This window comes from Gallinula chloropus, assembly GCF_964237585.1.
Source record: "Gallinula chloropus genome assembly, chromosome: 28".
In the NCBI taxonomy this organism is placed as follows: Eukaryota; Metazoa; Chordata; class Aves; order Gruiformes; family Rallidae; genus Gallinula; species Gallinula chloropus.
Window position 1 is genome coordinate 2,416,522 of NC_140113.1, and position 140,904 is coordinate 2,557,425.

Genomic DNA, 140,904 nt, shown 5'->3' on the forward strand with positions numbered 1-140,904 from the left:
GGGGGACAACACAACGCTGCTAAAATACATTCCCACACCTGGAAGTGTTACAGTGGCCACAGAGTAACATTCAGTGACCAACAGGAGGGAAGAAAGGCAAGAATATATTTCATAATGATCTTAAAAGAACAATTAGAAGTTGGTAAGGAGGAGCCAAGACAAAGTTAGACAGCGATGGATGAGTATGAGGTCAGGAAGTGTCAGGATAGAAGATGAGAAGTAACATCCAACAGCACAAATAGGCCTGGGGGAAAAAAGCTGCAGATGAACAGCTCCTCTGTTTGGAAGGATAAAGGCTTAAACCAGGGAGCCTGCAACTGTAGAGCTACCCAACAGATACCAGGGGACAGAATGACCCCACAGCTCTGCAGAAGGCACAGGAGCACCAACTCCTGTTAGAACACCCAGCTGCAGCCCTGAGCCAGGTGCCTTTCACAGGGCTGACACCAACACCGATGTGACACACCAGCTGCCCCTTCCCTCTGCCACTAACTACCACAGCCAGCTCAGGTAGGATGAGTTTTCAGCTGGGCAGCTGCAAAACACGTGTAATTATTTTTTTTTCCTCAAAACCTTCACTCATGCATCCACCATTTCCTTCCTTGACAGACCAGAGCAGCAGGACAGTGTCTCAGAGTGATAAAGAAGCAACATTACCTAGAGCAGCATGGATGGAAAGCTCTCATTCAGCAGCCTGCCTCGTACACAGTGCACACTTCTAGTTCCCACAGTAACTCAGGCCTGTTTGACTGATGAAAATAGGTTTCTGACTTGGAAAGATGGGTTCAGCCAGCCTCCTCTCACAGGGATTACACTCATCCACAAGATCCTGCTTTTTTGTGGAATATTATCACCAGAAAACAACCTGCAGCCAAACACCAAATCCTCAGGCTGGGTTTGACATGCCAACATTCCCAGAGTCCAGCCATGTCACTCAGAACTGTTTTCCCTTCCCCAATGTGCATTTTACAACCAAGAAAACACCTCCCTTTTCTTGCTCAACAGCCAGAGCAAGTTCAGTTTCAGCCAGGAATTGAGCTGACTTTTCCTAGGAGAACCACTTAGCAACAGGTCCAGAGGCCCAAACCAGACTGGACCCATGTCCGTGCAAACTTGTTTTTTTATTGATCACACAAAATTTCATCCAAATATAAAACTCAGTAAAAAAAATCTGTTAAGTTTTGCAAAGTAAAAATGGAGCCAGCTTAGTGAAACAGCTCCAGTGCACTTTGCACAAGATAAAACCAGAAGTTTTAAACAAGAAGGAGCCTCTTTTTACAAAGCAGAGTTTTACCTTTGCAGAGTAAAGGGGCATTTTGGAGGGTTTGCATCCTACCTACTATCATCAACCAGACCAGTCCATCCCCCATCTCTCTCCAACCAGTGCCCTCTAGAATCAGGCAAGCTGCCCTTTCCAGGCAAAACAAGAAAAACCTGACTGAGCATGACACAGCAGAAGAAACTTTGGGGAACTGAGGTGGTACACAGCCAAAATTACACTGTCTACAGAAAAAGATGCAGAAGTTTCATTGTCCTGGACAAGATCCTAACCCTTTGTGAAGCTGTCCCAGGGCCATTAGAACATGCTTATGTATTATCCCCAAAGAGGATTAAACTGTATCAATAAAGTGACACCCACAGAGCTTGGTACTATTGTTTTAGTAGGGGGAAAAAAATAATAATCCAAAACAGCTTACCAGGACAAACCAAAGGCTATTTCACACCGTGGCTCTGTATTACAGACAGTTAGAGTATTAGGAGGCAGCAGGAAGGTGCTGTTACCGTTGCTGGGAAGGATTACCTGTTTCCAAAACATCCCCTCCCATTCCCCAGGCAGAGCAACTTGGTTTCAGACAGAACAACAGACAACACCACTGTTAATACGTTCTCACATAAGGCACAGCAGTGTAATAGAAAAGGGACATTTTGTCCCAAATCCACTTGATTATTTTAAGTCTGCTTTTTACTAATCATCTTATCACCACCTACAACTACCTGCCAGGAAGGTGCAGAGAGGTGGGTGATGGTCTCTGCAGCCAGGGGACAGGAGATGGGACAAGGGGCAATGGGCTCAAGCTGCCCCAGGGCAGGGTCAGAGCAGATGGGAGGGAAAAGTTCTTCCCTGGCAGAGTTGTCAGGGCTGGAACAGGCTGCCCAGGGAGGGGCTGAGTCACCTTCCCTGGGGGTGTTTAAAAAAGGGGAGATGAGGTGCTCAGGAATCTGATTTAGCCCAGGATGGGAATGGTTGGACTTGATGATCTTAAAGGTCTGTTCCAGCCTGGTGATTCTGTGATCTACTTCATGGGATACACCTCGAGTAACAACAGCTTTATATACTCAGTGAGTGTGGGTCACTGTAAGCCCATCAGTCACATCCATGGCAGAGGCTGTGGTAAGACAAACTACCCCAGTTACTATTGCAACGACATGAGAAAGACATCAGGCTCAGTTAAAACGAGTATTTTATTGACTTACCTGTCTTGATAAGCAGATAAAGTTATTTAAGTTTCTTTGGCTGTGAGATGAGTCCTGGGCCCCGTTGAACAATCCAATTCCTCCACAGGAATGAAAACATTTAATAAACATTTTAAAGGGCTGAAGAAAGAGCTGAACAGGGAAAGTAGAGCAGTGAAAACAAGAGTTGGCACACAAGTTGGCAGCAATTGAAACCTGATATTCAATGCATCAAAATATTACTATCAACATCTCAATCATCTACGTTCTGGTGCTACATACACTTATTTAATAAAAGGAAAGATACCCCAAAACAAGATTTAAAACAGAAACAGCATCAGAACAAGACTGCCATGGTCAGAAGAACACCTCTGGTATGGGATATGAACTGCCAGAGTCAGGATTCAAAGGACTAGCTCAGCAACTTGCCCGGTAGACAGGATGCCCTGGCAGTTCCTTACTCAGTGAGGACACAGCAGGGCTCTGCAGCAGCAGTTAACTGTCTTCCCACAGTTTCACTCTCTATTCCCCTGCTGTACCCCAAATTATCACGATCCAAATCTCAGGATGGAGCCCACACCAGAAACACAAGAGCATCTCCACTGCAGCAACTGGAAAGGGCACAGCAAAGACTCCAGGGAGGGGCTTGAGGCAGACTAGAAGAACCTCTGCTTTGTGAGAAACATTTAATTCAACACAATGAGTTACAAGAGAACAGATTTACAGAATAATAACTGTAACAGACCGTTCAAAAAGGAAAATATTCTCACTGGCTGCAGTACCAGGTTGTGGTTCCACTAAGAAATCCCTGGTATAGCAGCAGCAAAGTACAATTCAGTCTTCTTGCAGTGCTCCAAATGAGCAGTATCAAAGAGTTTTGTATTTTCAAATCTTTTAAGAAAAGAGTTAATATAATATCAAACACTTTGGCATGGGATATTTTTTTAAGGAGCTTTAAACCTATTCAGATCACTACGCTGAACTACTCCCAAAGGCAATTCCCCTGGTCCCTTGCTGTCACTGCTAATCGTTCCTACAGAATAAAGGCTCTGGGAGCTACTTTCTTCCCCAAGTTTTGGGATACCAACAACTTGTAGAATTAGTTAGTGGCACAGTATTTAATCCACCACTTTATACCGTCCTCTCAGCTGAGACGTCCACACATGAATTATGCAGTGGATACCCTAAGACTAAAATAACCTTTGCAACTTACTCAACACATCCTGCAAGCTATAAACTCTCGTCCCCCTCTCCTCCCTCCCCAGATAAATCCATTTTTAGCTGCAATTTACCCCCAAAATGCTCACAGATGTACTAGAAGAGACTGAGGAATCAATCAAGGTACTGATGGTGAAGCCAAATACTTATAAACACATTAAGGCAGGTTTCACATCTTTTCATTTTTGGACACAAAATGCTGGTCACTTCACTGCACATGCAAATAAGAAAGATTTAATACTTAATAAAAAGCTTTAAATTGTTTTAGTTAACAACTATAGAAAAATCAACCTTTTTTTCCTTTCTTGTTTTAAAAGAGGTCAGAACATTACCACACATGAAAGCAGATGTGTAGACACACCTATTGGAATGGATCCCCTTTCCCCCCGCAGAACAGAAACAGAGGTCGGGGTTCTTGGCACCAGAAGAAAGAGGAAGTTTTCCTCCTTGTCAGTCAGAAATGAAGTCATCCTTCCACTCTGAGTTGAGAAGGTCCTTCTGACTGGACTTAAACCAGAAATACACCATGAGGCAGGTGTATTTATCTTTGAGAGTCTATGCTTGGACATACACCAAACTCCGTGTGATAACCGTGCCTGGTGGCACAGCCAGTGTGGTGCTGAAGTAACTAAAACCCAACTGCCATTGACCTAAGAACAATTCTCCAAGTGTAGCTTCCCCAGCTTATCAAATCCTCAGGTGGAAGAGGTACTGGCAGTTCATCTGTGGGACTCCCACTTCCAAGACCAACGTGGTCTTGCCAGGAAAAACAAATTCTGTGACCCAAACTGACACATGGAATGACAACCCACAACATAAAATGACCTCGCTACAGTCTGGTACGAACAGGTAGCCTACAGCAGAGTAGCCAAGGAGTGAAACAGCATCCCTCTTACTTGTGTTAGAGAGAAAATTGTTTCCATGGGTCATTGTTTTAAAAGGTACTTTGATAAAAAACCCCATAAAAATGTGTCACCTCTCACTGACCCACAACAAAACCAAAAAAATAGGACAGGAAATTTGGTTCCTAGTATTTGCCCTCCCCACCTTTTTATATCTCTTTATTCCCTCCCACTTTTGCATTCCCAATAACCCCTTTAGAAAAAAAGGAGGGGGAGTAGAGTTTAGTCAAGTTCCATCTTCAAAACTACCCAGCAATTAATGAACCATCAGCTTCTCAACGGTTCCTGAAGTGTACATCACGATGCTCGTAGGTGCAGTTGGACTGTTGGTGCAGCTTACTCTGCAGACACTCTTGGCTTTGCAAATAGTTGTGCTGACCCTGCTGATAGGCTTTATACTGGGAATTCTTAGATGGAACTCCCTAGAAAAGAAAACAAAGAGAGACCTTGTAAGTCAGTAACAGCTTTCTGTATCTTTACAGCAAGAGTCCTTAAAGGAGGAAAGCATCCTTTCTGTATCTCCTGTTTTACCTTCAGCAGACAGCTTGCTCTGGCTCCCTGCTGCAGCCAGACCTCTGCAGTAGAAAGGAATGCAAGATATTCCCCATCCACATAAAGCACAGGAAAGCAGAACCCAGGTATAAGATAGCATCTCCCAAAGGCAAACAGATTTCATGTTATGGTCAAGCTTCCAGCCTGAAGGATTGTTAAACATAAATCATTCATCCTTTTACCTGAAACAGCTGCCACTCCCTCCAAAGGAGCTTCTCTTTCCCTCTGCTAGTCACCCTAAAAATTCTTCTTCCCTGCCCCCCTCTGCCTTTGTGCCTCCCAGGCTCTGGGAGTGCCCAGGGTAGCAGGTAGCCTAGTTCAGCAACCCTACACTAATTGCTTTTCTTAGGCTAAACCTTGAAACGACCAAAAATCCCAGTCAGTGAGTTGTGTTTTCATCTCCTGATACATGGTTGCTCCTGGGGAGGGTGACATCAAAGGGAGATGGCAACACTCTGTCCCCTGCTCCACAGCCCAGTGCACTGTCCCTACTGTGTGACATGCAACCCTGAAAGAACTCCTTTTGACTTGGCCTTGGGTATCTGCTTTTCTCTGCATCACTACTCGGTAAGAAGTCATTATTCAGAGCTATTTTGGTTTCTAAGACAATTAAAAAACCCCAACATTCTAGTTGCACCTTTAAAAAGCTCCACTGTAGAAGTAAAAGTCAGACATACACTTGAAAACAGGCAGCAAGTCCTTGGCTATACTGAAGGGATGCACAGTGTAAAAGTGTGTTTCTGTGAATCCTACAGCTGCTGCTGGGACTTGGAGCTTAAAACTCTTTGGATGTTTCCAGATTTTGATTACAGACATTCTCTTCATTGAATCCCAGCCTGGTCTGGGTTAGAAGGGACCCCCAAGGATCACAGAGCTCCAACCCCCTGCCACAGGCAGGGACACCAACCTCCAGGCCTGGAGCTACACAAGGTTGCCCAGGGCCCCAGCCAACCTGGCCTTGAACACCCCCAGGGATGGGGCACCCACCCCCTCTCTGGGCAGCCCCTTCCAGCCCCTCACCACTCTCTCTGGAAAGAACTTCCCCCTAAGATCTAATTTAAACCTCCCCTCCTTCACCTTTAATCCATCCCCCTTGTCCTGCCATTATCTCCCCTTTGAACAAGCTGATTCCCCTCCTGTTCCTCTGCTCCCTCCAGGGACTGGGAGGCTGCAATGAGGTCCCCCCACAGCCTTCTCTTCTCCAGGCTGACCCAGCCCAGCTCCCTCAGCCTCTCTCCATAGGGGAGCTGCTCCAGCCCTCTGAGCATCTTTGTGGCTCCTCTGACCTCTCTCCAACAGTCCCACATCTTTCTTGTGTTGGGGCCCCAGCTCTGGACACAGGACTCCTGTTACTTTCCATTTAGATAGTAACTCACCACACAGGAGTTTCTGAGCAGCTTCCCTCTTTGGATGGCCAGGTTTGCCTTTCTCCAACTTTCCACAAACATTAAGATAAAAAAATTCCACTAACACCCCACAGGAAACAGTGTCATGAAACCCCAGCAAACAAGAGGAGCAAACCCAGCAAACCCAGGTGGTGGAAGGAGCTGAGTCTGTCAGAGAGCAGCAGCCTTTCTGCTCAGCATCCTCTTGCCTCTCATGGGAAGTAGGAAATAAATAGTGGGAAAAACTGACAGCAGAAGACAAACAGCTTTCCCAGGAGTGATCCACTTCCAAGACAGAATCCTTTGAGAACTTATACACAAGTTCTGGTTACACATTTAGCCCATCTGACACAGAATGCTCCATAACAAGGCAAGCACTCACCAGGCACCACACACATCCCAATACTTGGGTTTTTTTTCCCCAAAAGCATGGCTACTGCACCTTTAGAAGCCATGCTGGAAGCAAAGGCTTGTTAGTATATACTCAGATTCCTTCCAAAACCATTTTGGCCTTTGATGAAGTATAGCTAAGGAGAGGAAGGATGCTGTCACGTTACCTGGTCTATACATTCTCCATCTCCTGGTCGTGGTCTTGCTCCTCCTCATCCTCTTCCTCCTCTCCTTCTTCCTCGCCCCCTTCTTTCTCTGAAGGAGCTTCCCCATCTCTGGCTATCTCCTCCACATGGGCAAGCATGTCAGCCATCAGGGCTTCCTCCAGTCTCTTTCTCACCTGCTGCACCAGTTCCTCTTGCTTCCTGCCCCAAAGGAACGGACACCAACATCAATCCTCAGAGGTGCCTCTTTCAAGGGACCAGGAACTCAACCCCCCTGTGCATGGGGCTGGACAGACAGACACAGCTTTGACAAGACACCCTTTAAGAACCACAGTGTAAACAAACAAAAAAAAAGCCTGGCATGAGAGTGAAGCTGAAAGAAACACTTCAAAAGGTTGCCCAATAATTCCTACTACAGGTCCTTAGCACTGATTGTACCATTTCTAGTTAGGGCTGAAATTTTCCTAACCTAGGAGCTGATCCAAGACTTTTTCTGACCACCGAATGACACGGTTGGAAAAGACCTTCAAGGTGCATCGAGTCCAACCATTCCCATCCTGTGCTAAACCAGATCCCTGAGCACCTCATCTCCCCTTTTTTAAACACACCCAGGGAAGGGGACTCAGCCCCTTCCCTGGGCAGCCTGTTCCAGCCCTGACAACTCTGCCAGGGAAGAACTTTTCCCTCCCATCTGCTCTGACCCTGCCCTGGGGCAGCTTGAGCCCATTGCCCCTTGTCCCATCTCCTGTCCCCTGGCTGAAGAGACCATCGCCCACCTCTCTGCACCCTCCTGGCAGGGCAGGGGAGGTGGGGAGAAGGTCTCCCCTCAGCCTTCTCTTCTCCAGGCTCAACACCCCCAGCTCCCTCAGCTGCTCCTCAGAGGATTTGCCCTCCAGCCCCTTCCCCAGCCTGGTTGCCCTTCTCTGCACTCGCTCCAGGACCTCAATGTCCTTCTGATGCTGAGGAGCCCAGAACTGGACCCAGCACTCGAGGTGCAGCCTCCCCAGTGCCCAGTCCAGGGGCACAATCCCCTCCCCAGCCCTACTGGCCACACTATTCCTGACACAAGCCAGGATGCCATTGGCTTTCCTGGCCACCTGGGCACACTGCTGGCTCATGGTCAGCCTGCGGTCACCCAGCACCCCCAGGCCAATTTCAGTCTTTTTCCTTATTCTCTTTTGGAGTCACAACCTTCAACTTTACAGTTCCTTTTCTGTTGAAGCCATAGTAAAATAAAGAAGTGATCAACTATCTGTGGCTCACAGGACTCCTACCTCACCTCAGCCACAGGAAATCACAAAGTTATAAACAGATCATTTTTCCTGGTCACTCAGGTATACATCAAGCACAGAAAAAGTCATCCTGTAATTAAAAAACAATTGGTCAAACAGTCAAAACAACAGCTACCTTTAAATGCTGTTAATGAACGCAAAGTAATGCATGTTCAGGTTAGTGTCTTGGTATATTTGGAGCTCTATCAAGTACTTCAAGCTGAATTTAACCAGTCTTGATTCAGCAAGGTAATTCATTACTGAAATCAAGCTATGCCTAAAGAAATTGTGTCCTTGTTCAGTGCTGCTGCAGCCGTTAGTGCCTTTATTTGGCCCCACACTGACACAGTGTAAGGAAGTCAAGGAGAATCCAACCACACTGCTTGGGATTTCTCCAGCCCCTTCCTATGCTTAGAGGCATCTGAATCGAGCTTACTCAAATTCAGACACCTTCTGAGAAACAGATACAAAGCTGAAACCTCCCTCCTTCCAGGAGGATGGTCAAGATACAAATACCAGGCTTTAAGGACGTGCCTGTATGTCAGCAGCTTTGTGTAACGAACACTTTTTCAACTCTACTGACAGAAAAGCATTCCAATTAAATCAGCGAGCCATGGCACTCTGTCAGACATTAAGGCTTACCATTAAAGCAGCAAAAGGTACTGATTTACCACAAGAAAGCTTGTTGCCAGACAGGAAGTGATCTATTTCTAGTCAATACCTAATATCTTCATCCGTCACCATAAATGCTTTGCAAAGCGGCTGCGAGGTGTTCAGCCAGACCCCAGGGTTCTTCTCTACAGCTGCTGACAGCTGTCCAGTGATGGGCATAGTGCTGGTGTGCAGAGCACTAGCTATAGCAGAGAGAAGGGTTTCATCAGTGCAACCAGGTCCAACCCCTGCCACGTGGGAGGAAAAGCAACAATCAATGTGGTACAAGACACAGGCCAGCAAATCAGGACGATGGGTGTTGCTTCATTTGAGTGGCAGAGCGGGTTACTGCAGTTTGAAAAAGCTAACACAACATAAATCTCAGGCCTAAGCACTTCTAACAGCACCTGTACAACCCTCTCCAAGGTTATATAAACCTAGATGAACGCCTCCTTCTGTTACACAAAACCCAGCAAACTGGGAATGGAAGCTGTTTCCATTCTGCTTCTGGAAAAGCAACAAGAAGGTGGCAAACTGTTTCAGTACCCCCTCCCAAGCCAGAGCAGTACCAATTCCTGCTGAAGCAGGAATGGTCCACAGCACTGACAGCACTGGAGAACAAAGAGGTCAACCAAAACCTTCAGATCACTGTTGACTGGGATCAAAATGCCACCCCTGGAGTTAAGGGCAGACTCAGATTACCTTGTAAACCTTTTGGAAGGTCCATTGTTTTCACCAGCTCCTCTGCAATGTCAAAAGCATTCAGTCCACTTAATTTCTTCTCCCAGAAGAGCTGACATCAAAGAAAGAGTTTATTGGCAAAAAACAGAGAAATGGAATGGGCAACTACACAAAGCTCCTGCTTACCATCAGAAGAGGGAAGAACACTGCTGCAAACACCTTTGTATCAGTTTTACTCCAGATGGGTCTGGATGTCTGACAGCAGGGAACCACCCTCACCGCCCATAACTCCCAAAGCAGCTCTGTCCTGACCTGCTGCCTTGGAAAAGACTTTCTCTTCTTCCAGAGACTGGGTCTTTCACCACTTCTGACCCAGAACAGCAAGGCAAGGCTCCCTGGCTTGCATCTAAAGACACGTAGTGTGGGACAGCCTTTTTACACTCCTGTTCCTCTCCTGCTCCTGCTGCTGCACACATACCACAAAAGTTAAGGGATGAATGAACTGTATCTGAGTCCTGCCTGAGTTATGTTCTTCCTCTCCAGCAGTTTCTCCTGAGTACAGCTACATCCAGTCCTTCATCCTATTTTGAATCACAGGTTCTCCTCAAGCTTCAGAATGCATGAAGTTTGGTGGAAAGCCAGATACTAGCCCTAGATACACCTTCAATCTGCACATGTAAGGATGATCAATGAACAGCTGGAGTACCATTTGTCTTACAAGAAAGCAATTTTAGATAGATTTTGAAACTCCAATTTTACCCCAGGCAGCCCAAACACATCCTCTTCTCGTGCCTGTCAAAACCCCAGTGCAGCTGAACTGGTGTGATTTTTCCTACTAACCAGCTCCGAGCAAGGGGAACAAGGACAGTGATGGCCCAGACACAGAGGATGGATATTCTCCAGCTGATGGCTTTCAAACAGGTGAATTTTAAGCCAGCACACGATGGCACTTGCACTGCTTTCAGATTCTGAAGAAACATCTGAAGCAGGCTGACCAGAGGTCATACAACAGTCCAGTAAAATACTGTAAAGTTTTAATTTAAAAGACTCTTAGATGTAGAACACAGAGAAAGCAATTTTGCCATATCCTGTATCACACAATAGAAAATGAAATCCAGAAACAAAAACGTATATATAATTTATATATACACTGATACAGCTAAAACTCTCTAAAGGACCTTCTCAGAAAACAGACTGCAGAGTTGTCACTGGAAAGGAAAAGGATGATGTAAGGAAAGCAGCAGCAGAGCCCAGGGAGCTGTGTTACAGGTCAGGTCACCACAGGGGTGTGCACTGGGGCTGATGGCAGCTCACAGACTGCACTCACACATCCACCCAGCTCTTCCACAACACGGATGTGAAGCTGTACCCAGCTGGGTGCTTTGCCTATCAGCATCATCTCTATAGCATCCTCATGTATTGTCTGAGCTAGGCAAGGGGTCTCTAGGAATAGCACCATGTGCATACATCCTCTACTTCCCCAGCAATCCACACTAAACCCCCACCAACCTGTTTTAAAAAAACCACCTTGAACAGAACCTCTCTCACACTTGGGAAAGGCAGTTTTAAGGTGTGAGAAAAGGTTTGTGGTGGGAGAGGTGGGCAGTTTATAGGGTATTTTTTTTTTACATTTTACTGAAATCACTTTCCCTCTTGGAATGATCTATTTTAATTCCACCAGACCTGCAGGAGTTTAAAACATACTGATAATTGGTCCTGATGACTGCATCTGAACACACTACTGAAGCTTCCACCTCTTGGAAAGGAGGTGTTCAAGATGGACTCACAGCAGGGAAGGATTCACAGGATCCCTGGTGTGAGCTCTGCAGGGGCAGCCAGCTCTAGGTAATACTAATGAAATGAGAATGCCTTCCACAGGCTGCTTTGAACAGGTACCTCTGCTTTCACCACTGCCCAACTTCAAAGCCACACTTGTCCTAAGCACACTTTTTGCATCTTTTTCACCAGATGAAATTAAGCCAAAAGATTCCCTTTAACTTCAGTGTGTTCTCTTGTTTGGAAATACTCAGTGTGGTAAGAAACCCACTTTGATTTTGTACTAATAATGGCATTCCAAGTGAATTTATGACCTTATTCATACAGGTAGAGTTAACTACTCATGCTATAGGCATCTGAAAAAAAGGCCTACACAGGGGGTACAACCCCTCAAACCACATCACAGGTTGTGCATGACCTGTAGAGGAACAGAGATTTCTTGAAACAATTCTCATAGTGATGCTAATTACAATGCAAACGTCCCCCAGAGTGGTTACAGCATCTGCCTAACTTTGTAGAGAATACTTAATTTCAGCACTAAGGAAACAAAGGCTTAACTAGAACATCATTGCAATCTAAGCAAAGGTTGAAGCTTCATTATACAACACAATGCAAACAGCAAATTCACTGGGCATTGGAAATGGGTTGTGTTCTGATTTTAGAAGCTAAGAGCATGGTAAGCTGTGGTTTCTGAAACATCCCAGCCTTCAAATTGCCACGTTCAGCATCACAAAATTCAAGGGGTTTAATGTGTGACCCTCCCAGCAGCAAAACCAGGAGAGCTTTTTAGTTCTGGAGAAGCAGCTAGTGAGCTGCAAAAGCCTTACCTGCCTGGGCTGGTCCACTGCTTTCTGAGGATCACTCTTCACCTTGTTGCTGGGGTGGTTTGTGATCTTTGTGACGGGTTGTTTGAAGATAGAGGCGGTCTGTCGGACAGGCAGGGCTGTGTTCAAATCAGGCTTGCCCTAAAAATGTCAAACAAAAGCAGAGGGAGGAAAGCCTGTAAAAAATACTTTCACTTTGCTAAAACACTACGACAGCTATCAAAGGTTTTAGCTTTGCTTCTGATAGGCTAGGCTTTTTAGCAGTCTAACTCTTAAAGAGCTTCAGATCAGGTGAGTTTCAGGGAAAAGAAGAATTCACAGACCTTAAAACTTGTCTGATCAGACAAAAGAATTCTTCTTTTCCCTGAAACTCATCTGATCTGAAGCTGGAAGAGTCAGACTGCTAAAACTACAGGACTAACACTGAAATCTTGCCTCAGACCTATCAAAATTAAAGTTTTCCACTCTCATGTTCTACTTCATGCAACAGCCTCCTGCCATTCCAGTTCACACACACTGATTTTAGCTCAGTTTTGACTGAATTTATGAGTCAGAACAGAGTTTGCACTTTGACTGTAGATCACTAAACCAGAAGATTTCGATACGATGCTTTCAATAATTAGAGAAATGATGATTAAAAATAACTAGAAAAATGATGATGTGGGATTTAGGGACTGATTTGTGAACCCAGAAGCCATTCAAACACTTCGTTTAAATCCACATGTGGATGCCATTAACAAATCACTACAGCTGGAACCTCAAGCCCTGTCTTTTTACCTTCAGTTCTGAACAAAACTCAGTTTTTAAATGAAAACTTGATTTTTATGAGCTCCACTACACAACAGCATTTTACATTAGTGGAAATATAGGAGGACTGTTCCTCATTCCTGAGATCAAACATGCAAGTCTTGAAAAGGCTGCAGGATGTACTGTGTTCTTGAGGATGCAAACACCACCCCTGCTTAGTGAATTTATTCATGAGATATAGAAAAGATGCATTCAGGAGATATAATTCAGAATCATCTGTGCATTAATCCATTGATAAGCCAATGATAACTACTTGTACACTTATTGAAAGGTCAGGGCAGAGTTTTTAGCCCGAGGTGTATGTTAGCTGCTGGGCTCTTTTAAAATACCCCTACAGCACCGAGCGTCGCAATCACTGTGATTAGGAGTCCTGACTTGTTTACATGTCTAGAAAATAAGCATTTTACTATTTTTCCACATTTCATGCTTTGGCACACAAATAGAAGCTTTTGAGTTCTGAAAAAGCTTTAAGGATCCCATAAAGATACTCAAGAACGACCTGAGCCAATCTACCCTGGCAGGCTGTACACCAGCTTCACTGTGATCCCAATGAAACCTTAACAAGCAAAATTAGCAAGTGCCAAATTGTCCTGGTTTCAGTCAGGATGGAGTTAACTACTTCTGTAGCAGCAGATGGAATGCTGTGTTTGAGAGTTAAAATGGGAGCAGTGCTGATAACACCCTGATGTTTTTAGGTGCTGTCAGGCAGTCAAGGACTTTTTCAGCTCTTCACATTTCTCTATTCATGAGAAAGGAGGGGATGAAGCCAGGACAGGTGACCCAAACTGGCCAAAGAGAGTATTCCATGACAATTCTGTCCTGCTCAGTCTAAAGGGGGCTGGTGGGAGGAGGAGTGGGCAGCTCCAGGACGCGTGGTTTTTGGGGGACGGTCGGGTTCCAGGCTGGCTCTGGGTGGCACAGCCTGAGCTGTGGGTTCAGTGAGACACTGCACTGTATAGCAACAGTTTCATAGATTTTTTTGCTCTAAAGTCCTCTCAGCATTGTTATATTTTATCTTTCTGCTGTTTTAGTAAACTATCCTTATCCCAACCCACGGGCCTTTGGTGTCTTGGTTTCGGGTTTGTTAGTTTCCTTTTCCTTTTCCCTTCCCTTCACCCCCCCAAACACTTCTCCCCCTCCTCTTTTGCTTTAAAGAGCAGGCAGCCATGTGGATCTCAGCTCTCAACCAGGGTGAAACCACAACACAAATACAAACTCTTATTTTGTTCAGCAAATAGGCCTCTTGTCTCTTCAGCTTTTTGCCCAAAACCCCATCCCTTCCTTAGATCTATTCCAAAGCTGATACACCAGCACAGCCAAGCAATAGCTGCCAGGACGTTGTGTCACCTCCTCATTCATAGAATCATAGAATTGTAGGGGTTGGAAGAGACCTCAAGAGATCATCAGGTCCAACCCCCCTGCCAAAGCAGGCTCCCTAGGACATATCACTCAGATAGGCGTCCAGACGGGTCTTGAATATCTCCAGAGATGGAGACTCCATCCTGCTGCCCCACACTTCCCCTTCCCTCTTGCTCAAACCAACTGCTGGAGCAGAGCAGAGGTGCTTCACAGGCACAGGAGTGGGCTGGAGATCTGGGGCTCCAGGGAGACTGAGCTGGAAAAGACGGTATGGCACATCAGGGAGAGGAAGAGGAAGATGCCAGCCCTCTCTCCAGCCACGCTCTGAAGAAGATTCAGCAGTGCTGAATCCTCCATGGGGTACCAGTACCCAGGCAGAACCAGTGATTCACAGTATTTATCCAAAACCCCATAACTGAGACTTCATTATCTCCTCCAACTCCAGTTTCCACACGTTAACTACACAATTACAGCTTCCACACCATCACTGGTATTGTTCCAAGGCAAAGGGGAAGGACACCACTGCATCTTACTTTGGCTTGGTTGGAACAGTCGTAGCGCATCCTCTGTCTGTTCTTGTTCATTTTATTCATCAACATCTTTCCTGTGCGGAAATCAAAAGTGCTCAGGTCCATGGAGCTGCCCAGGTAGCGTGCCAGCTGGGGCTTGCTCCGGAACTTTTTACCACTTGGGCTGAAAGAAAAACACAGAAAAGAAACAAGAAGAGAAATTAAAACACTCTCAACTTCAGTATCAGCACTGGCTGCAGCTCAGGAGAGGCAGGTTTTATTTCCTTTATGAAAAACAACAGGTGTGAACGTCCAAAACTGAAGCTCATGTTGAGCTCTCAAAGGGTTTTTAATGGGTTTGTATCATCAACTCTGGCACAGGATTACTGTGGGAGAGGCAAAGCAAGCACAGACCATGTTAAAATGGTTTTGTACATAAGGAGGAAGATTCAGACCAGGTATAAATGAACATAATTCCTGCTGTGACCAACATGATGGGTATCAGCACAGATGTGTTATCACAGAATTACACACTAGTCTGGGTTGGAAGGGACCCCAAGGATCACAGAGCTCCAACCCCCTGCCACAGGCAGGGACACCAACCTCCAGGCCTGGAGCTACACAAGGTTGCCCAGGGCCCCATCCAATCTGGCCTTGAACACCCCCAGGGATGGGGCACCCACCCCCTCTCTGGGCAGCCTGTTCCAGCCCCTCACCACTCTCTCTGCAAAGAACTTCCCCCCAATATTTAATTTAAACCTCCCCTCCTTCAGCTTTAATCCATCCCCCTTGTCCTGCCACTGTCTACCCTTTTAAAAAAGTTGAGTCCCTTTTAAAAAAGTTGAGTCCCATTCATCACTCATCTCAAATAATAAGTGTCCATTTTCAGTGTTTCACTTTTCCCAGGAGTGTTAAGGTTTGACTGGGACCACAAACACCTCCTTGGGCTCCTCCTTCCCTCCCCTCCAAGTAGCACTTTCAGGTTCCATTACAAGTCTTTGACAGCATCCTGATCACTTCAGGATTACACAGAGGTAGAGAGAAAGCACAGAATTTAACTGCTGGTAAGCTGCAAAGCAAAGAATTGCAAAGCTTAAGTGATGCAAAGATAAAAGGGCAAAACCTTGGAAAACTTTCCATTAACAGCAAAAAGGAAGAAGTAGTTCTTTTTAAACACCTGGTTTCACATGCAAGGCTATACCTGGCAAGCAGGCACAAATTACTCCAGTTCCTCTGTGGTGTTAGTTTGGTTTTAAACAAGAATATAACCTTTATGCTACAAGGAGCACTGCTAGGTAAATCTCTTGGATTATTGTTTTTTAATGCATAAAGCCAAAAGAAGGCAGTGTGTGAGGACTGCAGTCTCCAACCAGGCAGACAGTAAGCACAAAGCATTCTTCATGTTCTTGTTTAGCATCGTTAACAATGCCTCTTCCTTCCCTTAATTTCCCTCATTTCTGGTTGTCTGCAGCTCTGTTCTCAATCTCAATATCCAGTGTACAATCTCAATACTCACAGGGAGCAGCTCACCCTCCAGACATCCCTCACACTGACCACGGCTTCATGGGGTGAAAGGCATTTATTTTAAGACCATATTTTAATGCCAGTTAACCACCCCATCCCCACCAATCCATTACAGACCAGTTAGAAGAGGTTTTTTCCTACAAATACTCCTCCCGTACCCTACAAATACTCTCCATGTCCCAAGGATCTTATACAGAAGACCTAAGGTCACATCCCAGCAAGACCTCCCTAACAGGTTGCCCATTGTCCACAGCAGTGGCACCTCAGAGTTCAACAACTCCATTCAAAGCAACTTCACAGCATCCAAGCACTGAGCTTGCCATGCCTAGAAGCACTACCTATGTATTAAAGTCTTTTTTTTTTACTACTGAGAAGTGGAATCAATGCAACTTAGACCTGCCAGAGACAAACTGAACCTGGCAACAAGGTTCAAATGCTTTTGGAGGACAGTGCAGCTCTGATCAAGGTTACCCAGAAACATGGGCTCCTTGTTGCAAGGTTTCTACTCAAAGGCCAAGAATAACCTGAAATAATAAAGTTGTCACAGGATGAGAGGAAAGAACTATTACTACTTCAGCAGCACAGACCCTGCTCTGCCTCAGTGGTGGGGCTGACACTGGTAAGATACTAGAAAAGATAAAACCCTCTCTAGGGTTCTCTCAAAGGAAAAGGCAGCTGGGAGGAAAAAGCCTCTTTTCAACACATTAGCTGCTCTCCTGAAGCCTTTAGTAGGGGAAAGGCTTGAAATAAATAGTGTAAGTAGAGAGTTTCTAGCATAGAACAGTGGCAAACCAGAGTTCAAATCAGACTGGGTATGGGGGGGGGAATTAATTAAATAAACCCAGAAAGAACTGAAGTTCTCCAAAACCTGAGAGATGAGGTTAATACAAGTAATGGTCAAAACAAAGCCTGAAAAAGTCCCTTCTGACTAAAGAGTGGTGGTCACTCCCCTCCCCTGACCCTCTCCAAGCATCTCCTCAGGAAGCTCCTGGCTCTGATCGCTCCTGAGCTGCTCATCCCACCCCAGATGTGCTCCCCAAGCACAAAAAGCCTCCATGCAAACATGTTACAATAATGTGTCTTTAGAGGGAAGGGCAGGAAACACTCCATCTCTGGGTATTCCTCAGCTGGACTGGTTCCCTGTGGAGCTGCACACTCAGGCCAGAAGAGGACACTGAGTAGACAGGAACAGATTGGGTCCAGACTCAAATCTGAAACCACTTTTTAAAAATATTATAAAGGGAGTTCTATGCTTCAATCCAAAGTAAGGAATAACCAGCTCCAGCAGCTTTTAGGTCCGAGTCATTGCTGCCATCAGGAAAGCCAAGATGAGGAACTCCTGGTGCATGAAGAGTGTGACACTGCTTCCTCTTCCAAGATGTGCAGCTCCAGCTTACAGTTTAGCATCTTAAGGGGTTTGGAAGTAACACAATAGAGTGACCCATGCACTTGGAAGCACAGCAGTGTAGCTTCCACACCAACAGGATCAGACACACTCAGAGGCAGCATGAAACCCTTCAGTTTTTTGGTTTTGTTTAGTATGTGTTGTAGGAATTTTGCAATGGATCTGAAAAAGCTTCTAAAGTCCAGATATGTCTCAAAAAAACCCAACAAAACCCACAACACCACTCACCTGAAATGGCTCAGAGTCCTGTCTCTTCCTGGGGAAGCTTGGCCCAAAGGGAAAGCACTGAAATGTTCAGAAGAAAAACTTTTATTCTGATGATGTCTGAAACAGGCAATATCACACCACACTTCTTGGGAACAAAGCTACAACTCAAAGCTGAGGGTAAATTCACTCAGCAAACACAGAGAGGAAGTGGCTGGTGGGCTCTGGAGCTCCTGGGTCCTTCTGGCAGGAGCATCCTTGGGAGGACACAGCCACCGAGGACACCCACAGACACTCGAGAGGGACAAAGGTGGGGAAGGCAGCCCAAAACCCACCCAACTTGAGCAGTGAGATTGCCTTCTGCATGTCACAAGGTACCAAAACAGTAACTCAGTGTTTAGGAAAGCTGAAGGGTGGTAAAATGTTTGTGTGCCCTTTAAACATCACAAAGTGTGAAATATACCTCCTCCCGCTCCAGAGCCCAAGCTTTGCTCTGCACTCCTGGTTTTGATACACAAAAGAGTTTTGAGCAGACCCAGAAGAGAGACATCTCAATAGAAAGCTGCCAAAAAAACCCCACCCCCCCAAATGACCCCACAGGCTCCAACTGGGACTTGGGTCCGGAATTGTGGCCCTTCACCCTTCACCACGGTACAAGGACACTGCAAAGTCGCGAGGGATTTTATATGCTCCATCCATCAAAAGCTCCAACACTAACAAAACCCAACCCAAAGAGGCCAGAGGGGTGCTAGGACCAACCCCAAGCCATCCTCATTTGTTATTCCCAGACTTTCTGGGCGTGGATTAAGCTGAGCGCCTTGGCAGTCCATTGAAGGGCCAGGCTGCCAGGTGCCCGCTGCTCTCCATGTGGAGCTCACCCTTTGTTTCCTCCTGCATATTCTCAAGGAGAGACTGTAAGCCCAGGCCCTCTCCCCTCCTCCTCCTCCCTCATTACACAAGTCTCCTCCCCTCCACTCTCCCATTTAGCCTGCACAACTTGGGAAGCAAGGGACAAAAGACAAAAATCCCTCCACAAAACCGCTGAAGCAGCCCAGGCATTGCCTGCCTTTAGGAGGAAGGGAGCAGGGAATACCGCAGGTAAAAAGGAGGATCGATCACTCACACGTGCCCAAAGCCTTGTATCCTTGAGGGGGGCATAATGCCAAATGGTTTTCCTTCGTTACAGTCCTCACAGCCCACTCCAGCCTCCCTCTGCCACACTTCTCCCCCAGCTCTGCTCCAGGAAAAGGGTGCTGCTGGGGCCCTTGGGTGCTGTTTGCCTCTGGAATTGCTCCCTAGGGAGGGACACACCCCCTGTGACACCTCATGCTCTGCCTCTCACCCCCTCTTACCCATCTGCACCCAGCCCTGCCTCTGTGGTCCTGCACTCTGGGACACCTCCCAGCTTTCACTGGGGCACATAAATCCACCCGTGGGCTCCTCCAGCTGCCACAACCCACCCCCAACCCACCCCACCCCTTCACACCCCCATGCAGCAGCATCTCCCCATCCCACCATGAACGGGCGCCCTTGGCTTGGCACAGAGCAGCCTCAGGGAATCAAGCCACCCCTCACCACCCCTAAGCAATATTTACCTGCACATGGAGGCCCCACACTGCTGTGCAAGGGATGCTCCCAGCCTCACAGGGCACTGAGGCTGCCTTTGTTCAGTAACTGGGACTCTGGCCACAAAACCACCCCAAAAACACCAACAAACACACAGTCCTCCCCACACACACAAACCAACCCCACATACTCACACCTCTCCCCAGTAACCCCCCAACTTTGCTACACAATACACAAAAAAAAACCCCTCTCAAATTTCCAGAAGCACCTGACCATGAAACAAGCAGCTGAGCAACAGTCCCACAACACAGGCTTGAGCCCAAAGACAACCAGCCGTTTTTATAAGGTTCATCTCCCACATCATGAGAGCTTCCCTAGGGAGCTGGCAGGAGGACAGACCCACTGGGAGACAGTCAAAGGTGGTCCTGGTACAGTTTGGTTTGGGGAAGGAAAAGGAGGATAGGGACCAAAAAATTCCTTGGAGGGGGGTGGGGGGGAGTGGGTAGGGAAGTGTGTTAAAAAGTTTTCTTCCAACTTTTTACGTAGGTAATTCACAACAAAATAAGCTTCACCCAAGAGATATGTTACGTTCTCTGGAGGCAATCCCAAACATCTCAGACACTTGGTCATCAAACCTCCAGCAGAAAAATACTATGAAGAAAAGCCACACAAAGCAACACCGAGTTCTCCTTCCCCTGCACTGAGCACAGCAAATTTGAAGTGGGCCTCTGTAGCCAACACTCTCTCAAAGTCAATCCCCCCCACAGGATCCCTTCCTGGGATCCTGCACCCCTGCTCACTTTGGATTTGGCCCACAAGCCAGACATCCTCTTCCCAAGCCTTATGCTACAGGCAGATGAGGGAATTCACTCCAGCTACAAAAATCTCTGCACAATCAACAGCTGGTAAGCATGAGGTTATACATCTTGTTTCTAAAAAAATATCTGCCCATGGATTTACAGCTTCTGTAAGGCTTCATTTCCAACCAACAACGGGCTTGCAGAGACTCACATCTCACAGCCCCAGCACAGCACAACCCATTCATCTTGCTGCCCAAAGCAGAACTGGTATTGGATGGAAAACTGGGCACAGAAAGCGAGTGCTGGTGGTGCTTTAGGTTAGGAACCCTGCAAACAGAAAGCACGGGAGCTCAAAATAATGGTTTGGAAAAAGCTGTAACCGCCACCCAGCCGCTATCAGCTCAGCTCAGTGTTAGACCTCAAGGCAGGCAAACGTGGGGGAGAGGGCTTGCTTCCAAACCACGCATGCGATGCTCCACAACCACTGACAGCAACTGTGCATATGGGGTAGGACAAAGAAGAGTTAAGTCATCCAGGTGAACGAGAAGCAGCGCTGCCAGAGGAATTTAATAAACTGCCCTGCATCTGTTTTCCACTATGAAAACGCTCCAGTAACCAACTCAGCACAGCAGGGCCCTACACACAGCTTTACCTCCCGAAGTGATATAAAGGGGAAATCCATCACAACCTGGGAAGAAAAACACACTCCTTATCCCCTCTCCCCCTCTTTTAAAAGCCCAGCTCCGGGACCACAACTTTACAGACTAAGTTCTTGGAGAAACAAGGGTCCTTCCAGCCTCCAGCAGCACCTCCTCTAGCCGCTGCCAGGTCTTCTCCCCACAGACTCCAAGCAGCAGATCCGGCGTGTCCAGGTTCTGGCACTGCCAGGTCCCCGCTCTGGAGCACAGTCACTGCTGGTTCACAGGGCACTGCACGCTTTCCTCCCAACCCATAACCCGATTCAGAAAACCCAAAGCCTGACACACACAGCAGCTGGTCACAGGCTGAGCCGAAGGGCCGGGTCAGGACACCCGGACAACTCCTGCCCCAGCTCCGGACCCACCTGAACGCCACACATCAGCCCTCGGGCGCGCTGGGGCTGCCTCCGACGGGCGCAGGGAGGATCCATACGGCCCACGGGGGAATGAATGGGGATGCTTCAGGCGAGGCAAGCGGCTCCCCAGCCGCACGCTACCCCCCCCCCCGCCCCCCCGGAGCGATCTCGCAGGATAACTCCCAGCTCCCGGGCTCGCATGTGCTGCGGGCAGGCAAAGGCCGCTCTCCGCAGCCCGCCCCAAGCCCCCGCGGCACCACGAGAGGCGCGGACGGGGCGCCGACAGCCCGGTTACTCGGCGAGCGCCGGGTTCACCCGGTCTTAACGAACCTGACAGCATCGGAGCGGGAGAACCGCTCCCGGGCGTGGGAGCGGGGTTCCCCGAGGCCGCCTCCCCCCGCCTCCCCTCGCCTCAGGCGGGTGGCGAAGGCTCCCGAGCGCTCCCCAACGGGACCCGCCGCAGCCGCTCCCGGCCGCGCATCCACCTGTAGGCACAGGCAGGCCCGCCGCCCGCCCTGCTGCCCCGGCCCGGCCTCCGCTCCCAGCATCCCGCCGCAAGGAAGCGCTACCCGAGCCTCCCCCCCCCCCGCCCCCCTCCTCCACCTTCCATCCCCCCGCCCCTGGGCCCGAGCAGAGGCCCCGCGGCCCGGCCGAGCGCTCTCACCTCTTCCGCTCCATCGCGGCCCGGCCCGGCCCGCGGCCGCTCCCTCCTGGCTCCGGCCGCCGGCGGCTCTTCCCGGCCGCCGCGCTCTCCTCCCGCCGTCGGCTGTTCCGCGTCCGGCCGCTCACGACGCCCCTCGCGCCCACCGCCCCCCCTACCCCCCCTTCCCCCGGTACTGGCTCCTGCCCCGCGCCCCCCTTCCCGCCCCGGGAGGCGGCGCTGCGGACTCAGCCCAGCCCAGCCCGGCCCGGCCCGGCCCGGCCTGCTCGCTCCTGCCGCTCTCCCCAAGCGCGGCCTCCTCCGCCGCCACGGGCGCCCGCCGGGCCCTGGCACCGCTCCGCGCTCCGCCGCTGCCCTCCCGCCTCTTCCACGCCGAAGGCGGCCGCTCCGCTGCGCTCCGCCCGCCCCCGCGGTTCCGTTCCCGCCCCTTCCCTCAGAGCCGCCTCGCAGCTCCCCCGCCGCCGCCGCCAGATCCCTCCGCCCGCGCACGCCGGTGAATAGTCCCGCCCCGTTCGGCGGGAAGCCCGGCCCGCGCGGTCCCCACGCGGAGCGCTCCCCGCCCCGCTCCCCCAGAGAGTGCCCGGTGTGTGTGTGCGTGGGTCTCCCCGCCTCACCCCAGCGCCGGACGCCTCAGCCCCCCGCGGTGTCCCGGCAGCGCCGCTTTGGGCATCTTCACCCGCGCCCGCCGCAGCCCGACTGGCGACACAGCCCCGCGCCCCCCGCCCCGCCCGCCTGCGCCCTCTGCAGCCCCGGATCCGCGCCGCAGGCCCGGCCCCCACCCCCGACCCCCGACCTCCGACCACGCACGGGCCGCCTGGCATGCAGGGGTCCCCCGGGCTCGGCCCCACAGCCCGTATCACCTCCCACGCGGCCGAGCCCCCGCTGGGAAGAAGCCGCCCCCGGCCCCTCTCGGGGGGTTCACTCGGCGCGGCCGTAGCACCCCCACCCCCCAACAAAACCTCCCTAAACCCACGGAGGACGCTCTGTCCCCACAGAGAGAGGGTGAAGACAAAGTGATTAGAAGTTTTTCAGGAAAAAGCATAAGGCACAACCCGTTATGGATGGCCAGAGCCCTGCGGGACCCCCTGAGAGAGGGGTCTGCATCCTGCTGCCAGCAACCACCTTCCTAGAGCCCCCCGGCCTGATGACACACAACCGAGCACCCCCATTTTGGCAGCAGGGTGTCCCTCGCCACAGCAGCACCCACACGCTGAAAAACACCCAAGCACACAAGGGAGCCTGGCCTTCCAAAACAAGCCGGAGGAATTAATCCTCATTAACACAAAGTGACACACTAGGGTTTTGTTAGGATCCTGCACGGAGCAGCCATCACATCACCATCCCAATTCAGACCAGCAGCGCCCAGGGAAGCAGCACAACCAGGTCCTGCCGCCATCGACAGGGCTCACAATCACAGAATCACAGAATCACCAGGTTGGAAAAGACCTTTAAGCTCATCAAGTCCAACCGTTCCCATCCTGTGCTAAACCAGATCCCTGAGCACCTCATCTCCCCTTTTTAAACACCCCCAGGGAAGGTGACTCAGCCCCTCCCTGGGCAGCCTGTTCCAGCCCTGACAACTCTGCCAGGGAAGAACTTTTCCCTCCCATCTGCTCTGACCCTGCCCTGGGGCAGCTTGAGCCCATTGCCCCTTGTCCCATCTCCTGTCCCCTGGCTGAAGAGACCATCGCCCACCTCTCTGCACCCTCCTGGCAGGGCAGGGGAGGTGGGGAGAAGCTCTCCCCTCAGCCTCCTCTTCTCCAGGCTCAACACCCCCAGCTCCCTCAGCTGCTCCTCAGAGGATTTGCCCTCCAGCCCCTTCCCCAGCCTGGTTGCCCTTCTCTGGACTCGCTCCAGGACCTCAATGTCCTTCTGATGGTGAGGAGCCCAGAACTGGACCCAGCACTCGAGGTGCAGCCTCCCCAGTGCCCAGTCCAGGGGCACAATCCCCTCCCCAGCCCTACTGGCCACACTATTCCTGACACAAGCCAGGATGCCATTGGCTTTCCTGGGCACACTGCTGGCTCATGTTCAGCCTGCAGCCACCCAGCACCCCCAGGTCCTTCTCTGCCTGACAGCTCTCCAGCCAGTCTCCCCCAGCCTGTAGCTCTGCAGGGGGTTGATATGTCCCAGGATGTGCTCTCCTGGCCACATCCGTAGCTCCAGCCAGCGCCGGGTTCTCCTGAGGCCAAACTTCCCCCAGTCTACTTGAATTTCTAGTGCTTCCTCCTGCACACACCTGTGCAACAAGTTGGTAGTTTTATTTATAATTATTTTTAAAAAACACCCAAATGAGGGCATATGCTGATTTGTTTCAAACTCCCTCAGGTGGAAAGCAGCAGGAGCACGAAGAAAGACACAGGAGGTGTTGTGGGCCGCAGGAAAACCAGTCCCTTGCAAGTCATCCAGACTCAGGGGAAGAGAAACTCTGAAGAGCCAGCTGTAGGTGCTGGGATGGATGTGCTTCAAATGGGAAGATTTTTATACTTACGATACGTGATGGTGGGGGTTTTATCTTTAATTTAATCAGTACAGAGCTTTCTGTTGCTCCCAAAAGAAATCCCATCTCTCTAGGGCCTGGTTTTGCTTTTGTTGATTGAACGTTGTCTCCCAGGCTCACACTTAGGAAATCTCCTGCTCTGCTGCTGCTGTTACCTCCTGTGCTCCTGAGCACACAAATGGGCAAAGTTCCAATGGCCACTATTGATCAAAGCCTTTTATTTCTCATAAATGCACTTTCCCCTTGGTTTTGGAAAAATACCCAAACCCTCCCCACCCAGCCAAACTCTTAACTGAAAACTTGTGCCTGCCTAGAGCTTCTGGACTAAGAATGAGTGTAGAAAGGGAAACTGAGGCACTGAGTGATGCAGTTTGCTCTTGTTTATCACAGCAAAAAGGGAAACTGGGAGCAGAACTCAGCAAGAGTGAGACTGCAGCACCTGGAAGTGGAGATTCAATCCCATAGAGAAAAGGAGGAGCAGAGCTCTGCCTGTATGTCATCCCTCTGCTCCAAACCACCAAGGATGGAAACCTCCTCCATGCTTAACCAGTAGGTTTGTGGCCTCTTTCACTGATTAAAACCAAAGCCACAAAAAGGACTGAACCTTTCATGAAGAAAAGTGACTGGGCAAGACATGCTGCCCACGCTTGGATGCCACGTTTTGAGAACAACGTGGAGGGACTGGAGAGCAAGGAAAATCCTCCAAATGACCCATGAGAGAAGGTGAAAGGATGAGGGTTGGTTAGTCTGGAGAAAACAGCTGAGGTGTCGTAACAACCTTCAAATATGTGAAAAGAAAGGAATTCCTGGGCTTGTGTTGCAGAAGGGGAGAGAGTTTCTTTGTTTTAAACGTGAGAAGTTAAGCACAGAAACAGACCACAGTAGAGGGGCTGTGAAACCTCCCCCTCAATGGCATTTTTCAAGAACAAGCTGGGGAGAGGATTGTGCTATGGAGTGGGGATGGAGAAGGCGACCTCTTCAGCGTCCCCTGAGCCTGAAACTCAGGGTAACTGTAGATAGAAAATCAGTTTTCACTGACAGCTGGTGCAGTACCAGCTTGCAGACGGGAAGATGTAACTCTCCTAGGACTGTAAGCAGTGTTTGGGTAGAAACTGCCTCTTAAGCTCAAGGGAAAAATACTCCAGCACTCCTTTGGGAACGCTGCCAAGGTACAGAGGATGAAGTAATTTGCAGGTATTGCCACCAGCTGAAAGTGTGTTCAGCTGACAGAGCCCCTGTGATTCCAGGACCTGCAGGTAAATCCAGAAATCACCAAACTGGTTGTTGTCAGACAGGGAAGAAAGCAACAGGATATCCTGACCCAAAACACCCAGGTAACCAGCTGAAAGTTTCTGCTTTGGAGCTGGACACCTCAGTCCCAGCTGAGGAGCTTCTCTCAGAGCAGCATTCCTCAGGGAGCCCCTGCAAGAGGGGCAGGACCTGAGGCTGCTCCAGGAGAGGACAGCAGAAGCGACCCGTGAGGGTTGGATGTAGCCGACCCACAGTGCCGAAGAACAACTCCCCATCCCATTTCCACTTATCCACATCGTGATGAGAGTGAAGCAGAGGTACTGACACAGACAAACACTCAATAGAGGCAGGCAGGAGTGGAAGCCTTTGTTTCCTTAGAGGCAGTTTTGAAGTTACACCATTAACCCAGAGCTGAAGGTGCTTCGCCCTCGGTAGCTCCCAAGCCCCATGAGCTTGGCCACTGCTGTGCCCTGTAGTAGGAACTCTCCAGGTTGTGCAGGGGAAGCTTTTGCTCCTCTGTTGGGATGTTGCCTTAAACTATTTTTTTCATCCTGAAAAAGAGTTAGCTGTTAGAAAAGAGGCAATGCTAGGATATTAAAACCCAGAAAGATCACTCGTGACAGATGAGCAGTAATTCTTTGGGTTTTAACAGGAACTTGCCTGAAAACACAGAAGATATTTCTAATAGTATTTCTGAGTGCTTGCTCCTGTGGAAGAAATGCTAGAAATTAAATCAGTTATATGCTAATCCTAGGCTTAATTAGAGACAAAGGCATCATTTGAAGTGCTGAAGAAAAACACAAGCAGCTATACAGTCACCAAAGGGCAAACAAATCCAAAGTCCATACATTTCTTGCAGTGCCTGTCTGTGCAGGCAGGTGGTATTTTGAATATGTTTTTTCCTCCTTTCAATACCTTTTAATCTCATCTGCCACGTACAAGGCTGTTGCTGGGGCTTTGCTAAAGGTAACTTCCATGAGAAGAGCAGACTGACAGCTCGGGGAGACGGGGGTCCTTAGGGGAACAGGCAACACAGCCCCTCAGTTCCCAGGTTCAGTGGTGCCTGGGAACCAGGAACAAGCCCAAATGAGGTTGTTTCAGAAGTCAGCCCAACCTGCCCAAACATGTTAAGTGGGTAACTAATCCCACAGACACTGTTCTGAGCTTACAGCCCTGAGGACGTGTGAGCACAGGCTAATGTAACATCCGCCTTCCTGGCATACTTTGGATGAAAATGGATCCCTGCCCCTATATATAGCACAGGGCTGGTGTCAAACCTACACTCTCAGCATCCCAAGGCACTGTGGCTTTGGTGTTTTGGGAATCAGCCAGGAATTTGGGAGGACTGCTGGAGCAGGGTAGTGGAACACTGAGGAAACAGCACGGTTATGCCATTACACCAACACTTCTGCACTGCCCAGCTGGGTGTAGCAGGGCAACAAAGGGAGTTTTGCAGGTGAAAGTAATATTCCCCCCCCCAGTGAATGGCTGCTGATGCTGTGGAAGCAATGCTAATGCAATTATTCTGCTGAATAAGTAGCTTGAGTGTCCTGCACAGTGCCAGAGTTTAGGCAGGTTTTAAAGGTTTTCCACAGAAACATCAGTCAGATGCCTTCAGCTTTGGAAGGTGACACCCAAGCAGCACAGCTACTACAACTGAGATTCCTCCCTAAAGAGATCTGAATCTCTCCTTACAGCCAAAAATGGTAACAAGGAGAAATCTGAGAGCAAACAGTGATCCTGTTCTCACAGAGAGAGAAGTTGGTGTGCAAATTCTGGTCTTTGCAGAAAGGGATGAACTTTTGCCCATAAGTCTTAAGTCATCAGACATAATGTGCTGTGTATTATGGGCTCTTCCCCCACAGACACTCACCTGAAGTCACAACCACCAGTGGGGTCATGGTGGCTGCATCCAGTTTGTGCTGGAGTCTGGGGGATGAATTGGCAAGTAGTCTCACCCATTATTTAGGGAGGTGTGGAATGAACCCAGTCCCAGCTTCTCCAGAGAATGGGCTCATGGCAATTGGGAAGCTGTTGAAGAGCATCTAAAAGCAACAGAGGCAACATTAAAACCAGGGGTCATATGCAACTCTGTACACAGACAGACTTAATACATGGTTAACTGCAGCCATGGAATGGGCAGGAGGATGCACCAGCTGAAAACCAAAACCTGAAGCCACAAGGAGAAGATCACAAAGTTCTACTCCTCCAGCAGAGTCCTCAGAAAGGGAGGCACAGCCCCTTCCTCCCCTTAAAGGAGGAGCTGCAGGCACCAAGCAAAAATGGGCTGTGCCCAGTAGGCAAATGGACCTGCCTGTCTGGAAAGTGGGGGCTTATCAGCAGGTCAGTGGTGATGGCCCAAGATATTGTAACTCCAATTGATCCTCAAGGACAATTAGTGAAGTTTTTAATAGATATGGGAGCACAGATTTCAGTATTAACATGGCAAAGAGTTAAGATCACTGGTGTGAACAGAGTGTGTGTGATGTGCCAAACCATGGGGGTTGATTTCTGCCTCTTGGGTGAGAAATGAATGGTGACTATTTGCTTTGCAATGAAAGATTATCATGAAAATATTCCAGGCTTTAAAAAATCCCTGGGCTAGTGGGGGGTGTCCCTGCCATGGCAGGGGTGGCACCAAGGAGTGGGTGGGGAAGAGTTGGGAGGGCCTTTCCCATCCAAACCAGTCCAGGGTTCTGTGAAAGGGATAGACAATGGCAGGACAAGGGGGATGGAGTGAAGCTGAAGAAGGGGAGGTTTAAATTAGATCTTAGGGGGAAGTTCTTTCCAGAGAGAGTGGTGAGGGGCTGGAACAGGCTGCTCAGAGAGGGGGTGGGTGCCCCATCCCTGGGGGTGTTCAAGGCCAGGCTGGATGGGGCCCTGAGGCCTGGAGGTTGGTGTCCCTGCCTGTGGCAGGGGGTTGGAGCTCTGTGACCCTTGGGGTCCCTTCCAGGGGTGATATAATTCTATGGAAGGGATGAAGCTGGACCCTGCTGAACAGCAGCGTGTGGTGGGTCCTTGGCTCAGCCATCCGTCCCACCCAGGTGCCACCACAGGGCCTGCAGGGCCTGTGCAGCCAACTAACGACCCGAGCCGGGTGTCGGGTCCCTGCTGAAGGCAGGAGGCACCGGGAGGGGTGGGAAATGAACTCCTGGCCCCGCTCCCCTGCCTGGCCAGTTCAGAAACCAGACGGGAGGTGGCGTGCAGCAGTCTGAACACGGCTACAGCCCAACTCCGGGCTGCTGAGTTCACCGCAGACCCCACAGCAGCCCCAGGGCTGGAGATGGAGAATAAACCTTCAGTGTTGGCCCCCTCGAAGGAGGAGGATGAAGAGAGGTTTGCCTTCACTCTGGAGGGAACACAGCCTACCTGTCACAGCCTCCCAGAGGGGTACACACTGGGTTTCACCCAGGTCTGTGGAAAGGCTCCCAGGGTTTGTGGGCAGCCCTCCTTCAGCCCCAAGATCGAGCCAGAACAGGCAACCTGCTTTCAGACAGCTGCTTTAAAATGGTGTGTGATGGGTTAAGGGCTCCAGGAAAGGGAAAAAAAGAAACAAAAGGAGGAATCTGTGTTCCCACCAGACTCTGCAGTATCTGCTGTGAGGAGTTAACCACAGGCAAGAGCCCCCAGTTCCTGCTGCTCTAGGAACCATCAGCATAACATCACCACGCTGCTAAGAACAGCTCAAGAACTACAGCAGGATTTACACTGATGAGCAACAACCAGTTGGGGACAGACAAGAGGCTCATCAAGCCAGCAGCCACTGGGAAGCTGCAGAGGGAGAGAGGCAAGGTGGCAGGACACACATTCAAACACGCTGAAGACCCAGTCAGAACCAGGAGTCAGTCCAGAAGGTAACACAGAACCCCCCAGGGTGTCATTCACTTGATTTATTTTATACAGCAGGTCTATAAATTCCTCCCATGGTGACAAGAGCTGTGCAAGCAATCAAGAGGATGAGCATTGGATGGGCTGGCCAGTGAAGTTCAGTTTGTTCACAGCTGGTTAGGGGAGTGAGAGGGACACCACAACCTGCTGCAGAATCTGCACTGGGCAGCTGGGGTTCCCCTCAGCGGACGGACGGCTCCAGAACACTCCACACCCAGCAGCACTTCTCCTGCAGTAAACACAAAGCAGTTGTTAGGCAGCACCTCCTGCCAAGGGCCACAGCAGCCAAAGGCCACAAGCTGCAACAGCCTCCAGTGCCTGGGTGAGTGGTTTCTGCTGGAGACACCCACACAGGCACAGCAGGCCTGGCATCTCTGGGGAAGGAATCACAGACCACCAGAGAAACACCTTCTTTCTCTATTATTATAATGTTTTATTATATATTTCTCTATAGAAATATATATTATATAATATATATCTTTCTCCATATAAATAGTATTATATATTTCTCTACAGACCCTGCAGATCTTCCCAGATGAGTGATGCACAAGGACACCTCAAACCAGACCATGTGCTGTGGTCTCAGGATGTGCCCATGCTCCTACCACTGGCTGAAACAATTTCCAAGAGCAGAAAGCCCTCACTAGGTAATTAATTGCCTTTGCATCACCTCAGAGCTTTTCTACTGACTCTTCCCTAAACATTTATGGTTCCCTGAGATTGCTACAAGTGCAGCTGCCTTTCAGGAACAGCTCCTCACATCCAAAGGTTTGTGATACATATTTTGAAAACCAGGAAGACACAGTAGACTGTTTAAACTGCAACAAGTGTCTCTGGAAAAACAGACTTATAAAAAGTACTAATGATTTGCTCTGTGACTTCCAGACTCACAGATTTCCCTATAAAACACTGTGCAGCTCAAAGCAAGTATCATCCTTCCATTTACAGCACTGAAATGTAACTGTTACCCTGACTGGAAGAGGGGAAAAAAAGGCTTGAGATGTTTCCTCTGGACCTTTTTTACAGCAACATCCTTTAATGCAAGGTAAAAATCCTCCTAACACCCTTCTACCTGGGACAAGGAACCAAAACCTTCTCACCCTGACTACTACACAGTTATGTGTCTAGAGAGCAGACAGCAGGTATAGTGCAGTTGCTGCTTTTGCTTTACAGATGGTCAGGTCTTCCAGAAGCTTCAGAACAGCCTTTCTCACACACAATCAGGGAGGGGGGAACCTGAGAAAGCCAGTTTTCCAGTGAATTTGTGGCACACAGTAACCAGCTCTAAACATTCAACTTACTGTTAGTTACAAGGAGCAGGAGGATGAATTTGCCCAGCAACAGCACTAACCCTGAGCTTGAAGCCCAAATCATAGAACCCCAGCCTGGTCTGGGCTGGAAGGGACCCCAAGAATCAGAGAGCTCCAACCCCCTGCCACAGGCAGGGCCACCAACCTCCAGGCCTGGAGCTACACAAGGTTGCCCAGGGCCCCATCCAACCTGGCCTTGAACACCCCCAGGGATGGATGGGGCACCCACCCCCTCTCTGGGCAGCCTGTTCCAGCCCCTCACCACTCTCTCTGCAAAGAACTTCCCCCTAAAATCTAATTTAAACCTCCCCTCCTTCAGCTTTAACCCATCCCCCTTGTCCTGCCATTATCTCCCCTTTGAACAAGCTGATTCCCCTCCTGTTCCTCTGCTCCCTCCAGGGACTGGGAGGCTGCAATGAGGTCCCCCCACAGCCTTCTCTTCTCCAGGCTGACCCAGCCCAGCTCCCTCAGCCTCTCTCCATAGGGGAGCTGCTCCAGCCCTCTGAGCATCTTTGTAGCTCCTCTGACCCCTCTCCAACAGCCCCACATCTTCCCTGTATTGGGGCCCCTGAACTTTTACCTGAACTTTAAGCAAAAATATCTGCCAGAAGTTCCAAATTGCCACATTCCCTTGTGGGAAACCCATTGCTTGCAAAGCAATCACATGGAACACAACCTTGTTCATATTTTATCCTTCAGGCAGCCTCTGAAGCCCCATATGGAAAATAAATCTGGAACAACCTAATTGGTTTAGACAAACAATATGACTGTGCCCTGGGCAAGCAGGATCCATCCACTGCTGTGTCCATGAGCCACTACTGCTTAAGCAAAGAGGTGCACAACAGAACTTACCATTAGAGGGAAGCTCAATCTTCAGTTTTGTACTTGCCACCGATGTAAGGGACATACTGAAGGACCAGCTTCCAGTCTGTGACCCATATTACACCAGTACCAGCCACAGCACCCCACGTAACCAGGGTGGGAGTCCTAAAGAAGAGACACACACACACTCACACGGGTAGGTGAAGCAGTGATAATGCTCCACTGTGAGAGGCCTGGCAAACAGTCAGCACCAAGGGCCTGGGAATGTCATTTCAGTCAAGAAAAGGGCTTGGCAGGAGAGGCTGGGATAGGCAAGAGCCGGCCCCTCGACCCCCCTGCCCCTGCACCAGCCCCTGTCCCAGCCCGTGACCCTGTCCCAGCCCTGGTCCCGGTCCCTGCCCCTGTTGCAGCCCCAGCCCCTGTCCCAGTCCCTGCCCCAGCCCCTGTCCCAGCCCCTGCCCCTGTCCCGTCCCAGCCCCAGCCCCAGCCCCTGCCCCTGCCCCCTGCCCCCTGCCCCCAGCCCCCAGCCCCCTGCCCCCTGCCCCCAGCCCCCTGCCCCCTGCCCCCAGCCCCCTGCCCCCTGCCCCCTGCCCCCTGCCCCCAGCCCCCAGCCCCCAGCCCCCTGCCCCCTGCCCCCAGCCCCCTGCCCCCTGCCCCCTGCCCCCTGCCCCCTGCCCCCTGCCCCCTGCCCCCTGCCCAGCCTCACCAGTTCTGGACGAGCTGCGCGTAGCGCGGCCCCAGCAGCCTGCCCAGCATCCCGCCGCCTCAAAGTCACCCCGCCTGCGCCTGCGCGGGCCGCGCCGCCGCGCCGCAAAGGACCCCGCGGTGCGCGGGGCTGCCCTCGGCGCTGCCTGAGGCGGGCGGCGTTGCCGTGACAACCCGTCCCTCACGGCGCCCAGCCCGGCCCGGAGGGGACGCGGCCCGGGGCGGTGGAGCCGTGCCCGGTGGAGCCGGGCCCCTGTCCCGCAGCCTCCCTGGTGCTCCTCAGCCAAGGCGGAGCCGCAGCCCGGCGCTTTCCTGCGGGGCGCCCCGAGCGCGGGGCCGGGCTGCGGGGCCGAAATTCCCGCCCCGCTCCAGCCGCAGCTCAGCGTCCCGCAGCCGAGCACCGGGACCCGGCGTGGGGCCTGTTGTCAACATCCCGAGCCACGGAGTCCCCAGGCTGGAACAGACCTTTGGGGTCATCGAGTCCAACCGTTCCCATCCCGTGCTGAACCAGATCCCTGAGCACCTCATCTCCCCTTTTTTAAACACCCCCAGGGAAGGTGACTCAGCCTCTCCCTGGGCAGCCTGTTCCAGCCCTGACAGCTCTGCCAGGGAAGAACTTTTCCCTCCCATCTGCTCTGACCCTGCCCTGGGGCAGCTTGAGCCCATTGCCCCTTGTCCCATCTCCTGTCCCCTGGCTGAAGAGACCATCGCCCACCTCTCTGCACCCTCCTGGCAGGGCAGGGGAGGTGGGGAGAAGGTCTCCCCTCAGCCTCCTCTTCTCCAGGCTCAACACCCCCAGCTCCCTCAGCTGCTCCTCAGAGGATTTGCCCTCCAGCCCCTTCCCCAGCCTGGTTGCCCTTCTCTGGACTCACTCCAGGACCTCAATGTCCTTCTGATGGTGAGGAGCCCAGAACTGGACCCAGCACTCAAGGTGCAGCCTCCCCAGTGCCCAGTCCAGGGGCACAATCCCCTCCCCAGCCCTACTGGCCACACTATTCCTGACACAAGCCAGGATGCCATTGGCTTTCCTGGCCCCTGGGCACACTGCTGGCTCATACTCAGCCTGCAGTCACCCAGCACCCGCAGGTCCTTCTCTGTCTGACAGCTCTCCAGCCAGTCTCCCCCAGCCTGTAGCACTGCCGGGGGTTGTTAATGTCCCAAAATCCAGCTCCGATTTTGTCTCACCAGAGCACAGAACAACCCTCTTCACCTCCTGCTGCCCCACTGACCTGACACCACACTTCACACCGACGGCTCGAACGTTTCTTGGCCTGGCTGCCAGCAGGTCGACCTGGCTTCCTGACCCATGCAGGCTCCTGGGCTCGTTCCACGAGCTGTTTCCCCGCCGCCCACACACCAGCTGGTGCACGGGGACGTCAGGCAGGAGCTTCATGACGTGTGTTCCTGTGGGAAGCCGGTGCCTCTGCCATAGCCACGGTGTGACCATGTGTATGGTGGGGAAAGTCAGCTTGGGGAACAGGCTCCATGCAGTTCTTAGTATCTGTTTAGGCCCATGGAGTGACACACACAGAGGGAAGCTGCAGCTTCCACTTTGCAGTTGAAGGTTTCCTGGTGTCCTACAAATAAACTCTTAAAAACAAAAGGCAAAATAACTCAAAGCTCAGAAAACAACAACAACCAGCTCCATGCTTAGCTTCAGGAGAGCCTTGGTGGTTTGAAGACAGTCTGGGGGAGGGAGGTGTATCCTCCTGCTTCACCCCAGTCAGGGCAGACTGGGAAAGGCCCAGTAACATCACCAATCTGGTTGTAGCGACTCATCCTTTCCATACATTTTGTTGTCATCTGCAGTTCAAGCACCGTGCAAAGGGACTTGCACTCTGCTCTGGACACCAGGCTGCAGTGCCACGTGTGCTCCTCCCCAGCAGAAGCTCCTCTAAGGAGACAGGAGAACAAAGCCTGAGTCCTGGAGGTGAGCTGCCACCGGGCCTGAGGGTCACTCTCTTCTCTTGGCAACTTCTGTGGCACAGGTTTCATTTGAGTTTCTGAAGCAGAGAGGGTGGGCAGCGAGCCTGGCTGTCCAGAGCTGCCCCAGGGACACCAGGTAACACCAGTGTTTGCCCACAGGACCTGACTGGCTCATCCCAGCTCTCGACTCATCTCCACGGAGAAAATAGTTCACCCAGGAACCTCCAGCTCTGGGTCAGCTGGTGGCCACAGCTCAGGTCTTGGGTGGGTTGTTCTCAGCAGCTCCTGGGTGTTGCTCCTTGTTCCTGCCCTCACCTGCTCTCTCTCCCTTCTCTGGATGTTGGTTTCTTGGTGCTCCACCCGTCCTGGTCCTGCTAGGGGTGCGTGGCTGCCCTCCTCACCCTGAGCATGCTCCTCACCCCCAACCCTGTCAGCTCACATCACCAGTTTCTCCATAACTGAGGTGTTTGGTGTTGTTTGGCTTATCCAGGCCTGTCCTGGCGTTTAGCCTGCCCCAGGGAGAACAGCACACGGGCTCTGCACTGGCTCTGGCCTCATGGCACTGCAGCCCCCAAGGCTGGACTAGCTCTTCTGCATGGGAAACAACCCCTGTGAGGAGGGAATGAAGGCAAAGAGGATGAGGTGAGGCACATCAGTCCGGACAAGGAGCCACAGAATTGTAAGGACCATCACTTGGTGCAGCTCAGGGAAGGGCAGGGCACTACCTCAGAGCTGGCTCTGCAGAGAGCAGAGCAGCCTGGGCACAGGGAGATTTAACCAGCCACCCTGAGAGCCACCGCTCAGTGTTTGTCCGGAGTGGCCCCTGGCTGGAAATACACCTGAAGGAGGAGGTGCCTTCAGGCAGCATCTTCTTTGGCCCCAGGGTCTTGGAAAGGGTTCCCAAGGGCTCAGTGCTCACCAGCAGCTGCATATCAAGGGTTTCCCCCAAAAGGAGCTGCTAACATGCTGGGTGAGCTGCTGGGTGAGCTAGAGACAGAGGGGCTGACCCACCCACTGAAACTGCAGGGCTGGAGCCAGGGAGCTACTGGCTGATGGGAGGACAACACCTTGGGGACCAGCCTGGAGGATGAGGGCAGGGAGAGCCCAGCGTGGTGCAGCACACCAGGCGGTTCAGCCAGGGCACAGGTGAGAAGCTGTGGGGCTGGGCTGGCTCCAGCCCATTCCTGCAGAGTTGAAAAGCTCTTTAAAAAACACTCTGCCACCTTGTCTCCACCCTTCCCAGTCTGTGCTGGGCTCCTGGTCCAGGCTGGGTGCATCTGACCCTATTTCCATCTCACCCTCACTGGGTGCTCTCCAGGGCAGAGCAGATGCTGTGACATCCCCTCTTCCCAGCCGAGCAGGGGCTGCGTCTCCATCACCAACCTCTCCAGCAATAAAAACTCACAGACTCACAGAGCTGTAGGGGTTGGAAAGGAGCTCCAGATCATCGAGTCCAACCCCCTGCCCAAGCAGCTCCCTAGGACAGAATGAAGACAAGATCCCTGCCATGTGTAACCCATGCTGAAAGCACACTGCCTGGTGGGCACAGCACCCAGAGAGGTGCTGAAGAGCCCCACTGACCTCAGCAGAGGGACAGAAGCTGTGCACAGTCTCTGAAAACCCATTCCATCCTTTTTTTTTTCTTGGTTTTCTGTTTTTTTTTAGTACAAGGTAAAACCTTTATTACAACTTTCCATTCATAGGTATACAGTATCTGAAAGACAGATATGGGGAAGAAGTAATATTGTTATAAAATGTCACATTTATTGCTACATTACTGTTATATACAGGACAGTTCTCAAAATCTACTTTAAAAAAGTTAGGATTATTTAAAAATTCCAAATAATCCAGCCAGCTGTTTTGACACTTGTATAAAATTATTTAAAAAAATGAAAACAATTCATATCTTGAGGCACTCAGAAACACAATTTTATCCCCCAATTGTGATTCATTTCAGAGAACAACGCATTTCCCCACCCCCAAATACTTTATTTTTTTTTCTTTTTTATTTATCTTCTTTTTTTTTTCTGCTGGGTTAGGCATATATATATATATTTACTATATATATAGTTCAAAACTATAATGTGTATCTGATTTAAGAACAAGGATTTCAGCCACTTAAGTACATCTGGATTTACAGGTAGGCAGCATAAACATCAAAAAGCAAGGACCAATTTTATTTAGTTATTTATTTTTCTTTTAAAGGCCAAAAAAAACCAACAAAAAAAAAAAAAAAGAAAAACCACCCAAAAACTTTCTACGGGGTTAAAAATAAATCAACTTCCACAGGCATCTCCCACCTGCTCTCCCACCCCCCCCCCACCCTGTCCTACAAAAATATATAGAAAGAGCAACTCAGAAATGTCTCTCCCCCCCCCCCAACCTCCCCCCCAACCCCGACCCCAGGAGCTGGAGCCCTCGGTGGAAAACAGGTTGTTCCCTGCAGACCCCAAGGTCGCAGCGTGTGGTTGGGGTCACCCCTGCTCGGCTTCAGCAGGCGCCTTGGGAATTGCTCCTCTCCTGGCCACTGCTGGAAGGAGGGGATGTGGGTTTCACCCCCTCTCCTGCCCCTTTCCCTCCCGGAGAAGCCCCACGGTACAGGGTTTTGCTCCAAAGCTGGTGGGTTTCAAGTGATTTGGGAAGACGTGGCACTGGGAAGGGGAAGCGTGATGCCAGGGGCTGCCCTGGGGGTGATGTCAGGGGCTGCCCACGGCCCAGGGCTGCATTCGGCGACAGGCCTTGGTACCCAGGACACCCCGTTTCCAAGCACAACCCCCTTTTGCTCCCCTGTAGCTGCACCGTGCCGAGGTGTAACAGGCTGTGAGATGTGTTCCCTCTCCTTCCAAGGCCGGGGGTGCCTGGGGGACTGGGCTGGGCACAGCGAGGCCTGAGGAGCAAGAGGCGCAGGAAGGCAGAGGGAGGGGAAGGCCGCAGTGCAGGCCCATGGCATGGCCGCCTCTCGCCCCCCAAGGCTGGAACGCAAGATGGACATGCAGGAGGTTTGGCAGCAAGGACCCCGCTGTCCTGAGACCCTTGTCGTCCACATTCAGCTCGCCTGGGAGTCCCCAGGCAAAGGCACTGCGACTGCTGGCTCTCCCCAAGGGACCAAGTGGCCCGATGGAACCCCTGCCCGGAGCACCGGGCAGCGGGGCAGGGAGAGGCGGCCGTGCCATGGGACCCACCCACAGCACCCACCTCCAAATCCACCTCCCACCAAGAGCTGCCGGCACAGCTCTGCCCCACTGTAAAGAGCAGGAGGGGAAACAGCTCAGAGGTGCTGGCTGAGAGACCAGGCAGTGCAGGAGGAAGGGAAACACACGCCCGCGAAGGGAGAGCGGCCAGGCCAAGCCCGAGGCTCAGACATCACAGAGCTGTCAGTAACGAGGCGGGATGCAGCTTCTCTGCTCAGGGGCACTGGGGAGACAGTGTGAGATGAAGGATGCTGGCAGCGAGCAGCCAGGCATCTAGCAGAAGGCACAGGAGGGTGAAGGGTGTGCGGAGGAGCCCCAGGACCAGGCCTCACCCCCTCCAGTTCAGCAGCGCTCAGCTCCTGCAGCACAAGGTGAAAGGGGTGTCCCTGCTGTCTTACCTGCCTCCTAACCACCCCCCACCCCCCAGCTCCAGGGCACAGGCCTTGGAATGCTTGTGGAGCTGCTGGACCCTGAGAACAGCTGGGAGTGGGAACTGAGCAGTCACGGGCAAGAGCGGCGAGGAAGGGCTGGGCTGGGATCTGGAGACCATGAGGAGAGGGGAAAAGGGGTTGCATAGGATTCAACAGGGCAAAGACCTTGTGCAAGCTCGTGGTACGGAAAACAGGTCTTGCTATTGCTGGTGTTGAGCAGGAATGGGGGGACCCAGGGGGCACGGCTCGCTCCAGGTTAGCCAGCACCACTCCTTGGGGGCTGGTGGCTTGTCCTGGCCCGACTCCAGCACTAGCTCTGCTTCACCTCCCCACGCTCAGCTCCGGCCCAGGCTGGCCCTGAGCAACCAACACCACAGGCAGCACAACCTGCGAGGTGGCAACAGGCTCCACCGGCACTGAAGTTGGCAGCTTCCCCACGGGCTCTAAGCCCAGGGATGAGAGAGGGTTGGGGGTTCCCAAAACCTCCTGTTTCTCAACGCCCCCCCCTGCCCTTTCCTACCAAAGGGGAGGATGTGCTGAACCGCCCAGCAAGAGCCACAGAGCACGTGTGGGAGATGCAAAGCACCTTGGGGAGTGGCTTCTGCACTGAACCTGAACTTGCAGACTCCTGGGGAAATCCCAGCCCGAGTCTGTCCTTCCTGTTCAGTCGCTACGGGGCAGCGAGTGTGAAACCTCGAGGAAAGCGGCTCGTGGCCCACACACGGGACACAGGAGGGTTCACACCTGCCTTTTTCTGCTGAAGAGAAGCCCCCACTGCAGAGCAGGGCAGCTGGACCCCCGGCAACAGCACACACAGGAGGGGCAGCAAGCTGTCCCCACCTCACAGGGCTGGCATGGACCTGCTCCCAAGAGCCAGATCCTGGGGAACGCAGCTAACTCTCCTGCCCCAATCCCTGCTCAAGCACTGCTACACCCTGTGCTCCCACACAGAGCTCAGTGCTGACAGGAGGGGCATGGATAGGGATCCAGAAGTCCCTGATCCCTCCTGCCAACACACCTCTGCAGGATCCCGGCATAAGCTGTACCAGCAGGGGAGCAGGAGGTGTTGGCAAAGAGCTGGGGCTAAGCACAAGCCGTGCAGTTGCTCTGCTGTCAGTGGGTCTGACTGGTGGGTCAGAGGCGAGGGAGCGACTGCCAAAGCAGGGGATGGCTGGAATTCTGCTCCCTGGGGTGCGCTGGCACAGGCGGCGCGGCTGTGAGCAGCACCAGGCGGGCTCCCACCACCTCCCGCCGATGCCGAGCGCCGTCGGTACAAGACCATGAAAGGTTTTGGTCTCTGGGAGGCTGCAGCTGTTTTGCTCTGGGGCAAAAGCAGGTGGAGAGCGAGAGAAAGAACAAAACCCTGCCATTTTTACTGCTAATAAAGCAAACTGAATTCCAGACACTCCCCAGCACGTGGTGGCACGCACGGCTCTCGGCGGGGGACGTGCAGGGGGAGGAAAGAGGAGGACCCTTGGGGTACAGACCCCAGGACTGGCCCCCTCTTTGATGTAGCTCAGCTACCACAGCCTGGGATAAGGGAAACTAGAAAACAGAGGGGAAGGCGGCCTCTCCCCGATTCCCTATCTGAGAAAGCTTTGGGGGGGGTGGGCTCTGTGCCCCCCAATGCTGAGGGGCACACAGCGCTGGAGAACCCCATGCAGGCAAGGCTGAGAGAGGAAGCAGAGAACTAAATGCCACCCACTGGTGACACCTCTGTGCAGGATCCCTGGGGGACAGAGAAGCAAGTCTGGGGAGGAAAGCGATCCATACGACTGCAGAGTGGAACATCAGCACAGGCACAGCACCACCAGCCCCCAGCACCACACGTGGCTGCTGGAGGAACCAACATCTCCTCAAACCCTGGCACCTGGCGGGGATGTTTATGCTCAAGGACCTTTGCAAGATGTCAGTGGGTTCTGCTGTCAAGAGAACAGTGTCTAAGCCACCTGAATGCAGATGAAAAGTCCCATCTCTGTCCCGATGGCTGGTGTTTTGGGGGTGATGGGACAGGGCTCCCCCAGCCTGGAGCGCATCGGCCACGACTCACAGGGATGGAGGAGGTCAGCAGAATTTTGAACAAATCATAGATCTTCTCAGCTTTCCAATTTTGTTGAGTTTTCGGGTTTTCCTTTCAGTCCAGCTGTTCGTGGCTGCCACCTCAAATTCCTCTTGCAAAATCAAAGCGCTGGGGAAGCATTTTGGGATTTTTTTCTGTGTGGTTTCAAGCTTCCAGGGCTGGGGCATTGCTCCATCCCACCCCATCCCAGGGCAGTGGCACCCAGCCAGTAGAAAACACAGAGCAGGGAGCGCCCTGAGCCCTCCCAGCCCCAGCACCGTCCTGCTGACGGGGCAGAAATGCTCCTGGGATGAAGCTGCTTTGTAGAGGCTGCAGAAAGCAGCTCCCTGCTCCCCAATTCCTACCCCAGAGCATGAATCAGGGTTGTCTGAGTGTCTGAACGCTGCCATGGAGGGACACTGTCCCCAGACTGAACTTGTTCCACCATATGAAGTACAACCCGACCCAGGAGGACGCTTCAGGAAGACGTGGCTTTTGCTGCAAGGGAGCTGCTCCATGATGGGGCAAGGAGGAAAACCTCACCTGTCTCACACAGCCAGGTGCTTCCACAGGCAGGAGAACCCAAGGGAGGGAAGGGTGACATTAACCTGGCAAGCTAATTAGGCTGAAACATGTCTGTTGACACAGGTGAGAATGGCCAGGACCAGAGCCACCGGCCTGTCCTTCCCCACCTCCCTGGGGACAGAGCTGGAGGCTGTGCTGGTCTCAGGGCTCACCACACAGAAGGGATGTGGGAGCAGTGGGGCTGTGGGCAGGGAAAGCCAGGAGCATGTCAAAGCCTCAGAGCTGTGGTTGGACCTTGCAGAGTCCAGGGCAGGGCCACGGGCAGCAGGGAGAGTCCCACAGCACTCCTGAGTGGCTCTGGAGGGGCTGAGGAATGGCAGCTGGGTGGAAGGGGGAGATGAGCCGCTTCCAGCAGACTCTGCTGGAGCATGAAACACAGCCAGGAGCAGAGAGGAGCTCCAGGTGGGACTGCTGAGGTGCCACAGGACCTCATCCTGTTCACCAGTCCTTCCCTCTCCCCATGACAAATACAGCTGTCCCAGGAGCTTAGGCCAGAGACGTACCCCACTGCCAGGGGTCCTGCTGTACCCCCTGTCCCCACATCCCCCCCAGGCCAGCACCTGTGCCCCAGGAGCTATCCTGCCTGCTGGACATCTGCAAGGTGGATCTGGGCAGCATCCAGCCCTTGTCCCAATGCCTTACAAACACTGCTGGGATGGATCTAACATCCCCTGGGAAGAACGGGGCACAAAATGTTTCAGAATGGGAAGGAGAGGGAAGAAACAGGAATCAATTCCTGGTGGAGGCTTTTCTGTTCTCAGCTCCAGAATGGCTGCTGCAGCTCAGCACCACTGGGCACCTCTCTGTTTCCTCTTGCCTTTCCAGGGCACCTTGCCATGCAGCACCCTGCCATGCAGCACCCTGCCATGCAGCACCTTGCCATGCAGCGGGGCTCTGGGTGTCTTCCTCCTGCTGAGCAGAGCGGTCTGGAGCGATGCTGGGAAGGCCTCAGAGTGAAATCTCTGGCCCAGCTTGCTGCAGGACAGGCACTTGCTGCTCCCCTCCTTTCCTGCACAGAGAGGAGCCCACGTGCAGGTGACAGCAGCCACTCCATCCCCACAGCCAGGCGGGCAGCACACTGAGCTGACTTTGCCTCCGAAGATGCTCTGGAGATCCAGCAGCAGGAGAAGGTGGGGTGTGAAACCACCCCCCACCCCAGCCCTGCAGCGTTTTGCACTTCTGATGGTGGTGGCTTCCTGGGGAGAAGGTGTGTGGAGATGTGGATCTCGCTGCTGCTTGCTGAGGGCTGCACTGAGCTGCTCCCTTCCTGCCGCCTTGGGCTCTGCTGCCAACATCCTCCAGTCCATCTGCTGCAAGGGGGCTGAGCACGGTGTCCCGGGGCTGCCTCTGCTCCACTCAGCTCTACCTCTTCCCAGTCCTCCAGCTTTGTTCAGTTGGTCTTTGTTCAATGCTGCCCCTGGAAGTGCCTCTGATGACAGCTGTGTGCTCAGACGCATGGGCAAGAGGCACCATCCTCTGCCCTGGGCTTTCCTCTTGCATCCGTGTTGCTGCTTTGCTTACCTTGAGAGCACCCCAGTCCCTCAGTTCTCTTCCACCCCCCGAGCTGCTCTCCTGGCAGCTTGTCCTCCCCAACACAACACTCCAGGTCAGCCACGAGGAATCTCCTCTCCCAGGTGGGACTGCAGCCTCTGGGATCCTCCAGACACAAAGCAAACCTCACAGACCCGTGATGGACCCGGGTCACCTCCCGGGAGGAGCGGGAGCACCGCTGAGGGACACTGCTGCCAACTTGCTTTGCTGTTGAACTTCCTTTTCCCAAATCACAAGTGGCCAAAGCAACAAGATGGGGAATTCAGCACATGAGTTTGTGTTTGTTTTACAATGGAAGGTACAAGCCAGGCGAAGGAAGAACATCCCCTCGCTGCGGCTACATTCGCTTTTAGTGGCTTTCAGAGCCCAATCTGAGAATTCCTCTCTTTATATCCAGTCTCTCTTAATACAATTTTAATATTCTGGTTGATCCTAAAGATGCAACGTTAACTATAGAAACAGCAGCAGAAAAGCGTGGGGGGGGGGGGTACAAGACAAGTTTGTTTGTTTGTTTTTATACAAAAAAAAAAAAAAATTCCTTTTCCTTGCTTACAAAACATATGCAAAAGAAGCTAAAAAAAACCCAAAACAAACCCCAAAGGCATTGCTATTTGTTCTACATAAAAAATCTCATAACTAATGTTCTTTTTTTTTTTTGTATTTTTCTTTTGTTTTTTGTTTTTGTTTTTGTTTTTGTTTTTTTTAAAAAAGAAATATCAAGCTTAGGCACAATTTTGCTGCTGGCTGCTTGTGAACAAGCCAAGAGAACACGCCACCCCCTCCTAACTGAGTGATATGTATTGACTGTTCCGCACTTTATACTTAAGGCAATTTTTTTTTGTTTTGTTTGTTTTCTGTTTTTTGACAAAAAGTGGGTTTTTTCCACCCCCCTTACGTCATGCCAGGAGCCGTCACGTGTGTCAGTATGAGCAGGACTAAAGTTTATGGGTGGAGAAGGTTTTGCAGGTCACACCGCGGGTTTTTCTTCCTACAGATCTCTCTATCCAGAGGAACAAAAAGATCTACGAATAAAAAACAAACCAAAAGCCCCAAGTGAGAGAAACCCCCGTGAGAACAGGACGCTGATCCCCGCGGCGGCGCCGCCAGCGCCTGGTGCCACAGCCTCAGCTCTGCCAAGTCAGCCCTGAGGGCTGGCCCAGAGCCCAGACACCTTGTGTAGCTCCTGGCCTGGAGGTTGGTGGCCCTGCCTGTGGCAGGGGGGTTGGAGCTCTGTGATCCTTGGGGTCCCTTCCGACCCAGACCAGGCTGGGATTCTATGATTCTATGACACAGGCTCGCTGTTCTGCTCACACACTGGCTCTGCCTTTTTTTCCTCTTTCTTTTTTCCTTCATTTTCCTTTTTTTTCCCCCTTTTTCTTCCCTTTTCCCCCCTTTATTTTTCCATCTTTTATTTTTCTTCTTCTTTTCTCCCCCTGTCCCAGGGCAGCCCCAGGCACCCAGCAGCACAGGGGATGTCAGTGGCCATGGCCCCCTCCATGCACTCCGGGGCGGTGGGTGCCACAGGCTGAGGCATTGCAGATCCCCACAGGGGACCCTTGCTGACCTCTCCCGGATCTGCTCAATCCCCCACTGACACCCCACATGACCCCTGGCCAAGAGGGGGTTCCCTTAAAAACAGGGATGGCCATCCCATAAGGCCACCGGGCAAAGGACCTGGTGGCTTCCGACAGCCAACTGGGGCAAGGCTGGGGGGTGCAGACCAGGGCTGATCTGGTTCAGGGTGAGGAGAGCACCGAGCCCCCTGTCCCTGCCTAGGGCTGCAGCTCTCCTACAGGGCAGAGGCTCTGGGTGGCCACTGATGAGCAAACACCACCTTATGAGGGTAGATTTGGAAGGACACTGCCTGGTGCTGAATGAGCAGGGCTGAGCTACCGAAGCGGCACGTGGGACCTTGCAGTGGGGTGTTGGGATCACCGGGCCGGGGGGACGATACCTTTACATGTGTCCAACAGGATTGTGACCATCTCCTAGACCAGGATGTGAAGCTGAAAGTGTCATCTGGGGATCTCCTACCACTCCGGACACTTTCTCCTCTTCCCGACGCTTCAAGCAGGCCGCTTTGGGGTTCAGATTGCGCTCTAGGCCAAAAACAGCAAGGGAGGGAGGGAAGGAGGGAGGGAAGCAACCTCAGTCTGGGCAACAGCATCCATCGCGCACGGCAGCAGCATCCCACAGAGAGTGAGGACAGAGTCCCAGGACAGACAGACAGACAGACGGGACCACGCAAGGAAACGACCTCAGGGTGAGCTGCTCTTTGCCTGCTGCTCCTTGCAGTGGCTGCTGTAACTTGGCCAGACCCCTGCCAGAGCAAAAGCCCACGCCCGGGGGGAAACCCCAAGCCAGATTGAACACGTGCTGCTGACAGACACCCCCCAGTGCCCTGGGAATCCAGGACTGAGTTTTCCAAAGCTGCTGAATGGGATCCAGGTACCAAATTCCCATGAAGAACCGTTGAGGGGAGATGGAGTGGTCTCCAATCCACCCCAGGGCCAGGACTTTGGAAAGCTCAGCCCGCAGCACCCAAGGGTGCCACCGCTGACACAGACACACAACCTCACACAGAAAGCAGGAGTCACAGGAGATGCCCAGGCACGCAGAGAATGAGGGGGTGAGGAGAGGGGGGTGTGTGAGGAAGAGAAAAGCCCCGAAATGCACCTGCCAGCTGTTACCATACCTCGTACTTGCTGCTCCAGGCCCAGAATGACCTGCACCGCTTGCTGTAGGATGATCAGTTTGGTCTGTGCTTTGTCCGTTTTTAAGTGCATCTGACACATGCGTCCCAGTTCTTTAAAGGCCTCGTTAATGTCCCGCACGCGCACCCTTTCCCTGGCGTTATTGGCCATTCTCCTCTCCCGGTCCCTCAGATCTTTGTCCTCCAGTGACAAGGCCTCGTCTGTACTGCTGGGTTCATAGCACCACAGGGATTAATTAGTCAGGGGGGTGGTACCAAGGAGGAGGAGGGGGGGGGCTATACGTTGCCGTGCTGGTAGTGCTTCTGGTGTCCACTGGAAACGGCTCAAACAGCCTCACTTTGCAAAGCCAATTCGTCTCAGGGGGTATCCTGGGGCAGCCCAAACTAGTTTTGGGCTGTGTGTCGCCTCTGCAAACCACGTGAAGGTGCTGCCAGCACGGGGTTGGAGGGTGCTGCGAGGGGGCGGGGGGCAAAGGTGGGCAGAGGATGCAGAGTCAACACCGACACCTTCTCCCCTCCACATTATTCTGCCTCCCCGTTTGGTTTTGGCTGACGACTGACAGTTCAGGGGGAGTCTCAGCCAAAACAATCAGGCTCATGCCTGCCCCCCTCTCCCTCCCATCCTCCAAGAAAAGGCTTTTTGGGTGGAAAGCAAATCCTTCTTTGTAAGGTTTCCTTCCAAAAATCCCACCTACAGCAAAATCCTCCTGCTGAAGGTGTTTTTGGGAAGCTGTGCTGCAGCAGCACGTGGCAGCCTGGCCCAGCACCCTCTTACGGGTGGGGGGCACAGTAACCAGGGTCAGGAGCCAAGGGCCCCCAGCTGCTGCTGAGGGTGAGTCCCTCATGCAGACACTGAATCTAGGTCATTCAGCACAATCTCTGGAAGGGGGTGATTTTCTTTTCCAGGCATAGTCATGAGTTTTGGGAGAGCCTCTGCCACTGGCAGCACCCCAGGGGTGCAGGGATGGGGGGGGAAAGGCAGCGTCGTGCTGGCAGCATCTTAAACCGTGGCCTCGCCCGCAGCCCGACCCCTCCAAACCCCCAATTTATGGTACAGACGACCTTCTCCCCCAGAGCAAAAATTCTTGCAGGGAAGACACCTATCTGAGGAGGGTCCTTGGGTGAGACCTGGCACTGGGACGGACTGCGGGGTAAGACTTCACTGAAGAGAGGCCGCTGCATCAGAGTCTTTCTGGGTGTGCTGGGGAGTCTGGAGGAGCTCCAGACTTGTGGAGGGGAGCAGGGACTCTCCAGGCAAGGGTTTACCTGTGTGGGACAGAGGATGGCCCACTGTCCCTGCCTGCATCCTCTCCTTGCTGCCTCATCCCTGCCAATGTCCCCTCCTCGCTGCCTCAGGGTCCCAGCCATCACTGCCACCTTCTCTCCAGCACAACCAGGGTGGCTGGGGGCGGGGGGGGAATGGAGCCACCACCCACAGCAGGAACCTGTCCTGTTCCTCCAAACACATGCTGGCAACTGCTGTTCCTGGGTGGTGGCTGCCCCCAGCAGGGACCCAGCCCCGGCAGTGCCTCGCACGCCGCAGCCAGGCAGGATGAATCCATCTCCTCACCACTGGCAAGTGCTGCTGACAGTCTGCACGGCCACGCTGGGTCCTCCGGGTTATAGGGACGTGCAATGCCTTGGCTGCCTTGTGCCCCTCAAAGGGAGCACTGACCTGCCTGCCTGGCCCCCCCTGCAACTCCCCCAACCTTCTCCTTTCCCTTCCCTCACTGCTGGGTCACTGCTGGCAGCAGGAGGGTCCTGGCAGCGCTGGCTGGGTGTGCAGGGCCGCAAGGGCCCTGCTCCCAGGGCAGCTCTGCAGGAGGGGACTTGGGGGGCTGGCTTCTCTCTGGCAAAGCAGCCCCAAGGGAAGGAAGGAAGGAAAGAAGTAAAGAAGGAAGGACACCCTCGCTGCCTCAGCTAACGCCTGCTGCTGCAGCACGTGGGGCTCAGCTCGCTTCCCCAGCTGCACTGAGAAGGGTTTTAAAAAGGGACAAGCGTGGGAGACCAAAATGAACATGGTGCCAACTCTGCCTAGCCCCTGCCCCCCCCTCCACCCCCACCCCTCAGCTCCTGCCTCCATCCGCAAGCAGCAAGTACAAGGTAGAGAGTGGGACCACCGAGAGGTCACGGCTGGGGACTGTCTGTAGGAGATCAGAAAGAACAGAACCAAAATAATCAAAACTTGAAATGAAAAAAAAAATAAAGAAAGAAATAAAAAAGGAAGGGGAAATTAAAAAAGAGACAGGAAAAAATATACATGTTATGAAAGGCAAAAAAATTACAAACTGAAGAGAGGCACAAAGGACTCCAACATCAATGCAACAGCAGAGGCCAGCAGAGAGGAGCACAGCCAGGCACAAACCACCGATGCGTGTTACAACAGCCTCTGCAGAGAGAAAGGGGGTTAACCTGCCCCAGCCCCCTGCGCAGCGGGGCCGGGCAGCGGGAGCATGCACTGCAGGATGCAGGAACCAAGCAGCAAAGTCCTCTGGAGCAGGAAGGCAAGCCCTCTGCTCCCCCTCCCACCGGGACGCAGCGCTGGGGGTGAGCACGGGTGAGACAGGCACACACGTGTGTGGGAAGGGAGCGTGTCCCAGAAGGGTGAGAGCCTGTGTGTGCCTGGCTGCGGCTGCAGCCTGCTCCTGGCTCGCCTCGGAGCCCAGTTTGTGCAGGCAGCTGCCCAACCCTGGGCTCAGCATCTCCATCCCATTGCCCCTCACACGGCTCCAGCGATCCCCAGGGGTTTGCCAGGTGCCCCCAGGTACACAGAGCCTGGCGTGCAGGGAGGATGGGGCATCGCTCACTGCTGCTGCAGCCGCGGGCAGAGATGGGCTGTGCTTGGAGCAGCCCTCAGAGAGCCGTCAGATCTGGGACCCCTCCAGGAGATGTTGGGGGGAGGGGTTTGGGTGGATTTGGTTTTCGTTTTGCTGACCAAGCAGCTGAGCAAGACACACCTGGCTGCAGGAAAGTGAGGACGGCACAGGTGCCCCCTCGGGGACCGGCATGCAGCACACGCAGTGGCAATGGGCAACAAAAGAGAGAACAGTGGGGATGCAAAAAAGGAGAAAAAAATAAAAGAAAAAGGTTAAAAAAAAAAAAAAACCAAACGAAAAAAAGGACATCAACAACCTTGGGAACCCAAGGCCACAGGGGAGAGAGACAGTGCGAGGCACCACAGCACGTGTCACAGGAGACAGACAGACAGACAGCCCCGTGCCGATCAGATACGTAAAATATCACCACTCCGGGACCCTCACTGACCTCTAACTTGTTGCTCCAGGTTCAGTATGACTGATACGGCCTGGTGTAGGATTAGCAGTTTGGTCTGCGGTTTTTCGCTGTTTAGGTGGAGTTGGCACATGCGTCCGAGCTCTTTAAAGGCCTCGTTGATGTCACGGACCCGCAGGCGCTCACGGGCATTATTGGCGACCCTCCTTTCTCTCTCTCTCTCGGCTTTTTGCTCTGGGGGAAGAAGATCGTCCTCCTCATCCTCATCTTGACTAATGGTTTAAAATAAGAACGAGACAGGGACATTCCTCGCGTGCACTCTCAGCACTGGTCAACTCACAGCAAAGAAACATAACGTTGAGGCACAAGGACACCAAGCCCCGCGAGCCGGGACGCTGCGCCCCGAGTGCCCCCACTGGGATGGGCTGGCCCCGGTGCCCCACGCTCAGACTTTGGAGAGAAGCAATAAAAAGGCTCTTCCTTCTTCTGCCTCCGTTTGTTTGTTTGCTTTGTTTTTAAGTTAACAAAGAAAGAAACCACAACTGGTATGATTAACGCCTGTGCTTGTTGCTGGGAGGTTGCAGAGTGGCCCAGAGAAGGTGTAGGGGACATCACCCGTGTCCCAGGTTGGCATTTTGGGAAGCGGCAGCCTTCTGCCTCCAGGGAAGGAGGTGGCTGCAAGTGTGGCATGAGCAGGGCTGGAGCTTCCTCTCCGGGCAGTATCACCCTCAGAAAGCCTCTGAGCCGGTGGTGAGGTTGCAGACAAGCTCAAAGGACTCTCTCTGGTATCCTGCCTCATGTCAGGCTGGATGTGACAGAGGATACAGGAGCCCAGAGCAGAGATGACCCTGAGCAAGGAAGAGGTCAAAACCTTCCTGCCCCTGCCTGAGGGAAGCCAAGTGCTTAAGGTCCTTTCTGCTCATGGCCACAAGCAACACCCTGAGCGACCCCGCAAGGTGGGTGCAGGAGTCCTCTGCTTTACGAGCCTGAGGAAGCCCTGTGGCCATGGGGATGGGAGCCAGCAGGAGAGGGGAGCAGGGACCCTTCCCCAGCACGGCCCAAAGCCACGGGGACGCAGTGGCAGCCTGGGCTGTGCTGCCTCTGTGTGAGGACAGACAAGGCTCCCATGGTGGGCAGGGGCTGGTGGGTCTGTGCTGCAGGACAACCCTCGGCCTTACTGGGCAGAGCCCAGCGCCTGGCGGGTCGCTGCAGGCGTACCCCAGCCCAAATGGCCCCAGACTGGTAACAGAGTAAGTGAAGGGAGAGACCTGTTCAAAGAGCACCTTGTTCTGTTCCGGGAGGGTTTCAGCTCCTTCTTCTCCTCTTCTGAGTTATCTGCCACTGACGTGTTCTCCTCATCCTCCTTCTCTTCCCTCTTTATTTCACTGGTTCCTGAGGACACGCTGCTTCGCCCCAGCCCTCCTGACAAGCCTGATGATGAAGCAGAGCCACACACAGAGGTTGGAGGGGTCTGACCTGCACAGTGGGCTGGGAAGTCCCCAGGTCCTGCTCTGGCTGCACTGCAGCATGTGGCATCCCCGACTCATCCCGCACTGCCCATCCACAGCAAGAGCAGCTGGAGGGGTGCCAGCTCTGCCCTGTTACCACCCCCTGCTCCTCTGCCCCCCACCTCCCAGGCTCTCCAGAATGAGGGCCTGACCCCCTGCAGCAGAGAAAGACCTGGGGGGGGTCTGTGCACCCGCAGCTGGCGGGAGGCTCAGGAACACCCAGGTCAAACCTCTGTAAAAGCCTCAAGGTAGAAACTGCCCTACAGATGCTGCAAGTGAGCACCAGCCTTGCAAGAGCACCCATCTCCCCCCACGTCACTGCTGCCCAGGGCTGGACCTAAGGGGTGATCTCAAGCATGCACTCGTGGACAGCTGCCTTACCACTGTACGTGTCTTGCTGCCTGTTGAGGTCAGGGAGCGAGCTGGGCTGTGATGGAAGTGTGACATGGTTGTGGAGCATGCTGGGGTTGCTGGACAACCCATCTTCGGGGTGACCTCCTCCCACCTACAGCAGAACAAGCAGAGCAAGCCTTGAGGGAGGGGAGTGGCATGGCCAGTGGGCACAGGCACAGTCACCCCGAGCACAGCGCAGTGCTCTGCAGAGCAGGCTGAGGGGCAGCCACACACCCTGCACTCCCACCACCACCCAGAACACAGGCATGTGGGAGGGAAGACCCGACCCTAGGGGCAGGTCTGTGCTGGGGGCTGTGGCAGTGGCACTGCAGGACACAGCTCCATGTCCTGCCCATCACTGGACCAAGCAGAAAGCCCCCGTCAGCACCCGGCTCCTCCTGCCATGCGAAAGCCGCCTCTGCCTAGATGCATGGCTGGTACCTGGGGAACACACCGTGCCTGGGCTGCACGTGTCCTCTCTCAATCAAGCACCAGCATTTCTGCCACCTCCCCAGTGCCACCAGAGCAAGGGACAATCCCAGCAGCGTGAACCTGGCTCCAAAGGGCCTGGGGTCCAGCAGCCTTTCTGAGCCCGTGCCCCCTGAGGTTGCACAACGCCTGCCAGGGACCAGCAGGACCACGCCAGCCCCGATGCAAACACTCTGGTCTCTGCAGTCTGCCACGAGGACACAGAGACCATTTCTGGGCTCAGCAGCAGAGTCTGGGGAGCTCAGATCTGGTTCTCCAGAAACTGGAGACACTGGCAACCAGCTCTGCCAAAAACGTGCTCCTGTGGTCACACCAGCCTCGGGACAAGGGGAGACCCTGGTGATGCAGCATGGGAGCCCAGCATCCATGTGCTCCCAACATCTGGGACCTGTCGTGCTCCTTGGACAGCAAATGAGCCATCACACATTAGCGCTGCCCAGCTCACAGGAGGACACGTGCCTGCACGAACAGTTTGGAGCAGAGAAGTCCTGGTGATACCTGGCTCCTGCAGACCTGCCCTGAGACAGATCCCTCTCCTTCTTCTCCCTGCATCCCCTGGGGACAGCCTGAAGCTGGTTTTGAGGGATTTCCATCCACGTTGCAGGGAAGAAGGAAGAGTTTTCACCACCTCTGCCTGCCCTGAGAAGGGGAGTGAGCAAATTGCATGCAGGGCATGTGCCCAAGAGCCACTGCTGTGCTGAGCACGGATTCAACCCCCATGCATGAAGACCAGAAGCCACAGACCTCCTGTGCACATCACCCACTCAAAGCTGTCAACAGCCTACCCAAGCTGGGCCACTCTGAACTGTTCTCACACCATGACATGTGTCCCCAAGCATGTTCCCTGGGATGCTTCCACACTTACCAGGCTCGGGTGCCTGCTCCCCAGGGACATGACCGAGGCAGGGAAGGCCTGGCCCAGGCTGCCCACTGTGGCACTGTGTGCCGGCGCCGAGCCCAGGAGCCCGTGCATGTCCCCGTGGTTGCTCGGCATGGCAGCTGTCTGGCCCACGGCGTGATTCCTCAGCACGTGAATGGCTTCGTCCAACCTGTCTTCCATTTTGTTTTGCTTGAAGGACAGGACAGAGAATAGGTCTGTGTTAACTGGGATGAAGCCAGCAGTGCTGCAGCTCTACACTAAAGAGCAGCCACAGCAATCCTGTACTTGGCTGGACAAGGCATGTGCAGAGAGAAACACACCCCAGCCCCACTGGTGCCATCCCTTAAAGGCACAAGGAGTCCCATAAGCAGAATCACCCAGGGAAAGGAGGCAGAAACCAGACAGACACCCGTTTGGATGGGCCAGACCCACAGAGATGTGAACAGGCCCTAAACAGGGGGAGAGGGCAAGGCTGTGCCTCTGCCCACTGGGCTCTGGGTTCAGGGAAGTGGGTCCCCAACTCTGCTCTGCTGCTTCTGCCCCGGCACCCAGCTATCAACCAAGCACCAGACATCTGTGGGACAGGGCTGTCACCCAAAACCCCACCCCTGACAGGAGCAGGAGGGATGGAAGAGAAAAGGAGAAGGCAGATCTTTCAGCAGCACTTACTAAAGTGTGGAGGCTCCCTTCGTAGCTGGGAGATAAGGCACCCTGTCCGCTCGCTCGAGACCACTGGGATGTGCCTGTGGACAGACAGGGAGAGAATGGGACTGGGCACGGCTGCCACTAGATGGGGCTGGAAGCTGGGCCAACACAGCACTGCGTGGGCCACCAGACTCTGTACAGGCCACCAAAGCACTGCAGGGCCACGACACAGGCTCGTCCAACGCCAGCCAGGCAGCACACACAGAGGTGCAGGTTTCCCCGGGCTCCCTCAGCACTCTGTGAGGGGTGCCCGCAGAGAGGGTGCCCCCAGAGGCATTTGTTCCACTGCAGGGCAGGTGCCACCTTATCTCACAGGGGTGCTGTGAGGGGTCACGCTCTGACCCCACATGCCTCCTGCAGAAATCCCTGCAGGGCCCTGGCTGTGGGCTTGGTTCTGCTCGGCCTCAGTGGGAAACCAAGCGCAGACCTGCAGAGCTTGAGAGGTTTCTGAGTGTCTCTGTCCCCTCAGGGAGCGGGCAGCTGGCACACACACTGATCCTGCAGCTGGCACACACAGCTCTGCTGGGCAGGGACAAAACCTCTCCCACCAGACAGGAGCAGAGACGGGCTTTTCTCAGGCACTGGAAATGGTTTTTAACCAGTTGGCTGCTTCCCGGTTCCCACTGCGCTCCTCCCACAGGGCCAAATCCAGGGATGAACCCTCCCATCCCCAGGATGCTCAGGGACAGGGTCCTGGGCTGGCAGCAGTGCTGTAAGTCATGGTGCTACCATGAGGGCCAGGCAGAGCTGCTGCCTTCACATGTGCAGCCGTTGCTTGGGCACTGCTTGGCTCCCAGTGGGAGAAAAGCTATAGCTGATGGAGAAGCTGCCTCAAGGAGACATTTAAAAGGTGTCCTTGAGGTTGTCTGTCCTTCCTCTTTGCTCTCCTGCTTTTAAAAATAAATGGGACGTGGTGACATCACCCCAAGTGTCTACAGGAGTTGGGGCAGATGTGGGAGGCACTCTGCCTTGTACCACCTGCGAGCAAACCCCACACCCCCTTCACAGCCAGAGCTCTTCACCTACCTGCGAGGCCCTGCGGGGAGCCGACCGGTGTAGAGGGGTTCGATGAGAAGTTATTGCTAGAGTGATCAGGGGAGTAAATCTGGAGCAAGAGAAGCAGGGCATGGTCAGGCTCTCTCTCAGTGCCCACCCCTGGCTCTCCCCCTCCCCAGCACCGCCATGCCCAGGTGCTGTGGGGACCCCCATGGCACCTCCCTTCCCACCCCACCACCAGCTCCCAGCCAGCATGATGGCCCAGCAGCTCCCCTATTAACACTGGTGTCTTTCTCTGTCCCTGCTGCCACCATCCCCCAGCTACGGCCTCTGTTCTTCAGGTCCTGCCTTGGAGGGATGTGAGAGCCCCAAGATGTCACTGCAGGGCACAGTACTGAGCACCCCTCTACCACCACACAGAAGCAAAGGTCCCTGACCAGGACAGAGGCAACCCCTGGCTCTGACAGCCCAGTGGGACCAATGCCTCCCAGTTTCAACCAGCACGCACAGGGCCAGAACTACTGGGACCTGCAAGTCTTGCTAGGAGTGCTGCATGGAGCTGCCTTGCCCAGGATGGATGGTCTGCAGAGCCAGCTCACAGACACAGATCTGATGGGCCACAATAGTGTCCAGTGCCTCAGTTTCCCCATCTGCCACAAGGCACTTCTGCACAATGCCAGGGCTTGGGATGGCAGCACGTGGGAGATGGGGGAACCCTCCCCTCAGAGGCTGCTGTGGTTTTGGGGACATATACCCAACCCCACCACCCCCACCCACTGCCCAGAGGGGGAAGGTCCAACGCTGTGACAGGACAAGGGACCACACCAAAGGCCTGCAGAGACTTACTGAAGCTAGTGCCTTCCCGAGTGCGTCTCCTGAGCTCCCAGCTGTGGTTCCTCTGTTACCTGCTGAGAGAGGACACAGACATCACTGCCAGGGCGCTGGGAATCCAGCAGGATGGGGCACCCTGCAAGACCTCTGGCATCACCCACCCTGAGATGGACATATCTTGCTTTTACTGCTTTGCCTGAGAACTGAACAGAGGCCCAGCTCAGAGCGGCCTGGCAGGGACACACGTGGCCCAGCAGCTCTCATGGGGCTGCAGGAATGTCTCATGCTACCAACCACAATCAAACGTCTCTGCTGCAGCACAGCCCATTTCCACAGGGCACTTCATGCCCCTATGATCCCCAACTTGCTTCCCCTCCCCTAAACAAGGGTTTTTCTACAAATCAAGGTCAGAATCCTCATTTCCTGGGGAACACAAGTTCATTTCAGCAATAGGTTTTGTAACAGGTTCAGCAAGGTTGGAGATTAAAGCACTTGGTGGGGGGTTTAACGTGGCACCCAAACGCAGCACAAACATTCCCATTCCAGATTTAGATGAACGGGCTTCACACGTGCGCCCTGGGGGTGTTCAAGGCCAGGTTGGATGGGGCCCTGAGCAGCCTTGTGTAGCTCCAGGCCTGGAGGTTGGTGACCCTGCCTGTGGCAGGGGGGTTGGAGCTCTGTGATCCTTGGGGTCCCTTCCAACCCACACCAGTCTATGATTCCCACAGCACAGGTGCAAATCCTTCCCACAACTATTTTAAGTCTCTGGGCTTCCAACAAGTAACATCACAGGTCCTGGTGTCCTCTCAGATCCACCAAGCAAGGCGAACACCCCCAAACCAGGCCCCCATCTCCCTGCCTCAGCCTGCCCAGGTATCCAGCAGGAATAACCTCGCTGTGCTGCTTTCTTCATGCAGTGACTCCAGGCAAGGGTGACACACAAGGGATAAAAAGCGCCTGGGTACATCAGACATGGGTATCACAGCCTCCAGCATCAGGGGTTTGCACAAGAGTTTGGGGTGTGCACAAGCCAGTGGAGCGAGGGGGGGGCACGGTGCGCTCAGGGGCTGTACGTACCCATCATGCTGTCTGTCCCACTGATGGGGGGCGTGTGACTGGAGACACCGTACGGCGTGGAGGCAGAGGAGAAGCCAGACACAGAGGGGAGCCCGCCGTTCACCTCTCCTGAATGAAGCTGGTAGTTCTGGAAGAGAGGGGAAGAGGGGTGAGAGCTGCGCTCGAAAGGCTGCTGGGCTGCCCCACGCTGACAGCTCTGGGATGAGGTGATGGTGCTGCCACCAGCCAGCCCAGCACAGCCCCCGATCCCACCCGCCCACGGCGCCGGTGACACGTTACCATGCGTTCGTGCTGATGTAAACTGTTGAAGCCGCTGGACTGCGGGAGCGGGGAGGAGGAGCTGCCCAGCATGGCACCGTAACTCGACTGGCTCATGGCACCAGGTGAACTCCACAGGTCTGGTGAGTTATGGAGCCCGTCTGGAGGGAAAAGCAGAGCTGAGCAGGGCAGAGATGCCAGCATGAGTCCCACAGCCCATAGCAGAGCAAAGCAGCCCAGGCCAAGGGGCTGTGTCTGTCCCCATCTATGCTGAGCATCTCCCACTGAGCACAAGCGTCTTGTGTGCTGTGCAATTCCTCCCACTGTCTGTCAGGGGCCAGGCAACCCCTGCTCTGACCAGCTCGCAGGACACTGGGGTTAACAACTCACCTGCCATATAAAAGGCTCCGGGATACACAGTGCTGGGAGGCTTCGAGGGAGTATATCCAGCTGGATCCCTGCTGTAGTCATCACCTGAGTTGGACGGGTACACCTGGGGGGCAAGAAAGGGGCTGAACTGTTTGGCCACCCCATCCATCACCCCAACCCACGTGGCTTCGCTTTTATTCATGGTGGCAAGATGACAGAGCTGGTCAGTGCCACAGCAAAGCCAGAAGTGGGGAGAGAGGGGCAACCAGACCAGCTCAGCTCAGCCCAGCCCAAGGCACAGTGACGGTACCGAACGGAGCAGGGAAGAGAGGCCCATCGTGCAGCCACGTCACGCCTGCCTTCCCGTAACCGTGCGGATCCCCGTGCAGAAGATGCCGGCGCCAGCAGAAGTTTCAGCTCTCTGCTCTAGTTCCTTTTTCTGTGGTTATAACTTTTTATGGGTAACCACAAAAGCCATCGTTTCTGCACGCGAACCCCGCACCCCAGGGCGTGGGCTGGGCAGTGGTGACAGGGACTGGGGGAGGCTCGGGGACCTGCTCGCCCCTGCTAGATGTTGGGCTCCCCAGCACAGCCCCAGCTCAAGCCCTTCATGGAAATCAGCCCATCCTGCTTGAGGGGAAACTGAGGCACTGGGGAAGTTGAGGGCTGAGCAGTCCCTCAAAAAGGATGTCGCACGGGAGGGGAAGGGTCTCAGACAGCTTCTTCAGCACCCTTCAGCTTTGTATTTAACAGAATATTAAGGAAAAGCTTCAGTTTGCCTCCTAAATTAACCAAACCCACCCTAGAGAGCCCTTCCCAAAACCCACCCTGTGCCAGTACACAAACATACCTATTTTTTTTTCCTTTTGAAAGCAGAAATACAACACACACAGAAACCGAGATAATGCCCCTCACGATTACGTGAGAACCTTGGTTAGGGGTTATTTTCATCCCCGTTGATTCATTCTGAAACAGCTCATAATTTACGTTTCTTTAAGCACACACGAAAGCAGAGGCTGCCGGGCACGCTCAGCCAGCTCTGCCTGGAAGACACAGCTCTTTGGAAAGGAAATCTGCCCTGAGCTTCTTTCCCCACACCCAGCCAGCTTCCTCCCTCTGACCCCTTGTCCTCACCCAGCAAGAAGGGGCAAAGTTGTTTCTTTACTTCTCTGAACTGCCCAGAACATCAAGATTTTATTTTGTTTTGGCAGGGTAATAGAAAATAGAGATCTTTTTGTAAAAAAACACACCACACTACTCCCCCCCACAACCACTCAGTGAAGCATCGGTGATTGCATTTCAATATGCTGTGCTGTTTCCTCCTGGTTTTGGCTTCTTGGAGCATCTTCCCCCAACACTGGGTGGGTTCAGAGCCCCAGGGGTAACCCCAGCCCCTCACCACCCATCAGACCCTGTGAGAGGGAGGGCAACAGGATGCTGAAAGCAACTCGTGGGCATGGGTGCTACGTAGCAAGACTGGGGAACTTGTGAAATAAAGAAGAAAAAAAGAAAAGAAACACAAATAAAGAGAGGGGGGAAGGGAAAAACCTGACAGACACTGGCAGCTGCCCTTCTTGCTCAAAAAAATAGACAATTCCCAGGCTTTGTGTGGCATCACAGGCCGGTGCTGGGGCGACGCGGGCGCAGGGAGCCGCGCGTGGGGAGCCGGGGAGAGCGGGGGAATGGAGGAGGCTGCAAAGAACAAGAATCCAGTAAATTGACTTTTCCTATAATTTGATTAAATAGCGGGAGCTGGGACAGGGAATCGAATGAAGCACGTCTAATAGCCCCACGCCATCTGCCAGGGGCTGGCGCCCGGCCAGCACGCGAGGCAGCTGTGCGGCAGTGGAGCGGGGGGGCTGCGGCGAGCTGCAACATCCATTTAATCAACCCAGAGCCAAAAGAAGACTCAAAAACCAGAGCTGAAGGGACCAGGGTTTCAAAGCAGGGCTGGGGGGGTGGGGGGGGAGGAGTGTGTGGGGTGGAGGGGGGAGTTTGCCTCGCTGTGTATCCACCCTGCTCCACCACCCCCAACACACACACGTTCCCCAGGAGTAGCTCTGCCCTTTCTGAATTCTTTGCTGGGTGCAGGGGGTGTGTGTGTGTGTTTGGGGGGGAGGGGGGAGAGGGTGTGAAAAGCCAAGTCCGCTCATCCCAGCACCAGCCAAGCGAGGAGCATCCCAGCCCCGCTGAGCACAGGGGAGCCGGCCAAGCTCCGCAGGAAACGGTAAATCAGAGCCAGGGCCCAGCTCCCCACGCCACGGCCCCAGCCCCTGCGCCGGCAGCTCCGGCGGCGGCCTGGGGACCTCCAGGTGAGGTCATTTCCTCTGGTTGGAACTGCCAGCGCGGCCAGAGAACTGCTTGAAAAATCAAGCCCCAGCGCTGGGATTCACAGGGCTTTGTGGGGTTGGTTGGTTGTGTTTTTCTTCCCCCTCCCTGTTTTTTTCTTGCTTAAACGCATGAACCGGGGTGGGACTTGGGGCAGACTAAAGCTAAACAGAGCGGTGACCAGACTGTGAATTCACAGCCTGAAGCAGCTCCCAGCCTCCACGCCCGCTGCAGCAACTGAATCCTGCAGGACCCGACTTGCACCAACTCCCTTCCTCCCCTAGCCGACCTGCTGCAGGGGCTGGAGTTGGGGTGGGGGGTCTCCATCCAGCCACGGGTCCTGTGCCCAGACAAGCCAGTCCATGAGGGAGGATGGCTGCGAGGTGGAACCCATGTCCAGGGAGGCTCCAAGGGGCTCTGTGCCCCGGGGGCAGCCCCAGCACCGGGCACTGCCCAAGCTCAACACCTATTTCAAACGAACCCCAGGGGTTCCAAGCCCTCCAGGGGGTTCCAAGCCCCCTGGTACCTCCACGCTCAGAGCTGCTCTGCTCCATCCTGCCCTTCCACACCGTCCCTCAGACCATCGCACACCAGTGCCTCTCCATTCCCCTTTCAGCCACCCTCGACTACGCCAGTTGCTGACCTCTCCCAGTTCTCAAAACAGCTAGGGAATTACAGATTAAAGCACTTAATTTTCATAAGATGCTGATTAACCTATTTATTTTGCACAGGGTCCAGTGATAACATGGGGTGGGCTCTGGTGCAGGCAAGCCAGCCAAGAGCCTTTGATCCATCACCTTTGAGGCCGGCAACCCCTTTTGCTCCACGCGTCTCTCATCGCCTTGGTGCCCATTTCTCTCCCCAGATGTGGAAGTTCAAAAACAAAGCAAGAGGCCAGAGGTCACGGCCATGAGATGGCATTGGGAAGAGACAGCACCAGTCCATGATCCCAAAACCTGGAGCTTTGCAGTCAAGGGGCAGCTGAGGCGACAGCCAGCACTTTCTGGGCTGGGAAAGCCAGTGTGTGGGTGTCAGCTCAGACTTGGGGAGGGGGGTGAGTTTTGGGAAACACCAAGCAGCTCTTCCTGTGGGGGCACGATGGGCAGGGAGCCCTGTCAACCTTTGAAATCTGAGGCCAATAAAGGGCCATTTGCTGGCAGTGATGGTTTCCCCACATGCTGGCTGGGGTTTAAAAGGTCCAAGTTTCACACAGAAACTCAACACAGCGACACAGATTCTGCTCCAAGCAGGATTGTCCCTGTTAAAACACAGATTCTTGGAGCAACACAGCGCTGCTGAGTCTGCAGGGTCTGCAGGAACCCTCCAACCACCTCTGTGCACCAACATGCCCTCAGTGCCTTCCTCTCCCTCAGTCCTCCCACCCCTTGCAACTCAGGGCCCGTTTCCCAAGGCAGAGCTTGTGGTGGAGGTTACAGGCTGAGCCTTGCACTAGCACTGAAGAAATGCTCTGGCACAAGATGCTCCACAAGGAACGGGAGGAGTGGGCACCTGCTTCATGCTGCATCGGCATCAGCTTTGCCCAACACGCTCTGGCAAGGGCACATCTCCAGTACAGCCCCAGCCTGGGCTCCAGCCCACCCCCAGGACAGAGCCTGTCCTGTCCCCCTGCAAGCACGCGAACGCTCCGGGAGGAATGCGGCCTCGGCCAGACAGCTCCCATATCCCCCTCCAGCCCGCTCCAATTAGCTTTCCTGGAGATCCCATTACTTGCAGCCACAAAGACATTGTTCAGTTCATTCCCTGTAGCAGGAGCAGGGGGAACATATTCTTCCAGCCTGCTCAGCTTTCCTATAAAACAGCCCAGGCAGCGCACACACCTGGAGCAGCCCCAGCTGCCCGCCCGCATCACAGCCCCACGGTTTCCCTTCTGGAGTGAAATCTGATCAGCCTGAGTATTACATTTCACTTAGTACTCGAGGTGTAAGGAGGAGGAGAGAGTAAGGAGGAGGAGGAGAGGTGTAAGGAGGAAGAAAGGAGGAGGGGAGGAGAGGAGAAGTAAGGAGGACAGGGGGAGGTGGTGGTATGGGTCCAGGCTCTAGCCACTGGCTGCTTCGTGCATGGAACATCATGACTCCTTCTCCTGGATCAGTGGCCCCACACTGCAGCCTCACAGGGCTTCCCCACTTCTCAGCAGGGAAACTCCTTCCCTGTCCTGCTAAAGTCCAGGTCCTCAGTGTTGGGGGTGGCCCAACCCATAGGGCTGGGCAGCACTCATGGCAGAGGGAGCCCAGGGGATGGAAGAAGGGGCAGGAGATACCTGCAGGGAGAATGTTCGTGCCACTTACCGAGGAGGGGAGTCCAGGAGGCACCTTCCGAACCTTTTTGGGCTGTCCATCTGGTTAAAGAAGAGAGGATTTAACTTCTGAAGGGGGTAGCAGGAAGGAAAACAACAAGCTGCAGCTAGAAGTCTCCAAGGATGGGAGATGCCAAGGCTCAGATACAAATAGGGCTCAGATCCCAAATGCCCCATGACCAAACGGCTGAGGATGAAACATTCTCCTCATCACATCTGCAGCCTTTGAGGGCAGATTCCACCCATAGCCCAAGTTCACAGGACAGTCTCATTCCCTAAACACTGTGGTAAGAGGTGCTCACCACACAGAGGGGCTGTGTCTGCTCTGTGGAAGAGACTGAGCCCATAAATAACCCCTCATCGAGTGGTTCTGGGGGCTTCTAGCCCAATTTCATTTGAAGTGGGTTTGCAGAGAGGATACAGAAAGAGAACAAACACAAGGATGGGGATGCATTGTCCCTCACTCCCAAGTAACACACACTCAGGAGAGCTTCACTGCTGCAGGAAGGCAGGGACGGTGCTCGCCTTGAGCTGGTCCCTCCCCAGTGCTGAGAGGGGAGGGTGAGTGTCCTGAGGGGAGGGACAGAATTCTGGGGAAACATCCAGAGCAGCAGCTCAAGGGGAATCATAGACTGGTCTGGGTTGGAAGGGACCCCAAGGATCACAGAGCTCCAACCAACCTCCAGGCCTGGAGCTACACAAGGTTGCCCAGGGCCCCAGCCAACCTGGCCTTGAACACCCCCAGGGACGGGGCACCCACCCCCTCTCTGGGCAGCCTGTTCCAGCCCCTCACCACTCTCTCTGGAAAGAACTTCCCCCTAATATCTAATTTAAACCTTCCCTCCTTCAGCTTTAATCCATCCCCCTTGTCCTGCCAGTCTCTACCCTTTTAAAAAGTTGATTCCCCTCCTGTTAGCACAGGTTAAAAATATTTTGGGCTTGTTTTTTTTTTTCTTTAGTTTATAATTAAGACAAGCCCCAGGATGCTAACACAGCACGTGTGCCAAGCCAGGGACTCTGCTGGGTCGCAGCTCAGGAGGAGAAATTCATCATGCAGAATGACCCAATGCAAAAGCATCCTTTGCCATGCTGACAACAGAAACCAGCAACGTTTTCAAGTGGCAACATCAAAGCGGATGCCTTTGTCTGAAAAGCACCAGAAAAAAAATACACATGACATTGGGTCACTTCTGGTTTTGCTCGTTGGGGAAAGCCCAAAATAGCAGCAAGGAAGAGACTTTGGGAGGGTGCAAGGGGGGAACTATGACAAGAAACAGATTCTGGAGAACTGGGGCTTGTCTTCACACAGGAGTTAAAACTCACACCCAACCTGAGACTTCAGTAAAAGCAAAATGACTCATTCCCAGGTAGATCCAGGTGTGGGCAGCTCCTGCTCTGCAACATGGAAGCAGGCAGGTGGGCAGGGAGAGGACATGGAGCAAACAGCCTCTGTGTCCCAGGGCACAGCAACCAGCCCCTAGCCAAGCTCCTGGGCCTCACACTTGGTCCTGGCAGCCTGTGTACTTGGGGCAGGACAGGGGCTCCAAGGGGACTCCCTGGGCCTCACACTTCGTCCTGGCATTCTGTGTGCTTGGGGCAGGACAGGGGCTCCAAGGAGAACCCCAGGACCTCACACTTGGTCCTGGCATCCCGTGTGCTTGTGGCAGGACAGGGGCTCCAAGGAGACCCCCTGGACCTCACACTTGGTCCTGGCATCCCGTGTGCTTGTGGCAGGACAGGGGCTTCAAGGAGACCCCCGGTTCCTCACACTTCGTCCTGGCATCCCGCGTGCTTGGGGCAGGACAGGGGCTCCAAGGAGACCCCATCAGCCATAAAAGCAGCCTCATAGGTGGCCCAAGGTCTTCCAGGAACAGGAACTGACACACAGCATGGCTGGTGGCACGGTCAGAAGAACCTCAAGCCATCTGCTGCTTCCAGCTGGCCTGACACTTTCCAGAAAGAAGGAAATTCTACGTTGCTCTGAGCCCAACCCCTGCTTTTTGAATATCATCTATTTTTTCTTCCTCCCCAAACCCCCCAAATGCCCAATTCACACACTGGTGCTCTCCTTCCTGAAGGCAGCCCCGATGTGGGTACCAGCCCCGTGGGCAGTGCCTGCCACCAAGCTGCAGGACAAACAGGAGCAGTGGCACCCCTGGGAGACACGCAGCCACTCACCTATGTTGCTCTCAGCACCTCTCCTGCGAGGATTGTTGGGATAAGAAAAATACTGAGACCCTCCTTTCACACCAGTGGGGGAAAGCGTGCTCGGGCTGGCGATTCCCATCTCGCTGGGCAGGAAACCAGTCTGCAAACAAGGAGACAGAAAAGCCTTTCCATGTAGTTATGCTGGGAGAGAACAGAGCTGCCTTGAGCTGTCTTCACCAAGGTGGGGGAGTGGGGGGGAGAAGACAAGCCAAAGGAAGGAAAAGCAAAGATGTAAATATGGGGGTAGGCAGCCCATCTGACTGTGCCTCCCCTCCCAGCTGTAAATCCAGCCCAGGGTGCCGGCACTGACTGTTCTCTCCCCTCCCCAGCGCTGAGCAGCTGGACGTGTCGCAGACGATGCCACTGCCACAGAGCTGCAATGCCTCTGCTGGGGATGGTTTTCTCTTGCATTTTATCACAGAGAAGTCAAATCTCTCTTTCTAAAAAGAGGAAACTCCTCCCTTGTGTTTATCCCAGCTGACCTTGGACACTCTGGGAAGCAGCACTGAGCTGGCCTGAGCCAGAGTCCAAGGTGCTCCCTGGATGGAGGAATGGTGCCCTTCCTCCAGCAGCATGCCCGCCAGCATTGCCCCTTTCACCTTGGGAGAAAGGCAACCTATTTACAAGGAATTTAAGAAGGCTGGCAAAGGGCCTTTAAGCAACAAAAGCTTCACTTTGACCCATCCTCTGAGGGCAACGTGTTGAAACAGAGGAGGATTTCAGGCTTTGGAGAAAGTGGAAAGAAAAACCCTGCCGCTTTAAAACTCCTCATCCTCCAGAAAGGGGTCGGGGAGGGGAAGAGGAGCTCGTGTATTCACAGCTGGTGAAATTCCTGCAATCTGTTCCACCGGTCATATTACCTCTGCACTGAAACCACTGCGCGGCACGGCCAAGGAAAGCAAGCGGCACAGCACCCTGGGAGATCCTGGAGGGCTGGGACGCTGCTGCCCCACTCCTCCTGAGGCTACCTCCAGAGAGACGCTGAGATTTTAAGGCAATTTCCCTGAGAAAGGGATTTTCTTTCCTTTCCCTATCCCTGGGGATGCCTCCAGAAGTGGCTGGGGGTTAAATGATGTGGGAGCCACAGCTCTGCCCCAGAGGAGGATGTTTCTGGGAGGAACATCCTCCCCATCAAGGGCATCTGACACCAGACAATTTTCCAGAGCTTTTCAGAGAAAAAAAAAACCAAACCCAACAAAAAACCCCCAAAAAACCCCAACAGATCAACATGCCACCCCCTCACCCCCCTGAAAACTGGAGCCAGAAGCAACAACTGTTCTGGGGGCCACCAGGGGCGTGCAGACAGCCCCGTTTGCCTCCCACCACCTTGCACAAGAGGGGTTTTTGTCTCTCCTCCACATCAAACGGGCTCCGTCTCCTGCTCTGCCACCCGATCTGGACCCACGTGCCCACACCAGGGCCTCTCCAGGCCCACAGCACCATTTGCCCACCCCGTTTCTGTTACCTTATATCCCCCCCCCCTCCTCCTCCACGAAACCCCAGCAAAACCATAACATTAAAAAGGCAGGCTTGGCATCTGTCCCATTTTTATTTTAGCAGCTTCAGTGGTAAATTAAATCCACTCTGGCACAGACAGCCAGCACAGCTGTTTCAGCAAAGGAAACATCCTCAGTTCAGAGAAGAGGAAATTATGACAAATTTGTGTAAAATTAAAACATGTAATACGTGTGTGTGTGTACATGTGTAAAATAAAAAGCTGTTTGGCCAAAAGCTGCTCCCTGGAATAAAATGGTGGGGCTGTTTCACCAGGGCCATGCTCGGGCACTGATGGGCAGCTGCAGCAACACATCAAAGCAGAGGTGATCGCTCTTTCCCAAAAAAACTATTCCTGGATGCTGGTGGCAGCAGGCTGAATTATTATCTCAGGGTTGGCTGACTGTGTTCCTGGGCTCTGATTTATGCCTGTGGTATTCCCCACAGGAAGCAAGTTTTTTTTCCCCACGGCACAGCCCGTGGTTTTGGGGTTCATGTGGGGTGACCCAGCAGGGCTGGTGCTGCAAGAAGCAGCTCACCGACCCTGTCTCTCCCTGAGTGTGGAGATGAGCATCTCCTGCAGGTCCTGCAGTGAGAAAACAACTGTAAAACCAAACTGATACCCACCAAAACACTGCTACAACAGCACAGGAACCATTGCATGGGCTCCTTCCCATCAATTGGTGAGCGGGGGGACACAGTGATGCTGGCTGGGGTACAAGGGGGTGCTGGTCAAGGATGGAGAGCATGCAGCATCAGGTGTGATGCTGGGAGGCAAAGTGAGAGCCCCACAGCAGGGAGCCAGAGGGAGAAGGTGCCTCCTGGAACACTGCTCTGTGTGCAGCCCCCCCCCAGCCATGGGGAAAGGTGTTGCTTCGCTATGACTCACTGCAACCCCCTCCAAGGGCAGTGCTGGCTAGGTTGTATCTGATTAAACACAAATCAGCTAGCAACAGGATTAACAATAATAAAATAAGTGAGCCTGAAGAGGTTTAGAAAACTGAGAAGCTGCTACAACCCCGTTTTCTGAACTCTTGACAACCCTTCTGAGCCAGCAACATGTGCCTGTAGAAACCCCTGTCACTCAACAGACATTTCTGAGAGAGCAGAGGCTTTCCAGGACCCCGTGCAGAGAGGAGAGATGCAAAGAGCCAGGTGCCTTTTCCTTCCCTGGCTCCCATTCCTAGAGGCTTAGTCAGTAAACGAAGGAAAACCATACAAAAATAATAATCTCAGTGCATTTGGTGGTTACCTGGTTTAGTCCTGGCATCCCTGTGTCTCTTCCAAACGTGGAGTACGAGGCTCTTTCACTGCTCTTCCCTACAGAGGGGAAAAGAAAAGACAAGGTTTTGTGTAAAAGGGAGGGAGAGGCTTTGTATGCACCCCCATAGGCCCTCACTCCTGGGGTGTCCCAGTGAGGTGCAAAGCCTGCTCTCAGAACACAGCTTCCTCTGCCAGTCTGCAAGGGCGGCTGCTCCCGTCACGGCTTACTGCTGAAACAGGAGCTGGTTGGAGTTGATGGGGCTCAGCCTGTCCATAAACAGCAAACCCCCAAAGCTGCAGCGATGCAGGGAAGTGCTGGCAGCCGTGGAAAGCAGCAGTGTCAGAGCAGAGTGAAAAAATCCCTCCAGACGTAGTAACAATAAAAAAACCCCAGCCCCATTTGGCAGAGGCAGCGCCAGAGGAACTGACAGCCAGGCAGGAGTGACTGGGCTCTGCTGGCCCTTCCCATACAATAGGAAACACAACTCCAGCAGGAGCGTGTGGAGTGAGCTCCTGCTCCACACAGCACAGGGATTACCCTCTTCCTCTTCCCTGCTGGAGATTCAACTTTCCAAAAGCCCATCCAGATTGAACAAGCAGGCACTCAAGAGAAAAGCCTTTCCTTCCTTTCCAAGCCCGTTCTGTGTCCCCCCCCCCCAGCCAGGTTCCTCCTGCACTGTGGGGCTCCTCACAGCCAGAGCATCCCTGCCAACTGGGATGCTGTGTGGGAGCAGCCTGGGGAGAGCCAAGGCCACGTGCCCTGGCGCTGCTGAGTGAACTTTAGCACCCAGCGACGGCTTTTATCGAGCGTGCTCAGCCTCACCCTGCCCACACGCTGCTCAAAATAGTGTTTTCAAGGAGGGGGGGTGGAGGAAAGAAACTCAGTGCACACAGTGAAATGTTTCCATTCCGAAACCTCCTTGGCACTGTCATCCTTTGCAGTCCCCAGAGCCTGCCTGGTACCCTGCAAGCAGCACCCATGGGTGCCAGGGCAGCGTTGAAGCTCTGGGGATGGACCCCAGGCCAGGGAGAAAGGGAATAGCTTTATGTTGTGCCTGGGGCAGCCAGCAGCACAAGTCTGCCTTGGGGTCTCCCCCCAGCCCAAGCAACATCAGATGTTTTTCTAGTGGGGAACAGGCAATTTTTCATTAAAAAAAAGGAAAACAAAACAAGATGAAAAACTGGACTGAAAATATATGAGGAGTTTTTCCCTGCTGTTAACTCCAGCCTGTTAATGGTGTCACTAGGGAAAAGGGGGAGGGCAAAGAGAAGCAGGAGATGATGATCAAAAAGGCTTTGAACACAGGGCAGGCATGCTGGCGTGCCCTGTGCCGGCGCAGGGGACTCTGCCCCGACGTGTCCAGGCAGCATCAGGCTCTGGCAACCCCCTCCTCCTGCAGCAGCCCTTCCCTGAAAAGGGGCGATCGCATCCTGCCTCCAGTTTGGCTCAGTAAACAAAACTGGGAGGGGGGGGGGGAAGATTTTGCCAATCTGCTTAATCTAAAGCCATCCCCAAAGCCTAAGATACCACCCCCAAACCTCAGCACCCCCCCCTTCCTAACGGTCCCAGCGCCCCTCACCGCGGGCGACAGCCGGACACGCCAGGCACCGCTGCTGTTTGGCTTCAGAGGCTTAAACGTTAAGTAAACAAAGGTCAGGATGTCAGAGGACAGATCTCCTAAGTGACCTAATTTTTAAAAGAGCTTAAGCAGCTCCATTTACTGCAGCACCAGCACACAAATAGCTCAGCAGGTTGGGGCATCGGGCGGGTGGTGGTTACTCCTTCAACCAGAGGAGAACCAGGGTGATGCTATGGGAGTTCATCTGGTCACCAATGGCTGGGCCTCCTGGCTTTAATCTAACCTCGGGTGGCAGAGCCTCATGCTGCACCTCTCTGCTGTCACCAGATAACCTGGGAGCTGAACTGCAGGTGCCTGGCACGTGTGTGGGGACACCCAGGACCTGCTGCCCTCATCCGATTGTCCGTCTTTCATCCACAGGTACCAGTACTGGCCACAGGCTGCACGGTGTGTCTTGGGATAAGGGAGAGTGGGAAAGGGGAGAGGGCAGCCTCCCCACCCCAGCCAGCCCCATCCCATGTCATCACATAAAAAAGGAGGGAAAAGCAGCAAAAAAAAATCTCTCAGCAGTCAACATTTTGTATTTAACCAGGAAAACAAGGAGGAAGGGAGAAGGGTAAACTCTTCTGGAGTGGAATGTATCTATCTAGCCTACTGAAACAAACACCAGTCCACAAGTTGGCCAAGAAAAAGCTGAAATTGCCAGCAGAAGCTGCTGTTCCTGCTGCAGGGGGATGCCACTGTCCCATGGCAGCCTGGGACAACCACCAGAAAAGGTGGCAAAACTCCAGGACCACAGTGAGGACCAGGATGGAGACTGGTCTTGGCAGAAAACACTGGGAATCTCCCCAACGCTCCCTCACTCCTGACCCAATTACTGTGACCCTGCAGATGGGTGTTAAGGGATCTTGGGCCGGGGTGGGGGGGCAGGGTAATACTCAGAAGAGGCTGAGAATAAATCCCCTGAATGGGAAGGGGTTTCCCTCAGCAATCCTATCCCTTGGATTTACCTCTGTGCAAAGGTGTAGCACGGAAAAGGGCACCTTGAGCATGAGGCACCCAGCTGGGAGCACTGGGTATTTCCAGCTCTCCATGGTATAGCTTTGCTGCAAGTCCTGGCATCCCCCTTCCACCTCCTCCACCCCCCTCCCTTCTCACCCCTGCCCCTTGCCTCCCATGCTGCCTTCAGCCCTGCTGAAGGAGTGACTTCCCAAGCTCTCTCCTCTCCCCAGGGTCGAGCCATGCCAGGCTCAGCCGAAGCGTCGATGGAACCTGGCTTCACTCAGGGCTTTGGCAGAGAAACCCCCCACACCACTTGCACTCTCTCCTCCCAGAAGCAGAATTGCTCCTGGTCTTACAGACAAGGAGCCTGGAGTGGCAGGATTTGGCCTTGGGGCTCAGGACCAGGTCAGCATCTCAGCATCTCTACCAGAACCAAGTAAACTTCTGTTTTCCCCATTTCTCTCCCCAAGATCAGCCCCACTCTCAGCCATGGAAGCCAAGGAAAGGGGGAGTTCAGGTTGTGCCTGGGTTCTGCCTGCCAGGAGGAAGGCAGGTGCTTTGCCCAGACTCAGCACCCTACACTCCTGCCAGCCTGCAGATAGCTCACCCCAGTGTCCTCCCATCACCCCATCCCCCAAAACAGAGCCCCAGTGCATCCCCTGGCACCCAGTGCCCTGGTACAGCTACCCACTGTGCTCCTCCCAGCCTCTCACCAGTAATTCCATTAGAGTTCCAGCCTGGGGAAAAAGGGGAGGAAAAACCCAGGCAGGGATTAAAGAGGTGTGAGGGGGGAAGTTATAAAACAAGGAGCAGCCCCATCAGTGGACAGATTAAAACCATTGTCCAGGAAGAAACCAATCCACAACCACTCACAATACACACAAGATTAGAAACACTCCTCTGAAAAGAAGCTAATTACTAGAAATAATTACTAGAAAGAAATCTGTTATGGCTTATCAGTTTCCCCACTGTTTAAGCAGTCGTGTGTGTCGTTGGTTTGTCCGTGTCGTCGTACCCCCTGCAGCCCCTGAAGATGAATGGTAAAAGATTGGCAGATTTTGGAGATTGGTGATCTAAAATAAACCCAGAAAGGCCCTCCTCCTCCTCACCCCCTATCATGAGGGGATTTGTCACTGTGCTGCGTCCTGGCACAACCCTGGCAGTCAGGGATGGTCCCCATCACCTCTCCCTACCCGGAGTTGGGATGCTTGGAGCTCACCAGGATGTTACCAGTGCTTTGGGGAGCAGCACCAAGGGCTCAGAGCCTCGCAGCTTGGAGGAAGGGGTGATGGAGGCAGGGAGGCTCTTCAGAGGGATCTGAACAGGCTGGATCGATTGGTTGAGACCAACAGGATGAGGTTTAACAAGGCCAAGTGCAGAGTGCTGCACATGGAACATAACAACAACATGCAGAGCTACAGCCTGGGGGAGACTGGCTGGAGAGCTGTCAGGCAGCATCTCGAGTGCTGGGTCCAGTTCTGGGCTCCTCACCATCAGAAGGACATTGAGGTCCTGGAGCGAGTGCAGAGAAGGGCAACCAGGCTGGGGAAGGGGCTGGAGGGCAAATCCTCTGAGGAGCAGCTGAGGGAGCTGGGGGTGTTGAGCCTGGAGAAGAGGAGGCTGAGGGGAGCCCTTCTCCCCACCTCCCCTGCCCTGCCAGGAGGGTGCAGAGAGGTGGGCGATGGTCTCTTCAGCCAGGGGACAGGAGATGGGACAAGGGGCAATGGGCTGAAGCTGCCCCAGGGCAGGGTCAGAGCAGATGGGAGGGAAAAGTTCTTCCCTGGCAGAGTTGTCAGGGCTGGAACAGGCTGCCCAGGGAGGGGCTGAGTCACCTTCCCTGGGGGTGTTTAAAAAAGGGGAGATGAGGTGCTCAGGGATCTGGTTTAGCACAGGATGGGAACAGTTGGGCTTGGTGATCTTAAAGGTCTTTTCCAACCTGGGGATTCTGTGATTCTTCTCCACTTCTTTGAGAAGGCCTTAGACCATAGTCTCACACACCTCTTGTCTATTGAGTACCACTGGCCACATCCACCTTAAACTGCTCCTTCTGTCTCACATTTCAGAATTCAGCAGTTCCACCCAATTGCCCCATTAGCACCAGATCCCTGATGAGGGGATGGACACCACACCACACTGTGCTGGAAACCAGAGGTGGGCATCTGAAGGGACACACCTCTAACTCACCTTTCCCTCACTCTTTCCCACTGCTTTTTCACTGTGATGTACAACAGAATGAGGTTTTTTCTGCTCTCCCTTCTGCCCCCTTCCACTTCTCATTCTCACACTTGAAAAGTTTTCAGAAGCAGCTTGGGAAAGAAGAAAAGTCCCACCCGTGGTCTCCCTCAAGTCCACCCTTAGCACAGGAGCGCCAAGGCAAACCCAAACTTAACTTATGGATCTTGGAACCTGCTTCAGGAATTGATGTTTCCTACTTGAACCACATTTTAGGAACAAAAGCAACTTTGAAATGCCAGGAGCCTCGTTGCCCCTCCTGGCTGCTCTCTCCTGGCCTCCAGCTCCTATTCCAGCTGTGGAGTTCTTGGTGCTGGACTGACTGCTCAGGCCAGTGGCTCAGAGCTTGTGCCAGGGTGGTGGGACACAGCTCCAGCGGGCACGGTGCCGACAGCCAGCGGCAATCACCTGCCGGGGCAGCCGGGGCTCTGGCTCCACGTGTTGGGCTCGCAGCCTTGCCGGGGAGTGCCGCTGCGCCTGCCAAGGGCTGGGAGCCCTGTCTTTGAGAGGGAGCCAAACGCGTCTTCCCTGCACACATCAAAGGGGAAACCTCTGTGTTCCTCCCCAGGCAGCTCCTTCTCGGCTGGGAAGTCTCAAGGCTGCCTTGGCCGCAGGTGTGGGATGGGTTGGGATGGGTTGGGATGGGTCCGTCCCCCCCAACATCCCCCTCAAGAAACCCTGCTAACTGCACCAAGGCTCCTCTGACTTATTAAGAAGCATCTCTTCTGCTTTGCTTCCATCCTCCTGAGGCAGAAAATGAGGAAGAATAACCACCCTTGCAGTGGGATGGGGGAAGGCTGCTCAGCTCTTCCACGCCCACATGGGACTCCCAAGGGACAATTAAACATCATCACCACCCTCCTCAAACAGCAAGGAGAGCAGAGCTAAGGGCAAGCCCCTTGCCCCAGATGCCAGCCAGGAGTGAAGGCACATCTGTTTGCTTCCCAGCATGACCCCACTCCTCTCTGCCCCTTTCCACCCAGCTCTGCAGAAAGAACCTCCAATCCTGGTGGGGATTTTGTGTTTCAAACACAATTCCCTCTTCTAACCCCACCCTTGGGACCAGGATCAAACACTATGAGCTGCGGGGCCCTGCCCTGCCACGGCTCCTTCCACAGGCGCTGGAGGGTTTTAACCACCACTGTGTGGGCAAAGGTGGGGAGGACTAACCCCAATTCCTGACCTAATGTCATTAGAGCTCTCAAGCCCTTCAGGATGGGTATTTTCTGCTCTTAATCTCTCCTCCCACCCCCGAGCTGGGAGAGGTAACTGGGTAAAGTGTCACACGCACTTGGTCGTGCACAGCTTGGCAGAGGGGGCCAGGGCTGCACAGCACCCACCAGTCCCCATGAGCTCCTCATGCTGCAGCCAGGAATGAAGGAGCCTTGTGGGACACAAGAAGACCCCCTCCAAACCCCACCTCCAGCTCTCTGCAGAGATTGCATTACCCTGGGGCTGTGAAGCTGGAAAGCAAATCATTCACGAGCCTGTTGCAAGCCCTTAGCAATGAGCTCTGACTTTTCTCCCTGTCACAATTGTGTAGCTGGGTACTGGCAGAGAAGGGGGGCTGCAGAGATGGGTCCTGCAAGCAGCAGCCAGAAGCTCTCTGCAGACTTCAGAGAGCAAACATGGGCTGATTCAAGGCCAGAGTCGCTGCTGACCAAGGCCCAGCCCATCAGCGATGGTCACAGCGCCTCTGGGAATCACAGGGAGGAGAAAAAAACCTGCAAGCAGCTGCATTTTGCCCCCAGAGAAAGGAGTGAGAAGATGTGAGGAGCTGTGCAGCCACCAAGGCCAGTGAGTGGGGGAGAGGAGGCGCCCCAGGTGCTGGAGAGAAAGATGCCCCAGGTGCCCCTGCAGAAACCCATGGTGGAGCGGGTGTCCCCCCACAGCCCATGGGAAAGGTGAGACCCCCCTGCAGCTGTGGAGAGGCCCCAGGCTGGAGCAGGGGGAGACAGACAGGAGATGCTGTGACCCACGTTGGAACAAGCCCCTGCCAGCACTTGCAGTAGAGAGACAGGGACACAGAGATGAGCGAGGGAGAGATTCACACTAGAGCAGGGGTGCTGGGGGGAGGCTGGTGACCCCCTGGGGGACCAGAGACATTGTGATTGATGACTGCACCCATAGCAGGGACCCACGCTGGGGCAGCTGGGGAAGAGCTGAAGCCCTGTGGGAAAGGACTCAGGTTGGAGAAGTTCATGAAGGACTGTCTGCCATGGGTGGGACCCCACAGTGCAGCAGGAGCAGGGGGTGAGGAATGACCCCCCAGCTAAGCAGAACATCTCTTGAGGAACTGACCAAAACCCCTATTCCCCCAGTCCCTGCCCCTCCCTGTGCCACAATGAGGGGGGAAAAAGGGAGCAAAATCATGACTAAAGTTAAGTCTGCTAAGAAGGGAGGGGTGGGGGGAAGGTGCTGCACTTCTCATCACCCGACTCTGGTGTCACTGGGGGTGCAGGGCAGGGCCAGCAATCAGAGAGTTTCTTTCCTTCACTCTGTGTTGAGTCTGTTCTGCCCATGTCGTTGATGACACGATGATCTCTCCCTGTCCTTATCTCCACTCCTAAGCCTCTCAATATCTATTTTCTCCCCTGTCCAACTAAAAAGGAGAGTGATAGGCCAACTTTGGTGGGTGTCTAGCCTCCAGCCAGGGCTAAACCACCACACTCCCCCTCTTTCCTGGTGCTTTTCCACCCTTGATTAACAGCTCCCAAGAGCAAACTCAGCCCATCCTGTGCCAGCATGGCAGGCATCAATCTCTGCTATTGCCTCTGGGTGCTACTGTAAAGCAGGGAGAAAGTAATCACAGCCATGAAATACGGTGGCTGTCAGACATCAGGCATCGAGGAGACCCTCCAGACAGCAGCTCCTCCAACCACAGCTTTGAGAGCACCTTCTGGAGCAGGTCAACAAGGAACAGCAAGGCCAGTCAGTGCTAGAGCTCTTACCACCATGTGCCATTCTGTGTTAAGAGTTGCCCTGTGCTGGCCACACACTTGCCTGGCAGCTGAAAGACACTCACCCACTAGTCCAGCTCCCAGGAATGGTGATGAAGATATGCTGTTGTGAGACGGCAGGTCCCGGTGCTCGCCGTAGTGGGGGCCTTCGCCGTAGCTCTGCTGAAGCAACAGAGAAGAGTTAGGGCTGGGTATGAGGGGATGTGGAGGCAAATACCAAACTGCAAGGACCTGGACAAGCTGGATGGATGGGCAGAGGGCAATGGGATGAAGTTCACCATGGCTACGTGACGGGTCCTGCACTTTGGTCATAACAACCCCTGGTAACTCTGCAGGCTCGGGGCAGGGTGGCTGGAGAGCTGTGCAGAGAAAAGGATCTGGGGTGTTGGTTGACACTCCCCTGCACATGAGCCAGCAGTGTGCCTGGGTGGCCAAGAAGCCCAGCAGCACCCTGGCTGGTGTCAGGAATAGCGGAGCCAGCAGGACCAGCGAGGTGATTATCCCCCTGTGCTCAGCTCTAGTGAGGCCCCACCTTCAATGCTGCCTTCAGTTTGGGGCCCCTCACTACAAGAAGGACATTGAGGTCCTGGAGTGTGTCCAGAGAAGGGCAACGAAGCTGGTGAAGGGTCTGGAGGGCAAATCCTCTGAGGAGCAGCTGAGGGAGCTGGGGGTGTTGAGCCTGGAGAAGAGGAGGCTCAGGGGAGACCTCATTGTTCTCTCCAACTCCCTGGAAGGAGGTTGTGGTGAGCTGGACTCAGCCTGTTCTTGCAGATAACCAGTGACAGGACAAGAGGGAATGGCTGCAAGTTGCACTGGGGGAGGTTCAGGTTAGAAATTAGGAGAAATTTCTTCTCAGAAAGAGTCACTGAGCATTGGGACAGGCTGCCCAGCGAGGTGGTGGAGTCACCGTCCCTTGGGGTGTTCAAGGAAAGGCTGGAGGAGGTAATTAGGGACGTGGTTTAGTAAGTAACAGAGGTGGTAGGGGGGTGATTGGACAAGATGATCTTACAGGTTTTTTCCAGCCTTAATGATTTGACGACTCTGAGGCTGAGGGAGCTCAGTCTCTCCTGCTGCAGGAGGTCTGAAGTCAAAGGCTCCTCGTAAAAAGGACACAGAAATGATCTTATCCTCATGGCAAGGGAGAGCAGGGCACTGGGAGGGGAGGTGGCACTGAAGCAGGGACATACAGGGGGTCTGCCCCATGCTGGCACCTCTCAGGTGGTTTCTGCCTTCGCCAGCAGCTCAGCACCCACCAGGTAGAGAGCCAGGCAGCCCCCTCCTTGAGTTGGGGTTGGGGAAGGGGGGTGAAGGGGAGAGAAGACCTATAAAGATGAGAAACGGCACAACAGCACCTGCTCCCCAAGTAACCTAAGGGAAGGGAAAGGTGCCATTGCAAAACCATCTCACACAGGCCCATTAAAACCTGAGCATCTGTCAAAACAACACCATTCCAATTCAGTGACTGTCTTCTCTCTCCTCCTTCCCCAGGCCCCAGTCAGGTGCTGCTGCCACCCTCACCTTTCCCTGTGAAACCCCTCGTGTGCTCTCCATCCCCACTGAGGGTGCCCTGGCCAGCCAACGCTGCCCATCCTCCCCAAGGTGAGTCCCAGTCAGCTCCATGGGGTGGGCTGAGATCCCACTGGATTGAGATACCATCAGGCTGTGATCCCTCAACCCGCTTGGCCCCAACCTGGTTTAGGGAGCAAACACCCCACAGCCAGGAGTCTGTGATGCTGGTCTGGGGGAGGTTTTTGGAGGAGAAGCCTTCTCCAGGGGAACCTCAAGGCAGCAAAGCCTGGGGAGATGGGGATGGGGGACGTGTCCCTGTCCCTGCTGGTGCCTCTGCAGGGTTAAAAGAACCAATGTCCAAAAGAGGGTAAGATAATCAGTGTGAGGGTTGAACCCAGCCTGGGCACAGCCAGGCACACTGAGTGGCCATGGTCCAGCCCCTGTTTATTTTGGTTGGAGTTGGATGGTTGTGCTTCATCCTTACCCTTCCTTGGTCAAACGTGGAGCTGTTTTGATCTCCCGTTCCCCAGGAACCTGATCCTGGTCTTTCATCCAAACCTAGAGAAAAACAGGAAGAACAAAGGTTACTCTTGCTTTATCAGCAAAGCCTCAAAGGTGTTCTCACAAAATTAACTCTTCCTTCTACAAACAGAGCAATGTTTTCATTAATAAACCACTTCCACTTGGCGTGACCAATCCTCCCCTCTCCCTCCTCACCTTCCCACTCCAGCTGGGAGTTTATTCCACAAACTTCAAAGCAAATCCCACTGCAGCTTGGAAACGCTTCAAAACATGGGACAGTGGGTAGAGAAGAAACAAGTATTTGAACTCACTCTATTCCAGAGAGCACCCATGAACCTCTGCTCCCCAGAGACCGAAGAAGAGGGCTATGAATTAACAACTCATTGCATCCATCCTGCTACTTCAGCAGGACCCAATTTTTGCCCACAGTGCTGCTAACTCTGGATTTCATAGAATCATAGGGGTTGGAAGGGACCTCCAGAGCTCATCAGGTCCAACCCCCTGCCAAAGCAGCTCCCTAGGACAGGTCACACAGGTCGGTGTCCAGACGGGGCTGGAATCTCTCCAGAGAAGGAGACTCCACACCCCCTGGGCAGCCTGTCCCAGGGCTCCCTCACCCTCACTGGGGAAAAGTTCTTCCTCTGCTCCAACTTGCAGCCATTGCCCCTTGTCCTGTCCCCACAGACACTGAAAAGGGGCTGCCCATTCCCCCTGCATCCCATACTGAAGATATTGATAAACATTAATAAGGTCCCCCCTTAGTCTTCTTTCCTCCAGGCTGAACAGCCCCAGCTCACTCAGCCTTTCCTCACAGGGGAGATGCTCCAGGCCCTTCATCATCTTTGTAGCCCTTCTCTGGACTCTCTCCAGGAGATCCCTGTCTCTTTTATCCCAGGGAGCCCAGAACTGGACACAGTTTAAACTGGATGTGTTTAAAAAAGGGTAGATGAGGTGCTCAGGGATCTGGTTTAGCACAGGATGGGAACGTTTGGACTTGATGATCTTAAAGGTCTTTTCCAGCCTTGTGATTCTGTAACTCATGGACCAAACTCTGTTCTTCACTGCACCTGTGCAGACTGAAAGAGCACCCAGAGCTTCAGATGGGAATTGCTGGATGTCTGTTCCTCAGCCACGCTTGTTCAAGGACACTGGATGGTGCCACAGAGGAAGGAAGGTGTGCTGTCAACACCGAGCAGATCCCAGCGTGTTCCCATCCATCTCAAGCTGAGCCCTCTCAAGCGTATCCTCAGCAAAGGGAATCGGACCCAAAATGGCAAGGGATCAAACCAGAGGGTTTTGCAATGTGCCTGCACACAGGCTGTGGTAGGAAATCACCTCCTTTCATCATCTGCCAGGTCCACCCAGGCTGTGCCTCTTGGGCTACCAGCACACAAGGCACCCAGGAGAGATGGCAAAGGTCCACAGGGACAGAAAAAGCCTGGGGAGTCGTTTGGCAAAGCCCACACAGCTCAAACTGGTACCACGACTGCACAGAGGAAACCTGTCCTGGAAGATGTGCCTCAACTGACCAGCAGGTCTTCTGCTTGTCCCCTCTTGCTCCATGGGTGACCATGGATGTGTGAGGGGCAGTCAGCATCTCCCCATTCTCAGGCTCGTGGGGGCAAAGCTGGGGGGGGGTTGAGAAGGGACCAGACAGGATGGGGACATCGTTCTGCCTTGCAGCAGGGCTTTGGAGATGCTACACAGATACTGTGAGCTCAGCTGGGATGGACAGAGAGTAACCCCAGCTCTGGAGGAGGCTGGGCAGGGAGCAGCATCTCTGCTTCATCCCACAGAGACCCCAACCCCATGGGGCAGGAGGGATATGGCTCTGCTTGGCCCCAGGCAGCACAAGAAACCTCTTCCAACACCAGCAACACACCACGGCCAGGGCAGCAGGAGGGCTCCACAGGAGGTTTTAAGAGCAGAGACCCCTCACAGCCATGGTGACAGTGACAGGACAGTGGCAGGGAAGGGGGTGCATGAGGCAGCAAGGACACAGAGGGAGCAGGGTTGCAGGGCACACTCCAATCTCATTTTAGCAAAGCTGATTATTATGGGAAACACGCCGTGTATTTGTCTCCTCCGCTCCCCTTACTGTTCATTTAACCAGAAACTTCTTTCAAATTACATCCTTCTATTTCTGTGCCTTTGTGTTAATCATTTCCCCAGAGAATTGGTGTTTAATTGCTGTCTAATTTGCATAATTATGCATATTAATCTCCACACCTAATGAATATTCATAATTCTCATTTAGATTTTGTTTTCTAATCAAAAATTTCCAATGTGATTACTGTGCAGAGCAGGGATAAGCCTCTAATAATACCTTGGATACTAGGGAGAATTACTGCCAATTCTCCCACCTCCTACTTCCTAGAATAAACTTTTGCTTTGCTAATGTGTTTTTCTAAAGCAATTCATCTGCATACCCTGCAAACACCAACGGAGAGCAGGAGGCAGAGACGTTCCTTCTATTCATTTTGCTTTCATGAGGATTTTTAAAGCTCCCCAACGGTCAGGGTGAAGACACAAGCAGGAGCTGCAGCCTCAGACATCCTTGGCAAACTTGCCCCTCTGTGCTGGAAGGATGAGGACCATGGTACTGTGTAGGTTTTGGCTGTGATCGGTGACCCCCATGAAGTTGTCCCAGAGACAGAGGGGAAACTGAGGCACAGGGGTCGCAATCTCCATGCCAAATGGGGGTTTTTGGGCTCTCATGCAGAGCCACTCAGGTCCTGTTTGTAACTCCTCATGCAGAGGAGCAGCCCCAGGCCAGGATGTGCTCTGAGGGGGAAGGGGCAGGCAGGCTGCTGGGGTGCTCTGCTCTGGAGGGAGTCTGGGTACCTGGAAGCCCAGGGTGAATTTTTGGCCAAAATTCCTGACAAAAGAAAGAAAAAAAAATTCCCTGCCAGGCTTCCCCAGGGAAGGAAGGAAGGAAGGAAGGAAGGAAGGAAGGAAGAGATGGCAGGTGGTACAAGCAACACAAGCTGAAGCCAATAAGCTCGTGCACCCTCTAGACATGGAGAAACGCTCCACACAAGCTACTTCCAGGCTGGAGTGACACCAGCATCCCAAAGAGGGGTCAAAACCACAGTGGGTGCTCGGAGGGCACACATGCCCCGTGGCAGATGAGAGCAGGGAATCAGAAACCAACCCCCTGGGAAACCCAAAAGGCCTTTTTCTCCCCTCCCCTTCCAGGCAGTGGCGTTCCCATGGCTGCCAAGGTGAAGTGAGGTTATCGTTCTCCCACCTGAGTGGCAGAGAAAGTGGCTCTGGAAGCGGCTCCAAAAGCTCAGCCACCTCTGAACATGCCAGTGCAGGGCCAGCTCACTGTCTGATACCTGCTGGGATAAAGCATCTCATGCCTTCCCCGAGCTGCAGTCACCAGCATGAACAGTGCTGGCAAAAATCTCCCATGTTCAGCCCGCAGGTGTTTTAAGGATTCAGGGATTTCTGGGATGAAGCCAGGAAAAAACAGACTGCTGGCTTTCCACTGCTGGCATCTGTCCTACGTGCAATGCCAACCTGTTCTTCCCTCCCTTTGTATCAGAGCAGGGCTCTAAAATCAGCAGCAAACACCCTGCACCAACCCTGGCGCATCCCAATGGTTGGCCAAAGGTTGGCACTCCTGGGAAAGCCCCTCTGCCAGCTGGGTTTGCTCCTCTCACACCATAAAATCCCCAAAGAGGGTCCTTCACCACCCCCAAATGCTTTCCCCAGCTCATGGCACTCGCTGGCAGCGCCGCTGAGCTGGTCCTTCCCACTGGCATCACCTGGCACTGAGCAGCCAGGCTCAACCTGCGTGGAGGAAGAGGAAGATGTAGAAGACTATGGGGAAGATTGGGGTGAGAACACTGCTCAGCAGCCCCAGATCTGCATCCCCAGGGTTCTCCCCTGGTGCTCACCCAAGTCTCCCACCCAGACCCTTTGTCCCAGCAGCTCCAAGGTGAGGCCAGATGCCTGAGGGATGGTCAGAAGCACCTTGGGGCACTGGGGGATTTTTTCCCCTGCCTACAGGAGGTGATACAGAGATCCTACTGGCATCTACCTCACTGCCCAGCTCTGCCTCACCCCTGGGCATGGATTTCCTGCATGCAGAGTCCTGGGGCGGGGTGGGGGGAACCTTTAACACCCCCTCCCAAAATAAATCAAGTCACCAAGAGAGACCATATCAAAACCTGGGTGGCACAGAGAGGCACCACATATGCACAAGTGAACTGAATCCCAGCCTGGCACTGGAGTGCTGAGTTTTGGGATGTTGATGGTGGTTCCAGCGCAGGGCAAGGGCAGTTTCAGATACTCACATGAGCACATGGCTGTCAGGAGCCAACTTGATTTTAAAAGCAAGCCCTCTCCCTGCTAACCCAGCTAAGGCACACTTCCCAATTCAGAAAAGACAAAAATAGGAGCTACCTCCCCTCTCCATTAATACAGTTATTAAAAAGCGTACAGATTAATTGTGCATCTTAATAACCCTGATCATGAATATTCATAACACATTTCTTACTCATGTTCTAATTAAAACATACTAATAGAATAAGATGTAGCTGTCAGACAGTAAATTTTTTCCCCTTCTGCTTTTTGTGCTGCAGTGAAGAAGAGCTGAGAGAGAAGAACTGTCCTGAGCTCTCACCCCAGATGAAAAGAATTCAGCTACGTTGAGACTCAGCAAAAAAGCCCTTTACTCACCAAGGAGCTGTAGGAAAAGGCTACACAGGAGCAACCAGCATCATGGGGCTCAGGAGCTGTTTCCCACCCAGGAGGGATGAAATCATTTTGAATACACAACTCTTAAACAAGAAAAGGCACTCGGGGAGGGGGTGTCAGGTTTTCTGCCCCATCCTCACGTCCCAGCAGCCGCCTTTGGTCCCTCCTGCTCTGTTCCCTCCCGCTCGGTTCCCAGGCTGTGGCTTCCAGCCCCTACCCCCAGCCCTGGAGCTGAAAATGCCCCAGTAAGGGATGCTGCCCTGGTTTCCACAACCTGAGCCCCCCAAAGCAGCTATGTGGGCACACATGCCAGCCCTCAAACCCACCGTGAGCCCCGAGGGGGTTTGTAGCTCTGAACCCCCCCAATCGGAGCACAGCACTGGGACACAGCTTGGGGGGAGCATGACTCCAGGGCCAGGCCCTGCTCTGCCCACCCCAGAGGCAGCCCCAGGCTCCCTGACAAACAGCTTTGGCACTGAGGCCAAGGTCTTTCCAAGCAAACTCAAACCCCTAATGATCCCTGTGTGAGCAGGGGCAGCCAGGCATCCCCCCAGACCCAGAGGACACGCAAGGCAGGATGTTCTTCTGAGACCTCTCAGCCCCTGTTTCTGCTGCAAGATCCAGAGTTTTCACTCCTAAATCCTGCACCGAGGTCTGTTTGGAGAAGAACACCCACTGCTGAGGTTCAGTGGGTTCAAAGGACTTGAAGGCATTTAGTTTTTGGTGTTGGGGGGGGGAGGATGCAGCAAGGGGACCGTTCCAGGCGGGGACACCGCTGGGGACGCTCCGCTGCTGGAGCAGCGGCTGAGCCGGGCTGAGCACTTCCCTCCCCCAGGCTGCTCCTGCCTCCACAATCTGCCAGCACCAAAGCACCCTCCCTAATCTGATTCCCATCAAAACCACTAGGCTAGGCTTTAGGGTTTTGGTTTTTTTTTTTAAAGTCTATTAAAAATATTTAGGCCAAGCCCCTCAGCGTGGCTGGAGGTGGGTCAGGAGCATCCACAGCTGCCATGAAGATGCCACCATCCATCTTCAGGGGTCTATTGACCAACTCCAGGTGCCCACAGCAAGGTTTTGAAAGCCTGGTGACAAATGCAAGCCTGTGACTGCAGTGGTGCCCAGGGGTTGGAGCAGGACAGGGACACAGTGGCAGCTGGGGTTAAAAACCCCATGGCCAGCAGCCCACCATGCTTTTGTTCCAAAGACACTTCACCTCTGCTAGCCCCCAAGCCACCCCAGGAGAAGCACAGGGGACCCCAGGCCCTGCCTGAGGTGGGACAGCACGAGCCACTATGGATAGAGATACTGGTGCCACTGTAATTTGATTTGAAACAGAGGTGACAGAAGGCTGCTTGATAAACACTTCCAAATTAAGCAGCTTTGTGTCCTAATCGCTCTGGCGATCAGCCTCACAGCAAAATCTCTGCTAAAAGGGATTTGAAATCAATAAAATTAGTCGACTAGTAATTAGCTTTAGTCCCAGTCAAACTAGCAAAGTTGTTTTTCCTGGTGAGAGTTGGCTCTCTGGACTCACACACCACGCAGAAACCCACCGATGCATCTCAGCACCCAGGCACCCTGCTGGGGAAGGGCTCTGGGTGCAGGCAGAGCCCCCCCTAAAAGGGCCAAAGTGGGTGCTGGGAGCAGCAGCCAGCTCTGCCTGTTTATTTACCAGCCCCTGTCCACCCCCAATAGGAAAAAGCAGCTGTGATGGAGGCAGCCAGTAGCTGTTTACAGGACGTGGGATGTGGATGGGCCGACACAATTCCTTCACTTCCTCTTCCCGCACACGGCAAAACAATTCCCAAAGAGAAAGAAAAAAGGAGGGGGGGGGGGAAATCCCCACAAAGCAAGGGGTGCTGAACACCTGGAGGGCAGGCACAGGGTCTCCAGCGATGCCATCCCTGCTCATGGGGCACATCTGGGGTTCTCACCCCAGCAGAGGGTCCATGCCCTGATGGTAAGGAGCTCCCTTCATCCCCTTGCTGAAGCTGGACCAAGAGCTGGCTGAGAAAGCCAGGCTCAGCTTTGCTGCCTGGGGAGAAGGAAAGTGTGTGTCCCTGTGGATCGTGCCTCAGGTGCACAGCCCATGCTAAGCTGCTGCTGGTAGCCACAGCCTGGGCGCTGGCTGGATGCAGGATGGGCTGGCTCAAACCAAGACAGCCACATGCTGGGACATGCTCCCCCAAGCCCCAAATTTGAGAGGGACTGAGGTGATCCCTGAGGATGACCACCACTGTGTAACCACCCCCAAGATGGCAAGGTGTCAGCCCTGACTGGAGGGACCCAAAGCCACCACGTCATGCCCCGGGAAGGGGATGGAGCTATGCTGCCTGTGAAGCTCGGTCCTGTCCAGCACCCCTTGGTGCTGCCACTTCATGACCTGTCCAGGGCAGGCAGAAAGGCTGGAGGGTGCAAGGGGACACTCTGGATGACAGCAGAAAGGCTGGAGGGTGCAAGGGGATGCTCTGGATGACAGCACAGTGCAGCACAGCAGTGCCACCTTCCAGATCAGGCAACCCAAAGTGGGGGGATATGTCCAACAAAACCCTGTTGGGCATTTTGGAGCCTGCTGACACAGATCCCTACAAGATTTATGGGGCAGACTGTGCCCATTTATCTTTGTGATGATGAATAAACCAAGAATTCAAAGCCAAGACACGCACATCCACCCCACATGGGCCCCCAACGCCCTTGTCCCCAGGGAAGCGCCCACTGACACCTCTCCCCCTCCCCAAACGCACACTCAGGGATAATTTTTGACTTAAAAAAAGCTGATGCCACCACTTCAGAGACCATTAATTCCTCTGCTTAGCATCTGCTCTGGCATCTCCTGTGCAGTGTTCTGGTTCAGCAGTTTCTGCACGGTCCACACTGGAAGCTGCATTTTAGTGACTGTTTGGGGCTGGGTAAAGATGGGATTGGTACCAGGCAGAGAGTGGGGATAAAAGATCTGCTCCCCACTGGCTTTGGACAAGGGGTAAGTACAGAAAGAAAATAAATCTACAGCCAACACCAAAAAAAGCCACAAAGAGTGGAAAAAGAGCCAGAGAAATACTTTGGTTACTCCAGGTCTTTTGGAGGATGCTCTGGGAGATGCTGTGGGGCAGAACACTGCTCTGCTTGAACATCACAGCTCACAGAGCACTGTGACTGCTCTCAAAGGGCAGCACAGGCTCTAAGGCAGTCCTTGTGCTGGTTTTAGGGGTGCTGGGGTGACATCCCAGAAGCGCCCCAGAGAAGAAAAATGAAGAGTTCCAAACAGGGGGTGAGGAAGTGTGGAGGAAAAGAAAAGCCAGCAAGCAAATCCAGGCACCCTTCACTTCAGAGACTCGTGTTCTCTGCAGACCCTATGGGAAGGTCTCTCCTGAGTTTTGGTACTTGAGATGGGAGCTTGCTCACTTGGAAGTCCTAATTCAGGAAATAAATCACTTGGAGCAGCCTAAACCTCACCAAGACCTTGCAAAATAACTGCAGGCAGTGCTGGCAGCGGGACCGCTCCTGACTGTGGCATGGGCACTGCCACTGGTGTCTGCAGCACGGTGTCTCCAGGACCAGACCCTGGGTGTCCTGTGGTTCTGAATTGCTGGGCTGCCCTCTCCTTGGAGATCAGTCCAAACTGGACAGGATTTATCCAACTAACACCAAGCAAAGGAGCAAGGCCATAAGGTCTCCAGAGTGCAGGGAAGGCAGAGATGGTCCTACCTCCCAGCCCCTAGGAAAGCCAGCGAGATGCCACAGGGAGAAGGAAAACAAACCTGTGACGACAACCAGAGGGAAGAAAATAAACTTTAAAGCTCAAAACACTTCCCCCAGCTGTAAAAACAAAGGCACAGTGATGACCAAACAACAGCACAAAGGAGAAGCATAAAAAGGGGATGGAGGATAACACAGGGCTCGACCAGTCGGCGCTTTGAAAAGGTCAGCAGCCTGCAGGAGGAACGCAGCACGTCCCTTGTCCCCAGCCTTCCTGGGATGAACCTACCCGTGTCCCTTGTCCCCAGCCTCCACCCAAGCCCAACAGCCCATCCAGGCTGGGATATCCAGGAGGGCTGAAGGGACAACAGCACAGGGAAACAGGCCAAGAATAACACTGATGTGAGTCAGACTGGTAACAGGTGTCAGAGAATTCGCTTTTTCTTTGCTAGCACTTGGATAAATGCAGATTTTGGAGGAGCAGCTCTGCTCCTTCCTCACAGATGGAAACAGAGACCCAGCACAAGGCAGCAGCGAGAACCCCATCATCCCTGACCACATGGTCCCACCGAGGGTGGGAGAGGCACAAGGGGCTGCTCCAAACCCTGGCGATGAGCCCCCCATAGCTGCTGGTAGCAGCTTGTGATAAATCAACCTGCTCAAGAGCAAGGAGGTGGCTCAGCCCCAGCCCTGCAGCACCCCTTACCAGGAATACACCCACACAGCCCAACCTGGCTCCAACTTGGGGCTACTAAATCTCAGTACAAAGAAACGCAGCGCCGGACACCAGCAGAGCTGTCGTCACCTCCCCAGCAGTGCCACGACCCAAGCACCAAACACCTCCAACGTGCTGCTCCTCACTGTTCCCAGCCATGCAACTTCACAGAATCACCAGGTTGGAAAAGCCCCTTCCCCAGCCTGGTTGCCCTTCTCTGCACTCGCTCCAGGACCTCAATGTCCTTCTGATGGTGAGGAGCCCAGAACTGGACCCAGCACTCGAGGTGCAGCCTCCCCAGTGCCCAGTCCAGGGGCACAATCCCCTCCCCAGCCCTACTGGCCACACTATTTCTGACACAAGCCAGGATGCCAATGGCTTTCCTGTCTGCCTGGGCCAGGAAAATGTTTAATTCCGTTAACTAAACATTAAAACCTGAGGTTACATCCTCAGGTAGTGCCTGAGCAGTGCTCAGGCTTGGGAGCCCTGGCTCAAAGCCCATAAGTTGTTCATAGGACCTCCTAGGAGCAAACTGAGACACCAAGACAGCCCTGCAGAGAGCTTTCCCTCACGTCCTGCATCACACACAATCAACATCCACACCTTTGCTGCCACAAAGCAGACTGAATCCAGCCCATACAGGCTTATTACTAAAGCTCTGGGGACAAGAGCAAGAGTAAATCCACATCCTAGGGGTTTTTTTCCAGCTCATTTATTTTACCACAAAGTTGCACACTCCTGGAAGACACAGACACTCCACACTAACACAGGTATTGCTGTCCAAAGAATGGATTCATCCTGCAGCAGCCCCATGCCAGTGAGGAATAGAACACGATGGCTCATGGGGCTCCTGAGATGCTACGTATTGACCTTCTGTGTTTAACAGGCAGTGGTGTGTTCTGCACATCCACCCAGATGCACAGAGTAGGTGTAGACACCCCCACTACTTTACTTAGAAGCCTCTACCTCTCTGTTTCCGCTCTGATTTGCATCTTTCCAAGTATTGTCTAATTTGCAATGTAAAATCAAATTACAGTCTGAGAGACGCAAGCAGAACACTGTCCTTCTGCTGGGGGATAGAAATCTTTCCCCACTCGGTTTCCATTAGTCAGTGAGAAAGAAAATAGGGGACAAAAGCCCCTTTAATTGCTAAAAAAAAAAAAAGACCAACAAACAAAGAAACAAACAAGAAACCTCACCCCAAAAGTTTGCAAGAGACGTTTCAGATCAAACAAAACCTTTTTCCCTGGCAGCTTCCCCAGGCTGTGCCCGGAGTGGTGCCAGCAGCATGGACCTGAGCCCTGCCAGCCCACCACCATGGGGTGAAGGCAGCGGGTAGGGAGGCCAAAGGCAGTTAAAAATTAAACAAATTAAAGACCATTTCCAAACAACAGGGAAATTACGTGGTGAAATGGCCACAGGCACAATCACAGTGGCCTTGGTAGTTTGTTTGGAAGGCTTCCCCTACCAGGGAAGACTTTCCTGCTCCATGGCTGAGGGGGCAGCACATACACTGCTAACATCCCTGGAACAAGTGGAAAACAACAGAGCCAGAAGGAGAAGGCTGAAGAAAAGCACATCCAGGAGTGTTTATTCTACCCCAACTCACAGGGGTGTAATCCTGCAGGGTGCTGGACAGCCCAGCACCCTCCTTCTCCGCACAGGATGCCCTGGACTGCACAGGATGCGGCCGGAGGGCTGGCTAAGATAGCGAACATGTTCGCCCAGACGATGATTCAGCCCACAGGAAGGATCATCTAAGAAGAATTGTTCGACACAATGAGAAAAACTTTCCCAAACAAAGTGTTCTCAACACCACCTGCCTCCCTGCGCGGGCCGGGACAAGCCCTCAGCTCCAACTTTTGTTCCCAACTAAATTCAAGCCCACGGGCGCCACAGCAGAGGGCTGTCCTTCTGCCTTGCAAGAGTTACTGAGACCCATCCACCCACCCCAGGAGCAAACTGGTGGGCAACACACAAGCTACAGACACCTTTCATAGAATCCCAGACTGGTGTGGGTTGGAAGGGACCCCAAGGATCACAGAGCTCCAACCCCCTGACACAGGCAGGGACACCAACCTCCAGGCCTGGAGCTACACAAGGTTGCCCAGGGCCACAGCCAACCTGGCCTTGAACAACCCCAGGGATGGGGCACCCACCCCCTCTCTGGGCAGCCCCTTCCAGCCCCTCACCACTCTCTCTGGAAAGAACTTCCCCCTAATATCTCATCTAACCCTCCCCTCCTTCAGCTTCACTCCATCCCCCTTGTCCTGCCATTATCTCCCCTTTGAACAAGCTGATTCCCCTCCTGTTCCTCTGCTCCCTCCAGGGACTGGGAGGCTGCAATGAGGTCCCCCCACAGCCTTCTCTTCTCCAGGCTGACCCAGCCCAGCTCCCTCAGCCTCTCTCCATAGGGGAGCTGCTCCAGCCCTCTGAGCATCTTTGTGGCTCCTCTGACCCCTCCCCAACAGTCCCACATCTTTCTTGTGTTGCAGACCCCAGCTCTGGACACAGGACTCCAGCTGGGGCCTCATGAGGGCAGAGCAGAGAGGGACAACAACCTTTCTGTTGCTTAGACCCAGTTAGAGGGCTGTCACCACAGGACTGCAGACTTCAGTAGCTGAACATGTCCCAGATAGACGAGCCAGACTTCCCAAGGCATCCCTAAAGTGAAGCCAAGCACCAGCAGTATACCAGGTACAGGCTGCTGGGGATAATGGCCCGTAGAGCCCAGCCTTCCCTCCCCAGCACCAGTTCTGACAGAATTTGGTCAACGTGACACAACATGGTGAGATATTTACATTAAGAACAGTTTAAGGACAGGTGTGACCTATTTAGAACTCCACCAAATATTTCTGTAATTGAATATACCATCAATTATTTAAACTGTATTAAAAAGAGCTGTGTACTACCTACTTGCCACTAAGAAACACCATTTCCAAGAGCCACAACTCTCTTCTCTCTCTTTCAATAAGCACTTCAAGATGTTCACTTGTCCCTTCCCCAGCAAAGAATCCACATCTTTGCATAAGATACACCATGGCCCGAGTTCCCCTCATGCCTCTACAGCCAAAGGGATGAGGAGTGACAGGAAAAGCTTACCTAAAAAATATGTAAGAAATCATCATCTTTAAGGTCTACAGAGGGTGGAGGGCGTAGAGCCATCAGGTCTCAGTCAGCCTCTTGACCTCAGCACAAATCAGTGATGTGTTGCACTGTGGGTTTAGGCTGTTAATCAGCCTCCCAGACCCTGTTTTCATCCTGTCAGCCAGAGGACACCAAAAGTTGCTCCAGCGTCTTGTCCATAAAACCAGACGCCACCCGCCCCCAAGCAGAGTGTCAGCCCAAACCTGGGGAAGAGATTAAGGGCTGGAGCTGGTGGGTTGGATGGTTTTAAAAGCAAAATGTGTCACTTTGTCTGGTTCAGTCAGTAGAGAAAGACCCGGGGCCAGCTCAAGGGAGAGGACAGGGATGGAGGGTGGCACGGCTTCTGCCGACAGCAGTGTGGATGCATCCCATGTTACATCAGTCACAGGGGGGTGGCATGAAGCATCCAGCTAGGCTGGGATGTGTCAGCCTCAGCAGAAACCAGCTTCTGGGCTCCTCCTGTACTGGGTGGGACCACAACTGATTTGGACAACGAGGACATTTCTGAACGAGTGGAGGGGACGCCCATCATTACTGCCCCTTCCTCAGCAGGCTGGGCACACCAAGACATCCCTCCATAAGCCCCACGGCAGCTCCCACTGCTGACCTGCATCCCTGTCCCAGGGCAAACATGGCAATACCATGGATGAGGTGCCAGTAGATGGCACTCAATGTGTAGCTGCTCTGTTTCCTAGGACTAACCAACACTGTTTTCCTGCGTGCACATTTCAAACCATTTCCTGGGTGCAACTTCAGCATCACTTAACGACAGTCAGCAGGAGCTGGTCCTCCCCAGTCTGATCTCTGATGCTGAACACCACAAAAAGCCCTGAGAAAATCTCACCACACAGTTCCTAGGAAGCCCCACATAGACCTCATGCAAGCAGGTTCTATTCTTCTGACTATCACAACACTAAGGAGCAACATTTCACCTCATTTACATCTTTCACATTGTGGCCATGCAAGGACCTATCATTGGGTTGCAGACGGGTGATGCAGCGTTACCAGGAAGGGTGGGGGGGGGTTCACATTTTCTCCCCCTGCCCTGTGAACCTGTGCAGGGATCCAGCCTGGCTTCACACATCACAACTCTGAGCCCTTTAAATGCTCTTCACATTGGTGCAGTGTGCTATTCAGAGGAACAAGCTGGAGACAAAAAGCAGCCTATTAGATTATCTTGTCTGTGCCTCCTCTACATGATGTTTCCTTTTCCAGGGCTTTTGTCTAGATGAGCAGTAACACTTCTTATCAGGAATACCAACAGGGCCATCTAGTACAACTGACCATTAAGCAGTTTCTCTGGTATTTTCCTTAAAGCATGCTTGTTCTGAGCTACAAGAAGCTTGAGGGAGGGTTTTTTTCCCCTCCATGAACAAGATGAGCTGTGTCAGTGCCCAGCCCACCAGCGCAGAAGCTGTGGTTGTCCAATGGAGCTTAAAAACCTGGAGCTCCTCAGCGGTCGGGACAGCAAGAGATGAGCCACGTGGGTGAAGCGCTGCGTGTGCTGGGGATGTGAAGCTGCTGCCTCACAGAAAAGCAGCTGCATTTTTCAAATGCGACTCTGCAAAGAATATATAGGTATAAAAACCAAGGGAAGGAAGCCCAAGCCGTTCCTAAGCCTCAGCACTGCAAGGGAAGAGTGAAGGAGCAAAGGCATCGCCAGCGTGCGATGCTCTGCCGGCAGCTCCCACCTCTGCTCCTGGGGAGACCCTGGGCCACACTGGCTGTGCACACACTCCCTGCGGTTCTCTGCTGTGCTGGGGTCATGAGCTGGTTGCAGCACTCGCTGCTCTGGGAGGAAAGGGCCCTTCTCACTCTGCGTTTCTCTCCAGCAGAGTCCTGGGGCTCACCGGACTTTCCAGGGGCTGCTGAACATGTTAAGACAGCAGGAAACCCAACAAAACTCGGTTCCCCATTTAGAGTACAACATGCCCCAGAAGCCCCCAAGACGGGGGCAGGCCAGGATGGACGGGAAGAGGAAGACCTCAGCCAGCAGCAAGCGATTGTCAGCTCAGCTGCTTGCAAAACCGCAGCTCCGCACCTCTCGCCTCCGAGGCGCCGCGAGAGCCCTGTGTGCTTCTGGCAGAGGGAGCAGGTCAGGGGGGACAACCTCCAATGCAAGCTGCCTCAGCTGCTCTGCTGGATCCCCCCAAGCCCAGGCAGAATCCAGAGCAAAACTAGGCAGTTGTAAATCTCTCTGGTGCCCAGGAACCATCACACTGGAGGGTTTGGCTGTCCAGCTCGTGCCCCTGCTGCTCTGACCAGGACAAGAAGCACACTTTGCCTCTGGTGACCTTGGGCGCGGAGGTGTAACTCTCTCATGGGAAACTAACTCTGGGCTTGCGCAGTTTTAGTCATCCTGCCCACTGCCCCTTATCTCAGCAGCATCCCAAAGCCTCGGCTGCTCCCCAGCATCCCAGGGGGAAGCAGACAGCGTGCTGCCTCACTTCAACACAAGCTCAAGTTCATTTAAAACTACAAGCTGTAGGTTTCCCACCCTGAGCCCTCCTCATTTCAAAGCAGGCACCATCTGTAGCCATTCAGATAAACTGCTTTCTTCTCTCTCAAGTTAGAACTACTCACGAGCCACTCAAAGCAAGACCATCTCCAAAGAGCTGGGCATTGGTTCATTTCTAAAACCAGGTGACATGAAAACCACCCCAGAAGCCCCTTGTAGAGGACAGAAAATCCACAAAGAGGTTTTGTTACCCACCTGGCTGCAACAGCTATTGGCTCCCGGCACAGCAACCACGGCTCCCCACCTTGCTCAAGAAACCCTCAGCTAGCAATTAACTCCATTGGGCACTGGAGCCAGCCTGTAAGTACATACCCTTGTCCTCCTCTTGCCATACCACTCGCCACAACTTGCTTTAACAGCTTGGAAGGGCCTTACACACACGTCACAGGGGGAGGCAAGGAAGCAGCAGAAAAAGCAGCGTTATTCTTGCAGATCCCAGCATCTCACTCCCGGAACAGGATCGTGTGTCCTCAAGCAGCATTAACATTCTCTGCTCCTGCCCAAAAGTGGAGCAGTACTGAAAGGCAGGTACTCAAGAACACAGGGAGGAGAGAAGGATCCTTGAAGACTTCTCTGCCACCTGCCTCCAAATCCCTCGAGAGCAGAATTCCCAACTCGTCCGCTAAAAATTGTTCCTTCACACTCCATCCTCCCACCCTCTGCCAAAAACAAAATCCGTGCTGCCAGATGTCTGGCAGGAAGACCTACCCCAAAACAGCTTGTTCTGGGATGCCATGTCCATTGAGCAGCTGGCAGTCGAGGAGCCCAGCACCCCTGTGCCGAGCGGTCTGAGCCCCAGCACACTCCTCCCACCCGCCCGGGAACGCCGGGGAGGAGCGCAGCTCCCGGTTCCTCTGTCCCTGCCCACTCCTGCCTGCCTTTGTTTGGGGGACTATAAAGGAGTTCACTCTGAGGACATGCAAAGGCAGTTAAAAGAAAGTTAACAGGGTTTATGAAGTGGATTAAGTTTACCAGGGGATTTTAAGATGCACTGCCCAGAGAGCAACCCGGCAGCGCCTCTTCCAGCCCAGGGTGGCTCTCAGGGAGCTCTGGGACAGCCTGAGAGCATCCCAGGCAAGAGGAAGCATGAGGGGAAACACTCACCTACACGCCTCCATCTGGGGTTGTCTCCTTAACACAAGCCCTTCTAAAGGCCAGAGTTGGGGGGGGTCTTAGCTGCACCCCATGTGCTAGCAGGGCTCCCAAGCAAGCCAGCAACGGCGTCCTCCAGAGCGGTGGTTTGCCCTCTAACAAAAGGCATCTCCACCCAATCCTGCGTGGCTCTGCTGTGGTGATACAGGGCACTTCTTTGGCACAGCCCTGGTCGCTGGTTATTGTCTTGCTTTCCTTTATCTGCAGATCTCAAAGCATTTTATAAATGTTAAACCTCAAAGCCTCTCCAGGGAACCAAACTGTTTCTAGCTATTGTACATATGGAGAGACTTGCCCAAAAGTTAGGGTAGAGCTGGAAATGCAGCAGCAGAGACCAGAGTCAGGATGGCCTCTCCTGGTACAATATGAAGCCACACAGATTATCCCTTAAATACCTGTGTGGACAGATCCACATCCAGCTGTTAACCCACATGTTGTTGAGCCACCTTCTGGGACAAGCACTTGCTCTCACCCAGTCTGAAAGCTCTGCACACTGGAGCACCCAGGAATCTTTACAACTGGCAATCCAAACCACAACGTCTCACCAACCTTTCAGTTTTCTTCTTTGGGTAAAAAAAAACACAAAAACCAACCCCCAAAACACCACCAGTCCTACAGTTTCAACTTTTTAGAGAATTATTTAAAGAAAACAGAACAAAAAACCACAATGCTTTTTAAAAATACAAAGCAAGCTGGGCACTGTTCTCTATTTTTGAGCTGACCCAGAAGGGCTGGAAGAGGGATGGAGGAGATGCTCATGCCTGGGTCTCCTCACCATGTGGCCCACATCCTGCTGTCAGAGGTCCTGCAATGGTTTCACAGCTCCCCACCTTTCTACTCAGCTTTATTTTCCACATTTCAGTTGAAAGGAACCTAAGAAGTGGCAGGAAGAGGGAGTTTAGTCCAACCCAGGCTTGGCTTTTCCCACCGCTCCAGGGAAATGCTGTGGGGAGCTGGATGGTACAGGAATCACACCAGAGATCACTGCTAGGAGAGGAAACTGAAGGAACCAAGCATCTAGGATGGGAAGGAGCCAGAAGGGAGACAAATAGCTTCAGCACCTCGCAGGGACAAGAACAAGCAGCACAGGAGGCAGCTGAGCAGCCAGCACAAGCATCCTCTTGGATGCACAAGCTCCTGCATGACCTGGAACCGCTCAGCTTGGGCTGTCAAAGCTTGGAGACCAGCACCTAGGAGTGAGTTCAGTGCCCGTCCCAAAGGACATCTGGTTTTGCCTGCAACAAGCAACCTGGAGAGGACCCCATTAGTTCTCTGAGAGCTCACAGCTCCAGACATGAGTTCCATTCCCAATCCCTTCTTAGAGCATTACCCCTTGCCCAAGCCCAGGATCGCACATGACACTCCTCTGTTTCTGACCCATGCCACAGGAAACCTGGAAAATCAAACCCTGCTACAAAGAGTATGTGTGAGCCCCACAGCACACAATTCAGGACTCACTTTTCACTCCAAGCAGAGCTTTCCAGTATGGCAGAGCTCCATTTGGACCAACTTCATGCTTCCCTATGGACCTGGGCACTTCTTGGAAAGCCAACATTTCTGTGCCACTAGCCCTGAACATCACAGGGAGAGTCAGGGACAAGCCAGGCAACCACCAGCCCCTTCCACCACCCCCCAGCAGCCCTACTCAGGAAGGGTCTGGGTCCAGGGGCTACGAGGCAGTTTTTACTCCCCACCCAGGAGAAGACAAACAAGGACTCGCAGGTACCTCAACTAGAAACAGCAGCTTAAAAATAAACGAGCACCAAGTTTTGAGTTCTGAACTAATAGAAACCGAGAGGACTTCTGCAGGATCTCTGCTGACCACAGTGCACCAAAGACTTCTTCCTCTTCAGCTGTTTCGGCCCCGGGTCGCTCTGGCAGGTTGTGGCTGCAGCCGCTCTAACCTCAGAGGCTGCTCGTTACATCACAGCCGAGAAGAGGCTGCTGAAGGAAACGGGATGAGCGAGGACAGGGCTCCACCTCAGAGCATCCCACTCAGGCAGGAGAACTCAAACTCAACCAAACCCTCACGCCCTGATTTCAAGCAAGAATACCCAATGTGGCCCCAGGCAAGCTGTTGGGGCTCTGGGTGTTGCTTCCCAAAGCAGTTCAACCTGCAGGTCCCTCCCCAAAGGTTCAGATGGGCTGAGTTCACCAAACCACCCACCCTGCCCCTTCTCTCAAATCTTGCACCCACGGATTTCCAGGGAAGGGCTTGATTAAAACCACAATGACTGCTGGGTCTTGCAGTATCAACAGGGAATAAACTGCAGGCAGATGGACAAAAGAGGAGCAGCACAAGGACCAGGAGAGCTCCAGGATTATGGACAAATGCTGCCCAGACAGGATCACTGCCACCAGGCAAGCAGCTGCACGCACTAGGACAGGAGCTCAGGACCCACTTCTCCCATGCCCACCACTGCCACATCTCTGGGGCTGGATATGCCACTCCTGCCAGCATGGAAATGGCTTTCACCCCATGGAAGACACCTGGATGTCCCTAGTTAACAGCTTCAGCAGCACAGCGATGGAGAGGCTGGATGGGAGTGCTAAGGCATGATCCTGTGCTGGTGGTCTGGACTGGACCAACCTGTACCTGGCTTGCACAGCGTCCTGAGGTGACCACAGCACAAGGCAAGTCCTGCTGCTCATCCTCCCCTTATCGGCATTGCCAAGGCCTCATGTCTTGGCCCTCAGCGCCTGCAAAACCAACTCCAGGCTCAGTGAGAAGTACCTGTGCCATCAGAAGGTGCCCCAGCCCTCCCAGGACACAGACCCCAGCTTTTCCTGGGAGAGTTTTTAGAGTTAAAGCAACACCGGTAGTGGGATTGTCAGCAGCACAAATGCACAAACAGGAGGGGAAGATGTGGGGGGAAAGCATCCAACTGGTGAATATAATACTTGGAAGGAAAAGCAGATTTTTAAAAAAATAAAAAATGAGGGGGTGGTAAAAAAAATCTCAGGAAGTCATCTAGTCATTCCTGCTCTTTGCTGAAACAATAGACTCGGGATGCTGGCTAAGTTATAAATAATCTTGCTGGCTACACAACACAAATACAAGACAGGAGCAGGGTAACTATCGGCTCGAGGGAAAGTGACTCATTACCTTCTTACAGCATAGCCAAAGAAGGGCAAACGCCGCGGCCCCGCTGCGCGGGACTGGGCTGGTACTGGGGCTCCACTGCCTGGTATCTCCACCCTGGGAGGACAGCAGTGGCTTGATGCTTCGGGAAGCCAAAGCCCACGTGGCTCCAAGACACAGGTACCCTGTGCCACAGCTTTTGCAGCAGTGAGGGCTCCTCCAAACCAAAGCAGACCGCACAGCCTGACACTGGGGGAACGATGGCAAGAAAGCACTCAAATTGGGGAGAATAATGGGAAGCCACTAACCCCGCAACATCCTTCTCTTTTTAGAAAGGAAGTTGCCATTGCAAGCAGATTTGGCTGAACTCTTTTCCAGATCCCCCTTCTGGAACCTGAGAGTGAGGTGAGCAAAGCCAGCACACCTCCAGATGCTGGTGACACTGGCCCAGGGAAGGGGACACGCACAAGGGTCTCTGTCCCGAGCCCTGCACTGGGGTAACACACACACCCCCTTCAGTGTGGGAGCTCTCATGAAGAAGGGAAGACCCTTTTTTTTGGGAACGTGCCCAGGACAACCTCAGGGTGGCTCTGGGTCCGTGACTGACCATGAAGCAAAGTGCAGCAGCCCTCATGCCAGGCCCAGGGAGCTGCACACACAGCCCCGTACAGCAGCAAGGAGCCCTCACACCAAGAGTAACTGAGGAAGATCCTCTCTACTGGAGACTTGGATAATTTGGAAGTATTTAAATAATAAATTCTGTTTTCTTCTTCTTTTTTTTTTTAAAAAAAAGGGGAAAAAAGAGCTTCCTGACTTGTTATTCCATTACCCAAATCTGGAAATGTAATCATATTAGTTCAGCTGCATTAACACAACAAAATTCCCCAACAGAAACTATCCTAAAGATTGAACTGATCTCCAAGGGGCCAAGAGAAAGGAGAACAAAAGTCAGAAACCTGTGGCAACCAGCTCCCCCTGCGAGCACCACAGCCAGCCCAGCACCCAAGCGATCCTCAGCAGAGGATGTGAAATAATCAGGATATGAAGTGATTTTTAAGGGGTTTTTTTTTGCCAGGTAGGTGAGGGAAAAGGTCACTCAGGGCTGTGTGAGCACATCCAGCTCAGCAATATAATGCTGAGCTTGTTACAGAGCTTAATTCAGTTTAAATGCACTTCAGAGGAGGAGAAAAATCCAGCCTCCAGCCAAGTGGAAAGTGCATGCAGCTCTAAGGGACTGTGGGGATGCACTGCCAGGGACCAAGCCACCATACGACTCCTAAAACAGCTCTTCCTCCAGCAGTTCAAGCACCAGTGAGATGCCACCACTGCCCCATGCTGCCAGAAAAGCCACAGAGAAACCACAGCCCTGTCTGGGAAGAAGCTCAGAGCTTCCACTGCTCCAACAAACTAAAAAGCCAGAAAGCTTCAGCCCCCCCCAGCTGGGAAGCCGCAGCCAATGTGCTTTTAGCAGAGAGCCCTGCGTGCCAGGCGAGCCGAGGGGCCACGTGCACAAGCTCCATCCAGCAGCAAGCTGGGAAAACCAAGGGAAGAACCCTCACTGCACTCCTGCTGCAGAGGCCCAGGTGACTTGGAGACCACCTGGCTGGGCCACTGACTCGCTGTTTGAAAGGAAAGGTACCTGTGGGCACCAAAGTCTCTTTGAAGTCAGCGGAGGAAATTACAAACCTACACAGACAGGGCTGAATCCCAGCAGTGTGGGGATGCTCATCTCCTCAGCCACTGAAAACATGCTGTTTAGGAGTATATCTGATCTCTCCTTCAGGAGGCTGGAGCTTTGGTACTTCAGAGGATGCAGGGATGACCACCCAGCCAGCCAAGTTCACTTCAGGTTTTAGAGGAAAGGTGCGAACAGCGGTACAAGAAATAAAGGCATCTTGCTTTAAAAAGGATGGGGGGGGGGGTGGAAAGAAAGGCTCAACAAAAAAAACCCCACACATGCAATAGGGAGGCACCTCCACCTTCCCACAGCCTCTCAGGCCATTCATCATTTGGATAAAATCCAGTTTCACATTGAAATTCAGCTGGACTTTCAAATGCAAATACGAGGAGAAGAGCAACATATGGTAGAGGTTAGTGCGTATTTCTCCTAATTAAATGGCATACTGCTGTTTTGTATAACAATGTTAACGGGGCATTAAGAAGCCTTTGGAAGAGAGAACACCTCACTCAAAAAACCCCCCAAGCCCCAGAAAGCAGAAGGGGCCCAGCACCTCCCCACTCTGTCACACACCAACACACGATGGGTTCCGAAGGCACCCATGTCCCCAGGTTGTGCAAGGTGAGAGGTGATGCCAGTGTCCTCCCCAAGGCTTGTCCTGCAGGAGTCTGGCTGGGCATCCTTCCAGGTTAGGTTATCCCCTGGATGCCACCACATTTGTCACCAAAGAGCACCAGGACAGAGACCTGGGAGAGCTTTTGGAGGGGAAAAAACTTCAATGATTGCTTGTCCCCAGGAGCCAGTGATGAAAGGCAGGCAGAAGAAGCTTCAAAGCTCTTCTGAGCCAGGGTCTGAATGTTGCCCAGGGATCGGATCCTCCATAGAGGAAAAAACCCAACCCAAAACAATGAAAGAAACAAAACCCCCATTCCAAAACAGTGAGAAACCCTCAGGCACGATGGCACCCTTCAGGTGGAGAGACTGGTCTGGTCCTTACTCTCCTGGGGACGTTGCTGGGACACACATGATCTGCTGCCGGCTGGAAGCCCAGTTGTCCCACCACCGCCAGCTGCACACGTTGCAGTGCCACAAGAGCTCTGTGCCCCAGCCTGCCTGAGGTGATCTCCTATCCCCAGCGCTCGCTGTGCTCCCAGTCCCCTGTACAATTATGCATTCAGCACCACAATATATTTCACACTGTATTTCATGCCTCATTTGGCAACAAAATTAATTAAACTTTAAGTCAACACTGAAGGAGTGCAGTACCTTGCTTCCCTCTGTGGCATATATAACTCAATTTGTTTAAGCTAATGTGCTAATCAAGACTTGCAAACTATTTGGGAACCTTTTGGCAGAAGGACCTCCAGAGCATGCAGCAAGATGTTCTCCATGGCAGCTGGTCCCCACTCCAAGGTCCAGTGGGGCACAGGCATCAACTGACTGATAGCTGTCTGTCTGCCACCACCCTTGGGAAAACCCCACTTTCTTTACATGCCACCCCTCTCCTAACAGCACTGGTCACCAACAGGTGCCTGCACCCAGGCCAGCACATTGTCTTGGGGGGGATTTTGCTGCCCCTGAGCTCCCTGCTAGCAGGGCAGCATGATATCATGACACCAAGCAGGTCGCTGCCCATCCTCACCTTCCAAACTGATCAGGTTCAGGTAGCTGTGCCAGTGGCCTGGGGGTGGTGCTGATGAAAGCCCAGCACCCAGCCCCAACACTGTCCCTTGTCCTTGTCACAGAATCACCAGGTTGGAAAAGACCTTTAAGATCAAGTCCAACCATTCCCACCCTGTGCTAAACCAGATCCCTGAGCACTTCATCTACCCTTTTTTAAACACCCCAGGGAAGCGGACTCAGACCCTCCCTGGGCAGCCTGTTCCAGCCCTGACAACTCTGCCAGGGAAGAACTTTTCCCTCCCAGCTGCTCTGACCCTGCCCTGGGGCAGCTTGAGCCCATTGCCCCTTGTCCCATCTCCTGGCCCCTGGCTGAAGAGACCATCGCCCACCTCTCTGCACCCTCCTGGCAGGGCAGGGGAGGTGGGGAGAAGGTCTCCCCTCAGCCTCCTCTTCTCCAGGCTCAACACCCCCAGCTCCCTCAGCTGCTCCTCAGAGGATTTGCCCTCCAGCCCCTTCCCCAGCCTGGTTGCCCTTCTCTGGACTCACTCCAGGACCTCAATGTCCTTCTGATGGTGAGAAGCCCAGAACTGGACCCAGCACTTGAGGTGCAGCCTCCCCAGTGCCCAGTCCAGGGGCACAATCCCCTCCCCAGCCCTACTGGCCACACTATTCCCGACACAAGCCAGGATGCCATTGGCTTTCCTGGCCCCTGGGCCCACTGCTGGCTCATATTCAGCCTGCAGTCACCCAGCACCCCCAGGTCCTTCTCTGCCTGACAGCTCTCCAGCCAGTCTCCCCCAGCCTGCAGCACTGCACAGGGACAGCAGACAAGTGGGTGCTCCTCACTGGAGCCTGTGGGCTGCCACCCCCTTTCTCTGCTCCTGGGATTTGTCAGCTATTTGGAGGCGCTGGGAGAGGGCAGGATAATCCCAACCCATGCAGCCAGGAATCCAAGAGGCAGATGTGGGCAAACTTTTTGAAATAACTGAGACAGCTGCATCAGCCTCACATCCACCTCTGGCCCAGCGCTCGGCAGCGACAGAGAGGGTGCTGGGCACCCGCCAGCGCGCAGGCGGGAGAACCCCTCTGCTCCTGCATCCAGAGCAGGTAAAACAGGCTGAGCAGAAGCACCAAGGAAAAGAAAAGAATGAAATAACAGCCAGCAATCAGCGACCTGGGGTTTACCTGCACTGCCACCCCTGCGCTGCAGGGGAGAGGTACCAAACCCAGGAGCACAGTGGGTTTTTTGGGCTCAGGTTCCAGCTGACCCAGCCACACCAGCTCAGCTCTCAACCCATGGGCAGATCAGCCCCATCAGTGAGATAGCTGGAAAGGATGGGCACAGCACTTGGGATGTGAGCACTCAGGCTTGGAGCTCTGTGAATAAAGACAGGGCCAGCAAGGAGGGAAGGGAATACATCTCTAGGCAAAGCCTTTGGCAGTTTGTTTTCCCTGTCCATGTGATGCCAGTCCCAGCTGGGCTCAGGGCATCACAGCACATACTGAGAGACATTCAAACCCCACCTGGATGGGTTCCTGTGCAATTTAGTCTGGGTGATCCTGCTCTGGCAGAGGGGTTGAACAAGATGATCTTTCAAGGTCCCTTCCAACTCCTAATGTTCTGTGATTCAAACAATCATCTCGCATCAGCCTCATCCATGAGGGGATGTCGTGTTTCTGGAGAGCATTTCACCTGCCCTTCAGTTTAGCTGACAGTCTCTTCTCATGCTCTCAGCTGTGTGGCTCAAAGCGTTTGGGAAACAGAGATGCTCCTGACTTCACTCTGATGAGCATGGCAAGGCTTGTGGCAACATTCCCCTCTTCAGCTAAAGTGGCAGATCACCATCATCTCACTTGTAAAAATGTCACTTGTGAGTAACATCATTATCCAGTTGTGTTCAGAGCCTGCTCTTGTGTTAGAAGAGACTCAAAAGTATCACCTTTACCAGGGATTTTGGGCACTAATGAGCAGAGATGATGCATTTATAGCATCCTTCACCGGAGAGCACAGTGCCAGGTAAAAGATGAGGCCATCCTGAGTAATAAACTGGCACCATGCATTAAATCCATGCCCTTAAGACACCCATTCGTTGTCTCAAACTAAACTTAAAATAGAATTAAAATTCCAATTGGGATTTCCCTGCCTATAAGCATTAACAAGGGAGATGCAATAGGCAGAGTGACTGGTCACACGCAAGACACGTGCTGGGGAAGGGCACCCTACAGAGCATGCAGAATGTGAAATTAGCAGCAGTGAGGTCCAGCAGAAACGCTTGCCAGACCTGCTGGGCCCTTTCCAAAGCCATCTCTCCCCTCTGGAAAGGGCACAACAAGCATGTAAGGCCTTGAGCTGGGATGCTGAGCCAAAGGCGAACAATTCAAATCGCAGCCCCACACCAACACAGGCAGGATGTGAGCTGGGCTGAGGCAGAGCTGTTGCATCCCAGTGCCCTCCAGAGCATCGTTTGGAATGAGACCTCAGCCCTCAACTGAAGGCAGCAGCACGGACTAACGAGGCGACGACAAGAGGCACAGAAGCTGTAACACAACTGGCTCCTCTTATTAGAAGGAGAGGGGGTGTTTGAGCTTGTACATGTCCTCGTGGAACACAGGAGGTTCACTCCCAGCCCAGCTTCATGTCAGCTTTAATCCAGGCAAGGCACGTGATTTTTACATAAGATACACTCATCTCCTCAAAATCCCTCAGGCAGGATCAGATCCGCTGGTACCGAACTGCCTCGCCTCGGGAAGCACAAAGCTCTGTCAGGAGGAGATGGCTGGACTGCTCTAGCTCTCTTGGGAAAGTTAAAACTGTGCTGAAACCAGGTCTGCATCAAATCTGCAGGTTCTAAACAAAAGCTGTCACTTACCTCAGTACAGCATTGGCCCTCTTGCACCCCTGACATCCCCCGTGCTCCTTCCTAGATTAAAACCTCAAATCCAACCAGGAGACTCTCCCCTGGGAAATAACTTCTTATTACTTGGTGGGAGAAGAACCAAAAAAAGCTCTCCAAAAAAACAAACTAAAACCAGCCAACACCACCTCTCCTGTGAAGGCGTGGATCCCTTCACCTCCTGAAGTCAAACCCACACCAAGAGAAGGACCAGGCTCTATTTGCCTCTCCCCAATGGCTGGAGAAGCACTAAGCTGCTGGCAGAGCATCCCCACCACCCCAACAGCATGGTCACCCTGTTCTTGTTCTTCTCAGCTCGTGCCCGTTAGCAAGCAGCCATGCCTCTGGCAGGATACCCTCACTGTCAGCCTCACCAGAAAATTTCAGGGAAAGAAAATACATTTGAAGAGAGGTAAGAAAGGCCTTTGTGTGTCAACCTCAGTGCAAAAGCAGAGGAGAAGCAGCTGCCGAGGTGGGGAAGCCCTGGGAGCAGGAACACACACCCCAGGGACACAAGGATCAGAGATGCAACTGGGGCGTGACCCTGGATGAAGGGAGACAGGCGTGAAGATCTTCCCCTGCCATTTGTTCCCCCCCACTTGCTATTTCCTGCCAAATCCGTGCTCCCTGCCCCCACCTTGTGGGCCCTTTTCTTCCCAACCCTGCGTTCCCCATCCTGCTTAATGGGACGGGAAGAACACGGAGCAGAAAGAGGAGAGGAAGGAGAACAGAGGAAGGAGAACAGGAGCTTCCCCAAGGCAGAGACAAAAACAAAGCAGAAAGCTGTTTAACACACCTGACCAGCACGTGGGAGACAAACTTCGTTGAAAGTCCTCCAGGCTTTGTTACTGGAAAGGTTGGGACTGCAGCACCCAGGGTGTTTCCCTGCAATACCCTCAGCACGCCGGCAGCATCCTCCTACACCCTGGGAGCCGGCTCTGCCAGCAGCAGGGATGGAAACACTCCAGGGGTGTGGAGAGCAGGGCTCCAGGGGTTGTCTTGATCTCTGTCCCAGGCTAACCAAACCTCACAGCTTTGTAAGCAGGACTTGTCCATGGAAAGGCTTTCTTTTTGTTTTTCCCTCCTTTAATAATGGCTAAAAAGTACTTTTTCCTTGGTAACACACAATCCCACCAACAGGCAAGTTAAATTTCTCTGCTTTTGACTTCTTTTTGGTGGTGGTGGCTTTGTGTTGAGTGACAGCTTTGCAAGCCCACTGCATGGGCACACACGGGGCTGCAACATAAACAAGCAGCCTGAAGCACACACTGGAATGGAAAGTGCCAGTTTTAAGTATCAAGTCACATATTGCACACCTCATGGCTGCCTTTCATCATCTATCAAAATAGCAAGCGAAGCCCATCACTCCCACTTGAGCATGAGCAAAACATGTGGGAACTAGAGGCAGTTAGTAGGAAAACGTGATACATCCTTACTAATAAAAGCTCCTGCTTTCCTCACTGTGGTAAATAGTTGTGAATGCTATTCTGCAGCCCGAAACCCAATCGCTGACAGCACGGTGACAGAAACAAGCAGCTCTCTAACTTAAAGATGCTTTTACTGCAAAGCGCCCAGCCAGCCACTCCACAAGCAAAGCAGAGCCCAGCCATCAGCCCCTTTCCTCCCCACCTAGGAGTAATTAAATCTTCAAACAGCTCACCCATAGCACCGATTAAAGAGACAACAACCCTGTCTCCGAGAGGATTTACTGCTTTCAGCGCTGTTGCCACAGGTATCCACATCTGAATGCTGTTTAAAGCAGGCTTTTCAAAGGGGATACAGACTCACCCACCTCCAGGGAGAACGCGCTGACTTTGTTCAGCAGGCTATAACTTAAAATTTGTTACATGCACCAGCTTGTAGCTCTTTGAAAAACTCCCTGGTTAGCCAGCTTCAAATGTTTCATCAGCTTGCCCTGATCAAAGCAATTCCCCTCAACAATGAGCCCCATCGCACCATCTCACTAGGAAAAAAAAAATAAAGCATCAAGCAAATTTTTGGGGTGGAATCCCAGCAGAGCCCAGGAGGGGACTGTCCCCTCCAAACCCACCAACCAGGTCCCAAGCAAAGGGAACTCCCCTCAGCACAAAGCAAGTAGGGAAGAGACATTTAACGGTGAATTCACTTACTCAAAAGGGGAAAAGAAAAAATAAATAGCACTGATTTTTAAGCAGAATTTGTGTTTGTTGTGAGCAGAATCTGTTGTGAGCCCAGACTGCCTGGGCTCCTGTTTCAATGGGGCACAAACCTGGCATCACACACCATTTCGGATGCGAAGGGGAGGCGCTTGCACCCCCTCCATGGTCACTGGGGATGCACAGCGCTGCTCAGGAGCCACGTTACCTCACACAACCACATCCCTGGGTTTGATTCAGAGCTTGGACCCATTCACCAAAGATCCTGGGGTGCATCAAGAGGAGTTTGGCCAGCAGGTCAAAGGAGGGGATCCTCCCCCTCTGCTCTGCCCTGCTCAGGCCCCACCTAGAGTGTTGTGTCCAGTTCTGGGCTCCCTGGGATAAAAAAGCCAGGGATCTCCTGGAAAGAGTCCAGAGAAGGGCCTGGAGCATCTCCCCTGTGAGGAAAGGCTGAGTGAGCTGGGGCTGTTCAGCCTGGAGGAAAGAAAACAAGGGGGGACCTTATTAATGTTTATCAGTATCTTCAGTATGGGATGCAGGGGGGAATGGGCAGCCCCTTTTCAGTGTCTGTGGGGACAGGACAAGGGGCAATGGCTGCAAGTTAGAGCAGAGGAAGAACTTTTCCCCAGGGAGGGTGAGGGAGCCCTGGGACAGGCTGCCCAGGGGGTGTGGAGTCTCCTTCTCTGGAGAGATTCCAGCCCCGTCTGGACACCGACCTGTGTGACCTGTCCCAGGGAGCTGCTTTGGCAGGGGGTTGGACCTGATGAGCTCTGGAGGTCCCTTCTAACCCTTCTGCTTCTGTGAAAGCAAAGGTACAGCTGACACACACAGACCCTGCCGAAAACTCAAGCAGCCGTGAGGTGACAGCCCTGGCACAGCCCCATGCCATGGTGGCAATGCCACTGCCAGGGCTGGGAAGAGACAATGCAACTCCTTTGCCTCCTGCCACTCCTCCTGCCTTAGTGTCAATTCAAAATGGTTATTTCCATGTGAAATTCAGCACGCACAGCTTTCTGCTAGAGGCACAGTTTAATTGAGTGCGCTGAGAGGGAGCTCGTTTCTGATCAGATTAGTCATTTATGAACTATGACATGGGAGGGGGTGTGGGGGGGGGGAAGGAGGACACAGTTTTAGATGTTTTGCTACTGCAAATAATAAACAAACAATTTGGCAAGGGGACGACGACACCGCAGCCTTCTAGGACCAGGACAATAGGCACACGCTGAGTTATCCTGCCTGAAATAAAAGATACCAGTGGCAAAACGACACGACTCAGGCTGGAAAACACTACTTGTGGCTCAAAGCCCCAGGAAGACCAACTTCCCGCGGTGACCTATATGTGCTATAAATGCTGCAGACACAGGCTGCATGACGTCAGCTCCATCCTAGTAGCAATTGTTGGGTTTCGCCTTGCCAAGAAAAGGCAAAGCGGAGGTGCTGAATTGTCCATGCGGTGGGGGGAGCTAAACCAGTTCCTCCCCGGTGCATTTAAGGACAGAAATGAGGGAAACAGTGGCAGAGCTTAAAATAAAAGCAGGAGAAGAATATAAAAGCAAAGGGATCTCAAAGCTGGAGGGCTTGCATTAACACTTGGAAATTTTCTGGCCCGGGAGAGAGAAACACGTTCCCCTTTGCGAAGGGGCTGCCCACACAAGCAGCAGCAGCTTGGCCAGGGCAATTATTAATTGGGACTTGAAAAGGATTTGAGTTTGGGGCAGTTTTATCACTGCAGTTTTCTAGTAGCACTGTTTCAAACAGCTGCATAACCTTATTTAACCAGCTGGAAGTAAAAACCTCATCATGGCAAGTGGGGGTCAGCAGCATCACCGCTTCGCCCCCTTCGCTCCCGACTTGCTGTGGGGAGGAAGGAGCCTCAGGCTAACAGCTCTGCCCCCTTCAGAGGGGGGCAAAACAAAAACTACATACTGCCCCACCATTTCATCTCTCTCTTCCTTGGGGAAAAGTGGGAGGCCACAAATTCACATGTCCAAGGGCGAGCAGAAGTAGGAAACACCCATCTGTGTGGCATGTAAGATGGCAGCAGTTTATTATCCTTGAAAAACATGAAGCACTTAAAGATGAAGCCCAGGCCTTCCTGCAAGTCAAGATGATTTAGGGAGCTAATCTCTAGGTCCAGAGTACAGCATGGCTGTAAGGAACCCTGCTCCTTCAGCAACCCCAAATCCAAGGATGATCTGCTCTTCCACCCTCTGACCACATCAAGAGTGGTGACAACTTGACTTCAAATCAAATTTGGAGCTGGATGGTTGGTTGTGCCTGTGGGGATGAACTAGTATCTGATTGTACCTTGCCGTGAATTAAGGAAACCAACACCAACAAACTATGAAAGCAACCACTCGCCAGAATCTATGACCTAGTTTAAGACACCTTGGATCCTTCTAAGAGATGCAGTGCACCCCTACACATGGCACACCTCCTCAACATCTCACAGCAGCTATTCACCTCTCCAGCAAAACACCAATTGTCAAACATTCAGGACCAGAGAGAAATCACAAAGTTAACATGCAAATGGAACACATAAAGGTGAGGCTAAAGAGACTGGCTGAGGGGTAACTCCACTTCTGGAGCAAAAGACTTCCCCCTGAACCAAGCCCTGAGCTGCATTTCAAGCCCAGGATGCACACAGCAGGGTGACAGAGCTGCCGCAGAGCCCCGACACCGGGACAGCAGCGATTGTGCAATTGCCTTCGGTGCAGTTGTATAACATCAGCCCTCTGTTTTTATGAACTGCTCACAGCCAGACTCAAAAAGCAGCAGCCCAGAGGAAGGGTGGTGTCAACATTACCTTTCACTCACCCAAAAGAAAAGGGGGGGTTAGAATAAAAGATTTCAGCTGCTGCCCAGCCAAGCAGAGGGGGGTCCGGTCACTGTGCCGACTGTACTGCAGAGCCCCCTCCCCGCTGGCCAGCACTACAAACCCAGCAGCCAAGCCAGCCTCTGAGCAGGAAACCAATTAATGGGAGCTGCTCCATTACTATTCTCTCACTAGCATGCAGCACATCTCTTGTGGATTATTTTAACAGCAGAAGTCACAACCAGGAACACTCGCTGCAGAGATCAGTTTCCATCTGGGTTAACCCCAAAAGTTTTCTTTCCCCTCTCAGATTTCCTCCAGCACCCACTCAGCAGCTTCCCTCCCTGTAAAAATGTTTGTTCAAACCCATCCTGACATGCAGCTAAACAACCCAATCTGAAAGCATCAGATTTTCCTGGCCAAAAAGGGTAGAGGCAGGGCAGAGCACACCTCTCCCACCCCTCTTCGGCATGTCTCCCCATGAGCTGCCCCACAGCACGCTGCAGCAACAGAGCTGCTATCTGGAAATCCCATCCTGGTCTCTGGGATGTCTCCCAGTGTTGGTGCACAGCCATTCCACATGGCCAGGAGCTTCCCTGGACAGCTTGAGTCGGCCAAAGGTAGGTCAAGTTTTAACCATCCACAAAATGTCAGCAAGAAGGATGAATTAACTGAACTTCCTGCATGCCCAGGGGCTGCAGCAAGCTCTGCACAGAGGAGCTTCCCCAGGCACAGCACTGCACCGTCTGCCTGGCTTCAGCCTCAAATAACCAGCCCAGCGTTTTCCAGTGAGACACACAAAGCTCCACACCTTTCAGAGTCCCCTTTCACAGCCAGACCACCCACAGACCCCCTGGTGCCACAGCCCCTCGATGGTGGCACCCCGCATCCTCCTCCGCATCTTGGCCAGCAGAGATTCGGCCATTCAGTGCTCCAGGGCCAACTGGTGGCTTTGGGGGCACTGCAGCAAGGCAGGACAGGCTCTCTGCTGGAGAGCACCCCAAAACCTCAGCGGGGCCCAGCTGAAAGAGCTCCAACCAACCTTGCTGCCTGCCTCGCTGGGGTGGCCGTGCTGCCTGAAGGCATCTGCCCAGGAGGGCTCTGCAAAGGTCCCTTCGGGAATGCCAAGATCCCATCCAACCACAGGGAGCTGCTGAATGGAGCAGACACCCAAACAGCACTGGAGGAGTCTCCCTCTGGGCAGCTGAGCCCCAGGAATTAACCACCACCATGTCTTCTTAGTGACACAGGGCAAAAGTCTTCCAGGGCATAGGTCTGCAGACACGTGTTGGTCAAAGCAGCTTAAGAGAACAGCACCAACTGTCTGCTCTCAGGCTGCTTCAATCAGAGCAGTGAGACAACAACCTCCATTGCAGGTAGTGACTTCTTAACTGAAGACAAATCAGCAAGAGCAGCTTTGCCTGCTCAGGGACACAACGGAGCAACAAGAAAAACATCCAGAGAAATAGCAGCAGACCATCACCAGAAAAATAAACACCACACAAAACTACAGAAACCCCTCTGCCTGGGTCTCTGGAAGCAAATATAAATTTATTGCAAGAAACAAAAAAAAAGAACAGAAAAGAAATTGAGATGACAGTACCTGATCCTCCAAACTGAGTGCTTGCTAGGGTCGTGGGTCTGTTTTTTCCATTAGCCACTGGCAGGGGAAACATCTAGAAAAACAAGATGAGAGAGAAAAAGGTTTCAGTATGTTAAGTTTTGCTGTGCTGCTGCAAAGGGGGTCAAATTGGGCAGGCAAGGGGGAGGAAAGGGGGGAAGTGGAGCACTTTTTTCCTCTCCTTGTGTCCCTGCTACACAGCTCAGCTGCAGGAGGGACGGGAGAGCAGCGCAGCTGTGCGCTAACATACACACACATTCCTCCGTGTGTAAACTTCTCCTGTGTATACAGCGTGTCTGGCTCCTTCCATGCAACTGAAAACTGTCCAAGAAGCATCACTGCTGTGGTCAAAAGCAATAGTCTCTTCCCCAACTTATTCACTGAGGCCCAGAGTAGCGGGTGCCCATGGGGCCAACTCCATTCATAAAAAGGGAGCTGGAAAACGACAGCACCGCACCGGGACCGCAGCACCCAGCAGAGCTTGTTTCATCCCTTAACACCCCAGCGCTCCCCAAGTCTCATCCTGCATCTCCCACACTCCCAGACCGGTCCGTGGGCAGGGATGACTAAACCACACACACTGGTGATGCTCAACATTGGCAGCACAGGAAGAGTCACAGCGCTGCTCCCACCATCCCCGGTGCTTCAGGGGCTCTGGCAGTGCTAGTGACCTAACACAGCCCTGCCTTTGGTTGGGAGAAGCTGCTCCAAGGACAAAGGTATTTAACTCAGGATTAGGCAGATTAACGAGCGTACTTTACAGCATCGGTCACTCCAGCTACTTGTTTGCTATACTGCCACAGCTTCAGTATCACTGCTGATCTCCTGCCAGAGAGCTTCCTCAAAAATACTGCATACCTCATCAGCTAACCTGCATAAATATTTGTAATATAAGTTGGGAGGGGTTCAGAAGCTGTTATTTAAAAATTTAAATGCACCTGTGTGCAGCAGAGAACTAATTCTGCTCCACGCAAACAGAGCTCAGCCAATAAAACAACCGGTGGGAAAACACTTAGTGAATTAACATTTTAATATCCTTTTACTACTCAACTCAAGATACTTTCACCACCAAGTCATTTGAATTTTTATTATTTTTAGCTTTGCAATGTCTGAGTAACTCAAAAGTTTAATGCTTTGAAGATTAAACAATGCAATGGCACAAGAGCCTACAGAAAGGCAGCACTTCATGCCCTGACATAGCTGATGTCTGGCTGTGGTCAGAGACATTCCTTTGTACAAAACTGTCTGCCCAGCTTTGTTTTTACAAATGCTGGGGAATTAAAAAAAACTAACCCAACAAAACAGTTAAATGTGGTGGAGATGCAAAGGGAGCAGTTAAGGAACCAACTGCCATTCAGAAACAGAACAGAGATTTGGGCTCGTCCATACACACACGCAGTGCGGATGCCTCCCGGACCTGTATTTACATGGAGGTGAAGCAGCATGTGCAGACCAGGTGTGGACAAGCCCTTCTGCCTTCCTGAGGGATCACACCAGTGAACCCCCCTCCCCTCTCCTTGCACCCTCCTACGTGCAGCCTTGCAGGGAAAGACGCTGGACCTACACACCCAGGGGCACCCCAGGGTGGGCTCCAGAGTCACCTTGGGGTGGGCTAGCGGCCCCATCATCAGATACATCATGTTTCCTCAGGCCAGAAAACAAAAACAAACCCTGAGGACACCGAAGGCTCACAGCCCACCTTCCTCTGCATGGCTACAGGTTTCTCCTGAGCGTGTGTGTCCCCCCACCCCCTTGCAGAGCAGCGCTGTTTCCTGCAAGATCTCCAAAATTACTAAAAATGGAATTTACACAGCTGATCTCACACGGCCTCTGCTCGCTCCCTCCTCTTAAGGTAGGGAAGAAGATTAAGTGAAGTGGTTAGAAACCCCCTTTCCAAGTGGCAAGAGGCAGTTCTGCATGTGCAAGCAGGGGGATGGGATGCACGAACCTAACGGTATCGAGCAGCAAAACGCAGCAACAACAACAAAATCAGCTCTTTTTCATGAGCATTTCTGCTTAATACTTGCTGATGCTGAAAAACCCAGGGTTTGAGCAGCAAACAGGAGTGGAGAAAATGAACAGCCTTCTTCCATTGTGCAACCAGCACCTTCTACTTCTCAAAGAGGTGGCGTGTCCCCGTGTCACCGTCCCCCCCCCTCCGCCTCCCGCCCCCGCGCTCGGTAATCCCCAGCACGCCCCCGCACCCAGCCTGACTGGGGATGCCCTCTCCACCTCTCCCCCTGGCTTTGCCTGCTCAGAGAGGTATTTTCAGCCTGATGCAACACCTTCCTGCTCTCCTTCCCCAAGGGATTAAGGAGTCACGGACCCCTTTCTACACCCAAGTGAGCGAGGATGCTAAAGCAGTGTGATGGAGGAGACTGGGGGAACCCCGGGGTACCCAGTACAGCCTCCAAACACACTTATCGCTTGTCAACTCCAGGAAACGTTTTGGGTTGGTTTTGGTTTTTGTTTTTTTTCTTGCTGCCAGCTTGTTTTTCCACTGTGGTGTGGGCTGAAGCCGACGGGTTGCGCTGCCTGGAGGAGCCCAGTGCAAGTCATACATGAAGTACCCGCTGCCTTCGCTGGCATATGTCGCTCACAGGCTCAAGTTCACCCACCCACTGCAAATTTCCTTTCTGCTTCTAAATGCTGCTTTAAAAATAAACGGGGGAGTGGTGGGGGGAGGAGACAGAACTGGCATGTATCAGGGGGACCCAGGCATCGAAGGGACCCAGCGTCTGAGGAACTGTAATTGGGTCATTACTTGGCCTTTGTTGGATTTGAATAATGTAGATTTAAACGGTTATGTAAAATCACCCATCTTAAGCCACTGCCTTTGGTTTCTCAAGTCCGATTTCCAGCCCCCCTGACAGCTGACAACAACTTCTGTGTACCCCCCCACAGCTTGACTGCCACCCCTCCCTAAGAATTTACTCTCCCTCCATTTTTCCAAGGTTAAAAGATGCAAATCCAGCGCATGGGGAGATCCAAAGGCTGGCACCACTGCCAGGAAGGGTACAGCCAAAAGACCCCAGGCTTTCAACACCGAGCTCCTAAGCAGGGCAGGGAATTTGCCAGACAGAAATAACAATATCAAGCAACATTTCTTTTATTTCTACCAGTGCAACAGTGTTTTCACATTAAATAGCTGTTTTCACTTCCTTCACTCTTCCACCTTGCAAACTCACAGACTGAACCAACCTCAGACCCGAGCTCAGAACCTGAAATCTGTTTTGCAGCGTGGAAAATATCCAGCTGTTAATTCAGGGAGAAAAGGGAATTCAACTCAATAAGCACTGCCAGCAGGATATTTTATACGTGTTCATTTAAGAGAGACCTTCCTGACTACAGCCCCAAACGTCCACTGCAGTGTAAAGTCAAACTTTACAACTGCTTTACTCTAAACCAAAGCAAAGAGTTTTATCATGGAAACACAGGCATCGCGCCTTGGCTGGAGCAGGGCACGGCTGCAGCATCCTCCAGCGTGTCAGAAAACAGCAATGGCAAGAGGGCAGGAGGAGTCTGCTCGAGCTCTGCTTCCTGCTAACAGCTTGGCTTTCGCCCCCAGTTCGATGGCTGGAGCCACGAGGGTTGGCACGACATGAGAGCAGTTGCTTGGGGAGGAATCAGACGGCAGGTCCTATGCGACTGCTCAAGCCCCTGCCTACCCTGCAACGTCTCACCCAACTAGAAACCCACACTGACAACTAGCATCCCCGCAGCATATGGTTAATACTCTGCTAATAATCATGGCTGTTAACAGCATTTCACTTCTGCCAGAGACCTAGCCTGGCACGCAGCCGCCTGCTACTATCTAGCTTGGCAGGCGCGCTCTGTGGCACGGACAGGCCCCCACCCCCGTCTGTGTGCCCGCCTGGGCTGCTCCATCCCAGCTCTCTCTGTGCCATGGGGTGTCCCTGCCCTCTAAGCACCCCAGCCTGGCTGGGACACCTGCCTGCACCTTCCAACACCGGCAGCGTGCCACAGCTGAGATGCCGCCCGGGATAACCGCAGTGAATCCTCACAGCCCAGCATCTCCCAGCAGCACAGACCGAGGGCAGCTCCTTGCCCTACACAGCCTGTGCCAGCGGGGTTGAACCCAAAGCCTGGCAGCCACAGGCCAAAGGAGAACGCACCAAAACCCCAAAATAGGTTAAGCCAGCAATTTCCATCTATAGGCAGGATGCTTTCTCGAAAGCTCTCCTCCAGATTTGCAAGCCCTGGACTACTGCCAGGGAGCGGTGGTGAAAGAAAGCTTACAAATTACCTGTACTTTGGGGCAATTATAAAAGGCAATTTGTTCAGAGGCAGAGGTAAGCACGCTGTCATGCACACCCCAAAGCAGCGCTCAGACTGCATAGCCGGGTGTTTGGCTCTGGCTCACTTAGATGCACATTACAGATTTCCTTTGATTTTCACCCTTATTGGCAAATTACACTGGCACAGCACTGTGGAAGAGCGCTCTGCAGCTCAATAACTACCACGTCTATTTATTAAAGAAGGCACAAGTCTCTTTTCAGGACCCAGTTTATATCACTTCACACAACCCTGCCGTTTACTGACCCTACAAACTCCAACTGACTATGCAGCCCAGTTAGGGATGGACCTTAAATTCATTCACTGCACAGCAAAACACAGCACAGAGCTGGACCACAGAAGACTGGGTTAAACATACAGTCCCTAGAAAAAAAGGAATTGAAATAGTGATCTGAAGCAAATGCCTCCAGCTGCTCTGAATCTCATCTTCCCTCCCATCTACTCTACTGGAGAGGATTAGCAAAACGATGCTCCACTCCTGCTTAGTTGGAAAAAAAATATGAACATACTTGAAAGGGCAAGCTTTGGGGTCAAAAAGCCCCTGTCCCAACAACACAGAGAGTGCAACCCACAGAGCAGCCTCATCGATAGACCCACGCTATGCACAACAAGCTCTCAACACCAGGCTGAGTACCGTCTACTAGCTACAGAGCTTTCCGTTGTAGCTACTCACCCTTCAGGAGAGTTGTTAATATTCCCTTTATGCACACTCAGGAGAAGGGTGTGCCGAGATGAGGGTTTGTGAAATAGATCTGGCTTAAACCCAGCCTGTCTTGGAGCCCATGGACCAACTTCTCCTGGAGGGAACGTCTTCGAATCGCTGCTGGCAAATGGCTTCTGCAGGCTCTGATCATCCTGCAAGCAGCCGCCCCCGGTGCCGTGAGCCTGACATGAACTCAGAACAACCTCTGGTCATTCCCAGGTTTACCCCAGTGTAAGAGCATTGGAACTGAACCCAAATTCAACTATTAGGTGTAAATTAATCTCAAAGGACAGAAACATCCATGTACAGAGGGAACAGGTCAAGATCTCTCCAGGGAACACAGCTCTCAGCATGCAAATGAGGATGGTTTGTTAGATTTGAAAAGAAGGTCTTGGGGTTTTTTAAAGTTCTAAACTGTGAGTGGGATTTGATTTTCATTTTTTTTTTTTTCCTAAAGGGGTGAAAAAGCAAAGCAGGAGCCACTGCAGCCCCAGCCAGGGAGCAGATCACGGGTCACTGACCTACAGTGCAGTTCAGACTGCCACTCTCTGGTGCTCCACAGCTCCTGCCAACCCACAGGACCTCGGAGATGAGAGGGGGACAAATAACCACGCTCTTCCTCTGCTCTTCCTCTCCCCAGTGAGCCCTGTAAACCCCTGTTTCTAAACACACACTCTCACTGCAGCCCCCCTACCCACCGTAAAACATATCACTGCTAAAATACACCACTGGTAACTTAAGGGAACCAGCCTCCCAACAGAAGCATGCAACTGGGAGAACTGGGCCTCTCCTCCAGCAGGACAGCTGCTCTTTAGGGGGGCTGAGAACTTCCACCACCGATCCCCACAAGCAGCACAAAGCCCTGCCAGGACTGGTATGTGCCCCCATGCTCGGATGCAGAAAAGCAGCCAAACCTCAGTGCTTCCCACAGGGGTAACAGGTACCAGGGTGTTGGTGCCCCCTTAGTTCTGCCACAACTTTCTGTCCCTTTACTCCCCTCTTCTCCATGAGGCAAGAAAACCAACCCGGGGTGTTTTTGGACAGCCCAGAGTCACAGCAGTGACACACACACAGTTATTCCTCCTTGTTGAGCTGGGTTTTTTTTTTCTATCTTTGCAGCACGTTTGCTTATCTATATAAAGCAAGACACAGGCTCAAGCGCCACGAGGGCGCAGAGCACACCAGGGGAACCCAACAGAAAGTTCTTTTCCTTTGAACACAAGCTCTCCCCTCCACATGTCACCTGCCAACAGCAGCCAGCACCGGTGTGGCAAGCACACAGCACACGCTGCACAGCACATCGTGCTGGGAACTAACCCTCACCCTGCTACGACCAGAAAGGACTTCTCCCTCTGAGCTGTGCACACCCTGCCTGGGGGGGAACTCTTACATCCCGTTTCTTTGAAAATAAGCATCTCCTAAATGCAGCTAAAAGTTTCCAGCATGTGGAAGAGGAGAGCGTGGGGAACACAAGTGTCCAACTCCTGCAAAAATAACGGCACTGGAGAGCTTGGATACAGTTCAAACTGTGACAAAATAACCTGTGGGAGCAAAAGTTTAATGGTCTGGATCTGGGGAAGAGGAAAAAAGGCTGCTTAATCAGCTACTGAAGTTACATCTTTGCGTGGCTTCAGAAACAGCCACCCAGCCCCTTTTGCAGTGAGCATTTAAACAGAGAACACACAACTCTGCTACGTTTCCCAGAAAAAAAAAAAAGCCTCCAAAAACAACCCACCTCTCCAAGCTCCCTGCAAGGAAACAATATGCACTAGGGTGGGGGGGGGGAAGGGAGGGAGGGGGACGCAGAGGCTTTGCTTTAACTTGAAAGTAAACAAGTTGCAGCACATGTGCATGCACACAAACACAGCACATCTGAAACCCATCATGTCCAATTTCCAGGCTCACATTTCCTCCCTTCTGCAGCTCCAAAACACTGCGCACAAGGAAAACCCCAGGGCCTTTAAAGCCCCCCGGCCGTGCTCGCTTACCATACTGAAGTCCAGCAGGTCACTGAGCTCTTTGTCTGTCCCAACTGCAGCCATTCTCTGCTGCTGCTGATTCATACTCCCACAGACTCAACAGTGGCAGTCCTAGAGAAAACGAGGGGGAGGGGAAAGAGATATTTTAATGACTAGAGCAAACTACCCACCCCATTGATGAATATTTTAAAAAGACAGAGCAAGAGAGAAAGGGGAGAGAAAAGAAAGAAAGAAAGGAAAGAAATCCTTTGTGTGTCTCCAGCATCCAACTCCTCTGCTGCGAGCACAGTCGGAGTCCTCACATAGCACCCAGAGGCAGGAACAAGCGCTCTATTGACCAGACACACTTGTATGTTAGTTTTTTGCTGCCAATTCCACTAGTTTGGGCCAATCCTGTTCCTGGCGTGTGGCGAATGAAGAGGGAAAAGAAGAAAAAAGAAAAAAAATAGAGGGGGAGAAAGGGGAAAACAACAAAAAAAGTCAACTCATTTATCAAAGGGTTCAGGCAAGTTATCACTCAGGCGCTTGTCTGGCTGGGCTCACCCCCTTCTCCTTCCCCCACGCTCGCTCCCCGCAGGAGGCTCTCTTGTCCTTGCTTAGTTTTGTTTAAAAAAGTAAAAGAAAGAGAGAAAGAAAAAAAAAACAAAAAAACACCCAACCAAGTGATCTTACGAAGCCTCTTTCCTTCGGGGTTGCAGAGCACCTGCAGCTGCTTTTTCAGGGGGCTGAGTTTGGGGATGCCCAGACAGGCCATACACAGGGAGAGCTGAACCTCTCCTCTCCCCAAAAGAGACTGGGAGAGGAAGAAAAAAAATAAAAAAATTTTAAAAAAATTAATGTTTTCCGAGGGTTTTGCAAAAATAAAGCCCTCCAGGCAACCTTGCAAGATAGGTAAATATTATTCTTCCTAAATTTGCAGATTCTTTTTTTTCTTTAAAGGGAGATTGATCTTTTTGGCCAGCTCACTATGATAGAAAAATATTTCTCTGGAAGGGAGGAAGAGAGGCCTGGGATGAGATAAAAGATTCCTTTTTTTTTTTTTTCCTCCTTTTTTGGCTTTTTTTTTTTTTTTCTTCTTTAGGAACTCATTCATGGTTACAAAGGGCAGCTGGCCAATAAATTTAACTCATTAATCATAAGGTTAAAAAAGAAAACTCCCTGCAATCCAAAGCGCTCGCAGGCTGCGCCGGCCCAGCCACCACATTTCAATGAAGTTTGTTTTAAAAAAAAAAAAAAGAAAGAAACCCAGAAGGCTGAACTCAGCCCAACATGTAAAAACCTTTCGCTGCTATAAAAAAAAATGTAAAAAGGGGATTTTTTTGTTTTCTTTTTCTCTTTTTTCCCCTCTTCTTTTTCTTTTAAATGTCAGCCGTGCATCTGGTCAGGATTTTTAAAGCAACTTTCCCAACCAACCACTCCGATGGGGGTGTGTTGGCTGGGGGGGGGGAGACAAGCTCATCCCTGTGAGATGCCAGAGAAGCCCCCCCCCCATCACCCCAGTCCCTGCTGGGGATGAGGAGTCAGGGGGAGCAGCCCCATCTCTCCAGCAGCCCCCCCCCCCTCCCCACCTCCAAACCCCACATCCCCCGCGGCGCCCGCCAGCCTCAGCCAAGCTCACAGGCAAACAATACGTGTTGCCACCCCAAATTCAGGCCGGGCTTTTATTTTTATTCTCGGCAAACACACGTTTTCCTCCTATTTTTAACTCCAAACCAGCCCCCGGGAAACCAGCGCCCTGCCCTGGCCCGGGAAGGGCTTTACCCGCCCCGGCAGCACAAAGGCCGAGCAAAACTTGAACAAGGAGGCGGAGTGGGGAGGTGGGGTGGGGGGGGGCAGCCGCCGGTGCCGGGCTGACACGCAGCAGATGTCCGCCTCACCCCCCGTCCCGCTCGGGTTTCCTCCGGCGGGGCCCACCGGTAGCTTCTCGGCTCGGACAAAGGCTCCGGAGCCCCGAGGCTGCGTCTCAACCCCGCTCCAGGCGCGGCCTTGTGCAGCCGAGACACGCGCGGGCTCGGCCAGGCCGGACCGGGCCCTGCTAGGCCGGACCAGGCCGGAGCGGGCCCACGGGGCCGGACAGGGCCTCGCTCGCCCCTCTGGCCAGGCCTGGGGGCCCGCCGGGACGGGGTGTGGAGGGGTGTGGGGGAGGTACGCGGGCTGCCCCACCACACACCGCAGGGTGGAGGGCGAAGCGGGTCGCTGCACCCCACCCGGGTCCCCCCCGTGCCGTGGGGAGGGGGCACGGCCGAGTCGCCCCCCCCCCCCCAGCGGAGTGGGAAGGACCAAGCGGGACCCCGCGGCTCCCCCCGGCCACGGGGAGCGGGTGAAGCGTGCGGCGCCCCACGCCACGGGGAGGGGGCTTAGTAGCACCACCCCCTCCCCCAACTCCCAGCGGGTCCCCCAACTTTTGCAGCGCCCCGAGTGGGCTGAGAGGACGGGGAACACCCCCCCCCCCCCCCCCGCCGGGGGCTGCTGTGCCCCGGGCCGGGTGGTGGAGGAGGGGAGTTGCCCGGCTGAAGTTCACAGCAGGACCGGGGACCGGCCCTCCTCTGGCGGGGAAAGGGGGGGGGGGGGCAACACCCCCTCCCCCGCCGCTCCGCGACGCCCCCACACGCGTGGAGAGCCCCCCCAGCGGGTCCCGTCCGCTGCCCGCTCCCGCTTCCCCCGGCCAACTTTGCCGAGAGCCGGCGGCGCCGGGGACAATAGAGCCGAGCCCGGTCCCCGTCCCGCCGCTGCCGGCCCGGGGCAGCCCCCGAGCAGAGAGGGTACGAAGTGGCGCTCGGAAGTGTCGCGGCGGCCCCGTCGGCGGGGCGCTGCGCGGGGACCTCCCTCTCCCGCAGCACCGGGGGCGGGGGGGGGGGACGCGCGTCGGTACCGGCTGGTTTTATTCGGTGTAAGCCCGGCTCTGCCTTTACCTGTTCCGGGGCAGGCGCGCAGCCCCCGTGCGTGCGCGGGGGAGGGGAAGCGCATGAAGGTCCCGCGGGCCGGGGGGCGCGGTGGAGGCGGCGGGCGGCGGGCAGCGGGCGGGCCGCGGCGCCCAGGGCCGGCGGGCGGCGGCGGCGGCGCCTATTGTTCTCGCGCCGCCGGCGGATACAATGTAACGAAGCGGCGCGATCGCCCCGCACCGGGCGGCGCGTGCGCCCCGGCCCGCCCCGCGCCCCCGCCTCCTTCCCCCCCCCCCCCTCCCTCCTCCCTCCTTCACACTGCCCCGGGTCCTAACGCTGCCGCTGCTGCTGCGCCCGCCGGCCCCGCTGCCTCCGCATGGTCCCCCCGCGGCGGCGGCGGCGGCGCAAGACGCGGTTGGCCCCCTCCCCCCCCCACAACACACCCCCCCCCCCTCCGCGCACAACCCCCGCCTCACGCCCCGCCCCCTCGCGGCGGGGCACCTCCCCCCCGCCGTATCCCTCCGCCGACCGCACGGGCAGCAGGTGATGGGGGGGGCGGTGAAGCGCTGCTCCCCGCACGCACTCTTAGCTGCCGTAGGGCGAAGCGGGGCGGCAGCTGTCGCGGTGGGACCGGGATTAACGGGAGCGTAGGAGAAGGGGGTGGGGTGGAGGCGCAGCTCGAACGGGGAACTATGTTTCCTAGCGGAGGGGAACAGGACTACGCACCCGAAAGAGGCGGGGCGGAAGGGACGTGACAACGCGGGAGCTCCGGGAGATGGACTGATAAGGCCTAGGGGCGCCGTCCAATGGGAGGGCTCCGCCTCTCTGAGTGGCAGGCGGCGCGGCCAACCAGAACGCGCCCTGTCCCGGTCCTCTCCCACCGCCCGCGGGAGGCGGGGCGCGGGGCGGCCGCTGCTGCGCGGGGGCGGCCGCTGGTTCGCGTCGCCGGCCGCAGCTCCCCCCGGCTTCGCCGACGGGGCCCCCGGCGGGGGCAGGCGGGGGCCGTGGGCCCGCCCGGGGGTGGGGGTCCCGCCGCGCTCCAGCAGCCGTCGCCCGACAGCGGCCGCCACGCAGCCGATCGCTCCCCTCGGTGCTTCCCCCGGGGGCAGCTCGACGCGTGGGGCTGGAGGCGCCCGGCCCGGGGCTCGGTCCCGCCGCCCCTTCGGGGCTCCCCCGCCGCCCGGGGACACCGGGGCAGAGCCGCGAGGCCCCTGCTCGCCCCGGCAGCCCCGGCAGCGGGCGCGGGGGTGTAAAAGTCCATGGTTTAGATCCAGAACCTTCCATCCTTCCGCCCGGTTTACCTGTGCGGCCGGTGGGCGCTTGGGACCCGCCGTGACCTGCCGGTGTGCCCGCCCGGGCCCCTGGGAGGAGAGAGGCTGCCGCTCGATGGCATTTCCTTGGGACCCAGGGGGGCTACTCAACCCCCGCCCCCTCCCAGGCTTAAAATGCCTCCCGAGGGGCGCTGGGTTTGGGGCAGTGGGGACGTCGCTTCCCTCCTCCGGGTCAGTTGCCCCCGGGTCAGTGGATGGCGGTAGATGGAGAAGTGGAGGGAGAAGCGTGTGGGTGTGGGCAGGGGGCTTGAGGACCCGCGGGTGGGAGTGAGGAGGAGCCGGGCTGCTGCCTGCCCTGGAGCGGGGGGGTGCTCCCAGCCCCGGCCCTGCCTGGTCAGCTCCCAAGCCCTGGCTCTGCAGGGCTGCTGCTCTTTGCCTGACCCCCTTGTGCAGCGGGGTGCTGGGCAGGCTGTCACCCCGACCTGCTGGCCTTTTGGCTGGATCTTCCTAGGGGTTTTTTTAGGCTAAAAAGTTGCCTGTCTTTAAATGGGGTCAGTGACCAAAGTCATTGCAGCTGGGTCTTCCCAGGGGTGAGAACAGCCCCCCTGGTGCAGCAGGGATGGGGTTGTGCCTGGGCTGGCAGTGAGGAGCTGGTTGTGGTGGCAGTTTGTGCCCCCTCCAATCCTGAGAGGAGTGTGTTCCCATGGGGAGGGGGATTCAGCCTCTCCGACCTCATCCCGCACCCATCCCACGTGTGGTGTGGCAGGCAGACAGCCCTGGGCAAAGAGCCTGTCCAGGGGGAATGCTGCCTGGGCTGGGGGTGGAAAGGCACTGGGGCTGGACATCACATCTGGCTGCTTGTGGGGATTCACAGAATCACAGAATCACATGGTTGGAAGAGACCTTTGAAGATCATCGAGTCCAACCATTCCCATGCTGTGCTAAACCAAATCCCTGAGCACCTCATCTACCCTTTTTTTGAGGCAGGGCTGAGCTCCAGTCTAACAGGACAGCAGGGATGCACCCACCCCCTCTGCCCCCACAGCAAGGGGAGTGCTGCCCTGTGCCCTAAAAGGAGGCCATTCACCTTTCTCTCCTGCATTCTCACCCTGCCCCATGGCCCCTCATGCTCCCATCACCCCACAGCACCCTGAGCCTGGCTGCTCTCCCCCATAGCAAGGCCCTTCCACCCAGCACTGCCTCTTTCTCCACTGCCCCTCTGCCATCCCCTCTTGGGGGTGACAGGGAGAAGATGAAACATTTCCCAAACAATTATATTCTAATGGTCTCTGGCCATCATTTCCCTGTCAACAGTTGTAGTTAAACCCCAGAGCCTAGCTGTCCTGCCACTGGTGGCTGTGCAAAGCTGGGATGGAGAGCCATGGGTGGGACAGAGCTGGCAGGACCCTCACCAGCTTTCCCTGGGCATCCGTGGCTGGGGCAGCAGAGGGTGGAAGCTGTGCAAAGATTCTCCTGCTCTGAGCTGTTTGGTCACTGTGTGTCTTTGCATGTTGGAAATAGAATTTGCCTTTGAAAGCTCCTTGCTGGGGGCAGCATCATGGCAAGAAGCGTGTCCCCAAGCTGCCCGTGGGGATCTGGGGAGGCTTAAAACTCCTCTGGCATCATGGGGTTTTTTTTTTCTTGAAGTTGAGAAGTTCCCCCTTCTCTAGTTCATGGCACAGTCCCTTCAGTTTCCTATTTCAGGCTATTTTGGCCCAGGGCTGGAGGAAGCAGAAGGGATGGGGAGGATGCGCTGAGAGGTGCTGTGGGGATGCTGTGCAGATGCCATCGCTCAGGAGACACTGGAGGGGCCACGGTGACATTCCCTGCCCGGAGACATGCTGGAGCCTGCAGGCTCTGCAGCTCCCTCAGTGTCCCCTGAGCATCTTGTGGTGTGAGGTAAGAGCCAAGCCAGCCTCGTGCCCCTGCATAACACGTGCAGCATTGCACAGGCAACACCTCCCGTTCTCCTTGTTTCCATGCCCTGAATTTTTGGGGTGGGAATAGCAGTTTTCATCATCTTCACAACTCTTACTGCTAATAACATACACAGGGAGTAGCTGGAGCTGAGATTGGGTTGTAGTCCTACGTCACCAAGAGCTGTGGCTTAAATAAAACACAGTTTCACAATGACTCTTGCAGTACTGAGAGCTGGTGATGCCAGGGGAAAAACCATGACATAGCAGAGGCTCCAGGAGAGCCTGGAGACCTTCCTCCACAGGCAGGTTATCCCTGGGGCTCAGCTCCTGGCCAAGCCTTGCTGGAGGAGGATGAGCCCATCTGGGCAACGCTCCCTCCTTGGAGGAAGAGTTGCTGCCTTCAGGAAGAGCTTTGCAGCCCTGGAAGCCACTGGTGAACCTGACAGTGCTGGTGGGGCTGGAGCAGCATCCCACGTGGATCCCCAGCAAAGAGCCTCCAGCTCTGCCCGTGCTGGGTTTGTCATGGTCCTGCCAGTTCCAGTGGGAACCAGTCCTTGGTTGCTGTTTCTAAAGCATCCAGCATCCCTCTGCTTTGCTTCCAGGGCTGCTCACTGTCCCCTTCCCAGGGTGCCTTCCCATTCCCTGGCCCTCCATTGGCTCCATCCCTGGGGAACCTGTGGGCTGTAATGCTGAGTAGGCACCTGCAGCCCTGGGGCGTGCTGGTGTGTTCTGCAGGAGTCAAGTCCCACTGGAGCTGGACCCAGGTTCACCAGTCACCCCTCACCACTGCAATGCTGGACCCAGGTTCACCAGTCACCCCCCACCACCGTGATGCTGGACCCAGGTTCACCAGTCACCCCTCATCACTGCAATGCTGGGCCCAGGTTCTTCAGTCATCCCCCACCACTGTGATGCTGGACCCAGGTTCACCAGTCACCCCTCATCACTGCAATGCTGGACCCAGGTTCACCAGTCACCCCCCACCACCATGATGCTGGACCCAGGTTCACCAGTCACCCCCCACCACCGTGATGCTGGACCCAGGTTCACCAGTCACCCCCCACCACCATGATGCTGGACCCAGGTTCACCAGTCACCCCCCACCACCATGATGCTGGACCCAGGTTCACCAGTCACCCCCCACCACCGTGATGCTGGACCCAGGTTCACCAGTCACCCCCCACCACCATGATGCTGGACCCAGGTTCACCAGTCACCCCCAAACCACCGTGATGCTGGACCCAGGTTCACCAGTCACCCCCCACCACTGTGATGCTGGACCCAGGTTCACCAGTCACCCCCCACCACCATGATGCTGGGCCCAGGTTCACCAGTCACCCCCCAGCAAAGTGATGCTGGACCCAGGTTCACCAGTCCCCCACCCCCCACCCTCTGGAGCGTTGTGTCCAAAGAAGCAAAAAGCAATAAAATAGCAAATAGCACCAGGGCTTCTGCAGCCAAGGGGGTGGTGGAGCGGTGCCCTGGCCAGCCCGCACAGCGCTGGCTTTTCTGCTTCCCACCCAGGGGATTTCCCTGCATGAAAAGTCTTTCAGTGAAATAACATCCCTTAATAGCCCTTGACTCATGGCCAGGGGCTTGGGCCAGCTCTGAGCTCTGGCAGTCATGAACTCCCTGCCCTAGGCCTGCTCCCCATGCAGCTGCCTCCTCCTCCTGCTCCTCTTCTTCCTCGGCTGCCTCCTCCTCGTCGCTGAGGCCTGGGCAGGTTGTTACATGCAATAAGGCAGAAGTGAGGAGAGAGAGGCCACGAGCTCCCACAGCTGTCTGAGCCACGCACCATCGCTGCAGGAAGAGGAGCAGTTACTTTGGTTGGGTCTTTCTGTTGATGTGTGGCCCTGGTTTCCGTGCCTCAGTTTCCCCTCTGTGTGACAAGGGCAGGGCCAAGCTCTTGGTGTGAAACCCTTGGAGACCTTCGTAGGTGCTGTGGGGATACAGCAGTGGCGTGAAACCTGAAGCAGGGTGGATGGAGACCTGCTCAAAGGTGCCTTTGGGACAGGTGGTTGTGCCTCTGCGAGCTCACCCTGGCCTGTCTCTGTCCCCATGTCACCTCCCATCAGCTCAGGACTCCAGGAAAGGCTCCTGGGTCCTTGGCTGGGGGAGCTTGGGAGCGCTGGGCTGGTCCAGCCTGAGTGTTGCTGCAACATCTGGGGGAGGCTCCAGCTGTGGTAGGGGGTGTGGGATGCTGGCTGCTGCTTCCCACCCCCCTCTTCCAGAACTGGAAACCAGTGGAAGTTGGGGCAGTGCTGGGCAGTGAAACAGGCTGGGGGGAAAAATCCCCATTTCTCTGGAATTTCCTTGGAGTGGGGTTGTTTTGCCCAGGGCATGATGTGGTTCGAGGGGGATGGTGCTGCTTGCTGGGACCTGCTCCCCCAGTTTGGGACCAGGGCTCTGTGCCCCATCTGTTGGTGACCAGGGACACCCATATCACAGCCACCCACGGGGTGAGGGACCTGTTGGCTGGCGTGGGGGAGATGGATGGGCTGGGACCACCCAGTGAGGCTGGCAGCTGCACAAAGCCCCTGTGCAAAGCCTCCCACCTCCCCCCCCCAAAATCAGTGCAGCCCAAAGAGGTCCCCTTGGTGTGGGGGGTCAGCAAGGGGTAGGACCATGTGAGCACCTCCTGCCTGGGGCTGAGGTCTGGGGGTGCCATCCTGCTCCCCCCAGCTCCCCTTTCATTCCAGCTAAACCAAGCCAGGAGGTGTGGAGCATCTCTTGGTGCTCACACCGAGGAGGATGCTCCCGTGGATGCCCATCCCTGGAGCCACCCCTGACCAGCACATGGCCAGGCTCAGGTCACCTCACTGGAAGCCCAGGGATGGAGGGAGGGGGGGAACAGTGGCAGCTCACTCAGGGCTTTGCACTGGATCCCAGCAACTTTGAGGAGCAAGTTCGAGTTCATATTTGCATTTAGTCACAGTGTGAGTCAGACATTCCAGCCCCGGCTGCCGAAATGCCTCAGCTCTGACTTCTGATTTCCCACTGCAACCTTGGGGCTTGGGGGTTTTGGTTTGTTTTTTTAGGGTTTTTTCCCCCCTCCCCCCTTTCTTTTTCCCTTTCTCCTCTTTTTCTTCCCTTTTTTTTTTGCCTGCCCTTCCTGGCCAGTCCTGTTTCAAAGACAGGGCAGGCTCCACGGGGCAGCCAGGCTGCTGCAGGCTGGAGGGGCAGTGGGATGCTTCTGGGCATCCTGGAGAATTTCTTTCTCCCTGTAGCAGTGAGGGGGCTTCAACCTTGCCAGATAGTCCCACGGTGGAGGGGGTTTGAGCCAGAGAGCCCCCCACATGCCAGTGGTGGTGGGGATGACACACATGGGGATGGCAGGAGCCCCAGTGAGGCCAGGGGCAGCTTTTGGCTCCCCTGGCTGCTGTGGTGATGCTCCAGGCAGGGCAAAACAGGGGGGCAAAGACAGGGGAGAAACAGGGGGACCCTCCCCCATGTGAAACCCACCAGACCCTCCACTCTGTGGCAGTGTATGTGCCGGGCTTGTGCAGGTTTATTTGTCCCCAGCAAAGCACCAGATCCTGATTCATAACATTGTTAATTAAAAAAAGACTTGGAGCTCAGCCAGCACGGACCAGGGAGCTGCCTCCTCACTGTAACCCCCCCCCCCTTCAGCTGCCCCTTGCTGTCCTCATGCAGGCACCAGACACCCAGAACCAGGTCCCATGGGAGCACTGGGGATGCACAGCCCAGTCCTGGGGGGCTGCTGGATCCCCTGAGCTGGGGCTGGGGGAAGGAGATATGCTGAATATTTGGACAGAAAGGCAGTTTTGTTTTTGGTTTCCTGAATGATGCATTCCACATGGCGTTGCATCACACACAGCTGTTACATCACTTTAGCCAGGAAATTTAAAACAAGTGGCCTGGGCTGGAAAAGGGGCTGTAATTATTATTTATGGACAACAACAACAACACCAACACCACCAGGGAGAGAGGAAAAAGGCCTCAAAGTGGGTTTGTTTGGGGTTTTTTTTTTTTGCTTTTCTTTTCTTAAAGCCCACCCACCCATCCCTCACATCACAGAGACTTTGTCCCCAGCTCCCCCCTCCCCAGCCTGTGTTGGTGCAGCAGCCAGGCTGCCACTGGGGTGGGTGGGCTCTTGGCAAGGGCAAAGCTCCAGGCTTAGCTCTCGCTCTCCAGGCAGCTTGGCCAGTGGTTATGGACCCTTTGGCCACTCTGTCCCCCTCTCATAGAGTCATAGGCTTGGTTGGAAGGGACCCTTCAGATCATCAAGTCCAACCATCACCCTAGCTTGCCAAAACCATCACTAAACCCTGTCCCTCAGCACTGCATCTACCCATCTTCTAAATACCTCCAGGGATGGTGACTCCACAGAGAAGCCAGGTTCACCTCAGCTCTGTCCTTCCTGCCCCCACAGCACCCACAGCAGAGCCTCTGCCTCCCTGCCACCCCTCAGGGGTGCTGCTCAGCCCTGTGCACGATGCTTCCCACACCAGAGGGTGAGCACGAGGCACCAGCAGCTCCCCAAAAGCATTGGCAGCTTTGGCACCATCCTCTTCTGTCAGCTGTGTCCTGACAGACAGTATCTCCCATGGGATGGTCTGGAGTCACAGGATGGATCTGAGTTGATCCCTGGCCTCATGCCCCATGGGGACCGGTCCTGGGCACACTGTGGGGGCCATTGGTGGCAGTGATGGTTCCTGTCACTGGTGCTATGGGGAGGACATCCATCAGACTCTCCTCACAGGATCCCAGACCACATTGGGTGGGAAGAGACCATTAAAGCCATCCAGTGCCACCCCTGCAGAGAGCAGGGACACCTTTAACTAGAGCAGGTTGCTCAGAGCTTCATCCACCCTGACCCTGAGTGTCTCCAGGGATGGGGCCTCCACCACCTCTCTGGGTACCCATGGCCAGGGTCTCACCACCCTCAGAGGGAAGAACTTCTTCCTCAGGTCTCATCTAACCCTGCCCTGCTCTAGTTTAAACCCATCACTCCCTGCCCTTACAAACAGCCCTGCCCAGCTTTCCTGTGGGTCCCTCAGGGGCTGGAAGGGGCTTGAAGGTCTCCCCACAACCTTCTCTTCTCCAGGCTGAGCCAGCCCAGCTCTCTCAGCCTGTCTTTGTAGGAGAGGTGCTGCAGCCCTCAGATCATCCTCGTGGCCTCCTCTGGACCCGCTCCAAGAGGCCCATGTCCTCCTTGTGCTGAGGGCTCCAGCACTGGGTGCAGCTCTGCAGGTGGGGTCTCACCAGAGCAGAGCAGAGCAGAGCAGAGCAGAGGGGACACTCCCCTCTCTCCATCTGCTGGCCACGCTCCTTGTGATGCAGCCCAGGATGCCATTGGCCTTCTGGGCTGTGAGTGCCCGTTGTTGGCTCATGTCCAGCTCTGCACCCATCAGTGTCCCCAAGTCCTTTTCCTCAGGGCTGTTCCCCATCACATCACCCCCAGCCTGTGCTGGTAGTGAGGATTATCCTCCTGCAGGACCTTAGGCTTGTTGAACTTCATGAGGTTCACTGGTCCCACCTCTCCAGCCTGTCCAGGTCCCTCTGCATGACATCCTGTCCCTCCAGTGTGTCAACCCACCACTGAGCTTGGTGTCATCTGCAAACTTGCTGAGGGTGCCCTGATCCCACTGTGTCATTGATGAAGATATTAAACATTGGTGCCAGCACAGATCCCTGAGGGATGCCCTGAGGCTGAGTATCTGTGATGGCTGCAGGTGGCCAGCCAGGGAGGGTCCCATACCCAGGCACCCATGGGTGGGCAGAGGGTGGCTCTGGTACAAACTGCTCAGCAACTCCTCCAGATCACCACCTGATTGTTTCATGCAGCCCCCAGCCCCATTTGCAGGTGGGGAAACTGAGGCAAGGGAAAGGGTGGGGTGGCCATCGAGCATTTCCACAGGCATCTGATGAGCAGGGCCACATCCCCACCGGAGCAGCGGTGGGATGGAGGAGGCAGCGATGCTGAGGGGAGCACAGGGGAAACAGGACACATCCCAGCCCTTGCTGGGGAGATGGGAGACTGGTGGGGCTGGCCAGATCCAGCCCTGCAGAGGAACGGGGCTGTGACACCTGCCTCCACTCGCGGAGCTGGGATGGAAACTTCTCAACCACATGTTGGAAAGACTCAGGGCAGCTCACTGGGAAATTCAGAGGGGAATTCATCCGGGGGCAAAGGCTGGAAAATGCAAAACCTCTCTGTGAAGACGCTGCCCCAGCGCATTGGAGATGCCAAAGGCTCCGTCTGCCTCCTGCCACCTTCTGCTCCTCTCCCCAGTTTCACCTGGAATAGCAGGTTCCATCCTCTGCAAACCACCCAGAGCCCACAGGAGCCCTGGGGACAGCAAGGTCCTGCCACCATGCAGCACCCCCTAGCCCCTGGGCTTTCCAGGGCTCAGGGGAAAGTGGTCCCCCAGTTGTGATGTTTAGATGACTCGGTTGTAAAGCAATGCCCCAGGTCAATGGGTGCCTTTTATCCCCCCCCAACACTCCCCAGCACTGCAGAGCCTGGGGGATGCTTGTGTCTGCTGGGGAGGGGGGTGGTGGTGTGGGGGGGGGGGGGGGGTGTGGGGGGCTTGGAAAAGCTGCTTTGAATGAACTGGGGTCATGAGAGGGCTCTCAGCACCTCAGCATCCCTGGCCCCAGGTGGAGTGTGTGGTGTCCTCCCCCTGCCTCCCCCCCCTCCCCTGCCGCTGCAGCCCAGGATAGCATCCGCCCACGACAGGAAACCCTCTGTAGGTGTTCACCGGGGCAGGGGGCCCGGGGAATCTCCTCTGAAGGGAAAGAAAAGGCACCCCCGCACCCAGAGACCGACTTAGCACCTCCTCCAAGGCGGGGGAGGGGGATCTCCGGGGGTGCCCTTGTCGCGGTGCCCCTGGGGGAGGAGGGGGGGACCTGTGGGAACCGTCTTCCCCTGCCAGGATGCGGGGGCGAAGGTTGCCACTGGGTGAGATGGTTGCTGGGGGGGGGAAGAAGGTTAATGGGGGTGGGAGATGCTGCTGGGACAAGGTAAAGGCATCCCAGTGTGCAGGCAGCTCCAGCTTGGGCAGAGGCACAGGGCAGGGGGCTCCAGGAAAGGAGGGTGGGAGCAGGGGAGGGAGAGGAGGGAGAGGAGGGAAGGAGCAAGGTGGGGAGGAAGAGAGAAATGGAGAGAAGGAAATAGCTGTTGTGAGAGTTGGGTGCAGAGCAGGGGGCAAGGACAGGACTCTTTCCTGTGTGTCCTGGCCAGGGTGACAGATGGTCCATCCAGCATCTCTTCACACTGAGAACAGCAGGATCTGAGGGCAGCTGTCAAACCTGAGGGTAAATATTCCCCATGGACGAGGAAGGTGGCAGCACCCATCTAAAAGAGTGCTGATATACCCCCTGCCAGCCAGAAGAGCCCCCTCCACCCACCCCAAAAGCGCCACTGAGGAAGGGGCAGGAGGAGATGGCAGGCTGGGGCTGGGGGTTTGGATGCTGTGGGATGTAAATGTGTCATCATGGGGGTGTCTTTCCAGCTTCTTCAAGCTAAAGATCAAAACCAAACCATCATCACAGTGGGTTGAGGCTCAGGAAGTTTCAGTTTGAAATGTGCCCCAGAAGTGGAGCTGCTCCAAGCTGCAGGACACTGAGGACCTCAGTGGGCTTTGCTGTGGGGGAGGAAGAAGAAGACATGGGCAGTTCCTCTCTGGGACCAGGCAGGGGATTTCCCTTCCCTGCCCAGATTTCTTCCCTTAGTGGGTTTCATGACACAACGTCAAGTTTCGGCATCATTTGAGGAGTAATAGAAACCACCCCCCAGTGAGGTGAGTCCCAGCTCCAGGCTCCTTCCTCCAGCATCAGCACGGCCATGGGAGGATGATGGCCAGATCCTGGTGACACCCTGCACCACAGCAGGGGCTGACTCACTCAAGCCTCTCCAGCAACGTGAGGGTTTGCAGCAGGTCCTGTCTCAGCCCCAACATCCATCCTTCCTCCTCAAAGCTTCAGCCCAGGGGGTGGTTTAGCCATTGACCCCCCCGCCCAGCTGCCTCCCAGCTGCCACATCCAGCCCCATCAGTGTGGGGAAGATCCAGTTTGGCTCCATTCGCTTCTTCACCACCCCAGACCTTGAGCTCTGTGGCTGCACTGTGAGCTCATCCTACTCTGTGTGGCTCTGGCACAGGTGGAAGATGCTGATACCTCCCAAAACACACACACACACAACTTGGGCTTGGGCACAGGAGCAAACCCCAACCTGACTGTGAGCAGGGACCTAAAAACTCACCCCATGCCCTGGAGAAACTGACCATGATCCCCCTAAAAATGGATCAGCCACCCAGCGAGGGGCTGAGATCTGGATGTGCTTCTCCTGGAAGGGCACACCAGCCCAGACCACCTTGTTCCAGAGAGTGTTGGGGGCCAGAGACATACAGTACCTCCCCACCCCACCGCTTTCTCCTGGGAAGGGCTGAGCACAGTGATCATAGAATCATAGAATGGCATGGGCTGGAAGGGACCCCAAGGATCACAGAGCTCCAACCCCCTGCCACAGGCAGGGACACCAACCTCCAGGCCTGGAGCTACACAAGGTTGCCCAGGGCCCCAGCCAACCTGGCCTTGAACACCCCCAGGGATGGGACACCCACCCCCTCTCTGGGCAGCCTGTGCCAGCCCCTCACCACTCTCTCTGGAAAGAACTTCCCCCTAAGATCTAATTTAACCCTCCCCTCCTTCAGCTTTAATCCATCCCCCTTGTCCTGCCATTATCTCCCCTTTAACAAGCTGATTCCCCTCCTGTTCCTCTGCTCCCTCCAGGGACTGGGAGGCTGCAGTGAGGTCCCCCCACAGCCTTCTCTTCTCCAGGCTGACCCAGCCCAGCTCCCTCAGCCTCTCTCCATAGGGGAGCTGCTCCAGCCCTCTGAGCATCCTCATGGCTCCTCTGACCCCTCTCCAACAGTTCTTGCCCATCCTTTGCTGAGGCTGCAGGTGCATCTTCACCGTGTCCTCCCCCCTGGCCTGGCCCATGGCGCTGCTGCTCTTTCACTTCCCCGGGACGACTCTGTGCGTGGGTGGGGGACCCAACCGCACGGCACGGGGTAAAATTAGACACCGGCAACCCCGGGACCTCACGTCACTTGGGCTGAGAGGAAGAAGCAGAAACTCCTGGCAGGGCTGAGCCACTGGAGGGGGGAGGGGGTCTGGGGGGATGTCCATGCTTCAGTGGCCTGGGAATGCCCTACCTCATCCCATGCTGGAGTCCTGTGTCCAGAGCTGGGGTCTGCAACACAAGAAAGATGTGGGACTTTGGAGAGGGGTCAGAGGAGCCACAAAGATGATCAGAGGGCTGGAGCAGCTCCCCTATGAAGAGAGGCTGAGGGAGCTGGGCTGGTTCAGCCTGGAGAAGAGAAGGCTGTGGGGGGACCTCATTGCAGCCCCCCAGTCCCTGGAGGGAGCAGAGAAACAGGAGGGGAATCAGCTTGTCACTGGGTGATGGCCCCACCTTTGGGAGCAGCCCAAAGTCCTGCAGCGTGGCTGTGGGTGCCTGTCCTGCAGCTGAAGCTGGTGGGACCCTCCCCAGCACTTTGGAGGGTGCTCCCCCTCCCCAGCAGCCACAGCCCTGCAGGGTCTTGGAGAACCGGTGGGGGAAGAGGGATGATGGGGTGAAATCCAAAGGTGGGTTAAGGGCGACTGGAAGAGGAGGAGGAGGAGGTGGCTCAAGAGATGCTCAGCCCTGGGCACGTGTAAGGACCTGGCAGCAGAACTGTCTGTCCCTGGCTGTAGCCGACAGGCTGGAGAGAGGTTTGCCAGCTGTGGGGATGAGGAGGGATGTGGGCACCCCAGGGCTGGACCTCAGGCCTTGCTCGAGAGGAGAGGGACAGTTAAGTCAGAGCAGGGTGCCGTGGCTCTGCCTGTGGGACAGGGGGCTCTCAGGAGCCCCTCCACGGGCTGGGAACACCTGTTGACCCCTATTGCACTGACACCCCCACCCCATGTCCCCACAGGGCCCTGCTGCCCCCTGCCCCAGCAGCAGGGAGCCTGAGCACAGCCCTGAGCCAGGGGGTGGTGGGCTGTGTGTGTGGTGGTGGGGGGGGGGAGGCACAGGGAGCCTGAGCACAGCCCTGAGCCAGGGGGTGGTGGGCTGTGTGTGTGGTGGAGGGGGGGGGAGGCACAGGAAGCCAGATTAACGGCAGCCAGTCGGGAAATGTAGGGCAGACCCATCTGTCAGGCATCTCCCAGCTGAACCCCGCTGCGATGCCTCCTCCCACCACCCCCCACCTCCTGCATCCCCTTCACACCCCACTCCCTGCCAACCCACATCTGGGAGGGGGGGGAAATGGGGGGGGGGTCTGTGGGGAGCATCCTCTGAGAAGGGTGGCAAAGGGGCTTCTTACCCTTATTAAACCCTGGATGTGCCTTTAGTTCCCAGCCCAGCCTGGGCTCCCTGCTCCCCCCTGACCCATTTTTCAGGCACTTGGCTTTCTCTTCTTTTGAGGTCTCTAGAAAGCTCCAGGTCAGGGAGTCAGGGGGGTTTCAGGCTAGTTTTGTTTCAAACCTGGAGCTTGAGAGAGAAAAAATAGCACATTTGGAGGGGGGAGGAGAAAAAAGGGCCTCTGGCTGTCCCAAAGGCTCTCACCTCCCCCTGTGTGTGTGTGTGTGGCCAAGCCCTGGCTCTGCTGGTCCCAGACAGAGCTTTGGAAGATGCTTTCAAAGCTTTCAGTGACTGGTGGAGTTGGAGCCCCACTGGGGAGGGGGCATGGAGTCCCAGCTCTGCCCCCCCCCCCATAGGGACAGGGGGGGATGTGGCAGGACTATGGAGCTGGGGCACAGGGACAGCACGGAGGGGGTTGGGAACTGGCAGCATCGTGCCCCGACCGCTGAGCCCCACACCAGCCCTGTGTTCACACTGGGAGGGGAAGCCCCTGACACCTCGTTCGAACTGTGAAACAGAAAAAACCTGGCTGCCCAAGAAGGCGCCTCAGAGCATCCTGCTCAGATTTTGAGCAAAAAGTGGCTTCGAAGTCCCCAGCCCTGCCAGCAGCTCTTGGTGTGGTGTGAAATGGCACCTTTTCATAGACTCACAGGGGTTGGAAGGGACCTCCAGAGCCCATGGGGTCCAACCCCCTCCCAAAGCAGCTCCCCAGGACAGGTCACACAGGTCGGTGTCCAGACAGGGCTGGAATCTCTCCAGAGAAGGAGACTCCACACCCCCTGGGCAGCCTGTCCCAGGGCTCCCTCACCCTCACTGGGGAAAAGTTCTTCCTGTGCTCTAACTTGCAGCCATTGCCCCTTGTCCTGTCCCCACAGACACTGCAAAGGGGCTGCCCATTCCCCCTGCATCCCATACTGAAAATATTGATAAACATTAATAAGGTCCCCCCTTAGTCTTCTTCTCTCCAGGCTGAACAGCCCCAGCTCACTCAGCCTTTCCTCACAGGGGAGATGCTCCAGGCCCTTCAGCATCTCTGTCCCTCCTCTGGACTCTCTCCAGGAGATCCCTGTCTCTTTTATCCCAGGGAGCCCAGCACTGGACACAACACTCCAGGTGGGGCCTGACCAGGGCAGAGCAGAGGGGGAGGATCCCCTCCTGTGACCTGCTGGCCACACTCCTCCTGATGCCCCCCAGGACCCCATTGTCTCTCTCAGTCCCTAGGGCACACTGCTGGCTCATGGCCACCCTGTCACCCACCAGCACCCCCAAGTCCTTCACCACCAAGTGTTTAACCAAACCTTGGCTAGCTCATGCCTGGAGGTTGGTGTCCCTGCCTGTGGCAGGGGGGTTGGAGCTCTGTGACCCTTGGGGTCCCTCCCAACCCAGCCCAGTCTGTGATTCCACAATTCAAACCGGGAGTCAGGTGTACAGACACCAATCTGCCCAAAGGGAAAATACACATCTGGATGTGTGTGTGTGGAACCTGGGGCTGGGGTTTGCAGTGACCTCAGTTTAACTTGGCAGCCGTCAGACACCTTATCTTATCTGTGCATCGCTCTGTGCGCTCGGAGCTAAACAAGTGCCAAGCGCCTCGGCTTCCCCTGCTCCTGTCTGCTGGGGCACCCACATGCTGCAGGCACAGCACCCCTGTGCTCCCCGTCAGGGTGGGGAGGGGGGAGCGACCAGCTGCTCCATGCACAGCACAGGGAGCTGGTACTACGGCTTTTCCCTGGGTTAACTCAGGGAAACAGGGAGTGCTCCCATCCCTGCATCCCTCCTCCATCCCCCAGCATCCTAGGAAGGAGAGGGTGGGATTCTGAGTATCATCCTTGTCTCTGTTTTCATGGGTTCTGAAGCTAAAACCAGCTGTGCTCCAGGTCCAGAGGTGCCAAGGGCATGTGGGTGCTGTGGTGTGGGCAGCCAGGATGATGGGCAGAGCCCAGGGTCCATCTCTAATCCTGCCTCCACTCATGAGCTCCCAAAATAAAGCACTGATGAAGAAGATTTCCCCTGCTCCAACCTGCTGCTCTGCAAGGAGGGTGGCACCTTGATTCACAGCTTGCTGCTTTCCTTCCCGGTATTCCCAAATATTGGCAGGATTTTCCCCAGGAAAAGGGGAAGGGGACAGGGATGGGGGGCTCAGGAGAGGAGCCTGGGAGCTCCTTGCCCCGCAGTGTGCCCCCCACAAGCTGTGCAAGGAGGTTGTGGGGGGATCACTGGATTCGACTCATCTCTGGGGTAGGTAGTTGCCGTTTCTCAGATGCAGCTGGAGCTGGACAGGGGGATGTGCCCCCCCACACCCCACACACCCCCCCCCAGCCCCAGCCCTGCCTCTGCTGCCTCTGCGGTTTCCCTACCTGCTCCAGGGGGCCCCGGGCTGGGGTGACAGCAAGATGCAGAGAGCAGGATGTCACCTCAAACCTCAAGAGGAGCTGCTGCCGGGGGCGAGGGCGGCCGGGATGCCAAGGAGGGGGGGTGCTGAGGGGGGGATTTGCAAGTCACTGTATGTAAACACGGGTGCTCCTCTCTCAACCGTCCTCTTCCGCTGCCTCCCAGCTCCCCAGCAGGAGGAATGGGCTGCCCGTGCCGTGGGCTGCCTGGGGACACAACCCTCTGCCAGGCTGGGACCCTGCGGCGAGGAGGACTGAAGACCTGGTACCCTCAAGAGCCCTTCTTGGGGTGGCAGCACGGGGGGGTCCCCTTCTCTCATAGCACCCTGACTCCTCAGCCCCTGCCGTCCACCATGGACTGGGGAGCTTTGGGGCAATGGTTGGGGATCCTGTGACACCCCCTAAGCTCATGGCAGGGGGAGGGGAATCCTGTCCCCAGGGCTGGGGATGAATGTGGGACTCTGCCCTCAGCCAGCTCTGTTTCTGAGCTCCTCAAGAGCTGGTTTGATTTCCACTTGCCTACCATCACCACCACAATCCCCTTCTGCCATTCCATCATCCACATAACCCCCCCAATCCCCCCCACAGCCTGCCCAGGGCACAAACTCCCTGAAAACTGGGAGACCCAGGATCCCTGACCAGGTCAGGCATGGTGACCTTGGGCTGGGGCTGGGACACAGCGAGGAGGGAGCTGTGTACCATTACTAAAGCACTTAGTGCTCCCCAGAGCCCTGCCAGCACCCACCAGCCATAACGGGGCTCCGGAGGGTGCCAAGGAGGGGGACACCCAGGCGTGACAGCGCCCAACCACCGCTCCACTGCTCTGGTGCTGCTTGGTGGCAGTGCCACACAGGGAGAGTACCCTATGTGCAGGCACCCCCGGAGCACCCACGGGGGTGCCCCAGCTGCCCAGGGATGGGGCATCAGGGTCTCTGTGGGGACAAGGTGGCAGTTTCCTTGCTGCCCCACAGTGAGAGGGGGAGCGTGGGGAGGGGGGAACCGAGGCAGCCTGCTGCCTGCATGCCCCCCCTGCCCCCCCTGCCCCCCCCCCCCGCCCCCCTACCCCCCCCCTGCGCTGGCTCTGGGCTCCAACCGGGGAGATGAAGGTTTCCGGCTTTGCAGGTGTGCGGTGGGGCTCGGCACGGTGGTGGGAGGGGGGTGGGGTGGGGGGGAGCCCGGGGGCCACAGCGGGTGGGGGCTGCGGGGGGACCTCAAGAGTTGTGTCTGCCGGCTCAGCCTGGCTGCCAGGCACGGCGCCCACGCCGGCACGGGCACCCGGCCATCAGCCACACTGAGGATGAGGATGAGGATCATCCTCCTGAGGAAGACTGTGGGTCCCTCTCCACCTACCCCGTGTGCCCTGCCAGCCCTGAGCCCCACGGTGCCCTGAGCAAGGAGGACCCCTCCTTTGGGGTGAGCCAAAGGGATGCGCTGGGATGGGGTCCCCACAGCCTCGGACGGCAAGAGCGGCTTCAACCTCTGGCCACCAGCTGTCTGACACCCTCACCGCCGTGGTGTGGGGCAGGAGGGGCCGTGGGAGGGGGCTGCCGAGCCTGTGAGCAAGAACTTTTGTGGCTTTGAAAGAAAGAAAGAAGCCCTGAGTCCCCGGGGAGCAGCTGCTCCTGTTTCCCCGGCTCCTTTTCCTTTTTTTTTTTCTTGGTTTTTTGGGGTTTTTTTGTTGTTGTTTTTTTGTTTTTTTAATTTTCTTTCTTTCTTTCCTCTTAAAAAAACCAACACCAACAACAACCCCAAACCTCTCTCCTCTCGCCTCCACCACAGCGACACTAAGATGGAGCCGGTCCCCTCCCATCTAACCCAGAACCAGCTCCCTCCACCTCCCCCCCCAACCTACCACCTCCACCTCAAGGATGACAATGACAGCTGCAGGGGTTGCGGGCGTCCCCTTCCCCCCCCATCCCCCCTTCCCTCTTCCGCACCCCCTTCTCTCCACCACCACCCCCCCCTCCTTCCTTATCCCCACCTCCCCCCCCACCTCCCCCCCCTCCCCACCTCCCAGCCCAGCAGCGAACCCCCCAAGCCGGGATGCCTGGCGGCCCCGCAGCCTTTCGCCTTGACATTTGAAAAATGCCAGGCTGAGCCGGGAGACGGCAGCTGCAGGGTGGCACCCAGCCAACTATTCCGTTTTGGGTGGGTTTCAGTTTGTTTTCCGCGGCAGACGCCGCTGGCGGGAATGAAAGGGGAAGGCTGTGCCTCGGCTCTCACCCTCTGGGTTTGGGGGCTGCGTCAGGGGGCTGCTGGAGAGGGGACACACACACACACACACACACACACACAAACAGGGGGGATGTGGTGTCTACAAGGCAGGGCTGTGGTGGGGGTTGAGCTCACAGGCAAGGCTGACCCCCACCCCGCCACCTCACCCCCCCCACCCCCTCAGCCCAGGGACTGGTGGATGGTTGAGAGGTCTGGCTGCCCCAAAGTTTGGGGGTGCCTACATGTCATCCCCGCAGTTTTAGGGTCCCCACCGTCTTGGTTCAAGGGTCCCAAGGTGCCACCAAGTGTCAGCCTCAGCTGGGTCCTGGCCCCTGGCACGCTCATGGGGTGGGAGGTGATGGATGCACGAAGTGTCGTTCAGCATCCAGCTCTCCTGGGAGTTTGGCTGGGAGTGGGATGGGGCATCCTGATGGGTTCAGACACAGGATTCCTGAGAAGATGTGGGCCTGGCTGGGCTGCTGGAGGAGCCCCACCACACCAGGAAGAAGTTCCCCTCAAACTCAGGGGGTCCCCAGCCCTCTTTAGCCCCTGGGGAGACAGAGAGTCAGCACAGCCCCGGCACAGAGCTCAGCACTGATGCACTGTGGGGCTGGTTGGGGTTTTGCTGGGGGATGTGGTGTGGAGGGAGGGGGAATGCAGAGGCCATTCTCCCCATCACAGGTACCCTGGCTGCTGCCTTGTCTTGGCGATAGGCAACACCAGCACCCAGGATGGGGACTTGGTGCCCTGTGCCCTCCCCTGTCCGGGGCAGTGGCTGCAGCAGGCAGCAAGGACAACCTTTTGCTACTCATATTTTATATTCATGTAAGCAACATAAATCCGCCTGGCTGCTCTTTCCCTGACAATAGAATTCATTATGATGGAAATATCCTCCGGAGGACTGCAGCTTAATTACCTCCTGATTTGCATTTTTGCATATTAATGACTGCAGAGCTGCTAATTTTGCTGCATTATTTTAAAGGCAAAGCAACTCTGCTCCTGTTGTCTTGCCTGCCATCTCCCTTCCCCCTTGTTTTCTCTCTGTTAGGTCTGGAGCTCACTGTGCTCAGCGGGCACCTCTTTGCTCATGGCCCCAGCACGAGAGCCCTGCTCTGTCCCAGTGCCACCCTCAGAACCGCCAGGCCCTCCTCGTTAGCAGTGTCCTCGTTAGCACAGAGCCCTCAGGCCACCCGTTTGGGTGGGATGCCCAGGCCTGGTGCCCTCACTGGGTGTCGCAGGGATGTGCCTGGCTCCCTGGGGAGCGTTGGGAGCAGCGTGGCTGCCTGTGTCCTCCACACTCCCCACTATTGTTCTGGCAGCGGCTTTTTGGGCAGCAGTGTCACCACGTGTTACTTCCACTCCGTGGATCCAACTGCAACAGGCTGGGGAGGAGCAGGGGGGGGGTGTTCATCTCCCCCCCACTCCCATCCAGGCTCCGTCGCTCACCAGCCCCGTGCATCCCTGCTCCTGCTGGCACCCTGGGACAGGGCTGGGCACCGGGCTGGGCACGGAGGTGCCACCTCCCAAAATAACTGAGGGGAAGAGGAGGGATGCAGGGGATGGGAGGGATGGCTGAACCCCCCTTTCTTGCCCCTTTATGGTTGGTGTGGGCAGCGGGGCTCAGAGCAGCCCTGGGGTGAGGGGCAAGGCCAGGCGCTGGCCAGGTTGGAGGGGTTTTGCCCCCGGTTCAGCTTCCCTGGTGGCAGTGAAAGCCACACACCCTGTGTCACCGTCCCGGGGTGGTGGCTGTGTTGCCAGGATCCAGCCAGACCCCAGGCAGGACCCATCCCAGATGTGCCCTGGCCTGGCCCATCCCATCCAGGGAAGCAGAACTGAGGCCTTCCCACCCCAGCCAAAGCCCACGGGGTGGCTTGGTGTCCCTGATGACAGGACAGCCCAGGTGCCACCAACCCGGGGCTGCCCGGGGTGACTCAGCCTGCCAGGTGCCACCAAGGGCAGGGCACAGGCACAGCTTGGGCCATGAGGCAGGGCAGGGAGAGAGGGGGCACAGGCTCAGGGATAGGGACAAGAAAAGGGCTCGGGATGGAGATAGGGCCGGGGATGGGGACAGGGCTGGGGATGGGGACAGGGCTGGGGATGGGGGTGGGATGGAGTCAGGCATCAGGCAGTGCGGAGGGCAAGGCAGGGAGAGCTGGGGACCAGCGGTGAGGTCAGGGGCAGGGATGGGGACGGGGATGGGGACGGGGATGGGGAAATGTACATGGACAGGGATGGGGACAGGGACAAGGACAGGGATGGGGACAAGGACAGGGCCGGGGATGGGGCAGGGACAGGACGGGGCCGGCTCCGCACCGGCCCCAGCCGCGGCCCGGCCCGGGAAGGCTCCTGGCGCCACCTGGCGGCCGAGGGACGCGCTGCGGGGAGCGGGTGGGGGGCAGTGGGAGCCCTGGGTGCCTGTGGGGGATGGGGTAGTGGGAGCCCTGGGTGCCTGTGGGGGGGCAGTGGGAGCCCTGGGTGCCTGGGGGGGATGGGGTAGTGGGAGCCCTGGGTGCCTGTGGGGGGGCAGTGGGAGCCCTGGGTGCCTGGGGGGGATGGGGTAGTGGGAGCCCTGGGTGCCTGTGGGGGGGCAGTGGGAGCCCTGGGTGCCGGGAGGGAGCAGTGGGAGCCCTGGGTGCCTGTGGGGAGGGGCAGTGGGAGCCCTGGGTGCCTGTGGGGAGGGGCAGTGGGAGCCCTGGGTGCCTGGGGGGGATGGGGTAGTGGGAGCCCTGGGTGCCTGTGGGGGGCAGTGGGAGCCCTGGGTGCCTGGGGGGGCAGTGGGAGCCCTGGGTGCCTGGGGGGGGCAGTGGGAGCCCTGGGTGCCTGGGGGGGCAGTGGGAGCCCTGGGTGCCTGTGGGGAGGGGCAGTGGGAGCCCTGGGTGCCTGGGGGGGGGCAGTGGGAGCCCTGGGTGTCTGGGGGGGGGGGGGGGCAGTGGGAGCCCTGGGTGCCGGGATGGGGCAGTGGGAGCCCTGGGTGCCTGGGGGGGATGGGGGGACAGTGGGAGCCCTGGGTGCCTGTGCGGGGGCAGTGGGAGCCCTGGGTGCCTGGGTGGGGGGGCAGTGGGAGCCCTGGGTGCCTGGGGGGGATGGGGCAGTGGGAGCCCTGGGTGCCTGGGGGGGATGGGGCAGTGGGAGCCCTGGGTGCCGGGAGGGGACTCGGGACGGGCGGAGGGCAGTGGGGCCGCCAGCAGTGGCCGTGGGCGCTTGGGGCAGGAGCCCGGTGGGTGCTCTCCGCACACCCCGGCACGGCTCCGGCGGGAGGGGGCCGGGCCGTGGGCTCCCCCGGAGGGCAGGCAGCGCCGCTTTAACCCCGGGGCCCGCCCGCAGCTCCCTCCCCACCCCGGGGGAGTGGCAGCGGCCCCACGAGGGACCCACCACCCCCCCGGGCGCTGTGCCGGGACCACCGCCCCGCTGGGTGCCGGGTCCCCCCGCCCCGCTCCCCTCTCGGGCCCCCGTGTCCCGCCATCACCCCACAAGCCCCCCGGGCTGTGCCCCCCCGCCCCCCCCAGGGGCCGGGCGGGGGGCGGCACCGGGCCGGGGTGCGGGGCAGCGCGGAGCCCTCGGCGGGGCCGGGCCAGGCGGAGGCGGGAGGAGGGAGGGGGGTGAGGGGGTGTGGGGGGGTTGGGGGGGGGTGGGAGGGTCGGGCCCTGCCCGCTAGAGGGCAGCGGGAGCCCAGGAATTGAGGTCCCCGGGCGGAACCCGCATCCTGCCCTGTCCATCCACCCTGCCCTCCACCCTTCATCCTGCCCCCTCCATCCCGCCCTGCACCTCCCCACCCTCTGCACTCAAACCTCCAACCTCCAGCCCTGCCCCTTCACCTGCCCTCCACTCTCCTCCCTGTCCCCCCTCTCCCTCCCGGCCTTTCTTCCTGCTCCCCACCAGTTCTCACTGGGGCCAGCACTCCTGGGGTCCTGCTGCACCACTCAGGCATCCCTCCGTGCCTCAGTTTCCCCAGGAAACACATGCTCCAACCCTCACAGGTGATCCCTGGCACCCCCTAGCACCCACCCTGCTCCCCTTGGAAGGGTCCTGCCCCTTGCAGGGGGCAGAGCATTTAACCCTTACCCTCCCCAAACCAGCAGCAGCCCACAAACACACCAGTCTTGACACGCTGACCTGCACCAGCACCCCCCCCCACTGCATCCCAGAGCCCCCCATCCATCCCTAGGGACTGCCGGTGTCGCCGTGGCAACCAGTGATGGTCAGCAGCCGGTGACCTGGGTGCCCTGGAGGGAGCCCTGGCCCTGGCTGGGGTCACTGGGGTCAATCAATCTCATTGCTATGCACAGAGCCCTTCATTACCGCCAGTGAGGGTAACGAGTGCCAGGGCCTGGGGAGAGAAAACTGGTCAAAATGGGGCGGGGGGGGGGGGATTATATACAAGCAACTCAGAGAATTTTGTTGCAAAAGCCTGTCCTGGCCCCCAACCCCCCACCCCCTCCTGGCTGCTGTCCCGTTAGGGGCCCCCTGAGATGGGTCTGCAGGGACCCCGGGGCAGAGGGGCTGCGGGGGTCTTGGGGCCAGGCAGGCAGCAGGGATGTGCCTGGTGGGTGTCCCTGGGCTGGGTGCAGGTCTGGGTGCCCAGGGTCAGATAGGGGTGGCAGGGAGGCTGTGCTGTCTGGTACACTGGTGTCTGGGATCTACCAGTTCTCAAACCCCCTGCCCATGGGGGTGAGCCCACTCCCACCGGCGCTACCGCATCCTGCCAGAGAGCGTCAGCAGGCAGCTGCAGAAGGGGCAGGGGAGGGGGGGCTTTGCTGTACCCTGCCAGCCTCCTCCTGCTCTGTCCTGGAGTGGAAGGGGGAAGGGAGTTCTGTGCCCCCCAGCAATGGGGAAACCACCCTGGGGAGGGCCCAGGGGTCCCTGCTTGCCAAAGAGGGAAGCTGATGGCAGCCTTCCTCCACCCCTGCTGCTCTGCACCTTCCTCACCCTTCTGCCATCCCCATCCAGCCCTGGGCTGGGAGCCACGGCTGCTGGGTCTCCTGGCTTGGCTGAGGCCCAGCAGACTCATCTCCCCAGTGGGATCCCTGCCCTGCACCTCCTGCCTGCTCTGCCTGGGCACTCGGCCGCGTTTGATCGGCTGCTGCCTGCTGGTCCCAGCTCCAGGCTGTGCTGGGATGAGTCTGGGCAGCAGAGTCCCCTCCTGGCAGGGGGATAGACCACCAAAACCTTCCCCCAAATGGGGTCCTGCTCCCCTGGAGCTCCCCTGCCTGGCAGGGCAGAGGGGAACAGCCCTGGGGGCTGCCCGGGAGGCCATGGGGTGGGAACCCTGACTTCTTGTGCAAGCTCCAGCTCGAGATGCTGCACAGGGGTGCAGCTGTCCAGGGGTGCAGCCACCTCCAGGGTGAGATCTGTGCTGAAAAAGCCACCAGGTCCCAGCAGAGGCTGCTCAGGGTGGCCAGGCCCTTCCTTGCCACCTCCTGACCCCAAAACCGAACTCCCATGGGACACCCCCATGGGACACCTCCATGGGCTGGGGGGTGGGGGGGTGTGTGGCTTTGGGGAAGGGGCAGCAGCTGTCTCAGAGCTCTGCCACTGCCCTCCATACCCCCACCCACCTCCCTGCTGCTCTGGTCTGGGGCTGGAGCCTGTGGAGGACAGACAGACACAGCGTCTCCATCGCACAACCACACTCACTTCAGAGAGGGGGAGCTGCTGGGAAAGGGCTCCCCCCCCCACCTCTGCCGGGTCACCCGCAGGCAGGGGCATTGCCAGGATTTACCGGTACCGGTTCACAGCACCGTCTCCCGGCCTTCCCGGCTCCTCTGGAGCATCCCCCAGGAGCCAGCAGGTCCGAGCCTGCCAGGGGTCCTGTGTCCTCCACAGGGTGACATCCCAG

At 54.8% G+C, this 140,904-nt stretch overlaps 3 protein-coding genes across 3 annotated transcripts; all 3 read right to left on the reverse strand.

Moving 5' to 3' along the window:
* Positions 1-7,073: 7,073 nt before the first annotated feature.
* Positions 7,074-22,237, reverse strand: MBD3 (methyl-CpG binding domain protein 3; the record flags this gene model as incomplete). Its single annotated transcript, XM_084276189.1, has 7 exons — positions 22,161-22,237; positions 18,101-18,157; positions 14,968-15,127; positions 12,272-12,409; positions 9,690-9,780; positions 9,058-9,235; positions 7,074-7,266 (listed from the first exon to the last, which is right to left on the reverse strand). The coding sequence occupies exons 1-7, from the start codon at positions 22,172-22,174 to the stop codon at positions 7,074-7,076; spliced, it is 831 nt and encodes a 276-aa protein (XP_084132315.1). The 5' UTR covers positions 22,175-22,237.
* Positions 22,238-29,783: 7,546 nt separating this feature from the next.
* On the reverse strand, positions 29,784-32,684 carry UQCR11 (ubiquinol-cytochrome c reductase, complex III subunit XI; the record flags this gene model as incomplete). The annotated part of the gene is made up of 3 exons (XM_084276187.1): positions 29,784-30,025; positions 31,959-32,093; positions 32,635-32,684. 2 exons carry the CDS (start codon positions 32,682-32,684, stop codon positions 31,973-31,975), a joined length of 171 nt encoding a protein of 56 aa, XP_084132313.1. The 3' UTR covers positions 29,784-30,025; positions 31,959-31,972.
* An 8,942-nt stretch (positions 32,685-41,626) lies between these two features.
* Positions 41,627-114,295, reverse strand: TCF3 (transcription factor 3). The gene is made up of 19 exons (XM_084276188.1): positions 114,030-114,295; positions 107,004-107,076; positions 75,201-75,274; positions 73,273-73,366; positions 65,423-65,490; positions 62,647-62,776; positions 60,461-60,510; positions 55,848-55,950; positions 55,479-55,618; positions 55,200-55,326; positions 54,138-54,199; positions 53,322-53,400; positions 52,260-52,333; positions 51,576-51,779; positions 50,210-50,333; positions 49,604-49,751; positions 48,354-48,592; positions 44,331-44,475; positions 41,627-43,398 (listed from the first exon to the last, which is right to left on the reverse strand). The coding sequence occupies exons 1-18, from the start codon at positions 114,102-114,104 to the stop codon at positions 44,333-44,335; spliced, it is 2,007 nt and encodes a 668-aa protein (XP_084132314.1). The 5' UTR covers positions 114,105-114,295; the 3' UTR covers positions 41,627-43,398; positions 44,331-44,332.
* Between the last annotated feature and the right edge of the window lie 26,609 nt (positions 114,296-140,904).

Excerpts from the sequence above, each read along its gene's own strand:
- TCF3 (XM_084276188.1), bottom strand. The coding sequence starts at position 114,104 with ATGAATCAGCAGCAGCAGAGAATGGCTGCAGTTGGGACAGACAAAGAG. Across the intron at positions 75,275-107,003 it reads CACTCAGTTTGGAGGATCAG|GTTTGGATGAAAGACCAGGA; the intron begins GTACTGTCATCT and ends GTTTTTCTCTAG. Across the intron at positions 73,367-75,200 it reads CCACGTTTGACCAAGGAAGG|AGCTACGGCGAAGGCCCCCA; the intron begins GTAAGGATGAAG and ends TTGCTTCAGCAG.